General features: G+C 38.8%; 1 protein-coding gene and 1 non-coding gene across 2 annotated transcripts; both read left to right on the top strand.

Annotated features, from left to right (window-relative positions):
* The first annotated feature begins 39416 nt into the window (after positions 1–39416).
* MOXD1 (monooxygenase DBH like 1) lies at positions 39417–137801 on the top strand. The gene is made up of 12 exons (XM_047734879.1): positions 39417–40079; positions 62098–62244; positions 63870–64037; positions 64162–64245; positions 113511–113690; positions 113976–114078; positions 115732–115898; positions 116961–117152; positions 118365–118424; positions 123534–123676; positions 135153–135321; positions 135758–137801. Exons 1-12 carry the CDS (start codon positions 39813–39815, stop codon positions 135956–135958), a joined length of 1881 nt encoding a protein of 626 aa, XP_047590835.1. The 5' UTR covers positions 39417–39812; the 3' UTR covers positions 135959–137801.
* Positions 102945–103051, top strand: LOC125103387 (U6 spliceosomal RNA). Its single transcript, XR_007128389.1, has one exon. It is a non-coding gene; the product is annotated as a U6 spliceosomal RNA (small nuclear RNA).
* Positions 137802–144179: the final 6378 nt, after the last annotated feature.

Raw genomic sequence — 144179 nt, 5'->3', positions numbered from 1 at the left:
TTCATTCATCCTTCTTGGTCTTCTAAAATTCCTTTGTGTATCATTTGCTCTGTGTTTAGGGAAATTTTGTTAGGCTTTTATTGTTCTTATTGGATGTCTCTTGGCAATAAAGTCTCTTAGCTTTCCTTCCCCTGAAATTCTCTCGATTTTTCCCTTCATTTTTTTTTTAATGATTTTATTTATTTATTTGAGAGAGAGAGAGAGAGAGTATAAGAGGAGAGAGAGATCAGCGGGAGAAGCAGACTCCCCGCCGAGCAGGGAGTCCAATGTGGGACTCGATCCCAGGACTCCAGGATCATGACCTGAGCCGAAGGCAGTTGCTTAACCAACTGAGCCACCCAGGTGCCCCCTTCCCCTTCATTTTGAAGGATGTTTTTACCAGAAATAAGATTCTACTTTCCTTTTAACACCAGCAAACTGGTGAAATTTTGAGATTTTTTTTTTCCAAAAGTTCCTTCTGAACTCTGATTAATGATGAGAACCTCATTTTTTTATATTCTTTTTCCATTATAAGTAAGGTGTCATTTCTCTATTTCTTGTCCTTCCTCCCTTACTCCTTCCCTCTCTCTTTCCTTCCTTAGGTTTTCAGAATTTGAACTATGATATGTCTTGGTGCAGATTTATGGAGTTTAACTTATTTAAGTTTTGGTCAGCTTCTTAAATCCATTTACTTATATTTTTTGCCAAATACAAGAAGTTTTCAGCCATTATTTCTTCAAGTTCTTTTCTGCCTTGCCTTTGTTCTTTCCTCTGGGACTCTGAAGACACAAATGTTAGATAATTTGTTATACTCTTTTAAGTCCCTAAGTTTCTGTTTATCTTTTTAAAAATTTTCTTTCAGTTATTCAGATGGTTAATTTCTATTATTTAATCTTCAAGTTTATTGATTCCTCTGTTTATTCCATCCTATTCCTCTGCCTCTTCCATCCTATTATTGAGCCCATCAAATTAAGTGTTTTATTCTGATTACTATATTTTTCAGTTTTAAAGTTTCTGGCCCTCTGCAGAAAAAGTTTTGTTGACCTCTGGAGTATAAAACATATAGGAGAGAGGGTCTACTTAAACTTAGTCAAAAGTTGGTTTCTTAAAAAAAATGTGTGTCTACACACACACACACATATAGCTTTGTGAAATTGATTAAGAAAAATTAGAGACATAGAATTATTAGGAATGACGATGAACTCAAGAAATAAACACAGGAGAGATTTAAAGAATAGTAGGATAATATAAACAACTTTATATCAATACATTACAAAACAGATTAAGTGAGGGCGCCTGGGTGGCTCAGTTGGTTAAGCGACTGCCTTCAGCTCAGGTCATGATCCTGGAGTCCTGGGATCGAGTCCCACATCAGGCTCCCAGCTCCACGGGGAGTCTGCTTCTCCCTCTGACCTTCTCCTCGCTCATGCTCTCTCTCACTGTCTCTCTCTTCTCTCAAATAAATAAATAAAATGTTAAAAAAAAAAAAGAAATGGGGCGCCTGGGTGGCTCAGTGGGTTAGGCCGCTGCCTTCGGCTCAGGTCATGATCTCAGGGTCCTGGGATCGAGTCCCGCATCGGGCTCTCTGCTCAGCAGGGAGCCTACTTCCCTCTCTCTCTCTCTCTCTCTGCCTGCCTCTCCGTCTACTTGTGATCTCTCTCTGTCAAATAAATAAATAAAATCTTTAAAAAAAAAAAAAAAGAAACAAAACAGATTAAGTGAATAATTTATATGAAAAATGCAAATTGCCAACACTGACCAAGAAAGAAGTACATGATTTCTGCCTCTGGCAGTAAGGTTGACTGGATATGCTCAATGATCCTTCCACTAAAATAAGTTTTGGAAAAGTAAAACACATAATATTTGGTTCATTTTTTGACTCATTAGAAGGCAAGATAATCGGGGCGCCTGGGTGGCTCAGTGGGTTAAGCCGCTGCCTTCGGCTCGGGTCATGATCTCGGGGTCCTGGGATCGAGTCCCGCATCGGGCTCTCTGCTCAGCAGGGAGCCTGTTTCTTTGTCCACTTGTTATCTCTCTGTCAAATAAATAAATAAAATCTTTAAAAAAAAAAAAAAAAAGAAGGCAAGATAATCATTACAAATGAAAGTGAGTTAAACCCAAAGTAGTTGGGAAACACAAAAAGGCTGTGATTCTGACACAAATTATGGATTCCAGGTAAATAAAGTCAAGAAGCTGAACTAAGACTCCTGCATAAAACCAGGAATATTTAATGTATGAAAATAATTCCAGGTCAGTAAATTCTGATGGTTACTCTAAAAAAAAATTAATTAGAAAAGACTTCCTAATTAATGCTTCTGGATTAACTAATCAATACATGGGGAAATAAGCCATTTTTATTGAGAAACTGATTTTTATATTCAAGGACTTCAGATACTAGAATTAGAAGGAATGGAATGCTATGAAATGCTTAAGAAAAGTAATTGTGAATTAAAGTGATATGTGATAAGAAATACGTAAGAAGGTCAGGCAGGGGGCACCTGGGTGGCTCAGTTGGTTAGGCATTTGCCTTCAGCTCAGGTCATCATTCCCTATCCCTCTGCAGCTCTCCTTGCTTGTGCTTGCTCTCTCTCTCTCTCTCTCTCTGTCAAATAAGTAAATAAAATCTTAAAAAAAAAAAAGATAAGCAGAGAAAAACTTTAAGGAAATATGAAATATCATTATTGAAATATGTAACTCAATGAATAGTTCAAGCATCTTAGTTACAGCTAAAGGAATCATTAGTTAACTGAGGAAATAACTAACACATATTGTATCAAAGACAGACAAGGAGAGAGAAAATGTAAATGACGGATTATGAAACCTGAAAGACTGAGAATATCTGATATATGTCTAATTGGAGTCTCAAAGATAAAGCAAACAACAAAAAACCAAACAAATCCTAGAGTTGGGAAGCACAGTAACTGAACAAAGGTATTCAGTAGAGAGTATCAAAAGTGGACTCAGTCATGCAGAAGAAAATATCAGCAACCTGGGGGATAAGACATTGGAAATTACCCGGAGAAGCAAAAAGAAAAACAATGAAAAAGAGTGAAGAAAGCCTATGGGAATTAGGGAATATAGTGAATAGAAATAATATTCTCATTATGGGAATTCCAGAAGGAGAAGAAAAGAAAAGGTACAGAAATATATTTGAAGCAATGTGCCCGAAAGCTTCCCAAACTTAGGGAGAGAAATGGATATTCAGATTCATAAGGCCCAAAGGACCCTAAAGAGCTTGAATCTGAATAGGGCCACACTACACACATTATAATTCAACTGTCAAAGTTCAAAGACTAAAAAAGAATTTTAAGGGCAGCAAGAGAAAAGAGAGAAGTTACATACAAGGGAACTCCCATAAGACTATTGGTGGATTTCTCTGCAGAAATTTTTCAGGCCAGGAGAGAATAGGATAACATATTCAAAAAAGCAAAGCAATGGAAAGCGAAGTAGATCAATAGTTGCAATAAATATAAATAGCGTACTCCATCAGATAGAAGAAGGCTGTATTTCCCAATACATGCAATTTACAAAAGAAAGCACAAAGATAAAGACAGAAAGTAGGATTAAGAAAAATGATATAACAAGCAAATATACCATATTAGGATAGTTATATCAATATCAGCCCTTATAAATACTACAGTGAAAAGCTTTAATAGGGATAAAAACTGTCTAAAAATAATGAAAGCTTTAGTTAATGGAATGGGGCTAACAATTTTAAAAAGCGCTAAAAAAAAGTAGGAAAATCCAAAATTAGCAGAACTACAGAGAAAAAAAAATGAAGAAACCTATTATACATCCTTCATTTCATTCAAGCGGCAAGAAAGTAAATATTTAGAACACAATAAACAAAATTAATTTTAAAAATACATAAAGGATCATGCACTCTGAAACTAAAGAATGCATATTTTCCTCAATCATACATACAAGATTTAGAGGGAAAATGCTAGAAGAATGTTTTTACGTCCTCCAAAAAAATAGCCATAATCCACATAAGGTCAACCACTTTTAATTTAAAACCTCTCTGGAAACAGCATTGTTAGCTCTTGAAGAAACACTCAAAACCAATCAGCTAATCAAGGTCTAGTTAAACTCTAAAACTCCACTACACAATAGGTGGCATCCTATCTTAGTGTTTCTTCTCTAAAAACAAAAGCACAGTGCTCAGTGTAATTTACAATCTTTCAGGTTTTGGATTTGTTGTTGTTGTTGTTGTTTTTGTTTTTATTTTGTTTTTGTTTTTAGTTTTAACCAATTTAAAGGAGATTTTCTTTAAATCTTAAAAAATCGGGGGCGCCTGGGTGGCTCAGTGAGTTAAAGCCTCTGCCTTCGGCTCAGGTCATGATCCCAGAGTCCTGGGATCGAGCCCCACATCTGGCTCTCTGCTCAACAGGGAGCCTGCTTCCTCTTCTCTCTCTGCCTGCCTCTCTGCCTACTTGTGATTGCTCTGTCAAATAAATAAATAAAATCTTTAAAAAAAAATCGGGAATTATTTCTAGCACATAAGTTACACTCATCATTTTTTTTCATTGAGACACATTAAAAATAGAAATTACATTGTCAGTATTTCTTGGTTTTCTGCCCAGTATCCATGCCACCCGTTGTCAGTTCTTAATAACCCCATATTTTGGAATATTCTCTAGTGAGCAGCAGCCATGTGCTTTGGGAGGAATTGACTCCATCCTAACTCCAGAGATGCTGGGCACTCAGTCAGCCTGATCCCATTCCTTTTGTTTCAGTGAACAGTTCAAGAATGGGCAGAAACAGTCTGAGCAATGAGCTCAGGACCTATTCTCCTTCAGCCTATCATCCAATTTGAACAACACCCGAAATGTGGTACTCTGGATGTGAAGCCAGACACTAATGCAATACTTTAATACTTTACGGGATGATACAGCTCTAATATACTAAGAGCGATGTCAGGAATTTGGCTCATTCATTCATTCATTCATTCAATAACAGCTTTCTGAGTGCTTAACAAATGTTGGGCCCTGAGAAAGAGCAAAATCTTATTCAGCATATTCTCACCCTGAGGATGATGAAATCGTTGATAACTTCCACACTTCATTAGAAACAAAGATCATCTCTTAAAACTTAATCCTTGTATCTAGGAAGACTTCTGTTTTTTCAGTTGGGAATTTTAGTTCCAGAAAAAGAGCAAGACAATGAAAACATTGTATGAAAGGTTTCTTTCAAACTTTTCTCAATTGACAGTTTTTACCCCAATCATCATAATGCTGAGGCTTCAGGAACACAAGTAACTCTGTGTTCAGACCAAAAACTTGGCCTCAGGAAGATGAATGATCAGACCTACTCACCATATGATTATAAGGGTCAGGTAGTTTAAAAAGAAATTACAATCTGAATTGAACCAAGGATGAACAGTGTTACCATTGAGCTACAGATCCCAGCTAATAAGCATAACCTTGTAAAGAGAGGTTAGTGTTTGGGAAACTGCATGTTCCTGCAGAAGGGCAAAGCTTTTGCAATATAAATAGTTGTAAGTGTACTAGCTTTCATCTTTGATGCCTTAACCCTCTGTGTTTAGAGTTTTGTATCCAGAGCTGGATAGAGAATTTTAGAGGCTCCAAATACAGAAAAGATTATGATGATAACCCCACATGTAATTGAAAATTAACTTTTTTTGAAAGTCATAAAACTCATGTAAATATTGGCATTTAAATTACTTTCTTCTGGATTTTCTTACTTTGAAGTGTTTTATGAATTCATCATGGATGAACTTTTCTTAGTCATTCTTAGTTTGTCTGCATTGCTGGTATCCTAAACACTTACGTAGCCTGTTAGGTCATAATTCAACATTGATTACAAATCTATTAATCTTTCTGTAATTTCTAAAATGTAGATGGCGAAGAAGGATTTTATATCAGAGAGGAATTTGATCACTCACAGCAAACAAAATTCTTTGATTTGGGTCCTTCAGACGTTCTTTCTGCATCATTCTAATAAGGAAAACATTTAATCCCAAGTATATTACACAATGACAAGGTAATATGGGTTTCAGAAAGACAAAGCAGGTCTTAGCTTGGTACTACGCCTTATTTAGTTGATATTAAACATGATTGGAAGAGACAATTACATATGTACGGGTCAATGAGATTCAAGGGTCAGGTGTTTTCTGACTTGCATTTCTTTTCTTTCTTTCTTTTTTTTTTTATTTGACAGATCACAAGTAGGCAGAGAGGCAGGCAGAGAGAGAGAGGAGGAGGAGGCAGGCTCCCTGCTGAGCAGAGAGTCCGATGTGAGGCTCGATCCCAGGACCCTGGGATCATGACCTGAGCCGAAGGCAGAGGGTTTAACCACTGAGCCACCCAGGCGCCCCTCTGACTTGCATTTCTAAGACTGGTAGTAATGTGCCTCAGGGAACTAGGTGAGTTCTAGCCAGTCGTTTTTGACTGAATAATGAATGCTTAAAGGTTGACTTCTAGTCTCCAAAGCTATTGATGATTTGTAAAGTAGTATGACTTAACCCTTTGTTTTAATCATTGTATTAAGAACAAATTTAAAGGCCATAAGATCCCACTTAATGGTTCCAATGGGACATTTGTGGGTTTTTTTGTTTTTTGTTGTTTTTTTTTGTTTGTTTGTTTTTTTAAATCTAAAAACCTCCTTAAGCGCTGTGGAAGAGAGCAAAGAGAAATTGACTCTCTTGTTGGGGAAATCATTAACTGGAAACTATTTGTCATATCAAGATCTTAAGGCATAAGTAAGTATTACCCTTACTGAAGGAAATTAAAAAAATCTCTCAATACTCACCCAGTACATATTTAACACCTTACTTTTTCTTTCAATACTTTTATCAAATTTTGTTTCTCTGCTTGACTGTTTCCAAATTATATAAATTCAAGGGTATTACTGTCTTTTACAAAATGACAATACTACTTAGGAGACACTATTCTTTTTTATTGAAATATACACAATTACTGAGGAGAAACAAACACAGAGAGTGACACACACAGGCCAACATACAACGGTGACACAATTTTATCTGTTAAATAGCAGTTAAGTCACTGTTTAGTATGTGGTACTTTATTTTGGGTCATCGGTTATATTGAGTTGTCTCAGACTTTTAGCGAATTTGCCCTTGTAATTCCTGTAAAAGTTTTGAGGGCTGTTGGGAAAGCATTTGACAGGGAGAAGACAAATAGACTCTTTTTTTTTTTTTTTTTAAGATCTTTCTTTGTGTGAGAGAGATCACAGGCAGGGCGAGGGGCAGAAGCACAACCCTGCTGAGCACGGAGCCCAGTGTGGGATTTGATCCCAGCACCCTGGGATCATGACCTGAGCCAAAGGCAGAAGTTTAACCAACTGAACCACCCAGCTGCCTGACAAACAGATTTTCAACAGCAATATTTTAATGGGGTACATGGTCTCCATTTAAATTATAATATGCAACTAGAGGATCTCAAAAGGAATGAGAACACTATTACTGAGCCACAATGCTTCTTAGTTTACATGAGCATTCTATCACCCAACCCCCAGGCCACTTCCCCTTAACCTGCAAAGAGATTATTTCCTGTGACTATGGGTCTTCAGTGGGTATTGACTTCAGTTCCATTCCAGAAACCATCAGAGGGAGAACCCGTGCTCCTGTTTTATAATAATCATCGTAATGTAAGAAAAATCACGCTGGGTGGGTTCAACAGGCAAGGAGGACTTCATTCAAGACTACTGCAATAGGAGAGATTGAACTCAGCTCTGCTGAAGCAAAAGGCGGAAGAGTTTTTAAGCGCTGAGGGGAGCCAGTGGAAAAGCAGTGGAGGGCATCAGCGGGGAGGTTGGTCAATATCATTAGACCATCTGTGTTTGCTAATTGTGCTTCCTGAAGTTAGGCTTCTATCTTCCCACAGAAACTAGGAGATGAGGGAACTTTCTTGATTATATTTCAAAGTGATGACTCATAGATCCTTGAGAAAGATATTCGTGGGCTGTAAAAGATGTACATCTCAAAGAGATAGAGAAAGAATTTATAATTACAAGTTTGCTTTCTTTCCTTTTTTTTTTTTGCTTTCCAAGTAAGAACTTTATTTTGATTATTTATTTTTTATTTTTTAATTTAAGTTCAATTAATTAACATATAATGTATTACTGGTTTCAGAGGTAGAAGTCAGTGATTCATCAGTCTTATTTTAATTATTTTTTAATTTGAAATATAATTAACATAGTGTTATGTTAGTTTCAGGTGTACAATATAATGATTCAACATATGTTACTCAGGGCTCTATAATTACAAGTTTTCTCAAGTAAATGCTCTATGACAAGGAAGGTCAGAGGCCCATAGTCAAGAAGAAACTGGTCTAAAGTTTAGTCAAGCTGAGGAGAACCATAAAACACCTTGGTTTCTAATTGCTGCCATTTGTTGAGTTCTGTGTGTCATATTGGGCTCCATGTTTTACTTACACTTACTGGTAATCTTCCCAATCTTACTCCTGACTCTTTGGAGTAAGTGGTATTATTACCCCATTTTATAGATGAGGGATTTTAAAGATGAGGAATCTAGGGCTCAAAGAGTTTAAATAACTTACCCAAAGTCACACAGTAAGTAGGTGCTAGGGCCAGGATTTGAACCTAGGAACCCTGCCTATACAGACCACATTATCCCACTTCATCTGTATTTCCATTAAATCTTCAGGGTAGGGGCCCTAAGTTCATTGATAAATAGTGCTAGAGGAGCAGCTTATAAAATATTTGCTGTTTTGGGGCACATGGGTAGCTCAGTCAGTTCAGTGTCTGACTCTTGATTTTAGTTCAGGTCATGATTTCAAGGTTGTGAGATCAAGCCCCACATCGGACTCTGCACTCAGCACAGCGTCTGCATGAGAGACTCTCTTTCTCCCTCTGCCCCTACGCCCACTTGTGCATACTCTCTTTCTATCCTTAAAGAAATAAATAATATCTTTCTAAAAAATAAAAATAAATAAAATATTTGTTGTTTCCAAGTCATCCTCGGAAGAATGACTGTCATTTATCACTATAATAACCCAATATTTACCTATCTGGACCCGGGCATATGCCTATAAATGTCATAACATATGTTTCTTAGTCTCAATTTTGGAGGAACCCCAGTTGTTCTAGCCCTATACTTGCTCAGAAAGAGTAATCTTTTTTTTTTAAGTAGGTTTTCTTTTTAAGATTTTGTTTTTTTATTTGACAGAGAGAGATCACAAGTAGGCAGAGAGGCAGGCAGAGAGAGGGGGAAAGTAGGCTACCTGCTGAGCAGAGAGCCCGATGCGGGGCTTTATCCCAGGATCCTGAGATTATGACCTGAGCTGAAGGCAGAGGCTTAACCCACTGAGCCACCCAGGCACCCCAGAAAGAGTAATCTTAATAGGCAAAGATGAGGAACAATCAGGTATAACAAGATAGACATTAAAAATGTAACCTTCGGGACGCCTGGGTGGCTCAGTTGGTTAAGCAGCTGCCTTCAACTCAGGTCATGATCCCAGCGTCCTGGGATCGAGTCCCACATCGGGCTACTTGCTCATCAGGGAGCCTGCTTCTCTCTCTGCCTCTGCCTGCCATTCTGTCTGCCTGTGCTCGCTCTCTCTCCCTCTCTCTCTCTGACAAATAAATAAAACAAAATCTTTAAAAAAAAAATGTAACCTTAGAGTGCAAGTTTGGTTTAAGCAGATTAATAGAACAAAGCAAAAAATCCATGATCAGCCTTATAGATTCAGAAAATGCATTTGACAAAATCCAGTACCTATTCATGATAAAACTTCTTCAACCTGATAAAAGCATTCTTTAAAAAACTCAAAGCTAACACTATCCACAGTGATGGAAGACCAAATGCTTTGCCTCTGAATGAGAACAAGACAAAGATGCCTATTGCATCACTTCTATATCACCTTATACTGGTGTTTATGCCATTGCAATGATGCAAAAAAGAAAAAAAAAGCATCTAGATAGGAACTGAAGAAGTAAAACTGTCATTACTTGCAGATAACATGACCACGTATGCAGAAAATCAGACGGAATCTACAAAAAAGCTCGTAGAACTAATAAATGAGTTTTGCAAAGTTGGAGGTTGCAAGATCAGTAAACAAAAATGCATTGTATTTCTATATATTAACAATGAACATTCTATAAATGAAATTAGGGAAATAATTTTATTCACATTGACACGTGAATAGAATTAGCATTTTAAAACACTTAGGAATAAATTTAACAATTTAGCAAAGAAGGGCAAGACTTATACACTGAAAACTAGAAAATATTGCTGAGAGAAAATGAAGATATCTAATAAATGGTGATGTACTTTGTATTGATAGAAATCTTAATGTTGCAAGATGGCAATCATCTTTAAATGGACCTATAAATTCAATGTAATCTCTACCAAAATCCCAATAGAAATTTTTGCAGAAATTGGAAAGCTGATCCTAAAATGTATGTGGAAATACAAAAGACATTGAAGAGCCAAACAAGTTCGAGAAAGGAAAATAATGTTGGTAGATTTATGCTACTGAATTTGAAGCTTACTGCCAAGGTACAGTACTCAAGACAATGTGGTACTGGTACAAGAATACGCCTACAGATCAATGAAAGAGACTTGAGCAGCCGCATGTCAATTCTTACACAGTGGTAAGCTGATCTAATTCATTTGAACTTCATAAAAATTAAAAACCTTTGTGTCTTCTGCTTCTGGCCCTGGAGGGTCAACTTTCGCCAAGTCCTAGCCTGAATGGGAACCAGACAACAGCTAGTATTGGACAGACACCATTGGACAGGTGGACAGACACCTGGAGCCAGGTGGGTGGGCCTTCTTTAAGAAACCCACAGAATTACCAATACAAAATTAATTATAAAAGTGAGTATCTAGAACGAGAAAATGAATTTTAAAAATGACAATTTTTTTTTTAAAGCTGAAAAATAGTACAAACACAACAAAATTTAGAGAAATAATAGGTGGTGATGGTAGTCGACCTGCCCAGCAAATCTATATCAATTTTTTCCCTACCTTTTTGGGCAGCGCACACTTTGATGATCTCTTCATATGGTATATTGTGTAATATTTTCTCTAGAAGTGAAAAGTATGATTCATTCTTTCCTCTGCTGTGATTGATGGAAACAAAGAGGTGAGAAAACTTGCTTGCAACCTCATCATTCATTCCTGGGGATACCACATCCGAGTGTCTTGCTCAGATCAGCGATCAGGGCAAAACCCCAGCCTGTTTCTGCCACGGAGTATGGATGCTGATGATCCCTGCCCCAGAAGATGGTCCACTTTGGTGAGGTCTTTGCTGCCCCTCTTCCCACTGGGCAGCACCTGAGATGGTGGACAGAAAAGTCATGGTGCCTCACAGAGAGGGAGACATCTCTAGGATCCTTCCTCCTAGAGCCAGACACAGGGTCTGGGGTTATACTTGGAGGCACAGGACGACAAGGAAGTATGCCTGGCAGCCCACTACAGAGGCACACTACAGTCACAGGACCATCTCCAGATTGTAGAGGGTGACCACAAGGCTGGGCAGGACTGCCTGCCTCCTGCACATGGCAAGGGTCCTTTCTTCTTCCTTGGTTACCCAGAGAACACAGCAAGGCTTCAAGAAGGTCCAATTAAGAGACTCTAAAGATGAAGCTGTATGGTCAATCTATAAATCCACTTCTGGCCACAGCTAACATCTTTCTGGAGGGTATCTGTGTACATTGCCAAACAGATCCTCAGAGCTTCTCTGTCAGAAGACTAGAAGGCAAATAGAAGCAATTTGCTCTTGTTAGCATACATCCCACAAGAGACATTGAATCAGTTCAGAACTCGGGTTTAGTTGGGTGGAGATAGGCCAGGAGACAGACTGAGCAGGGTAAGAGGGATGGTGAATGGGGAAGCGAAGGAAGACAGCAGGGAGGGACAAGAGGGTCCTTTGGGGGAAGACCTGCAGTAGCAATAAAATTGTCAGATTCATCAGCCATCGCCTGAGGGGTTTATTTTACAACAGGAAGCTGCACTAGAAAGGACAGAGAACAGAACAGATTGCTACAGAAGCTACTTCTCTTCTTTCTTTGAAAGAGGGGGACACAGGGGGAGAACAGAGAGCTTCCTAACTGGTAGAGAGGGCAGCCAGGACCGGAGATCATGAGCCATACTGCAGACAGAGAGGGTCTCAGACAAGAGAGAGCAGAACTGAGATCATGAGAGGTGTCCCCAGGGTAGCCTGATGGGCACACCATGAGCATACCTTAGCTGAGGTGGCCACTGTCATTTCAAGTCCAAGGAGCTAGAGGCAGGAAGAAAGAGCTCTGGCAGCGAGCAGGGAGAGAGAGAAAGTGAACATCCAGGAAATCACATTGAAGTCATTATTACCACATGAATCTCTTAGCACGCCTGTGGGCTTGTGTTTAAGGTGCTGGAGATCCAGGGACGGATGGCTTTTCTGAAGGCTGAACGTGAGCTGGTGCAAAGCAATCCATGGGCTGGCTCTGGTAGCACGCAACACACTCTCTTTCCTGGAAGATTCTAGACAGACACAAGTAGAAAAGGACTGAGATTTTGTTACTTGAAGGAACCACACATGAGATAGTATTGTTAGTAGGATTTAGAGAATCATCAGGTGATATATTTTGAATTGCCTTCACACTAAGAATTCTTTGGGAAGAGCCACTTCTGCTGAGACTCATCTGGTTCCTTCCAGACCAAGGAATGACCAGCAATGTGGTCTTGATTCTGCAATTGACAGCCTCTAGTGACTAATGGGGAGATGCTAGTGTTCTGATTCCCACAAGTCTCTTGACCTGTGGTGGGGATGAAGGATGCCTTGGTTGTCCTATTGGCTAGCCAGCAGGGAGAGTGGGAATGATAAAGCTCATACCTTCTATACAACACCATCAGGTAAGTTACCACTGGATACATAAAAATAATGCTCATGAAAATATCTTTACTGATTTTCATGTTTATAAAGATAGTCCATGCTTATTTTTAAACAGTGTAAAAATATAGAAAGTAGAAAACAGAAGGTTTCCAGTTATCTCCCTTTCCAGGAAACATTGTTTAACAGTTTGATTTATAACCTTCCAGGATTTTTCTTATGTAGATAGATACTCCACATCTATAAGTATGTAACTCAAATCTTTGTAAGTTTTCCAGGCTACTGGTCACCTTTTACATGAATAATCAAATAAGATAGCTCCAGTCCCCATCCTAAGTAGTTTTGGGATCTGGCATTTTCTCCAGGTGCTTTAACCATTCCTGAGGAGGATGTTAATATGGTGGGTGGCTATGACCTCTGGATCCTCTTCTGAAATCAATTGCTTATTGGTTTGTATTGGGTCCTCTCTCCAGCTTTTCTCTCATTTTCTTTTCTTCAAAATCTGAACATGGTCTCACCTCATTTTCCAAGGTCCTTGTTAGATGGATACTATCATGTGACATCAGATTTTACTGAATGTTCAGGACTTTGGAGAAGATAAAGAAATTAACCCTCTCTCATACTAGGCTTTTACATTTAAGTTCTGATTGGTTATAGTTCACGGTCCTGCACTATTTATGGGCAATTATTAATAATTGTCATGATGATACACAGCCTCTTGAATGGCTAAATACAGAGTGTGGCCTCATGTTGTGCTACAAACCACTGATGTTCTTAGAACCTTATTTTATCTTCACAGCAACTCTGGGAAGCAGGTTTTATCACCATCATTATTTTCAGATAGAAAACCGAGGTGAAAGAATGTAGCTTATTCGTGGTCACACAGCTAACTAATATGGAGAAGTTTCGAACCCAGGCTGTCTGACTTAGAGTTCCGTGTTCTCAATCTCTGTGCTGTTCTGCTACCACGCCTTCATAATTATCAGAAATGTTGCCCATCCTAGTAATTACTACTGTGTGTCACAAAAATCAGTTTCACTGAGATTTCCATCCTCCCTGGGAACTCTGGCCTCTAACTGTGGTCCACATCTTCTTCTTTCAAAACCTTTTTTTGTTTGTTTGTTTTATTCTTGCAGTCTTCCTCCCAAACAATCTCCTTTCTCTTCAATGGTCATTCTAGTTTTAATAATCTTGAATGGGCCTGAGTGTACCTTCGTTTTCCTATAAGACTCACCTTGGCATTAAGATGCGTCAATGCCTATATTAAACTTCCTCAGCTCTGTGATTTCTCTGTTACCTCTTTTCTCATATTTTCCAGGTGGAAAACCTTTCTGTTTCTATAAGGGCAACTCTTGGAAGGACTCTAGAAATCAGTATGTGTACCAAGCACGAGATGCGGCATGAGGTACGTGCAGGGATCATGACCTGAGCAGAAAGCAGCCGCTTAACCTACTGAGGCATCCAGGTGTCTCCCTCCATAAAAGCAAAAAACACCAGACAAATAAATTAATTAATATTAAAGTTATCTTTTAAAAATTATTTAGCATTACCCAAAAATGTTAGGAAGAATCATATAACTCTCAAAAAGAAAATCTCCTGATTCTCTACTGAATCACCCAACCAACAATAGCATTTATTTACAAGAGAATGCCAATAATGCTTTACAAATTTCAAATTGGCCTTGCTTTTAATGTCTCCCTAAAAAACAAAACAAAACAAAAAAACAAACAACAAAAAACCAAAACCAAAACCAAAAAAGCAAAAAAAAAAAAAAAAAAAAAATATATATATATATATATATATATATATAGTCAATGATCTTTTCTATAAAAAAAAAAAAGCAAAACCTTCATTTTGACTTTCTACATTGTGTCTTCCACATTCTCAGAAAATAAAAATAAAAACATGAAAAAACAAGATAACACTATATACGTGGGCAAGGAAATCCATATTCATTAGCAGGCATGTGCTAATGTGTACCACTTCTAAAACCAAGTGTAGTCTTTGGTCCACTTCTCCAAAAGGTAGCCCTGACCCAAAGAAGTCAGGGACTAATTAAAGATGAGATTCTCTTATCTCTATCTATTCATACATTTAGAAAAGCACTTCACTTGATAACAAGTGGATGCATTGAGATCCCCCTCCCTGTATATATTCCTGGGGGTCCCTTGTAGTCTCAGTGCCTCAGAATATGCAACTTCTGATCTTCCCCTGCCCTAGGAAGAGAGGTGATTTGCCCTGAATTCTGTCCTGAGCATTCCCCCACTACACATTTTTTTTTTAAGTATACTCAATACCCAACATGGGGCTCAAACTCATGACCCCAAGATCTAGAGTTGCATGTCCTACCAACTGAGCTGGCAAGGTGCCCCTCCCTGCTACACCTTTTGTGAATGTTGAAGTGTGGGCATGTGTCATTTTATGAGGTCCTCCTTGTTTGTTGGTGCTTGGTTGTGTTTGAATCTTCATAGGGTGCATGAATCCATCACCTCTCAAATAATAATAATAATGATAATAATATCAAAAATAACTGACAGCTTAAAAAAAAAATCAAACACTTTGACTTGAATGAAGAACTTGACTCCAAAACCTTAAAGCAGGAATTTCTTCTGTGGAACATGAATTCAGCCAAGTTCAGCAATAACTTCTGCAGAGAAGAATCATTCTCTTCTCAGCATCAATAGAGTTTTCCCATGAGTTAAGTAGATTACGGGTTCAATGGAAAGCTTCCAGGAGTAGAGTAACTCTCCTTTCAATCCAAAGACCTACCTGTTTATCTCAGTCCTGTTGGCCCACCTTCCTTTGAATCCCTTCCAGGGATGCTTTTTGACTCCTGTAGAGGTACGTGACTATGGATACCTTTGGCCATGCTTATAGAGATGCATTTATAACCTTGGTATTGAAATATCAGAAAACTTGTTTTAACCAGTTTATAGTTTTAAGAATATTTGTGTGGTATTGTAGCCCTTCAGTATATCTATGTTTAAAGAATCAAGCTTATGCAAGAAGGGTGGAAGGAGCCTGACACAGAATTAATACATATTTTAGTTTCAAATAAAGAAGAGATTTCACAGAAAAAAAAATCAATTTAACTGACTAGTCCAGGAAATAACCTGCCTAAATATTGAAAAGCACATGCTAAACCAATAAATAATAGAGATATCAAATATCTAGAATAAAAGCACAAAGGATAAAATATTAGAAAATATCAAATTTGCTTTCTAAACTTTTAGTGGTTAACCTTTAAAGAGAATAAAAATAATAAGACATTTTCTGTTTGTAGCCTCATATTTTGTTTAAGATAATCTTGCACAGTGATGATTACTACTACACCCTTTGGCTCCATTTGAAGAAAGAGCATGATTGAATGAGCAACTTTTGACATTTGAAAATCAACACTGTTTACACTTGAGAAAATTCACCATAGGTTGTTTTTAGTGAACTTAAAGCAATTTATAAACAAGAAAAATTTATTCTGTGTTCACATTACCTCCCTTCAATTATATTTTTCCTAGAGTTTAATAACTATAAACACTCTAAATGAAGCCATATTTCCAGAGCAGGCAATGATCACAATTCTTCTACATTATACTTGACTTCAAAACATTTCCCCACTTACAAATGACTTGGAAGGCTAGCAAAAGGCAGGGCAGTTGGGAGGTTCATCATTAGGAAACAAGTTAGGGATGGAGAAAAAGATGATGGTGAATTTATATCCAGAAGATACAGAGAAAGAAACACACAAAAATATTTTACTCAGTTAACCAATTGACTTTCTAATATAGAACACGGTATTAAATCTTGTGCAGAACAGAGCTACATTATGATACCGACGTTTTACCAGTCTGAACTTGGACCTTTAAAACTTCAAAACAGGTTGAGGTTGTTCGGTGATGGACTGAGTTTCATGTTTATATTTATACCCTTCACCCTTTATTCTTCTCCTGAATCTTCAAAAAAAAAATTTATTGAGTCATGAGTAGGTAGTCAGTTGATGCATATTTTATCTTTTCAGTTTGGAGAGAGCATCTGAGTGAGTTGGTCAATGAAGGGTCTCAAACACTCATGTTCCACAACTTTCAATTTAGAAGAGGGGGACGGAACCAGGAGTAACTGTGTCCTGTTGGATGCAGATATGAGCAGGGGTCATACTACCCCATGGGTCAGAAAATAAACTTCTTTCTCTTGTATTTCAGAAAATGCCCTGAGAACAAACATCTGGAGCTCTCTCAGGCTTAAGCTTGGTGGAAGCCAGGGGGCCTGAAGACCTAAAAAGACCTAGGATGTCTTGATGTTAAGCACTTGCTATCCTACTATACCTGTGGTCTTGTCTTACAACCTTTCTCCTCTTCAATTGCAATACTCTGTCCCTTTAACAACTTTGCTATCTTCACTTCTATATTATATGTATTTTTATGGTATATTACATTTTTTCTATATTTTATAGATTATTTTATTACATATATATATATATATATATATATATATATATATATAATGTATAAATAGAGAATCAATGCAAGTTCATCTTCCTCATTCAAAATTAAGAATTCTCTGAAGGTGAACACAGCCTTTCCTTCCTCAATCCCGAGACTTGAGTCTCTTTGTCTTCTCCGTGGCTGTTGACTGTGTTATCCAAAAAGCACTGCTGATTGCTCTAATATCTGTATACAGATTCTTGTATTAGCTCATATAAAATTAATTTAGCTCAGAGTACCTAGTAGAATACCATATGTGGCACAGGTGCACAGAGGGACTTTTTTCCAGGAAAATTACATACATTTAAGTTTTACATGAACTCAGTGAAAGGTGTCCCATGTCCTGAAAAGACACAAGCCTGACAGCTTGGTCTCGGAGCTGCAGGTAGTATGACAAACAAAAGGTGTGCCAATCTATTCTCCCTCCCTCCATGCGTGTTCACATACTTGCTTCCATTTGTTCCTGGGTATACCCGAAAACGCTTCTCTCTAGAGGGTTGCAAACAGTCTAAACTGGTCACAAGGGGCAAGTTGGTCTCAGTAAAACAATATATGACTATCTCAAAGAAAGGAGAATTGGAGATGTTTTATATGAAATGATGAATTGCAAACATGTATTAACTGTTCCATTTAAATTGACAGTAACAGTAATCCTCATCATTAGAACATATGGGAAATGGATCTATAGTTCCTTTTTTCAAGTTTTTATCTTATCATTAAAAAAAAACTTTGAGAACTAAAAATTTATTCTGTTTTGGTAGACTATTGATTCCAAGTGATTTTTGATTCTCTGCTGTATCACTCCACCACTCTTTCAGCTAAATTAATCTAAACCCAACAAACATTTTCTAGTATAATTGGTTTGGTTCATTGGCCATGTGGAGATTTTGACTTAGCCAAATGACAGTTTTAAATGGCATATTTAAAACATCCATATGTTCCAAAGACAGAAATAATCTTCTCTTTCATACTCTAGTCAAGAAAATATTTCCTAGTAACATTTCTCAGGACAATATTGCTTCAGTTAAAAAACCAACTGTTTCTTTGTTTTCTTTTTAATACAATAGATGAGTATGCTTTGATCAGTGTGCTGGGCAACAAAATCCGTAAGAGGGAAGCAAGGAATAAGTCCAACTGGGTCACTTTCTCATTATTTAGACTCTAGCATTCTTTTCCACTTTAAAACACAATAACAAACACAACTTTTCCTTTTTAAGAGAAGAATATCCAAATGAACATCATCTTTTTCTGGCATTTAAACTAACATAAAAAGGCCATTTTGGCTAAGTAAGCAAGGAGGAATAAAATTCTTAAAAGACTTTGCATTCAGTTTTCTTACTGGGGTTTTCTAATGTTACTTGGTGTAGGAGTCTGGTTTTTCAAGTTTAATATTATGAGGAATGGGGTTCACAATGTCTAAGTTAAAAAGTTAAGTGAGGTTGGAGGAAATGCTGAAGGCAGATGAATGGATAAAGTTGTGAAATTTACACCCCTTTCCCATTTTAGAGATCTGAAAAGGATTAGTTTCAATATGGAGGTATTAAGTAGATAAGAGATCTCAAATTGGGGTCAAAGCAAACCTTCTCTAGAAAAATGTGAAACTCAGGGACTTTTCAGTGATTTCAATGATTTCAGTGATTAAGAGTGAGATGAGTGCTATGGACATGAAGAGGAAAAGAATTGAAAGGGAGGAAGACTCTGGCATACTCAACCTCCAGATCTGGAGAACTGAGATTTCACGGCTGATAGTATTGGGGATTATGAAAGCTTTGGGGAAATAGGCGACTATAACAGACAAAGGTTTTATCAAGATAATGTGACTGAAGTTCAGGCTAAAATTCCTCTACTCCTTCATTAATTCTATAAATATTTATTGAACACTTTCTATTTATTTGTCAGGCACTGTTCTTGGATCATGCATCAGAGGAAATGAATCAGAACAAAATCCTTGCTCTCAATAGAGTATATGTTCTAGTTGGAATATAGGCAATTTAAAAAAAAGAAATTGTTAGTATGTTCAGTGATGATAAGTGTTAAGGAGTAAAAGAAATATCAGGGAAAGAGGACAAGAAGGATAGGTTCTGAAATTTTAGATAAGGTGACCAGGGAAGAGACTAGCAAGTGAGACAGTCTTGAAACAGGAGGCCACCTGCATGTTTATTTCATAGCTAATACTTCTGTTCTTGTACACATAATGGGCTAAAAAATTGTGAACACTCCCTTTAGAAACATCTTTAAAGGCTGGATTTGGTACAGTAAATGCCACCTGTACTACATTTCTGTACTTTGTAAGCCATTAACTAATGGCTGAACATAACAGTAAGCATTCATTATTTCTTACAGCTTTTGTAAATCAAGAATTGAGGAGCAATGTCTCTGGCATCTGCTTCCAGGTGGCTCCCTCCCATAGCTGGAAGGTTGATGCTCGTTGTTGGTGGGAAGCCTCAGTTCATCCCCATGTGGGCCTCTCCACAAGCTGCTTGGATGTTCCTATGACATAAAGCAGGTTTCCCCTAGAGCAAGCCATCCCTGAGAGAGGCCAAGATGGCAGCTGCAATGTTTTTATCATCTACCCTTGGAAGACATACATTGTCATTTCCACGTTACCCTAATGAGCACGTGGTGTTAACAACCATGATTCAATGTGGGCAGGAACTACCCAAGAATGTGAATACCAGAAAGAAAGATCACAGAAGGCCATCCCAGAAACTAGATATACCACCACTGCATATACAGGAGTGTGCACTCAAGAAATAAGGAAAAACAGGTAGAAGAAGTGAAAAACGTTAGCTCTCAACAGCGCTAAATTAAGTTACCCCCAAGGGATTTGCCTACCAGTCTCCATCTTCCTGGGTCTGAGGCATAATCAACTACAGCAGTTGTTAATTGTTAAGGCTTACATTCAGAAAGATAAGGATTTGGAATAAGAATCTAACAGTAGAGCTGGACCCCCGAAAGTGTGACACACTTAGCAAAAAGGGAACTAGAAAAATCTGCCCACTGACAAGGAAAACAAGAAGGGCCATTTTTATTGGGCTGAGTGCAGTGGAAAAAAATTTTTCCCTAAGAATTAACAGCCACAGTCAGACCCTCACGTGGCTTCTGGTTTAGTGATACACTTCCTGCAGGCACCAAGAGCCCCAGACTAAAGAAAATGTGCAAAAAGTGGTCTTGGGTTTGTAGCCTTGACATGTCCAGCAGAATCAATTATTAAATCTTCTCTAGAGAAGCAAATTTTCAGACCATGACTTCTATGATTCCCATTTACTATATACTCAATAGATATGAGCATACATTATAAAACTATAAAGCATACAAAGAAACAAAGCTTTATGGGTGAGACTCCAATAAACTACAGAACTGAACACTCAGGATCTCAGATTATAGGATTATAAAAATAAAAATCAAATGTAACTATTTTTAAAAAAGTAAAAGAAAGTTTAAAATGAGGGGCGCCTGGTTGGCTCAGTGGGTTAAAGACCTCATGCTCGGGTCATGATCCCAGGGTCCTGGGATGGAGCCCTGCATCGGGCTCTCTGCTTGGCGGGGAGCCTACTTCCCTTCCTGTTTCTCTCACTGCCTTTCTGTCTGCTTGTGATCTCTGTCTGTTAAATAAATAAATAAAATCTTAAAAAAAAAAAAAGAAAGTTTAAAATGAAACAAACATGAAAAAAAAGATCAGTCAGATTTTAGAAGAAATAAAACAGTAACCACTACAAACTAGGGATAACTAATAGTAATCAAAATTGGAACTTTACTGGGACCTCCTACATGTTGCATGTCAGAGTGAGGACACACAAAAAAATTCCTTAAAAAGCAATCGTAAAGCTGGACAAAGCATATGATCATTTCAATAAGCACAGAAAAAGCATTTGACAAAGTGAATACCACTTTGGCTAAAAATAGCTCAACAATTTAGAAATAGACAAAAATTATCTCAACTGGATAAAGGGCATCTATGAACACCTGTGGCTGACATCATACTTAATGGATGAAACACTGAATGTTTCTTCCCCAAGACCAGGAACAAGGCCAGGATGTCCAGTCTCATTACTTCTATTCAACACTGTGTTGGAGGGTCTTGCAAGAAATAAAAGACATGCAGTTTGGAAAGGCAGAAGTGAAATTGTATTTATCCAGATGACATGATCTTGAATCCAGAAAGCCCCAGGGATTCCATTAGAATTAATAAACAAGTTCAGCTGGGTTGAATACAAGATCAGTACACAAAATTCATTTTTATTTCTATATTCCATCAATAATCTGAAAATAATTCCATTTATTATTTTATCAAAAAGAATTAAAAACCTAGAAATAAATTTAACACAAGAGTGCAAGGTAGGTAGATAAAAACTACAACTTGGCTCAGAAAATATATGGAAGATCTAAGTAAGTGGAGAGACTGTTCATGTTTAGATTGGAAGACTCAAGAGGACAATTTTCTCCAAACTCTACCTAGTAGAAGAATTGCAGAAACTGAAAACCTGATCCTAAAATATATTTGAAAATGCAAAAGATCAGACTACCTAGAACAGTTTTGAAAAGGAAAAAAGTTGGAGAACTTAGAATTCCTGATTTCAAAGAATAATATAAAACTACAGTAACCAAGACAATGTAGTATTGGTATAACATTTATGGTGAATGGACATTCAACGAAAGTGCAGAGATAATTCCTTGGGAATTGGGGAGAAAGGATTGTCCTTTCAATTGACAATTGACTATCTACATGCAAAAAGAGAATCTGGACCCTTATCTCACACCATACACAAAAATTAATTCAAATGGATCACAGTTCTAAATGCACAAGCCAAAATTTTAGAATTTTGCCCTATGTGTGTTGTTTGCTTAGTTTTCAATGTATTTGGCATGTATCTATCTTTAAATTCTCCCAGAAGCATAAATTCCTTCTCAATACCTCTAACACATCAGATATCCCGTCAACTTCAGAGTTTGGAACTTTCTTCTGGAGCCTTCTGTTCTACACAACATGGATCGATTTGTGTCTATGACAGACAGAATTGTTATCTCTGGATCACTCTTCCTCAATTCTTGGGGGGTGAGGGTTTCTCCCTTTGTCTCTCCCATGTCTGAGACTCTGATTCATGGCTCTGTAACCATTGTATCTCTTGCTTTCTTCCCTAAAGAATATTCCTGTGAAAGGATGCAAAGGAGATAAATTTCTGAGGTTTTGTTAATGTGGAGATTCTTTATTGGTCCCTTATCCTTAACTGCTCATTTGCTGGGCCTAAATGTTTAGGTGGCAAATAATCTTCCATAAGAAATTTGTTAGCTTTGCTCTGATGACTTCAGGTTTCCAATTAGCTACTGGAAAATTTGAGCCAATCTGATTCTCACATTTTTGTTTTCTTAAGATTTATTTATTTATTTATTTATTTATTTGAGAAAAAGAGAGAGAGAGAGCATGAGCAGGGAGAAAGGCAGAAGGACTAATAGACTCCCCACTGAGCAGGGAGACTGATGCTGGGCTCGAGGATCCTAGGCTCATGACCTGAGCCAAAGGCAGACATTAAATGAATGAGCCACCCAGGCACCACCAACTCTCATTGTTTTATGCAATGTTTCCCCCTAGCAATTTTCAGATTGTTTTCACCCCCTGTTTAGTGATTTCATGATGATGTTCTCTGGTGTAGTTTTATTTTCATCGTTAGTCCAGTGAACCCACATCTACAGTTCTGGGAGATTTTCTTTTCTCTCTCTTTCTTTCCCTCCCTACCTCCCTTCCTTTCTCCTTCCTTCTTTCCTTCCTTCCTTAAGATTTTATTTTTAAGTAATCTCTACACCCAACGTGGGCTTTGAACTCTCAACCTGGAGATCAAGAGTCCTATGCTCCACTAACTGATCCAGTGCAGGGCCTCCTGGGAGATTTTCTTGACCGACTTGATAACTCCTCTCCTCCCCTCTCAAGTCAAATTTCTCTGCTTTCTAACTCTGGAACTTCTATTATTTAGATAGAAACTTCTTTGCTGATTTAGTGTTATTGAAGTTGTTATTTAGCATCTTATTTCCATTTCTCTCTCTTTTTTTCTTTCTTTCTTTCTTTTTTTTTTTTTCTAGGTTTTTGTTTTCAACATTATCTTCCAAGTCTTCTTTTGAGCTTTTCTTTTATGGTATTTTATTTTTAATCTCCCAGACTCCTTTCATTATCTGATTGTTCCTTCTTAATGTTATCCTGCTATTATTCCACAGATGCTATATTCTTTCTTAGCTCTCTGAGGATATTAATAATAGATTTTCGTTGTATTTTGTTTTCTCAGGAAGTTTCAGATTCCTCAAGTTGCATTGTTCTGATGATTTTTTTTTCTTTTAGTCTCTTTCATTTTAGAATAGTGGAGGATTTCCTCAAATACCCTGTGATCCTTTGCATCTCACTCATACCAAAAGCTGGGGAGTTTAAGGAAAAGTTCTAGAACCTAGTGGGACTTGTACACTGTGGTATCATGGTGGGGTGGTCTGACTGGGCAATTTTATTAGGGGGTCCTAATAATATCTTTAGGCTGAGTAGATTCTCCAGTGAATAACCTTCTGCCTAGAGGGTGTAAGTCAGCACTGAGGGTTCTAGAAGTAGCAGAGAAAGAAAGACTGAAATCTGACATTCCGTGCTTCACTTATTCTCTTTCCTTCCAGAACTCCTGCCCTCAGTGCTTCCTAGTCCCCTCACCCCCTTCTGCATTTAGAGCTGCTCTGTTATACTTTCTAGAGAGTAAATCTTCAGTGTGGGGCTGGAAGAGAAGAGGGGTCAAGAGGCACAATTGAGTGGAAGAGAGGGGAAATGCTTGCCTCAAGATTCCTAAATTTCCAAACATCCTTCACACTGTCACTGTCTTCCCCACCCATCAGCTCCACTTGCAGGGGTATCTGGAATCTGCAGGGCTGGGCTGTTTTGGAGATTCTGGGATTTAAGTCACCTTTATCAGGACTTTCTCTATTGCCAAGTTAGGCTTTAGTTTTCTCAGATTTGCTAAGTCATTTGCCATTGATCCAGGTGGTTTTTGGCTTTCAGAATTTGCTGCTCTTTTCCCCCTTTACATTTTTTTTCTCTTTGTGGATGTAGGGTTTTGAAAACTCATTGTAGTGGGCTTCAGGAAGGAGGGAGTCCAGACAAATCAAGTGTCCAGTTGACCATCTTTATTTGGAAATGTGTTCAATTTTTCTTTTTTTTTTTAAAGATATTTATTTATTTGTCAGAGAGAGAGAGAGCACAAGCACAAGCAGGGGTGGCAGCAGGCAGAGGGAGAAACAGACTGCCAGCTGAGCAAGGAACCCAATGCGGGATTAATCCCAGGACCTCGGGATCACGCCCTGAGCCCAAAGCAGACACTTAACTGAATGAGCCACCCAGGCGTCCTATGTTCTACTATTCTTTATGCCATTCTGTGTGCCAGAAAGTTTTTGTAATTTAAACTAATTCGTTGGAAAGAGTTCACACTCAGAAAAAGGGACATTCAGGGCAAGACTGCTGGTGGGTCATAAGTAAGGGGATTTATGTATCTCAACATGACATGCTATCGTCAGAGCCTGCATTCTCTGCAGAGAAATTACATTTCTCCTGATCTCAAAGAAAATCCCTCCCCTTTTCCTGATAAAAGTATAGATAATAAGTAAAAAATACTTTTGGGCTTTTTTTCTTGCCACACACTTTACTCCATTTTTTTTTGAGTCAATATTGAATAGCGATTTAGTAAATTAGGAATTAAGAAGCAATGACAAATAACCCAAACATTCACATTTTAAATTTCCAGAATTAATGATTAATTCAAAATTATTTCCTAGGTCCGCAGACTTGTGTTTTAACTTTCTTATAAATGAATAGCTATTTCAGAACTCTCTCAGGAGCTAGATCTTTCCATTAGGTCAGAGGGCAACACCATGCAGCTCAGAGGAAAGCAAGTATTTTGCAAGTGATGTCAAAAGCCTTGGAGAGAGTCTGCAAGTCTGAGAGGGGCTTTATTCATACAAGGGTCTCAAGCAGTCACCACTCAAGAGACAAAAGAAAGAAGGTCCGTCTCCGATTTCAGTGTGTGCCTCCATCCCTGTAACAGCCCATAACTCCCCCTGCGGCCTCCTCTTCCAGGTTGGTGAAAATTCACACTTCGGGTCCAAGCTGCTGGTTTGGTTAGTCCGCTGACAAATTATGTGAAGCCCAGCTCATCCAGGGAGGTTGGGTGCGGCCCCTCCGCCTTCTCACCCTTTCCCTTTGATGTTCTTTTTTTCCTGGAAGTCTTCACCTCTGTATTTACTGTTAACGGCATGCTGGAGTAGACCTCTTCTCTTGTAACCGTGTTATTGGAGTCAGCTGAGGTCAACTGAACTCTTCGCGTGCTTTTAATTACAGGGGTTTTAAATGTTTTTTCCAGCTTTCCTGTATTTTACTTTCTGTCACTTCTGCCGTACTTTTCTCCCTCTCCATGCTCCTTCTCCACTCAAGTCTAATTCAGAAGGAAGCCTCCCTTTCATTAATGACCAATGGGATGGAAACAATGATAACTTCTGGAGTTCTTATTTACAAGTGTGGGTTAACTGGACAAAAGGAATCCGTTTCAATTTTTTGAAATGGAATATATTTGCCATGTAAGAACAGGTGCAGTGTCGGATGTAAACAAAAAAAAAAAAACTGGGTGGCTAGATTAATATTCCATGGTTTTGTTCTAGAGAAATTATTTCTAGGAGTCAATAACAGTTTTGTCTTTAGGCCTATTTATTTATTTTATTTAACATGTACTTACACAGTACTTCCTAGTGCCAGTCTTCAAGGACTTTGTAAGTATAAGCTCAGTCCTATGAGATAACTAGTAATATCTACATTTCATAAGTGATAAAAAATGAGGCACAGAGAAGTTCACTAACTTCCCTAAGGTTGCACAGCTGGCAAGTAGCAGGGCTGAGATTCAAATCCAGTGGTCTCCTACTCCAAAATCCATGCTCTTTATTTTCTAAAAAAATGAATCCATACCTTGTTGATAGGTATACTCTGCTTGTAGAAAGAGAAGGAAGAGAGAGACAGGGAAAGAGAGAGAAAAAAGGAAGGAGGGAAGGGAGAGAAAGAGGAAGAAGGACTGGGTGAGAAAGAGAATCATAAATGACAATGATGAGTCACCATCGTCCCTACCATCACAAGCTGGGTTTCTTCAATTCAATATCATACATTTAGAGTATGTACCACTTGAAAATGCTTCCAGTATATTCCTATTTATGCTGCAAAGCAAACTGTACCTGTATTTGCAAGCGGTGAAATAATGCCTTAAAATGTGAATCTGCTTTAAACCGAACATTCGAATTTGCTGAGTAGACTAAGATTGTGGGGGAGTATTTTACAGGATATGCAGAAGTTTCCCAATAACTGGCTGAGGAAAAAAAAAAAAAGTGTCTCTGAAGAAAGGAATCCATTTCTACAGAGTTCCTAAAAACTATAATCTGTTTCCAAGTGTAGCCTGGATAGCTGAGTTTTAACTTTTGCAAACATGTGTTAAATAGATACTAGGAAGAGGTTGTACGTGCAGGTGTGTTTTCTAGGCACATAGAGCTATCCCATAATATGTACATATTCTTAAACGTGTGGTTATGAAATGCATTGTGAAATTAGAGACACATTTTAACTATGTGTGTGTGTGCGCGCGCGCGTGTGTGTGTGTGTGTGTGTGTGTGTGTGTTGGAGGCAGGGGGTCTGGACGGTGAGGTCCGGATGCAGAAGAAATCAGACTGCGGAAGTGAAGCTGGAACCCTGGGATCCAAAGAATAATTGTGTGTGAAGCAATCTGAGCAAATAGAAGACAGGAAGAGATGACAATATTTATGTAACAAAGCTAATCATTCAAAATGTCAGATGCAAACATTCACTTGGTTGACTGAATTTACTTCCTAATAAATTAATTTGATAATTTAGACAGCTTTGCTTCGGGGTATCACGTAACAAAATGCATTAGCATTTCATACCTCTGTGAAGTTTATACTCCAGCCCTGCTCAAGAACGGCACATCCCCTTTTGTTTCCTTAGATTTTGGATGTGTTATTTCTTTACAGTGGTTTAAACTTTGTGTCTTGGCTCCACTAAGAACTGATGCACTTCTCTCTTATATAAATACTCTTCCCCCAAATTTCTGCTTTGTTTTAGTTAGTCTCCGTGTTCCGGTAATTCTTACCACATGGAGCAAAACATTTCAACACTTTATTTATTTAGGAAAATGAAGGCCGTTATTTTGGTCTTTCTTTTGATAGAGCTCAAAATAAGAAAGTGATCATACTTCAAAAATGGTTTTATATTAAAGAAAAATGTGTTCTGTAACCACGTCAAAAGGAGAGAAAAAAAACCCGTCAGGTTTTTGACTACCTAGAATTTGGTTCATCTTCTAATGCTTCCTAAGTTCATTAAATCACTAGAATGAAAGCTCCATGAGGGGACGGATTTTTTGGTTTTTGAGATATTGTCAGTATCTAGATTTATAGGCAAAGAAGTTCTCAAAAATATTTGTGAATAAATAAACAAAATAATACCCTGGGATGCAGTCTAAATTTAAAAGCTCACAAATTTCAAATAAAAAATATTTCAAGGGATTAATCCTGATGAATTAAGGAAGTGTTCTTTTTTATAGAGCTGTGTAAACATGATGGTTTCTTAGAAAGGTTTGGCTTCACAATACATGTGAATTTTTCTTTTTATGTTTGCTTATTTAGAAGTTCCTATAAAAATCAGCAGATCTGGGCGCCTGGGTGGCTCAGTGGTTAAAGCCTCTGCCTTCGGCTCAGGTCATGATCTCAGGGTCCTGGGATCGAGTCCCGCATCGGGCTCTCTGCTCAGCAGGGAGCCTGCCTCCTCCTGTCTCTCTCTGCCTGCCTCTCTGCCTACTTGTGACCTGTCAATAAATTAAAAAAAAAAAAATCTTTAAAAATCAGCAGATCTAGTAATTTTTAAGCATTGGTAAAAATACAAAAGCTTTTTAAATCCTGGTAGCTATTTACAGAAAGCTGAATAAACTAGCTGCTTCATTATAGAATGTATACTGTGAACATTTCTTTCTAGCAATTTGAGTCATATTTTTTACTTCTTAAATAGTTCTTTCTGAGGCGCCTGGGTGGCTCAGTCGTTAAGTCTGCATTCAGGGTCCTGGGATCAAGCCCCGCATCAGGCTTTCTGCCCAGCAGGAAGCCTGCTTCTCCCTCTCCCACTCTCCCTGCTTATGTTCCCTCTCTTGCTGTGTCCCTCCCTGTCAAATAAATAAGCAAAATCTTAAAAAAAAAAAAAACACAAAAACCCAAAACTGTTCTTTCTATAAAAATCACAATTTGCTTAGACATTCTGATTTTAAAGCTCTGGTACTCCCCAATCTAATACTGTCCTGTACATGGAGATCATCCTACTAACCAAACTGCCTCAAAGACAGCTCATAAATCTGACCTCGTATCTCATATATACTTTCAAATTTTATTTTAATCCTTAAGTTTCTTTTAGATAAGCTCTACTACTATCTTCCCTTTGCACCAACTCGTTTTCTTCTCCTATCAATATGATAGTTAGCTGGGCAGAGCTGTCTTGGATAATCTAGTTAAGTTTCTGCTTTCTGTTAGAACATCCCAAGCATCTACTCCCTGGGTTTAGAAGGAGAGCTTTCTTTTTTTCTTTTTTTAAAGATTTTTTCATTTGAGAGAGGGAGAGCATGTACACACGTACATGAGTGAGGGGGAGGGGCAGAGGGAGAGGGACAAGCCCAGTCCCTACTGAGCAGGGAGCCTGATGCAGGGCTGGATCTGGGGACTGCCCCCTCCCCCATCATGACCTGAGCCTAAGGCAGATGCTTAACTGACTGAGCCAAGGAGGGCCCAGGGCTGTAGGAGGACAGCTTTCTATTTTTATTGAGAAAAACCGCAAATAAGCCAAATCAGGGCAAAGGCCATAATTGATGGAGAGTTACCTTGAAATGGGATATGGAAGATGGACATTGTGCAGGCTGAGGCCATGTGACTAATGTTGACAGGACGCTGGTATTCCTCTTGACCCTGTCCCTTCCTTCTCCCTTTTCTGACTCATTCAGTGGGATTCAATCTGCTGCTTTTTCTAGTTCTTTTTCTACTCTTCGTCACCAAAAAAACATATGGAATTCATACTCCCTTAGATAAACACTTTCCAGGTTATTTCTCCATATCAAAGGGGTCATTTGCTTCACTAGGTAATTCAGAATTGACGACAAGTGTGTTTTAAGAAGTTACTGTCATTGGGTTTATTAGTTTGCCTAATTTTGCCACTCTCAAAGAATGTGCTTTTTATTATGTGGTGTTCGCTTTTGTTCCCAGTGAATCAGAGAATTCAAATTAATGTTCTTTACTTGGTATTCCTTATTATTTCCTTGGGAAATGAATTGACCCAGGAATTTCTGGTTCATATTTTTGATATGACATATAAGGCATCACTTTCAAAGAGGGAGGAAGAGTGGAGCAGGGAATGGTCTGCTGTGGCCAATCCTGTGGTTTCTTCTTTGTAACAGGCAGGTCAAAGTGATTCCCTAGGTCAGGTCAATTCCCTTTCCTGGAATACTTAGACCTCTTAAATATTTTTTACATAGATAAACCTACTCTCCAAGGGAAGATTTTTTAGAATTATTTTCACCTCAAAACATTGGTTATGATAGCAAAAAAAGCTTTTCAGCAATATGAGAGATACAGAAATAATATTTTGATTTCTCTGGCTTATATCCCAAATCATTATATTTTTGACTTCCTTAGATTTTTTTTCTGACTTTACAGACCTGCAATATAAGTAACAACAATAAAATCTTGTCAGTTTTTTTAAAAGACAAGTTTTCAAAATATTTCATACATGTTAACTGGTTAATGCTTTTAGTCACGGTCAGAATTATCTAAAATGCCTTCACAGTACTGTCACTAGGAGTCACAATATAAATCCACATTTTGAAAAAAAAAAAAAAAAGCATGATCAGGGCAATTTTCTCCATAACTTTTTTGCTGCTGTGAATTCTAAGCACTAGCTATATACTTGAGAAGGAGAGTCAGGTTATTTTTTTTTTTCTAAGTTGTTCCTTTAAAGACATTAACTCTCATTATATGTTGTGTGAAGTTTGAGTTTCAATACCTCTAGTTGTCCTTTTCCTAACATCTGAGAAAGGAGAAAAATGGATTGATCATTTCCATTCCCCCTAGCAAAAATAATTGAATTACTTTAAAGTGTGTGTGTATAGGGAGGGGACAGAGAAATAAAATATAAAAAAATGACTCACTTCCTTCAACTTCAACATACTTCTCCCCTTCACATCTTGTTCCTTACCATTAAATTTTCATATGTTCCATTGCCGTATGATCAATTTCAGCATATAACCATTCCGCTGGGAACTCAGTAACCACATAAAGTTTTAGAGATTTGTGTTAAGATCCAAACATCTGTAGCAAATTGGTTTTCTGTGTTTTTTAATTTTATTTTACTTTAATTCAATAAAAATACTACCAATAGAGTGGGTTTGATAAGAGACATAGAAAATTTTCTAGGATCCATGACAGTTTATGGTAGTTAAAAAAAATCAATAGGGGCGCCTGGGTGGCTCAGTGGGTTAAGCCTCTGCCTTCAGCTCAGGTCATGATCTCAGGGTCCTGGGGTCGAGCCCCACATCAGGCTCTCTGCTGAACGGGGAGTCTGCTTCCCTCTCTCTCTCTGCCTGCCTCTCTGCCTACTTGTGATCTCTCTTTCTCTCTGTCAAATAAATAAATAAAATCTTAAAAAAAAACAATAAATAAAAGGAATTTTGTCCTTCACAATTGAGAGAAGATCCTGTTGTCTTTGCTGCTTATAAATCGAAAAGCAATTTTCTTCCTCAATTTCCTCCAAATAGACAACACTATTGACTTCATAAAAGTTACTCTGAAGCTTAAATGAGACAGTTCATGTAACATACTTGCAGTACTCAATAAATGTATTATTATTATTGTGATGATCATTATCCTTATTATGGTTTTACTCCCAAGAGCTACAACACCTGGCTCTGTCCATAACCACCCCTTAATAGTTACTCTTTATTCTTTAAATGTCTCTAGCTCATGGCTGCAATTTATTTTTACCAAATATTAATTTCCCTAAACATGATGGAAGGAGAAAAATTAAAGAAGAAGGCATTGTGAATACAGTGATATTCTCCCCAAAGATAGGGCTCTTTGGAAATTAACTTTCTGGTCATGCTCCTGTTTCTCATTATTACTGATAGTTTTACTCTTAAAGCTAAATTTTTGATGGCCTGAGGTTTTGACAGTTTTGGTAAGCTCTGCTATAGGTGAGGTGACAGTAATTATCTGGTCAATTACAACAGTGACATTCAATCTGATTATTTAGTTTAAAAAGTATAGCTTTTTAAAAAATTAAGTGAGGTAAAAGATGACTTTTTTTTAAAAAGATTTTATTTATTTATTTGGCAGACAGAGATCACAAGTAGGCAGAGAGGCAGGCAGAGAGAGAGGGGGGAAGCAGGCTCCCTGCTGAGCAGAGAGTCCAGTGTGGGGCTTGATCCGAGGGCCCTCAGATCATGACCTGAGCTGAAGGTAGAGGCTTAACCCACTGAGCCACCCAGGTGCCCTGGTAAAAGATGACTTTTAAGACCAAATTGCATTTATGTGAGGCTAAGTTATCTTTAGTTTCAAAGATAATTCATCTTTAATTTCTTTAACTTCTAATATGGACTTTAAATGCAGAAATTTCCAAAAGATTAGGATTAGAATTTCAGGGGACTGGGTGGCTCAGTTGGTTAAGTGCCTGCATTCGGCTTGGGTTATGATCCTGGGGTCCTGAAATCGAGTCCCTTATTGGGTTCCTTGCTCAGCCTCTGCCTGTCACTTCTCCTGCTAGTGCTAGTGCTCTCTCTCTCTCTCTCTGACAAATAAGTAAATAAAATGTTTTTAAAAAAAGACAAGAGCTTCAACTTACAAATGACAGTAAATAAAAGCTTGCAGCATAGGAAACAAATACATTTTTCTTCCTTTTTTTTTACATACATACATATATACATACATACATATACATATACATATGTGTATTTTTTTTTTTTTTGCCAAGAAAACGATCTGGTTCATAATAAATACTTTGTGTTAGTTACATTGCTGTAATGATTTTTATTAATCCTTTTGAGTTGCAGTCTCTCTGAGAGCAGGTACACAGTCCCTTCCTGTTATGCAGCCGATAAGGAATCCTCCTCCTAGCTTCTCACAGGCCCTCTTCTTTTGCCCCTCACCCCAAGTATAATCGCTTCAATGAATTTAGTTTTTCAAAAGCTAAGAAGAACTGTAGACTTTAAGCTTTTGGTTCTTGGTCTTTGAGGACCAGGCTAAAATCTGGGTAAAGAGAATTACAATATTTCCAGGGGTGGGGTGCTTGGAGGTAGAACACGGAAAGGACAGAAGGGGATGTCAATGACTTGGCCTGCCTCAAGCGCCATGAAGAAAAGGAACAGGGCGCCATGAGAAGCTATCACACATTATCCTCCTGACAACTCCATGAAGATGGTAAGTGATGCAGGTGACAGACCCAGGCGGACATAAACTAGGCTTTTGTGGGTGGGGTAGGATAGATTTAGACACAGAGACTCTTTAGAATAACAAATTAACAGCAACTGTAAAGTATAAATTTGAACGTGACAAAAGCAGCTCCTTCAATCAAACACACAAGTCTGTTCACCTTCTCTCAGACCCTACACATGGTCATATTTTGACATGATTGTTATCATGACATATGGACTACTTTGCATGGGGCTTTTTCTTACTCAACATATTTTGATGGGCCTTTCCCTATGTTTCCATCCTTATAATTAGCATTATCAACTACTGCAAGAGATTCCTTGTGAAGTGGACTGTGATTAACTTAGCCATTCTTCTGTGGTTGGACTTTGGTGCTTTCCAGCTCTTCAGGATCTTAACTAAAGCCTCACAGCTGCCTTCTCCAAAGAACTCTTGACCTCTAGAAGATAAATTCTCAGGGGCCAGAAGTTTTGTGTTGAGAGGCAATCTAGTAGGAGGGCCATGGGGCTGTGGGTCACACAGAACTGGGCTGGGATTCCAGCTCCGTTTCCCTGTGGGGCTTGGTTCTCAATTCAGTGTTTTCAACCTCTGGCTCCAGTCAGCCCCTTGAGGCTAGGCCTTTGTACTTGCTGTTGCTTCTGGAACACCTTTCCTATGGATCTTCCTGAGCATCTCCCAGGCAACATCCAGACCTCAGCTCAGAAGTCATCTCCTTAGAGGTGCCCTCTGGTGCTGCCCAACACTCCTGTTCCCATGCTTTGGCCCATTATCCTTTTTTAATTTCCTTTCTCGGTTCCTGTCACTCTCTGGAAGGGTGTTGGCCCATTTCACATGGCCTGTTCACTGTCTCTGACAGAGCTGTGGGTGCAGGAGGGCCTGAATGCATCCTGTACATTCCCACTACAGCCTCGACACTCCCAGGGACACTGGTACCCCGATGCCTCCTTGCTGGGGTCCCACACCTGCCCCAGCCCGGCTGCTGCATTCTTCTTTATCTAAGTATTGTTAGAAAGCAATTGCTTAGAAAGCTTCAGAACCTTATTTAACACTCATTCCCACACTGGGTCTTATATTTGCCAGTTTCCACATGGAAAAATAATTGCTAATTAGTCCACTATTTTATTTAAGGGAACCTCTTTTTGTTAGTTATTATGCCTAGTAATGACTGTCATGACTTAATGAACTTTATGGATAGTTACATTTTTGTATTTATATATCTGGTCTTTATGGTTTTTTTTCTCCCCCATTAGAGTACAGATTGCTTTAAATTTTTCCAAAACCGCATGTGGGATTTTGGAATCAAGTGGTACTGAATCATCTCATCCCCAGTGTGCAGCCAGCTTCGCATTCAGTTTTGAACAGATACTGGTTGCTCATTTCATCTGATCGCCCAGGCTTTCCTTTTAATCAATGGCCATGGAAGTATAAGCACACAAAATCACAAGTATGTACTTAATCTACTGAATAACCAGGAGGATAATATCTGGGGGGCCCTAGGCTTCGGGAGAATAGCACCGTGTTCACATTGACTTCTTTCTCTCTCTTCTTTCTCCAAAGAGGTTTACGGAGGTTAGAACTTGGTAAAATCAATACCAAGGTTGGGCATGAGACATTGAAAAGAATTAACTGTTAAGAGAAGGATGGGGAAAGAGCCCAACATTGTTATTCATTGTACAGGAAACCTAACCATCCTTGTTTGTATCTACTAAAACATTGTAGCTCTGAAGTTTGCTTCTCTCTAGAACTTACCTTCTCCAGCTGCAGGATGAGAATACTGACCAGGTTCCCTCCAAAACTGGCATTCCCAGGATTAACTCAGCGCTTTTTATCACCCCTCATTTCTCCTCCCACAATCACTGACAGCTAATGTTGCTTCATCTCCACAGAAGGGCAGTTTCCTAAAGTGTGAGGACATGGTTATTTTCAATAAGCTCTAGATCATTCTGATGGATGGCAAAATTCCAGGCCTATTGGTCTCATCAATACACAAACAACTTTTTAAGTATGGCTTTACAGTATTATAGGCTAAATACTAGTATCAATCAGTTCCTTCTCTACCATGTTATTGATAGACATCATGGTTCCCCATAAAGGGAAATTTTAACAGATGGTCATTAGTGATAAAAAAGAATATTACTTTTTTTCTTCCACAGACTGTTCTTAGTTGAAACAATCTTATTTCAGAACATAGTTTATAGATAATGCCAAAGTGTAGGTTTTGCGACAGAGAAATGGTTTGCCTGCTGTTACTTTTGTTTTCATATGTAGGAACCTAAGAATGATTTCCAATGCCAACAGGCCCTCCAGTACAAAGTAAACTCAAGAAGTCTGTTGAGCCCATCTCAGCGTCCTGATGATAAAAGTAAATGCACTATAGCCTCATCTTCTCCATTCACCCACAGTCATCATTACTTTCTCCCATTATTACAATAAGGAGTAGATTGTTAGGCTAATAGTGGGTCAAACATCTTGCTTATATGAAAAATATCAGCTCTGCTGGAAGAAAGTGTCCTAGTGATGACCTGGTGGCTTTAAAAATTATTATTTGGCAGGGGTGGGGGGGCACCTGTGTGGCTTAGTTAGTTAAATGTCCAGCTCTTGATTTCAGCTCAGGCATGATCAGAGTCCTGAGATGGAGCCTGGAGTCCAGCTCCCCCGTGGGCCTGGAGCCTGCTTGAGATTCTCTCCATCTCCCTCTGCCCCCTTCCTCACGTGCTTGTGCACTCTCTCAAATAAATAAATGAATCTTAGAAAAAAGAAAAAATATTATTTTTTATTGAAGGTGATGTAATAAAGATTTTATACTAATATTTATTATGCTCCTACTGCATGCTGGTCCATACTCTAGACAATGCATTTATAACCAGGATAGAGGGAGGTAGAGAGGAAGGAAGGAAGGAAGGAAGGAAGGAATTAAAAAAGGAAGGAAGGAAAGAAGAAAGGAAGAAGGAAGGGAGACAGAAGGAGGGAGGAAGGAAGGAGGGAAGGAGAGAGGGAAGGAAGGAGGGAGAAAAGAGAGGGGAAGGGAGGATGAGGGTAGGGAAGGGAAGGGAAAGTAAGGAAAGGGAAGGGAAGGGAGGAAGGAAGGACGAAACCAAAGTTCTATTTTTGGCTTTTCTGCCACTGACTCAATATTAACTCGAACCAGTGACCAACTTTGGTCTGCTAACTAAGCCTATCCACAGAACAGTGAGAAAATGCTTCAGCTTCCTTATTATTTTTTTTTTAAAGATTCTATTTATTTATTTGACAGAGAGAAATCACAAGTAGGCAGAGAGGCAGGCAGAGAGAGAGGAGGAAGCAGGCTCCCCGCTGAGCAGAAAACCCGATGCGGGGTTTGAACCCAGGACCTGGGATCATGACCTGAGCCGAAGGCAGCAGCTCAACCCACTGAGCCACCCAGGCGCCCCCAGCTTCCTTATTTGAATGCTGGACAACTGCTGAGATCACTTACATAAATATTTTTCTTTGAGCTCCCTAGAAGACAGGAACTTTATAAATATTTAGTATTATTGTTGCACCTTAGGTACAAGTAGACAGGAAAATTATGATAGTCCTCTATTTATGTAAGAAACAACCTATTTCAGACAATTCCAGTTCATGCCAAGCAACTTTGCATTGGTTTGTTAGGGTCCCTTGGGCTTTCTTTTTTCCTTTCTCCTCCCCCCATTGCAGCTGATGAATGTGGAAATATAAATAAACCCTCAGAGCAGAGGGTAGGAAGGTGAGGAAGCTCAGCGTGGGGGTAGTCACACTGGCCAGCTCCAGCGGTGTGTCGGAATGGGTGAGGATTCAAAATAAACGTTACATTTAAAATTCCTGATTGAAAAGTGTGAGAAAACGATTCATTTGAAGAATGAGTAATTTGGTTGAATGTTCTGTCCTTGAGTAAGACCTTGATGAATCTTCAGTTTTGTCTGTTCTGTTTCTTTTTTGGATACATGTGGTTAGAAGAACCCAAAAAACTGGGATTGTAACTGGCATGTTTAGAGTCTGTTTGTTTCAAGTGGAGTCTTCCAAAATTAATTCACCTGTTTCTTTGCAAATTCTTGTCCCACAGGCAATTCCTCCAAGATTTTAATGGGACTCAGTTCTGGAATGATGTTCTCAGAATACATACAAGGGTTATTTTTGGATGGTGGAATTTCAGGTGATCTTTTTAGTTGACTTTCTTATTCAAACTTCCCTGCACTTCCTGACTTTTTTTTTTCTTTGAACAAGGAGCAAGTATCATTTTTACAAAAACAGTAGTTTGAAAAATAATAAAATTGAAACCCCATGCCACTGATTTCATTCTCCTCTCTGCCATATAGCCTGAGTTTCTAATGGACCTACGCTTTCTTCTTGCATTCCTTACAAATTTAAGACAAGCAGTTATACAATAATTAATCTCCAAATTGGGAAAGTGAGCCCTCTGTGCAAATGAGTAAGCAGTTGGTGTCAGTCTAGGGAACTCAGGCAGCTTATGAACCACACTTACATAAATTTTCTCTTTTGTCTTTATTGACGGGAATAATTCAAACCAAAGCAGAGTGGATCTCTTGCCAATGAATTATGCTGATAATGTTCTGTTTGTTGACCTGATGTCAAGATGATTTTATTAGTTTTACTATTTCTTGAGCACTCAGGGTGTTTTAGATACAATGTCACTTACAGACAAACAAAAGACATTAGCTTCACATTCAATGATTTTACTTAATGAAATAATAAAAACCATTTAAGACTTTCTCTTTTGTGTATACGTGTGTGGTCTCCTTTTCTATTTTTACTCCAATACTAATGCAGGGCAGAACCTTCAACATATCTGGGGGCCAAGCTTTCTCCCCACTGTCCAACTTCGTAAAGAAGATGCTTCCAGGAGGATCTGCAAATGCACCTATACACTTTTTCTATAAATATTTATTAAGCACTTATAGCATGCTGGTCCATACTTTAGGCAATGCATTTACAACTGGGAACCAGAAGTGGTCCCTGATCTAGAGAGGCTAATGGAGGAAAACAAGCATATCAACAGACACTGAAGTGTTAGCACTGCAATCATGAGGTGTGGATAGAACATTTAATGAACACCACTATGGAGGGGCCAATGTCATCTTGGCAGAAGTATAGAAGGAAGGATCAGAAAATACTTCAGCAGGGAGAAAAGGCAAATGTGGCAGAACGAGCAGTCTGAAAAGGCAGTGATGTGAAACAGCAGGGCTCTCTTTTGAAAACTCTAGAGGTAGTTTCCATGTGTCTAGAGGGCATGGGGTGAGTGAGGTGAGAGTGATGGAAGGTGACGCTAGAACATTAAATGGGGGGAAGTTTCTAGATATGAATTTAGGACTCATAGAACCAATCTCAGGAAGCAGATAGAGCTATGTGGTCCAGGCTCTTCCATGCTGGGAATAAAGTAGGGTGACAAAGCAGGAACTTGATCTTTGATTGCTCTGGAATAACCGAGCAGGATTTTAATCCTGTCCAATGTGGTGAGTGTGCCTCACATGGTTCCCAGACCCAGTCCTCTTGGCCTCCATGTCCACCATTTTGTTCCTCTCTTTCCACATTCCTCTTCTCTTCAAGGCTGGAGCAAGAGACAATAGCCACAGCCATGGGGCTTGTAGAAACTCAGCTCTTTCTTACCTTGTCCCACAGTTTCAACAGCCCTCTTCTCTGATGCCAGCCTCTTGTCATTGGCTAAACCTATAGACTTCTATCCCTTCTCTCCTTGGAATGGGTCCCTTCTCAGGCCACTCCTGGAACTCCCTGGTCAGTGGATCCACTTGCAGTTCACTTTCCAGACATGGTGACATATGCCTGAATCTTTGGGAGAAAAAAGTTTTGATGCAGGCTGGTAAGTTTGGGAAAGTTCTGGGAAAAGAAATGGAAAGAGAAAATAGGAGAAAGAAAAAGCAGGCTGAACTAAGACTTAGAGAGAACAGGGAGTATAAGTGGCTTGTACGGAGCTTCCAAATCCAGAGTAAGTGGTACATATTTGTAGTATTATTCCTAACCTCTTATCTTTGAAACTGACATCCTCTATTATTTTTCTATTTTGCGTTGTTTGTATGTTTGTAAGCCGCTCTAGAACTTTTTAGAAACATGGCAGAATACAAATACATGAGCACATAGAGAAGGTATTTACAGTCGCCACATTGAATAATGAGCGTTCTGAAGACAGGAGTGATGTGGTAAAAAACACTTCTTGCTAAAACACTTTTGCTAAACGTGACTGTGGTCAGAACTTGACAGAGCGGGAAAAGAGGATTTCAAATTATAATCTAACTTCCAAAGCATGCTTTAATCCTGACCTACAATGGTGAAGGAGTTTGACAGGATTTGTTCCCTCAAAACCAAACTAAACCAAACCCAGGAGGAAGGCAAGCACCAAGGCGCTGACTTTCTGCCATCACGAGCGAGACTTTGCCAGCCTCGGGACTCCCACAAAGTGAAAGGGGGGAGAAATGACCCGGAGGAGATGATGGTGTCCCTCCGTGGGCTAGGGAGCCCTGACAGGGACTTTCTCTCACTGTCCCTCCTCCCAAACCCAGGATTTATCCCTTTTGATCACTCAACTCCTCCCCTTCTCAGCTAGGCTAAACTTGTCTTCTCTCCTCAATTTCTCCTTCCCCCAGGGATTCACTCCCGGGCCAGCGCCCCCTCCCGCGCCCCAACAAGCGCCCCACGTTCTCGCAGGACTAGCGTGCTCACTCCTTTCCCCTCGGCCCCAGCCCCTTTTCTCGGCTTCTGCCTCTTCCACCGGGGACGCCCCTCTCTTGCCTCCCCACGGAGCCCAGACCTCGGGGAACGAGACCGGGACGCCGGGACGCAGGTGGCGGGGCGGGAAGCCCGACGGGCCGAGGGTCGCCGGCGGCTGGCAGGGGAGCGGGAGCGGGTGGGGCCCCTCCCCGCAGGCGGGCGCGCGGCGGGCCGAGGGGGCGGGCCCAGGCCTCCCGCGCGCCGCCGCCGCCCCTCCAGCCGCCTCTTCGCTCCTCAAGTCGGCGCGACCCAGGTGCCAGCGGGCAGGAGGCGCCTGAGGATGTGCGGCTGGCCGCTGCTCCTGCTTTGGGGGCTGCTCCCCGGCGCAGTGGTGGCGGGGGGCTTGGGCCGGGCCCTCCCGCACCGCACCCTCCTCGACTCCGAGGGCAAGTACTGGCTGAGCTGGGGCCCCCGGGGCGGCCGGCTCGCCTTCCGCCTCGAGGTGCGCACCGCCGGCTACGTGGGCTTCGGCTTCTCGCCCACCGGGGCCATGGCCGGGGCGGACATCGTCGTGGGCGGCGTGGCCCACGGGCGGCCCTACCTGCAGGTAAGCGCGTCCCCTCCGGGAGCCCGCCCCACCGAGCCGCGTCCCGTCTCCTCGCGCCTTCGGGGCAGGCGCGAGTGCAGGCGCCCCCGGGACCGCCCGGTGCCCTCCGCGGCCGAGGCTGGAAGCCTCCCGCAGCCCTGCAGCCCGAACCCTGCACGCGCTCCTCTTGGAGGTCGGCTCCCGCGCCCTTGGAGCCAAAGGCGCCCGCGGCTGGGCTCCCCGCCTCCGCCGCCCGGCCCCGAGTTTGCTCCCGGGGAAGCTGAGCACGGGTGACTCCGGGCAGCTTTCCGTCTCGGAACACTTTCCTTTCCCCAGCGCCGCACTGACTAGATCCCCTACATACACACCTGCCACGAATCCCGGTCCATCCGTCCTGGGAAAGGAGAACGACCCTTTGGGGACCTAAGGAGAGGGCCATTAGGGTTGGAGGGAACTGGGAGCTTTAGCACTTTTGCTATCTTGCTGTCTAGAACCAGGATCCCAGAATCTACCAAATCCTAGCCATTCTGGAGTCCCCAGGCATGGAGCTGAGGTCCCCTTCCTCATCTGAGAGATGAATGAAAGGTCCCCAAGAATCGTTTAGGAACTTTGCTATCCTGGGAGCCCGTTAGGATGCCCATTCAGAGACCTGCAAAACTTACAGTTCCCCAGGCAAAATCCTCTATGAAGTGGGGAAACTTTTCACTTCTTTTAATGGCTAACCAAGTTAATTTGACAGCTGCCGATTTGCTTTGAAAGAGTCGGAGTAGGCACGTTGCCTGTTCATAGATATCTTTATGAATGGGAGAGTGGGGGAGGATGGTGAGAAAACCCGAATGATTAGGTGGTTAGGTTTTCAGGACATCTTTGTTAATTTGATCTTGACAACTTTTGGGCGCTTTTCCATGGTTACATAGTATCGTGGTGAATATACTCTGTTACTTATAAATGTTCATCCCGAAATACTGCCCTTTGCTAAAAAGTCTTTTCTTCAAAATGAAAACTCCTTACCGTTCTGGCATTGGGTTAATGTTTTGATGATATTAAAATCCGTGCACTGGTTGGATACCAAAGTGCCTTTCTCAGTAATTTTATTTCCGACTTCTAAGTTTGATTTCCACAACTTTCTGACTGAGATGCCATCAAATTTTAACCCTAATTCTGGCACTGAGCTAGTAACTCTGGCTAGAAATAAAGAAAATGACTGTAATAAAAACTTCAAAACCATCCTGTTGTCTGTTGTTTGTTTGTTTGTTTTATAAATTAATCCTTTTCTCACAAAGTAAGCTTACTACACCCCCAATAAGTGAACTTTTATGAAGACTATGCTTTGTTGAAGTCATTGATGTATAAATTTCCTCCAGCAACATTTCAGACATCAAATTTATAAACCAAGAATTTGATCGCAGGACAACAGGCCTCACTAACTGAATAACTAACTCTCTTCTGATAACGTTTCAGGGTGGGAAAAGTATTATGTCCCTTAACTATCTTTGCACGTTTTGTTGAGAAGGACTTGGAAAATCTTTCTATAGTAATATCATAAAACAGGGTATACTTTAAAAGATAACTTGATATTGTCCCCCCCCAAAAAAGAGTAGCATTTCTAGAAAATCCATCCAATTTGATATCTAATGAAAGACCAAAAGTAGAGTCATGTTTCAACATGCCGTAATTGGCCCACCACAAAAACAGACTTTGTTAACCACAGAGTGTTTTCACACTGCTGGTGTTTCTTCATAAAGACTGCATAAAAATTAACTAAATGCTCTTTGAATTAACTTTGAGCCATATGAATTTTCTCAAAATAATCAGTGAATACCTCTCACTATGAGATAAACCTTAGAAATGGTCACTTTCCCAATATATTTCATGAGCATGAAATAAAATTTTTCCCTCCATTTTTATTCCTAAGGAAGTAAAATCCTTATTTTCATCTATGTATGATAATTGTTTTCTTAGTGGACTGACAAGCTTACTGTTCCCTTTCCTTCATCCTACTCATTCTAGGATGTATAAAATACACTAAAAATTATGCTCATCAGTTATATGGAAAGAAAACTGATCAAAAACCTCTTTAATAAAATGAAAGACACCAAACACTAAAAATAAAAAAATATATCAGTTCCTTCTGGGTCATCCAGGCTAGGTGATTTTCTAAAACTTGAAATTGAATCTTTTTTCTAGAAACTATTAATTTGAGAGTCTTCATACAGTGGTATGTTAAGGAGCAACTATACCAAAAAGGTAAACAGGGTCCTTAAACAGTATATGTAATTCAATTAGTGGACTTCAGATTTCATGTAATTTTACTCCCAGTGAGAACAAACTTTGCAAGACAAAGCATTAGCTTCTGGGGCATCCAAGCATGTGCAGCAGCTGCTAATGGTTGGAGATGGCATCAGGCCACTGATAATACCCTACATTGACATCTGGGTCACCTCCCCTTGCAGCTTTCTTTCTTTCTATATATTTTATATCCTCCTTTCTTATTTAATTTTTAAAAACTTGACCTTCAGATATTTTTTTCTGTCATGATTCTGACTTCTATTTTTCTAGTTATCTTAAACTTTCTTTTCAATAGGATATTAACTCCTAGATAACTGTGTAAGAATAAATTCCAGCCAACTGGTAAAGAATTGTTGGTTAAAATAGATGCCAGAAACCCAGATGCTTATAGAAGTTAGACAGCAAGTATAAAAGAGTGATGGGCTTGATGCAATGCAACAGACAGTAGAGAAGATTGAGGGGAAAAGAGTTTTTGTAACTGAGTTACTGTTTTGTGGGAATGCAAATCAGGTATTGGCAGATCTTTTGTTTTTGCTTTTGGTTTTTTTGAGAGAAGATGGAAATTTAGATGTGTGTAAATAAAATCCAATTATGAAATACTGGCCACAATCCAAGTTTGTACAAAGCACCATGTAGAGCACATACATACACAAAATTTTCGTGGAGATAAGAGCCCATGGATAACTTAGTCTGGGGCCAAGAGGGAAAAAGACAAGGTTAGTAATGAATCGACCTAAATTATGAAAAGCCATGAAAGGCAGAGGGCAGGTTCCATTTCTCTTCAGGCATGGCTTATTCTGTGGCAAGAAATGTCCAGTGCCAGAGGGGGCCTTGTCCATTTTTTTTTGGTAATCTATTGTATAACACAACACCCCAAAACATGTTTGCTTAATACAGTGACACTTAGTTTGCTCTCAGCTCTGCAATTCAAGGAGGGGCTACTTGATGTCAACCCAAGGTGAGCGATTGGAATCATCGGAAGGCTCCCTCAATCACTTGCCTGACTGGCAGCTGCTGTTGTCTCTTGGCTGGGGATCTTAGCTGGTCCTGTGGTGGGAGTGTGGCCACTCCATATGGCCACTCAGCTTCCCCACAGCTCAGTGGCCCGGTCCCCGTGGTGAATACCCTGAGAGGCCCAGGTAGAAACTAGATAGCAGCCTTTTATAACTTAGCCTTTGATTCATCTTCGTTGTAGTCGTATCTCACTGGATTCAAGAGGGAACATGAGGTGGCACCTTAGGAACATGTCATAAGGAGGTCACAGGGGAATGGAATATATATATGAGTGTGGCCGTCTTTGCAAAATACGTACTTCCACACCCATCCCCACTGACTTGTCACAGTCTCCTTCCCACCACCACCTCTGAGCACCTGTCTACATGCATCTACTCTCTCTTGACACTACTGAGATTGGGAGACAATATTGACTTATTCACCTTTTTTCCTTTTACACACACTCTCTCTCAACACCACTCAGAAGGAGTTAGTGTTCAGTTATTCCACACTATTCCACACTCCCCTGCCAATAAAGACTACAGAAGTCTACAACTCCCATGTTTTTCAGTGGTTGCCAATCACTAATTCAGAGTTGGAGCCAGTGAGAATACCTCCAGAGGTAGGTGTGACATTTGCTCGTAGGTTGTGAGTGAAAAATCAAGTTCTGATTTCTTGCCTCAAGGCAGTAGGCTGGCCAGCCTTAAAACTCTACCCAGAGATGAGGCTTTATGGAAATTTGTCCCTGCCCATTTTTTAACCCACTGACCCAAATGGGTATATAACCAGGTCTGATCAAATGGGAAAGAAAAGAAAAACATGGTTGGGAAGTGAAGGTCTCAGTATCATCTATCAGATACCCTGTTGTGGAGGGTCTCACACTTGGGGTAATGTGACCCTTGGGATGCTGCTGAGGTCATTTCTGCACTGGCTTTCACAGGATTGCCTGGGGTGGGGGTGGGAAGCAGCCTTTCCTCTCGCCTTGGCTTTTGAAAACCTCACTATTTTGTCTCAATGAATTAACTCTCACTTCCCTGATGGATTCCTGTCCTTTCCTTGTACTTTGCCCCTTTTTGACACAGTGCAATCCCACCCCCCATCCCAGCCACTTAGCAACTGTGAGTCCCCATTTGAGGAAAGTAATCCGGGTTGATGAATGCCTAGTTTGTGTGAGTTAGAGAAGAGGGCAGCATTGTCGGATGTGCCCGATGAATTTGCACAAAAATTGATTCACTCTTCCTTTGGGGGTAGAAATCGCGAGTGAATGGAGGCTGAAACATATGTCATCATTTGTTACAGCCTTGCTCCCGGGCTGCCTCTATGAAACATTTCTGTGGAGGAGAAGCAAGTCTTCAGCAGCAGGGTAATTGCTGCTGGGCTGTTCGCTGAGGAAGTGCTCGGAAATTGTGCTGTGATTTGAAATCACAGAAAACAGTGAGCATTCTTTGTGGTTAACGATGTGCTGCTTTTAAGCGCGTCCCAGCCAATGGCAACAAAGAAATGTTTGGAAAGCAAATTGAAAAGCTGTAAGGGAAAGATGAAGAGAGCGTACAACCCTGACACAGCTCAGCTGGGGCTTTGTTAAGAGATATTTATAAGTCTTCAGATTATGCTCCCCCACCCTGATTTCCAGATGACGAAGGGACCTCTCCAAGCGTCGTGCTTTGTGCATTAGTAATAAGGACACATGAGCCAGTGTAATGCTCCACACACGATACTCTACAGCTGTGTGGTTTTCCCTGGCAGAGCAGATGATTTCATAATGCCAGCCTGAGGAAACAGGGCAGACCTAAGAGCCATGGGAATAATGCACCTGAACTGCCCAACAAGTTCAGGGCTTCAAACTACCAATGGCATATTTCTGGGTTCTTGTAAGGGAAGGCAGAGTCCACTTCAAAGAAAGTGAATGGTGGCTTATTGATTCAACTTTTTTGTAATACAGCCCTATTACAATAAAGTTGCTGGCAAAAGGAATGAATTCATTATACATCAACATGTTTCTGAAAAATGTTTGATCCGTATGAAAGAAAAGACAAAACTTTGAGTATGGATGCCTTATGATGCTGTTTACTATAACTTTTAAAAAATAACCAGTACAGAACTTTTAAATAGCCAGCTGGATCCCCAAGAAACTTCTTCCCAATCTATGTCTTTTAAATTTGTTACAATCTAGAGTAGACCCCCCCAAACAAACAAACAAACAAAAAACTCTGCTCATAAGGATAACATATAGCTCATAGCAGAGAATTCTACAAAAATAACTTCAAATGCATACTTTTTGTTAACTGTAAAGTTGGAATTATATATCTATTGCTATACAAATAATGTAGAGACCACATTTAATTTGCTATCGAGGCCTTTCCTCTTCATCTCGTGTAACCAAAAATTATGAGAAGACTTTAAACAATTACTGCTTTTACAGGTTAGTGTTGCTGCTCTGTGTATTTACTTACTGCTCTTAGGAGCTCAGGGTTCAGGGATGCCCAGCTGGCTCAGTCTGCAGAGCATGTTACTCTTGATCTCAGGGTCAGGAGTTTGAGCCCCACATTGCGTATAGAGATTGCTAAAAAAATAAACAAACTTAAAAAAAAAAAAAGAGCTCAGAGTTCAGTTGATTCCCCTCAGGGCTCTTAAGTTTCCCCACACCTCCAATTTTACAGGTGAGAACCTGAGTCTTCCATACCTATTCAGTGGTGTGGTGGCCATACAGATCAGCAGCCTGGATTCATTTCCTCTGAGTCCTGGTTTTTTATTCTTTCTTCTCCTGCAAGTAAGCAGTAGTTTACATAAAAACATTCCAATTTTCTTCCTTAATAGTGAAAGAACATGTATAATAAATAGGTTTTAAAAGTGATCAGTAAAAGAAAATCATAGTATTTCTCTTACTACTTCTGTTCCCCCATAAATGTCATAGACATACATTTCTATGGTATGATTTTTCATTCACTGAGTTCTTAGTAAATGCCATATAGTATGATAAGTCCTATAAGTATGTACTCTCGTATAATGCTTACAATAGTCCTCTGAGGTCAACGTCTTATTCCTCCCATTTTGTGGATGTCCAAACTTGAGGCTGCAGGTTACAAAGCAGGACAATAATTTGTGACTCTCACACGACTGAATAAAACACTTACCTCTGGGCAGTGAATGTCGGAATAGTCGTTCAGTCATTTAACCAATATTGATTGAACTTTTATTGTTCAAGTTTCAAATCCTGGGGACACAGAATTGAGTGAGATGAAGCCAGTGGTATCATGGAGCTCAGATTTTGGTGGGGGATAAACAAATAAATACATAAACAAGAAAAATACCAGGAAGTGCTGAGAATTAAAATAGCGTGATGTGATAAGGAGAAACCATGTGGCTATTTCAGATTAGAGTGCTTCTGATCAAGACCCGGAGGAAAACAAATGTCCCAAGTCTTAAAGGTTGTCCTTGGAGATTAATCACAGTGTTTACAACTCAAAACATTATATACTGTGAAGAAGGTTATCTGGCATGTGCATCAAAGAAGTTAGTCGACCTCGAATATAGGAAACTGCTTACCTGGAAGAAATATAATTAATGTTTTAACAAATGTGTCTGAACCACATGAGCTCTCTTTTCTGTTTCTGTGGTATTGCTACACAGATGTTTAGTAAGCTCCACTAGAGTCTTTCACGCTTTGATCCAGAGACTTGGTGATTTTATAGAAGTTTCTTTCTTAATTCTAGGTGTCAATGTTTTTCTCTTATACTCTACTCTGTTCTTTCTCATCTGCAATAATATTAGAGAATTAAAGAACTTGGAGAAGCTAGATCAGCAAAACACAGGTGCCTGCAGAAGGGTTCCATCTTTCAGGCAATTTGTAAACGAAAACTTGGAAATCTCAGTTTGTTAGGTAAAACTAAATTGCTTTTCTCTTGTGCAAAGTGCATGCCCTGAAATTTGCTCATACAAGGGAACTCATGGTAGATAAAACCACATAGAAGGTAGGCCTCCTGGTACTTTGGACATCCAGATCCCTTTGGGCAGAGACAAGATGGATTCATGCTGTGGCTGATTACAGTTTAGTGATGAACAGCGCGGCTAATAGAGAACTGGGAACTGAGAAGATACTTCCTATGTCAGAAGTTCTCTGCACGTTAACATCACTTGGGGGGTCTTTAAAAAATTCGAAAGTCCAGGTAACTGCCCTCCCTCCCCCATACCAATTAAATTTCATACAGTCTCAGGGGGTGGACATAGGCATTAATAAATTTTAGTTTCCCAGGTGATTCTGATCAGCAGACATGCACAGAAACTACTGACCTTATGTGTTCAGGCTCTTTGATAGGAATCAGGTAGTCAACTCCTTTATGGACAACCTACAGAAGCCTGGAAGATTCCAGGCATCTGGCATGGGGATGCAAAGGAGAATTCCATACAAAACCATTCAGATTGCATTTGAAGCCTGATGTTGAAGCAAGGCTGGCAATATGTCTGGATACGGGAAAATATTTTATAAAATAGAAGAACAAACTGGATTTCCCTAAAATGGAAATGCTTCTGAGATGAGTTTGACCTGTTATTGATAACTCCCAAGTATTTTCTTTCAGATTTACATGCTTAAACTAGAGTAGCAACGGAAGGAATGTGGGTAGTGTTGTATTTCAACATATCTCTCCTCTCCTAGCTTTCTATCATTTCTGTACACCTTTTGTCAGTTGGTCCTAGCTGCGGTATTTCTAGGCAACAGGAATATCTGCCCACACAGAGTCTAAAATTCATAAGTTATATATGGTTACAGGGCATCAAAGGAACATTAATAAACAAAAGTTTCAGATAATTCTCAGCCCGCATTTAAGCCAAGAAAAATGTTCTACTTTAAAATCTTTTATTAGAATTAACAGTAACAAAAGGGACTCCCTGTGTGTTTGGAAAAATTCTCAAGTGTCTTTCCAGTTACGTAAATAGATATCCTCTCCCTTCCTTCCTCTGTTCTCCAAGGTTACTAGGAAGCAGTGAAATGTCCTGAAGTTATCACTGCAGAAGGGAGAGGAGGAATGGTAGCGGGAGTGGTAGATAATTAGTATTTTATTAGGGTATGGATGGAACATTTACAAGTTGGTGACTGTCAGCGTTGCCACATCTTCCCGAGGTACCAGGGACAACAATTCCATGTGCATGACAGGTCATCAAGAAGTGCTTGCAGAGTAACTGAGGAACGCTTAAAAGCAGGAATTCTTGGTGTAAATCCGGCACTGCTTGCTGCTTATTGGATGTGAACTCCTTAGCCTCTCTAAGTGAGTTTCCTTTATGAAGAAGGGACTCCTGATACCTAAAGCATGGGGTTTTGATGAGAATTAAATGGAATAGGCATGTAAAGCTCTTAAGCAAACTATGTGGCACATTGAAAGTACTTAAATACAAGATACTATTATAATTGGTCAAGCATTCAGTGAAATGTCAGAATTAGTGGGAGATGACATGGAGACAAATATGGCAGCTTTTCAACTTGGGGAGAAGGTTTATCTGCTCAATGTAGAGATGGGGGATATTGATAGCAGTTTTTAAGAAAATTAGAGGAAAAACTATAAGCAATTGGTTTGTGACTACTTCGCTGTCATTAATGACCAGAGACCAGCATAGTTTCAGTAAACACAGATTACACTAACAAGACTGCATTTTCTTTTGCATTTGGTTTGCTGGACTTGTAGTTGGAGTATTAAATACATGGCACATCTGAATGATAATAAGGCAATTGGCAGGGTTTCTCATTTCTTGCATGAGATGGGCTAAAAACATTGAATTAGGCATAATCATAGATATTTAAACATTCATACCGAAAATATGTTGATAACAGACTGGTTACATTGGACTACAAGATGAGGACTCAAAGATGGTAATGTAGTAAAAGAATGAAAAGAAACTAAAAGTTAACAATTCACTGACGATACACATAGAGTTAAACACTTGGTTACAAAATTAATTGTGTATATATAAAACGTGTAAAATTGAACTTAATTAGAATTCATATGGAAAAGTTCTAAATATTAGGTCATTTTAAACTCAGGATATGTGCTGGCTAAACACAGAGATGCAATATTAGCCTATAAACTCTACTGTTTACATGAAGGGAGGTAGTATTGACAGAGTACTCTGTACTAGGCTAATCACATCAGAAGGTAACTTTTAGAATAACATTTTTAAGAGATCTAAAAGAGGATTATAAGCATGATTGAACTCTCCGGAAGCTGGGATTCCCTGGGTAATGGGAAATAACTGTCCATGTTTTGCCTCGAGAAAGTGATTAAAAAGATGTGATCATTTTGTTTGTTTGTTTGTTTGTTGTTTTGAGTAGTGGACAGTATTCTTCAGAAAATATGGATTAGATGCTCTCTGTTAGCCTCCAGAAGGAAGAAAAAAGACCGAATTAATACATTAAAGAGTAGAAGATTTTATTTAGTTCAGTATAACATACATTTCTGACAATGAGAGGTCTTGAAATTGAATGAGTTGCTTTGTGAAGTTGTAAATTCATGAGCTTTTCACTAGAGATATTAAATACTGTGTAATCATCTCTTTAAAAATATTTCTGAAGGAGGAGTGCCTGGGTGTCACAGTTGGTTGAGCGTCTGTCTCTTGGTTTTGGCTCAGGTCATGACTTCAGGGTCATGAGATGGAGCCCTGCGTTGGGCTCCAGGTGCAGCGGGGAATCTGCATGAGATTATCTCTCCCTTTCCCTCTGCCCCTCCCACATTTATGTTCTCTCTCTCAAAGAAATAAATCAGTCTTCAAAAAAAATTTTTTTGGAGAGAATTCCTCCTTTGGTGGGAGCTGGGATCGGGTGACTTTCAGGTTGTCTTCCAGCTTTAGTGTGATATTAAAAATAACTTTATTCCACATTCATGCTTTTAGGTTATTCAAGAACTGAATAGAAGATAAGATATTAGTAACTATATTGGAAACCATCTATGTTGTTTTTTACCCTGCCTCAGAAGTTGTCCTGTCTCTGTGTACACTGTCCTGTTACAGTGGGTGTGAGAGCATTTCATCTTCCTACTGTGTGTTTCAGTATATTCGAATTACATGTAGTGAATGTGTATTAGTGAATCTGTACTTGAAATCTGAAATTTAAAATCTGAATTTAAAAAAATGTTTTCTGACTTGTATATACTCAGAAGAATTTGGAGGGCTTCAAGAGGGAAGATGATTGTGATGGTGAGTTTCTGAAACTTGGTGGTGACGTTATTTTGATTTATCTCCTCCCAGTCTGCATATTCTCTGTCTCCTGACCTTCCCACCCAGAAAGATGTCTAGGTAGGCACCTCAAGTTTAACCTCATTCACCCTCAACATCTTTCTTTCCCAGCCTTCCCAGTCTTAGTAAATGGCACCTCCTGGTAGCTCCAGTCAACGCTTAGGAGTCTTTCTTTTGTCTTCTCTTTCCTTCATCCCACATATGAAATACATCTTCAGGTTCTGTTGACTTTTCCTCTAAGCTAAGTAAAAAAACCTGCCTCCTTCCCTTCAGTTTTACTATGACCAATCAATCACAGACCACCTGGACACTGCATGACTCCTATCTCTTTTTATTTTTTTTCCTTTAAGATTTATTTATTTATTTGGGACAGAGAGAGATAGAGAGCACACACGTGTGCACTACTTGGGGCAGGGGCAAAGGAAGAACTTTTTAAAAGAGATTCCTCTGAGCTCGACCTGGGGCTCAGTCTTATGACCCTGAGATCCATGACCTGAGCTGAAACCAAGGGTTGGTCGCTTAACTGACTGAGCCACCCAGGTGCCTCATGACTCCTGTCTTCTGACCACCACTCTTATTCCTTCTTGTCATCCTCTAACATGGTAACCACAGTAACACACACACACACACTTTTTTTGTGTTAATCAGAATATGTCACTTACTGCTTAAAGCTCAAATGACTTTTATATAAGCTTAGTATTAAATTTGAACTCCCTACACAACCTATAAGGAATCATAAATTATGGGACCTCTGTTGATCTCTGTTGATCTCTCTTGGGCACCATATAGTTCAGCCACCTGGCTTTTATTTGTTTCCTCAAACTGGATGCCCACCCCTGTTCAGGTCTTTTCCCATTGCTGCCCTCTCTTCCCGGAATCTGCTTCCTCCATAACCTCTTGTGTCTGGCTCATAACTGTAGTTTATTTCTCAGAGTAAATATCATTGTCTCAGTAGTGACTTTTCTGGTCACTCAGCCTGAAGGCTTTCCAGTCACTCTCTATAATCTGTTCTGTTCTCCTTTAAGTATTCATTATCTAAACATTTTGGTTTTATATATATATATATTTTTTTTTTTAATTTTATTTATTTTTTAAATTTCTTTTCAGTGTTCCAGAATTCATTGTTTATGCACCACACCCAGTGCTCCATGCAATATGTGCCCTCCGTAATACCCACCACCAGGCTCATCCAACCTCCCACCCCCTGCCCCTCCAAAACCCTCAGATTGTTTTTCAGAGTCCACAGTCTCTCATGGTTCATCTCCCCTCCAATTTCCCCCAACTCACTTCTCCTCTCCATCTCCCCATGTCCTCCGTGTTATTCCTTATGCTCCACAAATAAGCGAAACTGTATGATAATTGACTCTCTGATTGACTTTTTTCACTCAACATAATCTCTTCCAGTTCTGTCCAAGTTGATACAAAAGTTGGGTATTCATCCTTTCTGATGGAGACATAATACTCCATAGAATATATGGACCACATCTTCTTTACCCATTTGTCCGTTGATGGCATAGTTTGGCAACTGTGGCCATTGCTGCTATGAACATTGGGGTACAGATGGCCCTTCTTTTCACTACATCTGTATCTTTGGGGTAAATACCCAGTAGTGCAACTGCAGGGTCATAGGGAAGCTCTATTTTTAATTTCTTAAGGAATCTCCACACTGTTTTCCAAAGTGGCTGCACCAACTTGTATTCCCACCAACAGTGTAAGAGGGTTCTCCTTTCTCCATATCCTCTCCAACACGTGTTGTTTCCTGTCTTGCTAATTTTGGCCATTCTAACTGGTGTAAGGAGTATCTCAATGTGGTTTTGATTTGAATCTCCCTAATGGCTAATGATGATGAACATTTTTTCATGTGTCTGTTAGCCATTTATATGTCTTCATTGGAGAAGTGTCTGTTCATGTCTTCTGCCCATTTCTTAACATGATTATCTGTTTTGTGTGTGTTGAGTTTGAGGAGTTCTTTAAAGATCTTGGATATCAGCCCTTTGTCTGTACTGTCATTTGCAAATATCTTCTCCCATTCCATGAGTTGCCTCTTTATTTTGTTGACTGTTTCCTTTGCTGTGCAGAAGCTTTTGATCTTGATGAAGTCCCAAAAGTTCATTTTCACTTTTGTTTCCTTTGCCTTTGGAGATATATCTTGAAAGAAGTAGCTGTGGCTGATGTCTAAACATTTTGGTTATATTATTATTAAAAATAACCTTTAAATTGTCTGCTCCCCCCCCCCAACTAAATTATAAGTTTGATCAGAGTACGGACTTTGCATGCTATCCTCTATAGTTACATGCCTTCAGCCCTACAACAGGGGCTGAGGAATACTAGTTGCTCAATGAAATTTGTGTTGGAAGAAAAGAGAAGGAAGGGAGGAAGGGAGGAAGGAAGGAAAGAAAGAAGGGAGGGAGGGAAGGAGGAAGGAAGGAACCGGTTTTCTTCTCAAAATTTACTTCTTGTGTACAGTGGTCATGGGTAGTTAAGAGAAGTCCTCTAAAATTTTAAAAAACTAAGATGGTGGATTAAGATGAAGGTAAAATAATATTTTATTTCTGTGATAAAACCTGAAATTGCTTGTTTTTTCCCCATTCGTATTTATTGTTAACCTAAAGAGTCAAAATGTTAATTTTACATTCTATCTCTGATAATTCTATAATTATAGCAAAGTATTAAATTACTGTATGTGAAAACTGAACTGAGATGATCGGCTGTAGGGGAAAATGCAGGATGTGTATTTTCAGAAGGTGGCACTTAAAGAACAAACAGATTGCTCAGGTGGGCCCCTTATTGGAACGCAAGCCAACAGGGTTCCTATTTTGGTATTCCAGTAGCTATTTAACAGATCCCTTATTAGACCTAAAGAGTTTCAGTTTTATCTGAAGTGGTCTAGAAGGCAAGCTCCTTGTTTTTTGACATTCTGCCCCAAGTTCTAAGATTAGTGAAGAAATATCTTATTAAAACCAGCTTACCCTGAAATCTGAAGGTTATGTTTATTATATAGTTAGTTTTTACAGCTTATGAATTTTGGGAATCAAAGATTCTCTTTAACACAAAAATATTTATTATTACACTACCAATATTATTAAACCACTGTAACACTTATTATAGAAATTGATATCACAAATAGAAATGTTTGAAGTCACAAGGCTTTTGAGATTCAGAAAAAGAAGGAAAAACAACAAGCACCTGTTGAAGAAAGTGATGGCAGATGGTAACATTTTTCTCAAGGTTCCCCTGCAGCTGTGCTTACATTCGGTTTTCCAGGCTGAACCGGGTTTATTCATGTCTTTTATTACACCCAGGAGAGTTTTTACTTCATCCTGCTTACCACAGTATCAGTCAAAGCTCTTTTCTGTTGCAGAGATTTTATTCAAGAAAGAGAAAAAAGACTGACAATGAGAAAGAACCAATTGAACATCTGTGTAATCATGTTTTTTAACAAGAGGTCGTAGCAATCATGCCGATTTCCAAAGCCAGCTTTTGGATATTAGTTTTTTTTTTTTTTTTTAAAGATTTTATTTATTTATTTGACAGAGAGAAATCACAAGTAAGCAGAGAGGCAGGCAGAGAGAGAGGAGGAAGCAGGCTCCCTGCTGAGCAGAAAGCCCAATGTGGGGCTCGAACCCAGGACCTGGGATCATGACCCCAGCCGAAAGCAGTGGCTTAACCCACTGAGCCACCCAGGCGCCCCTGGATATTAGTTTTAAAGTGGCAGTCAGGACAGTCAGGACTCGTGCTTATCATGCCAGGTGATAAAAGCCAACGGAGGCGAGGGCTGACTTACTTTTCTCTTGCCTCTCGGCATTTTGAAATCTCAATGATATATTTCATCTTTTTTTTCAAAGCCTAGTGTTCAAAAGACAAAACATCCTGTGAGAACATGTTTCATTTTTATGACACAACTGCAGATTAACTTTACTGCTGAAGTCTAATTATCAACACAGATTTTCAAGGGTAACAGGTAATATTTTATCTTTAAAAGGTAAAACAATGAAGCACCTGATTAAAATAATAATCCACAATAAAAGCAGAAAATGATACCTTCTTGGCAATTCCTACTGAAGTTAATCTTTTTTTTTTAAGTTTATTTATCTATTTATTTGAGAGAGAGAGTGAGAGTACAAGCAGGGGACAGAGGCAGAGGGAGAGGGAGAAGCAGACCTGCTGCTGAGCAGGGAGCATGATGTGGGGCTTGATCCCAGGACCCTGGGATCATGACCTGAGCTGAAAGCAGATGCTTAAAGGACTGAGCCACCCAGGCACCTTGAAGTTGATCTTAACATAAATATTTGAGTTAGAATATGATTGAAATCCATGTAAAAGAGCACCTGTGTGGCTCAGTCCGTTAAGCATCTGCCTTCGGCTTAGATCAAGATCCCAGGCCAGCATCAGGCTCCTTACTCAGCAGGGAGCAAGCTTTTCCCTCTCCCTCTGCCATTACCCCTGCTTGTGTGCTCTCTCTGTCAAATAAATAAAGAAAATTAAAAAAAAAATCACATAAAGCCATTTAGCTAGAGTAACATAAGTTCACATTTCACTTTACAACTTAAAAACTGAATAAACATAAAGAAGAATGACTTCTGCACATTGACATAATTAAAACATCTTCAAATTTTATTTTAAACTTTTACAAAATCTTTACAGAATCATGAATCTCTGAATACTCCTCAACCCTCTTGTCCTCATAAAATCAATTTTTAATGACACTGAATTGGAGCCTACTTTTTTATTTATCAGTATTTTATGTTAATTTATACTATATGCAGTATGTATCATACAATTAGATATTTATAGTGGCTGCGACATCTGACCATGACAGTAAGAGTGCACTGTGATCAATATTCCTATTTTTATTATAAAAGTGCTGGAATATTGAGCTCTATAGGAAAATGGCTGAGAAATGGCCTTTACCATGGATGCTCAGCAGAGATGTATCTGATTGTATTTGCCAAATGGAAACTGGGATGGGGGCAAAGGGGTGTCATCCTATTCTAACTATAAAGGTGAAAATCAGATTGTCCAAGTGATCTCGGGGAATTTCATAAACATAAGTACTACACAGTCTGGCTTTGTGACTATAAATTTCTAGATTATATTATTGGTTTTCAGGCTGTTAACTGGTTGATGTTTTACTGTCAATTTCATTCTGCAGGGTTTTTCTGTGTTTTTTTTTTTCCTCCAAGAAGATAGTAGTACAAAATAATGATTCCATGTAATTATCCAGTCAGATGACATGTAGCCCTTTATCAAACTCTCAGGAAACTACTAAACTCACCGGGCAATACTTTTTTGGATTTAGCCAATCTGCATGAAGGATTTTCTTTTTTTTTTTTTTTTAAAGATTTTATTTATTTATTTGACAGACAGAGATCACAGGTAGGCAGAGAGGCAGGCAGAGAGAGGAAGGGAAGCAGGCTCCCTGCTGAGCAGATAGCCTGATGTGGGGCTCGATCCCAGGACCCTGGGATCATGACCTGAGCCTAAGGCAGAGGCTTTAACCCGCTGAGCCACCCGGGCGCCCCTGCATGAAGGATTTTCAAGATGGACTATTCTTTGGGTGACTTGCTTTCTTTTCATCTCTTCTTTCCTCCCTCCCTTCCTTCTTTTCTTCCTCCTGGCAAGAACAGTTGAATGATAGGGAATTTGGGACTCGGATTTTTTTTTTTTCTTCTTTAGCCTCTTTCTCATTCTGGCATACTTCATTGCACTTTTAAGGTTTGCCATATACCATTTTCTTTATTTTAAAATATTGACCTCACTAAGACTGTGTTGGGTTAGTTCATGTATTTTCTTAATACAGGTTGAAGGAAGAAAGAAGGTGTTGCGAGGGAATAATTTTGTTCCCCCGAGTGAAACTATTTCCATACCACTAAGATGTTAATATAGGATGATGGTTCCTGAATTAGCATTAGAGGAAAAATTTATAATTTAGAATTTATTAATTATATAATAATTTATATAATTAATTAAAATAATGATTTAAAAATAATAATTTAGAATTAGCAAGAGGAAAAGCAGGATGCTCCTTTTAAAATTACACATATTTAATAAGCATCTGCAGTTTGCAAGTAACTCAGGATATAAATTCACATTAGAAAACATTCTGAAACAGGTTTCTCTCTCTTAGATCTGGGGTTTTTTTTGTGGGGTTTTTTTGCATTTTTTTGTTATTGTTTTTGCCTTATTTCTTTAAAATATGTAGGAAATGCGCTTTAAGTGTAAAAAGATTTCAAAGAGCTGTTACATGCATCAACTTTTTTTTTTTTCTGAATGCTGATGTCAGTTTCATAAGATTCATGTCCACTTAGGGGTTAAAAGGTCACAACAATGTTCCCAGATTTCAGGGCCAGATGTGTCTGTGTGGCAGATCATGCCAGCTCAAACTTATGCTAGCATCTGGTTAAACACATTCCACACCGATTTTAACCATATGTAAATGTAATTGAGAACAATTGAGAAAATAATCTGTCTCCCTCTTTTTGTTCCATTTACAGCACAAACAACTATATTAAAGGTACAAATTTATAGCTGGATTGATAAGATTAGCTTTCTATTTCCAGGCAATTACCGCATGGTTGAGAAGATAATTTTTATCTAGAATATATTGCAGGCTCCATGGGAATGCAAAAGAGGAGTAAGGATTCTAAGAGGGAATGATCACTTCCAGTTGGAATGATCAAAGAAAACTTCATAGAGGAGCTAGAGTCATGAGTCTTGAAGAGAAGGAAGTGTTTCAATGGAGTTAAGTTTCAGTGAGTGGATTTAGCGGGGAGGATTTCTCAGTGGAGTAAAGAGAGTAGGGGGAATAGAGAAGAGTGTGAACAAAAGCTAGGAGATGGAAAAAGGCAAAATTTGAGGGGAATAATAAATAGATAATAGAGACCATGTGGTAGGGTTGATGGTGACACTCTGAAAAAACCAGGTTAGGCTGAACTGTAGAAAAACTTGAATCTAAATTATAGAACTTGTACTATAGACCATTAAATAAAAGACAGTGACACATTGAGGGTGATTTTGACATAATACAGGTGATACTCTGAAGTGAAGTAGAAGAAGTTGTAATAGAGTAGAAGTAAAATATGGGATATTTTTTCAAAGGAGGAACTGATAGGATTGTGGAAGTGTGAGTAACAGAGGAAGAAGTTAAAGAAGACTGCCATTTTGAATTTGGATAGTGGGAAAATGGCAGGATACTGAAAGAAATTCAGGAAAACAAGTCTTAGAGACAAAGGGTGGATACAATTTTGGTTATATTGCACTCTGAAATGACACTAAGACTTCCAAGTGAAGTTATTCAGTAGACTTTTAGATATGTGATACTGAAGGAAGGCAGTGATTGGAAACTCCTAGAGTAGATGAGATTCCCAAAGAATGAAATATGAAGACAGGAGATAATGTCAGGGACAGAATTTGATGTTTATGCTTAGAGAATGGGAATAGTAGAGATAAACTGTCAGAAGTAGTCAATAGTGGGGCTGTCCGGAAGTGAGAAATGTGGACATCCTTGCCTTTTCCCCAAGACTTACTTGTCCCCAAACTTAGGGGAGGAATTTAGACTTTCATCATTAACTATGATGTTTTCTGTAGGATTTTTTATGGATGCTTTTTATAAGGTTAAGAATGTACCCTTCTGCTGTTTGCTGAGAGATTTTACCTTGAATGAATGTTTTAAATGGTTTTTCTGTATTTATTAAGATGATTCTGTGATTTCCTTTTTTAGATTTAAATGTAATGAATTGCATTGATTGATTTTATAATGTTGAACCAACTCTGCATGATAATGGTATATTATCCTTTTTTTAAAAAAAATCACTAAATTCTATTTGCTAATACGTATTTTTGTAATGTCTTTGATTTTGGTATCAGGGTAAGGCTGGCATCAAGCAATGATTTGGGCAGTGCTCTGTGGTCTTTATCTTCTGGAAGACTTTGTGAAGGGTTGATATTACCTCTTCCTTAAATATTTGGTAAAGTTCCAAGTGAAAGAAACGTGGCTTAGAATTTTCTTTGTAGGAAGGTTTTTACCCATGAGTACACTATAGGGCTGTTCAGAGTATCTGTTTTCCTTAATGAATTTTGCTGGTTTATGTCTTTCAAACTTTGCCTGTTTTACATCTAAATTATCCAAGTTTCTTATGTCTTAGGTGTACATAATATTATTAACTTTTTAATGCCTATAGGATCTAATGTATTATTTCCCTTTTATTTCATTTGCATTTCTTTGGTTTCTACTTGTATCATCTGTACTTTATTTTATATATCTCTCCTGCTTTTCTTTTCTTTTTTTTATTTTTTTTTGATTATTTTTATTTTTATTTATTTATTTGACAGACAGAGATCACAAGTAGGCAGAGAGGCAGGCAGAGAGAGAGAGGAGGAAGCAAGCTCCCTACAGAGCAGAAAGCCCGATGTGGGGCTCGATCCCAGGATCCTGGGATCATGACCTGAGCCTAAGGCAGAGGCTTTAACCCACTGAGCCACCCAGGCGCCCCAGTCTCCTGCTTTTCTTTTAGATTAGTATTTTTTTTTATGATTCCAAAAAGTGAATATTATTTGGGATAGAAAGAAGGCAAGATATGAGCTGTCATTTATCATAACTGAAATGCTCTTAAAGTGAGGTGCATGATCATAAGCTGAGGGTGGGGAAATACTGGCATCGTAAAGAGAGAGGGTTCTAATATTTGTCTCAGGAGGCGTCCTGAGAAAACAATAAGAGATTCACATGTGCTTTTCTAAGCATTCGGAAGGGCCTAGCTCAAGAAAACATGTAACTGATAATACTATCTTGATAGCTAAGCTATGGTAGGCTCAAATCTGAAGACATGTATCAAAACAGGCCATAAGAACTGGAGAATGTGGAGAAAATAAAATGGAATTACAGGTGTGCTTCACATTTCAGTTATAATAAAATCCATTCATGTTTCCCTCAATAAATTTGAAGATACCAGCATCTTTCAGACAATCATAGGTTACCAGAAGCCTAGAGCTTTCACTTAACTGTCACCTGTCTTTTCACAATATTGAACCCTCAGCAGTTTATGTAGCATAGATGTGCATGCAGTAGATCTTCAGGGAGACCTGAGTGAAGTTTCTCCCATTTTCTCACAGCTAAGTTATCTGAAAAGCCAGAAAAAGGTAGAATAGCTGAAGGAATTGTTATCAGTGAGTGAGAATAGAAGGAATGGAAAGTTGGAGAGCCAGCTGGATATTCTGTGGGATTAATGGGTTTGGAAACATGTTTGCAAGACTGGGATAATTATTCTACTCTTCATTGCATTTTGTTTCGTGTTCTTTTTGTTTGCAAAAACCGTGACTGCTTGAGTCGTGACATGAAATGTGAACTCAGTATCAAGGCCCCCTTTATCCGAATCCCTCTCTGTCTCCGGACATTGGTATTTCACCCACAAATTGAAAAATCTGTGTGATCAAAAGTGGAAAGATCACAATATGACAGGAATATTTCATTTGAATTGTTTTCACAGTTACAACCGGTTCTCAGAATAAATATTTTGACAGCCCCCAACTTTAGCAGCAGCAAAGTAATGTTTCATGTAAAAACAAACAATCAAAAAAACTTTAATGTAGCGCCTGGGCGGCTCAGTGGGCTAAAGCCTCTGTCTTTGGCTCGGGTCATGATCCCAGAGTCCTGGGATCGAGCCCCACATCGGGCTCTCTGCTCAGCGGGGAGCCTGCTTCCTCCTCTCTCTCTCTCTCTGCCTGCCTCTCTGTCTACTTGTGATCTCTGTCAAATAAATAAAAAAACAAAAATCTTAAAAAAAAAAAAAACTTTAATGTAGATATTTTCTGTAGACTTCCCAGCAGCGGCCACTACAGCGTGTAACAGTGGAGAAGGATACAGACTTGAGTCAGACAGTCTGGCTTTGAATACTGGCTTTTCAGTGTCCCAACTGCGTGATCCTGAGCAAGATGCTTGACCTTCTTATGCTTTTGTGTCTTTGTCTGTGAAAGAGGAAACTACTTTTATCCCATTGACCTGATGTGAAGGTGGAAATGAGTTCATGCGTGTGCACGTAATAATACACGCTTCAACTGAGCCTTGTGTGTGGGGTGTGCTCAGTGAGTTGTAGTTGCCGCGAGGGTGAAAAAGGGTTAGTTAGGCTCTATGCATCACCGATAGTGGGTTTGAGCAAATTTCGGGATGTCAAATTTACACATACTCAATAGCTACCTCAAAAAGGTACTAGGAATAAAAATGCCAGATGCCATCCATTTGAGTGTGACATTTACCATTTAAGGTTTTTTTTTCTGTTGTACTTTATTTATTTATTTATCTAAGCGTAGTGATCATTTCTTCAAATGCAATTTTAATGTTAGTAAAAAAAATTGTAATTATGTTTCAGCATGCATTTTTGAAATCAGCCTTTTATGGCTTATTAAAAATAAAATATTCTCATGCACAGAAAGGCCAGTACAATTAAGGCCAACTTGGTGTCTTCTATAAGTGATGAGAATTAGCACCATGAGTTTTATAATACAGTAATATATTAGTAAGGGCCAAGTGGTAAGATAGTAGGCAAATGGTAAAATATAGTAAGTAAATGGTATATGGTTTAGGGAAATATTTTGGATAAAAACCAAACTGCATTGGAAAAGGGGAAAGGAAATTAGCATTAAATGGGCAATAATCCATTGTAGGTAATTTCCCCTCATTTCTTTATCTTTCAAAATCCATAAATAGGTATGTATTATCCCCCATTTCACTAATGTTAGAACAAAAGTTCACAGAGTTTGACTTCAACAATTCTCCGAGGCTATTTAGGGTAGAGCCAGGGGTCAGGTTCTTGCCATTTGATTTCAAAGCCCACGACCTCTCCATTGCATTTGTGTGCCTCCCAAAAGTTACCACTGACCAAGTTTAGTACAAAAATCATCGCTAATCCATAAAAACAAGATTTCCCCAGTTTTTCAATATCTTGTAATTCAGTGAGTTTAATTTCTTTCCATTCTTTTTCACCGCATTGCGTTTTAATGAGCATTGGGTATTACAGCACATACTGAAATGACCTATATCCTCAGCTGGGGCCTCGTGGCTTTTAGGATCAGTGAAGGGAAGCCCCAACTCGGATAACAGTGGAAAAGGGCTTTCCTTGGGTTGGTTCTACATGGGTTGGTTCTACCTTTGTCCCAAACTAGTCAATTCACTTTGGAGCAAGCTGTTTCACAGTGTGGAGGTTCCTCTTTTCATTTGTATAATGAAGGAAAAGTACTAGGTGATCTTTGATGTCTGTTTACTCCATGTCTTTCAATGCTCTATGATACCATAAATCCATATCACATTTTCCCAGAGCGCCTGAGGTTCAAATACGATTCAGTTTCATAGGGAACTGATTTCCTAGTTGGGATACTCCAGCTCCTTGAAAATTCCCAGGACTTTAGAAATGACTGTAGATATAGGACTTTGTAATAAGCAAGCCCCAAATCACTTTTTTTTAAGGTCCTATAAATATTCCTAATCTAAATTATTTTCACTCTGAATCTGGGATGTCCTAATTTTTCTTTTCCATATTTTCCACAGGATTATTTTACAAATGCAAATAGAGAGTTGAAAAAAGATGCTCAACAAGATTACCACCTGGAATATGCCATGGAAAATAGCACCCACACAGTAATCGAATTTACCAGAGAGCTGCATACATGTGACATCAATGACAAGAGTATAACGGTATGGAGCCTATGTGAGAATGCATGCATGAAGATACTGTGCATTTATGGTTGTGAAACCCTGCAGAATAAAAGGAACAAATACTTAAAAATAACTTTTGCAAACAAAGTCACACAGTCTGTTTTAGAGTACCTTTGAAATCTTTTTAGAAGCCACAGAAAATCTAAGACTATACATTTGAAGAAAGGCAGTTTTTGTTTTGAATCTCACATTTTGAAGGGCCATTTAAAGTGAGTGTGATTTTATCTGTAAGAGTTCTAGCTTTTTCTATATCAAGTTGGAGAATCCACAATAGATAGAGGTTGGAAAAAAATGTATTACACAAGAGGGGATAATGATACTGAATATCAAGGTATAATTCACCTGATTTGTGACTGGTTCATTTTTGTAAATTTCTAAAGTCGAGATGAATAGCAGGTTGATTAAAATTGCTACTGACATGTTATACAAGATTTTTTATTGTCAGACTTCATGCAAACATTAATATCTTTATGCATATGCAAATTAAATATTTAGACAGTGTATAATTCATGTGGTACTTAGGAAGTTTCATGAATTTCTTAGATCGATTTCATTCTGTATAGATCAATCAAATTATCTTTTTTATTTGATAAAGCTTCAAAAATGGGAATGTAAAAATCTGAAACAGTTTTGATTAACATTCAGCATAAAGAGTCAAAGAGGAAGAAAAAGAACACATGCAAAGACATGGATCATTTTATGTAATATACAGTGCAATTATACTTTAATTAGAAAAATAATTATAGTCATTTGACATATTAAGAAAGAATATAGCTTTTAAAATAAATAGCTTTTGCTTTATTATTTATTTTCAAAGTTCTTATTACAAAGATCTGGCAAAGACACCTTTATCTGTGGGAGGACTGAACAATTTCTTCATACCTCAGCAAGCCCTCCCCCTCCCTGCCCCAGCTCCCCTTGGGCAATCTCTTGTTTGCTAAATGGAAACCAATTTCACCTGACAGTACTTTCCCTTGTTGGGACACCCTAGTCCCTTGGAAATTCCCAGATTCATAAATGACTAAAGCTAGATTCTAGGATAATAAACCCCAAATCAGAAATTCCTCCTGTGTTTGCACTTTCTGTCAATTCATACACATGACCGGGCTAGTGCCTAGGAAAAATATATTATGAACATAAAGGTACTGATCTGGGAAGTCGTTTTAATTTTCATTCTGTTTATTTTCCCTAAAATGTTGCATGGCATTAAAACAGGTTTTAATTTTATAGAATCTTGCATCTGAACAGGAGTATTTGCTTGGTAACTATGAGTTGCTAGTTTGCAGACCTAGTGTGAAGATTATTTACTGTTGTCATGTGCGTGAAAGGATAACCACGGAGTCCATTGTTCTTTGCTCTCTCAGAAGACATAATCTTGCATGCTGAGAGAGACTGTTTCTTCCCAAAAAAAAGTCATCTATTTGGAAACTTAATGACTTAATCAAATTGACAATTAATCCTAGAGACCATACTGAGGACTCCAAATGTCATTATTCTCTTTTCTTCACGTCTCTATCCGGCTTCCAATAGAGTTCTCTAAACTCAGCTTAGTGGTTAGGACAGGGCTCTCATGAGACATAATAATGCCCCTGTGTGATCCCTAGGAGAGCACTGTGAGAGTGATCTGGGCGTACCACCATGAAGATGTGGGAGAAGCCGGCCCCAAGTACCATGACTCTAATCGTGGCACCAAGAGTCTACGGCTGTTGAATCCTGAGAAAACCAACGTGTTATCTACAGCCATACGATACTTTGACCTGGTGAATCAGGACGTAAGTTTTTTCAGGTTTTATGGCTGGAAGGGTGGGTTTATTGAAATCGTGTAAGAGTTTTTAACTTATACTGCTGTGTTTAATAGTGTGACTTTGTGTTCCCTTCCCCTTTTTATTAAGACAGGTCCCCATCCCAAACAAAGGTACAACCTATTGGTGCCAAATGTTTAAGATTCCTGTGTTCCAAGCAAAGCATCATGTAATAAAGGTATGTGACTCAATCACAGGCTAAATTTAATATGTATGAATGGAGGAGAAATTGTTGTCAAAATGAAAATGACTAAAAAAATTGAAATGATTTTCAAGTATGTGTAAGTTATTTAAAGAACAAAGAACTGGCTTATCTGACTTACCCCTGTCTTGGGAATCACTGAATTTAGAGAGAAATCTTGGGTTGTAGCCGGGATTTTGGTTTTTGTCTCCTAATTTTACATTTTAAAGTAAAAGTTGGGGGATGCATTTGAACACTGCTAGTTATTTCTCTTTTCTTTTTTAAAAAAGATTTTATTTATTTATTTATTTTAGAGAGAGAGCGTGCGCACATGAGCACATAGGGTAGGGCAGGGACGAGTAGAGGGGGAGGGAAAGGATTGGGGGGGAAGAATCTCAAGCAGAACTCTATGCTCGGTGGGGAGCCTGATGGGGGTGGGGGGGCTCAGTCTCTCAACCCAGAGGTCATGACGTGCGTCAAAATCAAGAGTCGGGCGCTTAACCGACTGAGCCACCTAAGCACCCCAATACTGGTTATTTCTTAGGCAACATTGTACAGTTGGAATTGCTGGAGTTTCCATTTAAATAATACATTTGCATATCAATAAATTATATACAGGAAGATTACATTCCCCACCAATATTGTTTGAAAATGTCTGCTTCATTGTAAATATTGGATATTGTCAAAAAAATGTTTTTATAGTGATTTTTTTTTTGAAAACAGGAAAATGAGTGGATTCCCACATTAAAAAATTCAGAATTGGGTAAGAAAGAAGCCCACTTTGCCTGTGGCCTATAATTTCCTCCCACCTCTACCAGAAATAGTCTCCCAAAACTTTTGCATCTAGTTAGTGAATGAACAAGTATTTTTGAGGGATTACATGTCCTTGGCTCTGTGCTAGAAAGTGTTTGGTGGTTCCACAGAGGCTGAATATATAACCCAAGCATTCAAAGAACCTGGGAGAAGTATTCTAGACACAGGAAAGAAGAACATAGAATTCAGTCGTGCATACAAATGCTCTAAACATTCAGAAGGCCGACGTCATCCGCTTTTCGCCGGCCCCCAGACCGTGTAACAAAGCAGTGTGGATGTGAGAAAGGAGCAAACCTATAGATTCTAGAATCCAGAAGGAAGTATATGGGCTCGACTCACAGGTTGTTTCTTGAACTAATTTTGTGCTCTCAGGTAAGTAGCGCTGGGGTAATGCCCTGGCTTCTTCGTCTGTAAAGGGTGGTCCATTGTAACACTGTCCCTGCTAACCTCGAAACATTTTGGCAGAAATGAAAACACTGAGTACATTCTATAAAGTGACTTAAATTTGTTAATTTCTAATATATTTGTCCAGAGGCACAGAGCTGCCTTTTGTTTGTACATATGATTCATAACTACTTACAGAGACAAGAGGGGCAGGTTGAGGGAATGTTTATTGAATTACTAAGTAGTCCTAAATATTTGTGGAGTATTTTTGCAATTGGAAGACTTACTAACAATGAGACTTCAAATGAGACACTTATTTCTGTGCAATGTTATTTTCTGTTTCCTCCATGTGCCTTAATACTGTGCCCAAGGCCAGTATTATGCCAGTGAAAAGCCTTTCTCAGGAAAGAGAATGGTATATTTATATATACTTTGTGTCATATTGTACTGTGTGTCACTTGCAGTAAATTTAATGGGAACTCAGCTTAAGGGACAAATGTAAAAAACCACAGGGTCAGAAATGAAAGCAAATGTTTCATAAAATGGGTCCCTGATTCATTTTTCAGCAAATGTTAATCGATAGGATATGAAGTTCTTAACTACTTACATCAACGCATTTTTAAAAAGGATTTTATTTATTTATTTGACAGAGAAAGAGAGCACAAGCAGGAGGGAGAGGGAGAAACAGGCTCTCTGCTGAGCAGGGAGCCCAATGTGGGGCTTGATCCTAGGACTCTGGGATCATGACCTGAGCTGAAGGCAGGCACTTAACCCACTGAGCCACCCAGGTGCCCCCATCAATGCATTTTTATTCTCAGTTGTTATTTTTTTTAAAGATTTTATTTATTTATTTGACAGAGAGAGAAATCACAAGTAGGCAAAGAGGCAGGCAGGGGGTAGGGCGGGAAGCAGGCTCCCTGCTGAGCAGAGAGCCCCATATAGGGCTGGATCCCAGGACCCTGAGATCATGACCTGAGCTGAAGGCAGAGGCTTAACCCACTGAGCCACCCAGGCGCCCCTCTTCGTTGTTATTAATGTTAATAATTAAGTTGAATGAAAAATGAATTTGCTCTTAAGGGGAGTCAGTATATCTTCCAACTCTCTAAGTAGGACCCTAACTCGGTATCCCATCAAAGAAGTTTCCATCTCATGGTTATCATAGTAATGCTCAAGATATGTGGGCAGGTATTAAGTATCTGGAGTTCTATAAGATGATGAAAGTTCTTTACTCCTAGCAAGAGGGGATTTGAGGGAGAGAGGAGTGGTTATACAAAATTTGGGTGCTGCAAGGGCAGAGGGTTGGTGGATGGAACTTATAAAATTCTATTATTACTTAAGAATACCATTTATAGAATAGGTTCCTGAGCTTGTTAAACCCTAAAACATTTTAAAGGTTGTTAAGTATTATGAAACATTTTACTTAGAAATGAACTTCAGTAAGGTCTACAAAAAGAGAAGGGGTGCCTGGCTGGCTCAGTCGGAGGAGAATGTGACTTCTGACCTCTAGGTTGTGAGTTCGAGCTCCATGTTGGGTGAAGAGATTACTTAAAAATAAAGTCTTAAAAAGGAAAAAAACCCAAAAAGAGAAGAGAAAGCTTTAGTTAGAAAATAAATCCAAAATATTTAAGTTGTAAGAATAGGGACACCTGGGTGGTCCACTTGGTTAAGTGACTGATTTTGGCTCAGATCCTGATCTCAGGTTCCTGGAATGAGCCCTGCCTCAGGGTCCCAGCTCAGCGGGCAGGGGCAGTTGGTTTGAGGCTTCTTTCTCTCCTTCTGCCCCTCCTGCAACTGCTCTCTCTCTCCTTTTCTCTCTCTCTCTCTCTCTCTCGCTCGCTCAAATAAATAAACAAATCTTTAAAAATAAAGATTATAAAAATAATTCAGGTTTTACATGTTTGGAGACAGTCTTAAAAAAGTTTTAATTTGTGGCGTATGCCAGTTTACGATAAAATTTTAATACGTTTCTACAGTAGAATTCATAGATTTAATACTTACCTTGAGAAATTACCTAACTTCCATTGTCTTTCCCTTAGCAGAGAAGATTTCTAGTAATTTAAGAAAATTGTATCTTCTTTTCACAGACTCAAAGACTCCTATGTTTTGAAAAGCCATGAGCTAAGTGCTTGTCCTTATTCCTTATTTTATGTTCCACAAATCACTGGATCAAAAAGCCTCGGTTCTCTGATACAAAAAACAAAATGTACTTTCTCAGAAAAAAAAATGGCTTTTATATTGTGTTATATTATGTGTCATTTGCAGTGAGTTTTAAGAACATATTGATAATAGTAATACTGCAAGAAATCAACTTTGTTGTCTGGACTCTCATTTCAAACAAAGAAAAGTGTATAATTGCAGTTTGATTGTTAATACTACTGCCCAGTATACATTTTGTAGTTGTAATAACTATAAAATTAGGCCAATAAATAAAATATATCAGTGGCTTTTTGTGAATATATTTAATGTAAATGACTAAAATAAAAAATATTGATTACATTTTAATTTAAATTTTAATCATGTAATGATAACTATCATTTGCTACCAAAAATATGAAATAAGGTAAATATTTTCTAAAATTATAAACTAACAAAGGTAAATAATTTCTAAAAGTATAAACAAAAAAGTCAATAATTTCATCTGCAGGAGAAATGGGATTGTGATAAAAATTGTTGGTGGCTTTAATTCACTTGTGATTCCAATTTATTGATTTGTATTTTGATTTTTGTGGAAAATATTTAAATTGTGATTTGAAAATATTTGTATTATCAGATGACAGCATCTCACACTAGAAGATAGATATGGAGATTATACAAAGAAAACTCTTAACAATTTATACTAAAATCATACCTCTCATGTGAGACCACTTCTGTGACTCTCATGAGACCCACTGTCCAGCCCATATCTCCCTATTTGAATATGACCCTATTTAAGCTTTGCCAAATAAGTAACTTCACCTTAAATTTAAAGTTTTGGGAGAAAGTGATTCTTTTCTACTCTCTTTAGTCAATAGTGATATCATTATCACCTGATAGTAATAACTGGATATGATCTGCTAGAAGCTGGGGTTATCAGTTGGTTTAGCACACTGTTTTGTGTGTGTGTATGTGTGTGTGTGTATGTGTGTGTAGCCTTTATTGCCAGAGAATTCTCCATAGATGAACTGAACTCCGAACTCCTCCATTTAAACTTGATCTATCTTATTTGATTTAATAAATAATTGTTGATGGCCTATCATGTTAAAGAGGAGGAAAAAGAAGAACAGCCAGGCTGACTCATCATCCTGTAGCCATCTCTCCTTAAAGGTCCACCTTTCTTATAGGGCAGCAGTAAGCCCTTTGGTCTCATAGGTGAGTTCTGTGCTCTGATGGGCCAGATGTGGATGCCTTCTTGCCATTATTAGTCATTTATCCATGGGAAAGTTACTTGTCACCAACATTTTATGATTTAAATTCTAATGGTAACTTCCTATGGGATTATTTGGACTGAAGGTTATGTAGCAGTTAAAAAATTTTTATTACCACTTGGCACTGTATCTGACACACATAGAAAACTCTTAACAAACTCAGCTATTATTATCAGGCTTTTTTTTTTTTCCCCAATGTTGCTGTCTGAATGACTTTTCACTGAAAACTGCTATTTACTGAGGAGACCCAGATAAGGAAAGAGCGTCATGCTAAAAGATTGACTATGGCTGAGTGTTAAGGGAGAATTACCTTTACTTTTTGTGTGACCACTGGCAAATTATTTACTTCCTTGTGCCTCAGTTTTCTCGCCTGGAAAATGGGTGTAATAGTTCTCACCTAATAGGGTTGTTATGACTTTTTATTTTTTATTTTTTATTTTTTCAGCATAACAGTATTCATTATTTTTGCACCACACCCAGCGCTCCATGCAATCCGTGCCCTCTACAATACCCACCACCTGGTGCCCCCAACCTCCCACCCCCCCACCCCTTCAAAATTCTCAGATCGTTTTTCAGAGTCCATAGTCTCTCATGGTTCACCTCCCCTTCCAATTTCCCTCAACTCCCTTCTCCTCTCCATCTCCCCTTGTCCTCCATGCTATTTGTTATGCTCCACAAATAAGTGAAACCATATGATAATTGACTCTCTCTGCTTGACTTATTTCACTCAGCATAATCTCTTCCAGTCCCGTCCATGTTGCTACAAAACTTGGGTATTCATCCTTTCTTTTTTCTTTCTTTTTTTTTTTTTTTACAGCTTTATAAACATATATTTTTGTCCCCAGGGGTACAGATCTGCGAATCGCCAGGTTTACACACTTCACAGCACTCACCATAGCACATACCCTCCCCAATATCCATAACCCCACCCCCCTCTCCCAACCCCCTCCCCCCATCAACCCTCAGTTTGTTTTGTGAGATTAAGAGTCACTTATGGTTTGTCTCCCTCCCAATCCCATCTTGTTTCATTTACTCTTCTCCTACCCCCTCAACCCCCCATGTTGCATCTCCTCTCCCTCATATCAGGGAGATCATATGATAGTTGTCTTTCTCCGATTGACTTATTTCGCTAAGCATGATACCCTCTAGTTCCATCCACGTCGTCGCAAATGGCAAGATTTCATTTCTTTTGATGGCTGCATAGTATTCCATTGTGTATATATACCACATCTTCTTTATCCATTCGTCTGTTGATGGACATCTAGGTTCTTTCCATAGTTTGGCTATTGTAGACATTGCTGCTATAAACATTCGGGTGCACGTGCCCCTTCGGATCACTACGTTTGTATCTTTAGGGTAAATACCCAGCAGTGCAATTGTTGGGTCATAGGGTAGTTCTATGTTCAACATTTTGAGGAACCTCCATGCTGTTTTCCAGAGTGGTCGCACCAGCTTGCATTCCCACCAACAGTGTAGGAGGGTTCCCCTTTCTCCGCATCCTCGCCAGCATCTGTCATTTCCTGACTTGTTAATTTTAGCCATTCTGACTGGTGTGAGGTGATATCTCATGGTGGTTTTGATTTCTATTTCCCTGATGCCGAGTGATATGGAGCACTTTTTCATGTGTCTGTTGGCCATCTGGATGTCTTCTTTGCAGAAATGTCTGTTCATGTCCTCTGCCCATTTCTTGATTGGATTATTTGTTCTTTGGGTGTTGAGTTTGCTAAGTTCTTTATAGATTTTGGACACTAGCCCTTTATCTGATATGTCATTTGCAAATATCTTCTCCCATTCTGTCAGTTGTCTTTTGGTTTTGTTCACTGTTTCCTTTGCTGTGCAAAAGCTTTTGATCTTGATAAAATCCCAAAAGTTCATTTTTGCCCTTGCTTCCCTTGCCTTTGGTGATGTTCCTAGGAAGATGTTGCTGCGGCTGAGGTCGAAGAGGTTGCTGCCTGTGTTCTCCTCGAGGATTTTGATGGATTCCTTTCTCACATTGAGATCCTTCATCCATTTTGAGTCTATTTTCGTGTGTGGTGTAAGGAAATGATCCAATTTCATTTTTCTGCATGTGGCTGTCCAATTTTCCCAACACCATTTATTGAAGAGGCTGTCTTTTTTCCATTGGACATTCTTTCCTGCTTTGTCGAAGATGAGTTGACCATAGAGTTGAGGGTCCATTTCTGGGCTCTCTATTCTGTTCCATTGATCTATGTGTCTGTTTTTGTGCCAGTACCATGCTGTCTTGATGATGACAGCTTTGTAATAGAGCTTGAAGTCTGGAATTGTGATACCACCAACTTTGGCTTTCTTTTTCAATATTCCTTTGGCTATTCGAGGTCTTTTCTGGTTCCATATAAATTTTAGGATTATTTGTTCCATTTCTTTGAAAAAAATGGATGGTACTTTGATAGGAATTGCATTCAATGTGTAGATTGCTTTAGGTAGCATAGACATTTTCACAATATTTATTCTTCCAATCCAGGAGCATGGAACATTTTTCCATTTCTTTGTGTCTTCCTCAATTTCTTTCATGAGTACTTTATAGTTTTCTGAGTATAGATTCTTAGTCTCTTTGGTTAGGTTTATTCCTAGGTATCTTATAGTTTTGGGTGCAATTGTAAATGGGATGGACTCCTTAATTTCTCTTTCTTCTGTCTTGTTGTTGGTGTAGAGAAGTGCAACTGATTTCTGTGCATTGATTTTATATCCTGACACTTGACTGAATTCCTGTACAAGTTCTAGCAGTTTTGGAGTGGAGTCTTTTGGGTTTTCCACATAGAGTATCATATCATCTGCGAAGAGTGATAGTTTGACTTCTTCTTTGCCGATTTGGATGCCTTTAATTTCCTTTTGTTGTCTGATTGCTGAGGCTAGGACTTCTAGTACTATGTTGAATAGCAGTGGTGATAACGGACATCCCTGCCGTGTTCCTGACCTTAGCGGAAAAGCTTTCAGTTTTTCTCCATTGAGAATGATATTTGCGGTGGGTTTTTCATAGGTGGCTTTGATAATATTGAGGTATGTGCCGTCTATCCCTACACTTTGAAGAGTTTTGATCAGGAAGGGATGCTGTACTTTGTCAAATGCTTTTTCAGCATCTATGGAGAGTATCATATGGTTCTTGTTCTTTCTTTTATTAATGTGTTGTATCACATTGATTGATTTGCGGATGTTGAACCAACCTTGCAGCCCTGGAATAAATCCCACTTGGTCGTGGTGAATAATCCTTTTAATGTACTGTTGAATCCTATTGGCTAGTATTTTGGCGAGAATTTTTGCATCTGTGTTCATCAAGGATATTGGTCTGTAGTTCTCTTTTTTGTTGGGATCCTTGTCTGGTTTTGGGATCAAGGTGATGCTGGCCTCATAAAATGAGTTTGGAAGTTTTCCTTCTATTTCTATTTTTTGGAACAGTTTCAGGAGAATAGGAATTAGTTCTCCTTTAAATGTTTGGTAGAATTCTCCCGGGAAGCCGTCTGGCCCTGGGCTTTTGTTTGTTTGGAGATTTTTGATGACTGTTTCAATCTCCTTACTGGTTATGGGTCTATTGAGGCTTTCTATTTCTTCCTGGTTCAGTTGTGGTAGTTTATATGTCTCTAGGAATGCATCCATTTCTTCCAGATTGTCAAATTTGTTGGCGTAGAGTTGCTCATAGTATGTTCTTATAATTGTCTGTATTTCTTTGGTGTTCGTTGTGATCTCTCCTCTTTCATTCATGATTTTATTTATTTGGGTCCTTTCTCTTTTCTTTTTGATAAGTCTGGCCAGGGGTTTATCAATCTTATTAATTCTTTCAAAGAACCAGCTCCTAGTTTCGTTGATTTGTTCTATTGTTTTTTTGGTTTCTATTTCATTGATTTCTGCTCTGATCTTTATGATTTCTCTTCTCCTGCTGGGTTTAGGGTTTCTTTCTTGTTCTTTCTCGAGCTCCTTTAGGTGTGGGGTTAGGTTGTGTACCTGAGACCTTTCTTGTTTCTTGAGAAAGGCTTGTACCGCTATATATTTTCCTCTCAGGACTGCCTTTGTTGTGTCCCACAGATTCTGAACCGTTGTGTTTTCATTATCATTTGTTCCCATAAATTTTTTCAATTCTTCTTTAATTTCCTGGTTGACCCATTCATTCTTTAGAAGGATGCTGTTTAGTCTCCATGTATTTGGGTTCTTTCCAAATTTCCTCTTGTTATTGAGTTCTAGCTTTAGAGCATTGTGGTCTGAAAATATGCAGGGAATGATCCCAATCTTTTGATACCGGTTGAGACTTGATTTAGGACCAAGAATGTGATCTATTCTGGAGAATGTTCCATGTGCACTAGAGAAGAATGGGTATTCTGTTGCTTTGGGATGAAATGTTCTGAATATATCTGTGATGTCCATCTGGTCCAGTGTGTCATTTAAGGCCTTGATTTCCTTGTTGATTTTTTGCTTGGATGATCTGTCTATTTCAGTGAGGGGAATGTTAAAATCCCCTACTATTATTGTATTATTGTCGATGTGTTTCTTTGATTTTGTTATTAATTGGTTTATATAGTTGGCTGCTCCCACGTTAGGGGCATAGATATTTAAAATTGTTAGATCTTCTTATTGGACAGTTCCTTTGAGTATGATATAGTGTCCTTCCTCATCTCTTATTATAGTCTTTGGCTTAAAATCTAATTGATCTGATATAAGGATTGCCACTACTGCTTTCTTCTGATGTCCGTTAGCATGGTAAATTCTTTTCCACCCCCTCACTTTAAACCTGGAGGTGTCTTCGGGTTTAAGATGAGTTTCTTGTAGGCAACATATAGATGGGTTTTGTTTTTTTTATCCATTCTGATACCCTGTGTCTTTTGATTGGGGCATTTAGCCCATTAACATTCAGGGTAAGTATTGAGAGATATGAATTTAGTGCCATTGTATTGCCTGTAAGGTAACTGTTATTGTATATTGTCTCTGTTTCTTTCTGATCTACTACTTTTAGGGTCTCTCTTTGCTTAGAGGACCCCTTTCAATATTTCCTGTAGAGCTGGTTTGGTATTTGCAAATTCTTTCAGTTTTTGTTTGTCCTGGAAGCTTTTTTTTTTTTTTTTAACATTTTTTTTTAAAAGATTTTATTTATTTATTTGACAGAGAGAGATCACAAGTAGACGGAGAGGCAGACAGAGAGAGAGAGGGAAACAGGCTTCTTGCTGAGCAGAGAGCCCGATGTGGGACTCGATCCCAGGACCCTGAGATCATGACCTGAGCCGAAGGCAGCGGCTTAACCCACTGAGCCACCCAGGCGCCCTGTCCTGGAAGCTTTTAATCTCTCCTTCTATTTTCAATGATAGCCTAGCTGGATATAGTATTCTTGGCTGCATGTTTTTCTCATTTAGTACTCTGAATATATCATGCCAGCTCTTTCTGGCCTGCCAGGTCTCTGTGGATAAGTCTGCTGTCAATCTAATATTTTTACCATTGTACGTTACAGACTTCTTTTCCCGGGCTTTTCAGGATCTTTTCAGGATCTTTTCTTTTCACTAAGACTTGTAAATTTTACTATTAGGTGACGGGGTGTGGACGTATTCTTATTGATTTTGAGGGGGGTTCTCTGAACCTCCTGGATTTTGATGCTTGTTCCCTTTGCCATATTGGGGAAATTCTCTCCAATAATTCTCTCCAACATACCTTCTGCTCCCCTCTCTGTTTCCTCTTCTTCTGGAATCCCAATTATTCTAATGTTGTTTCGTCTTATGGTGTCACTTATCTCTCGAATTCTCCCCTAGTGGTCCAGTAGCTGTTTGTCCCTCTTTTGCTCAGCTTCTTTATTCTCTGTCATTTGGTCTTCTATATCGCTAATTCTTTCTTCTGCCTCATTTATCCTAGCAGTGAGAGCCTCCATTTTTGATTGCACCTCATTAATAGCTTTTTTGATTTCAACTTGGTTAGATTTTAGTTCTTTTATTTCTCCAGAAAGGGCTTTTATATCTCCCGAGAGGGTTGCTTTAATATCTTCCATGCCTTTTTCAAGCCCGGCTAGAACCTTGAGAATCGTCATTCTGAACTGTATATCTGACATATTACCAATGTCTGTATTGATTAGGTCCCTAGCCTTTGGTACTGCCTCTTGTTCTTTTTTTTGTTGTGAATTTTTCCGCCTTGTCATTTTGTCCAGATAAGAGTTTATGAAGGAGCAAGTAAAATACTAAAAGGGTGGCAACAACCCCAGGAAAATATGCTTTAGCCAAATCAGAAGAGATCCCAAATTGTGAGGGGGGAGAAAGGGGATAAAAAGGGGTTCAGAAAGAAAAAAAAAAAAAAAGAAACTATTAAAAAAAAGAAAGCCGATCAAGAAAAAATATAAAAAGAGGAAAAAATAATATATATATTAGATAAACTATTTAAAAAACGTTAAAAAAGAAAACGGTAAAAGTTAAAAAAATTTAGCAGAAGAAGAGAAAAAGAAAAAAAAATTGAAAAAAAAAAAGTAAATTAACTGCAAGGCTAAAAAATCATGGGGAGAAAGCCATGAGTTCCGTGCTTTGCTTTCTTCTCCTCTGGAATTCTGCCGCTCTCCTTGGTATTGAAACTGCACTCCTTGGTAGGTGAACTTGGTCCTGGCTGGGTTTCCCGTTGATCTTCTGGGGGAGGGGCCTGTTGTAGTGATTCTCAAGTGTCTTTGCCCCAGGCGGAGTTGCACCGCCCTTACCCAGGGCCGGGCTGAGTAATCCGCTCGGGTTTGCTGGGTTTGCTTTTGGGAGCTTTTGTTCCCTGAGCGCTTTCCGTAGAGTTCCGGAGGACGGGAGTGAAGATAGCAGCCTCCCGGTGTCCGGCCCGGAGGAGCCGAGAGCCCGGGGCCCCACTCCTCAGTGAGCCCTCAGAGAACAGCGCCCAATGACTCCCGTCACCCTGGCCTCCGGCCACGCTCCGAGCTGACCGAGCCTGCGACCGGTTCAAGGCAACCCCGCGCTGAGAGTCACTCCTCGGCTCTGTCTCTGTAGCCGGCTTCCCTGTTCTAATACCGGTAAGCTCTGCGACACTCAGACACCCCCGATCCTTCTGTGACCCTGTGGGACCTGAGGCCGCGCTGACCCCGCCTGGGCTTCACCCCAGTTAAGCCTCTGGAGCGATGTCCCTCAGCGGAACAGACTTTTAAAAGTCCCGATTTTGTGCTCCGTTGCTCCGCCACTCGCCGGGAGCCGGCCCCTCCCCCCACGGTCTATCTTTCCGTCGCTTTGGATTCACTTCTCCGCCAGTCCTACCTTGCAGAAAGTGGTTGATTTTCTGTTTCTAGAGTTGCTGTTCTTCTTCTCTTCGATCTCCCGTTGGATTTATAGGTGTTTGCAATCTTTAGACAAGCTATTTAGCTGATCTCCCGCTACCCGAAGTAGTCTCAGCCTGCTACTTCTCCGCCATCTTGACTCCTCCTCCCGGTTGTTATGACTTTTAAGTGAATCAAAGGAATTTAACATATATATTTAGAACAATTTCTGGCACATAGTGTTTGTTAAATAAGTAAATAAAAGTAAGTAGATCACTAGCAATACTCAGTCACTAATCTGTCAATCATCTTGGTTTCTGGGTTGCTGAGGGATCCCAAACCAGTCAATCCTTTCTAAACAGTTAGAATTCCAAATGAAACCCAGATTGTCCCTCGTTTCACTTAGGGAGGCCACCTTGAAAACTTTCTGTTGTAGAGAAATGTGAAGTTGAGATAAACAAAACACTATCATCATTCTTTTCATCAATAGATGCAGTAAGAGAGATGCTCTGCTGTATACTTGCTACTGAACAGAAGGTTTTTCTTGACATGATATTAGATGCTGCTGTTCTTTTCCATTGGTGCCATTCGTAAATCTGAATGATTTAATTTGGGGGAATGTCTCCTAGGACAAGAAAATCTAAGAATAATTGACACTGAATGACCATGAAATGTTCTTGAAGCCAGAGTACTGTATAGCCATGAAATAGTCATTCAAAAATTGACTTTCCTGTCCTAGACACATGGCATGAGTATATGGGTTTATGTACCATGTTAAATAAACATTGCCGGTCAGTTTCCCTATTATGTTTATTTCTCTTCCTCCTCCTCTCCCTCCACTTCTCCATCTTCCTCCCCCTCCTCTCCTCCTTCTTCCACTTTCTCCCTCCTCTTCCTCTCCTCCTCCTTTTTTTTCTTTAAGATTTTTTTTTTTAAATTTATTTATTTGACAGAGATCACAAGTAGGCAGAGAGGCAGGCAGAGGGAGAGAGAGGAGAAAGCACGCTCCCCGCTGAGCAGAGAGCCCAATGTGGGGCTCGATCCCAGGACTCTGGGATCATGACCTGAGCCGAAGGCAGAGGCTTTAACCCACTGAGCCACCCAGGCGCCCCTCCTCCTCCTTTTTTTTCTAAAGGACACCATCACATAGAAAGCTTCAGCATTAACATAATCAGAAATGTCAAGTGTGATAGAAGATTTTTATTTCTGAAAATGTGTAAGACTTCTAGGTTAAATTTAGTAAATTGTAAGAATTTTTAGTGTCAAACTACATGACTTGACGACTATTAGAATGATCTCTTCTTTGTCAGTTTATCTTCTTCCTTTTTTCACCTGAAATGATATTTCAAAATATATTTTCATTGATGTGATTTTTCTTCTCTGATGGAAATAACTTTTTGGTTTGACTTCAGGATGCATTTCCACAGACCCTATGCTTTAGTTCTCATTCTTTTTTCATGTGTTCACCTTCAGTTTCTCGTCATTAGGTGGGAGACTAGCAGATGTTTGCTATTGACTGTTGACTGAATGGTTGTATTTTCACCCATTTACATCCAACTCTTTTAAACTTTTTTAGCTTACCACTGTTTCCCTTTGTCTTTTTACCAATTTAACCATACCTCCTAAAGGCAAATCTTTGCATATTTAGCTAGATCTATTTAGTATGTTGAAAGAAATTAACTTTCAAAGTATGCCTTCTGTGAAAATACTTTCAATTCCTTTTAAATACTTGGCAACACTATATTTGATTATTAAATTCTTAATACCGATGATTATCCCAGCGCCTGTGCATTTTGTCACCCATTGACAAAATGGAAAACTCTTTATCTTCTAGAGAAATTATACTGTAAAATCATAAGAATCTTCTTCTTCAGGAATTTGTCATCAAAATTTATAAATACCAAAATAATTATATATATGTATATTTCAGTGTATCTGTAGTTCCATATATCTCTTATGCACTAGAAGAGATGAAAATACTTGGCCATTTACTGTGGCTGAAATTATAGCTCTGTACAGAAAAGAAGTGGGTAGAACTACGCTCCTAACAATGAAGAGTTGACTCAAATTAGCACATTAGAAAGATTGCTGTCTTAGATTGTTCAGTGTTGCAAAGTTCCTTTCTAGATCTTCTTGAGTTACATCTACTTGACAGAAACATTGGAGATTGTCTAGCTACTTGGGTGTTCTTAATAGCCACTTGAGAATACAAGGTAATTGAATTCACTTTGAAAGCATGTCTTTTCATGGAAGTGATTTATTGCTAACTCTGTCACTAATTAGCTTTCCGACCTTAGAGAAAGTACTTAACCTCTCCCTGGTCCTCAAATTCCTTGTCTGCAAGATAAAGGGATTGGATCCAATGATTTCAAATGGCTCATTTTACTTCTAAATATCTATGACTTGCTAAACCTGAAAGTGAACTATGTGCTGGGGTTCGGATGCCGTGGTCTGAATTGCAGATTCTCCTGCTTCTCACCATCCCTAGGCTTGCTAGGGTGAGAATGCTTAGGATTCTACTGCTTCCCTTGAAGTTTAAAGTCCTCTTTCTTTAGTCCCTTGGACCTGGGTTCTCCTAGCATGTATTTTGAGACTTAGATTCCCATCTGTAAATGGAGATAATAGTTCTTGTCTCAAGTGATAACTATCATTATCAAATGAAATAATATTCATGGAGTTCTTTTATTTTTGGCCTGTATTAGATAGCTCATAAATACTACCTACATTTCCAATTTACATTGGATTTCAGAGAGCTCTAAATCTTGGAAATAACCTAAGTGAAATAAATCTAAGTGAATAAATAAATAAATCTAAATCTTGGACATAATGTCAGTTTTAAATAAGGGTAGAAATTAAGAATGCCATTGTGAGCAAAGCTTACAGGTTGGTGCAGTGTATAGTAGAGGCTCTGGAGTTAGGGACAAGTTGTATTCTAACTCTGCGTTTCATTAGCTTGATGACCTTAGGCAAACTTAACTGTCGGAATTTACATCTTCACTTGTAAAGTAGGAAAAATAATTTCCAGTGAAGATGAAATAAATACAAGTGAAAACACCTGTTGCATAAAAGGCTTATAATTGCTCATTTTCTTCTCTTGATGGGGATTATAGAGACGGACGACTCAAACTTCATCGAGTAGTTTCTCATACTTATCAGGGCTGCACTGAAATCATGATAGGAAGTCAGTTTCTATTTTATTTTGAAGAAAAGATTCCCTGGGAATTAGATTTCATAGTTTCGCTCCCATTATTCTAACCCAAATGAAATTTAAGCTCATTTCCTCCTGTTCCTGTCTAAGTAAGGATAAAATCCAGCTGGTGAATATCCTCTGGGAAATATTCTTTCACATTCTTAGGTCACCCGTTACCCTCCCATTTTGCGGCCTTAAATAGTCCCATTTTCAACAGATAGAAAAAGATATTTCTTCTTCTTTGTTCTTCTACCACCCAACTCTCTCCCAATCTAGTACATTTTTAAAAAGTAGTCTAAAAGGTTGGACAACAATATTGAAAAGCATTAGCATATTTATTGATAATTATTGGCTATAAAAATTGGCAAATAAGTTAACAAACACAACTTTTACCGAAAGCACTAAATCTGTACTAAGATATTTATGTAGGATTCTAGGTGTTGATGGCAAAATAGGTGTAAGAAGAAGGATGGTAATATGTAGATAGCAGTGACTTTTTCTTAAATGCAGGGAGGTATTATTTTTTTTACTTAAATGTAAAAAAAAATTTACTTAAAAGTAAAAAAAATAGGTATTATTTAAAGTATTACTTTAAATACATTTTCTTGTTAGATTTTCACAGCCTCCTACAAGGCTAGTTGAATCAGCACCACTTTCCAGATGAGCACGCTGAGGCATAGCTGCCTAAGTAACTTGCTTAACACTATCATACAAATTCTGTGAGGCAGAGTCAAGACCAAGCATAGATGTTCCTAGCAAAATTACTCTCTCTACAATTCTACTAACCCAAGCCTTCTAGCTGATATATGCTGCAATGAAAAATAATTTGGGTGAGAGGTATCTAATAGCTTGTATCCAGCCACAGGTCCTTTGAGTCAGTTTCTCAGAGCCAAGGCCTCTTTTGAATCCGATAAGATCAGGGCAGAGACTGAAGGCTACATGAGCAAATGCCATCAGAACCTTCCAGAGATACCAGTTCAAAGGTCCTGGGATCTGACGTAGACCCAGTCGGGTGAGACAGAACTCTGCTGTTTTCATGCTTGAGGTTTGGAAAGACTCATTAACAGGAAATGACACATAAACTATCATTTGTGATTTAAGAAGTCACTTAAATGAGACTAGAGTTGAAATGATTAGGTGAAAGATTATCCATATGGCTATAAAAAGACACAGAATATTAAATATCAGAGATGATGGTAGGGAGAAAAGAATTGGAAAAAAATTTCAGTGAAAAGAGAGTAGTCTGCTAATCTTACGGAACACATCTTGTAGCACAAGAATCATGGGGAACAAGACCATAACCTTCTGTTTTAAGCTGAGTTATAGTCCTCTTTGGAGAGAAGTGAAAATAATGGTGATGATCTATTTTATTCCCCTTTACTCTGAAAAGGGACTTATGGGAAGAAACAATGCTTTAATTTGGAAGTTCAATTTATAGCAAAATGCCCAGAGAAAATCTTTCCTAAAATCAGGAAGAGCTATGTTGTTGGAGAAAGAACTAGAAGTACTGGCATCTCAGCATGGCCTAAGAGCCAGGCTGAAAGCCAGGTTCTACTTCTGAACTAACCATTGGTCAGTGGAAAGTTAATATGTAGGCACCACCGTGAGTCTCAAGAGATTAATTCACGTTAATAACACAATTCAAAGACTATCAACCCGTGTAACTGAGAGGTTGTTCTAAGCCATCTTTAGCCCTTAAAATTCTAGGACCTTAGTTAAATATCAGAATTAACAAAACTGGAAACTTATAAAATAAGTTTATAAACTTGATACCTATATAACATTTATAAAACTGTAATAAAAGGTTGTCCTAAAAAGTTGTAAAAGAAGAGAATTTTTGTGTGTGTTCCCACAGGATATAATATGCCAAATTTAATTTGGTGTCTGTTTTCAATGTAAAAAATTACCCACTTATCAAAACAGAATGACATCCATTGTTTCCTTTTTGATCCAACAATGAATTTTTAAAAATTTTTTTTTAAGATTTTATTTATTTATTTGACAGACGGAGATTACAAGTAGGCAGAGAGGCAGGCAGAGAGAGAGGAGGAAGCAGGCTCCCCGCTGAGCAGAGAGCCGGATGTGGGGCTCGATCCCAGGACCCTGGGATCATGACCTGAGCTGAAGGCAGAGGCTTTAACCCACTGAGCCACCCAGGCACCCCCCAACAATGAATTTTTTTTCTAGTTTTTATGAACAGTTCCTTTAGGAATGGTCAGGAAAACGTTCCATATGTGGTGGACTCTCACTTTAAATAAATAAGATATCTACTATTTGATTTTATAAAACTCATAAATCAGAGGTCAGTTTTAGATTCTTCTAATCAAGTTATAAAAGACTGCAGAGCTGTGTTCTTTAAAATATCAAGCCTCTTTGGTGTGTTTAAAGTGAATGTGTTTCAACAACATGAAAGTTTGATTATTATTTTATAAAGAAAAATATTACTCTCATATTGCAAAACCGTTGTGGTTGAATCTTGCTTCATTGAGTCACTGTGTTTTTCTTGATTCATAATCTCAGATGAATCATCTGAATAAAAGCTTTAGGAATGGAGCCCAGGCCCTTATGTTGGTGGGTGGTTGTTGCTGTCTTTATGTTCTATTTTATAACACCTTGTAAATGTCCTTCATGTTAAGTAGCATCAATACACATTTTTATGGGAATACACTGTTTTATTCAACAAATATCCTAAAAACTGAGCACACATAGCACACATCCCCTCTCGAAATACACTGCTAGTTGTCTGCACATGAAAAAGATTTAAGCAGTCTATGGTTTTGAGATAGGTAATTCCTTGATGCATTGCATATTTCTCCGTGGATGCAGAGACAAAAAAACACCAGCTGTTTCCTGGAACCACAGCTGACTTCCATTATAAAATTTCAACATGAACTAATTCAGATATAAGGGATGCTTTCTTCTACGTAGGGAAAAGATTTATGACCTAGTGAAATATATACGTCGAAGTTAACTCTATACATTGATGTTTATAAGGTAATGGCCCCACTTTAGGAACTGTGTATTGAAGGTGACCTTGCTCACTCTAAATGCATTCCATTACTGATCAAGAGAGATCTTTTTCCTCCCTGCAATCTCACTGAGTTGTATGTGGAACTTTAAATATTAAGTAAAGGCAAGACGAAGTAAATAACAATTAGTGATCATGTAAATACTACTCCATAGCCTTTCAGCTTTTAGTTTGGTCTGAGGAAGTCCTGCGAGATAGGAGAGGCCCTTGGTAGTATGTTCCAGAAATCAGTGTACATGATACACTATACTTCTTAATCAGAGGGATATGTCCCTTTGCACTACCCTCCCAATGGTGAAGAAGAATCATGAGTGTCTAATGAGTGCCTGCTTTGGACAGCCCTCAGTACCGTGACTTCTAGCAGATACAAGGAAATTATAAGACATAGTCTTTCACCCCAGCCCAGATGGGGAGAAGAGAGGCACACCTGAATAACAGGGAAACCCTAAACCTGGCAAGCGAACGTTGCTGTCAAAGTACATAGTATAGGCAAAAGTAAGGAGTGCTGGTCTGGACACCACCTCCTGCTGTATGGAAAGAATAATTGGGGAAAGTACAACCGAATAGATCTTAGGGAGGTCGGGACATGCGGTGAGGATGGCTGGGACACAAGCTCTCTGTTCACGTGCTCAAGCACCAAAATAAAATCAGGTGATGAGACGACACTTACTGAGAGCACTGTACACTTCATCGATCATCCATCATCAGAAGAAAACCCAGGAAGTAGGTAGTATTATTGTCTTCATTTTACAGAGGAGGAAACCAGAGCCCAGAGACATTAAGTAACTTGCCTCTTATTCTTAAGTTTCCCATATGTATACCTCCCTCCCCACCCTGCCCCCCCCCGAAGATGGTATATTTTTAAAATAAACATGTATGAGCACTTTTGCTAGTTTAGCCTTAAAACATGAATTCTAGGTTTGCCGAGAGCAGCAGTCATTGACTAAAAAAGTAAGACTCTTGCTTCTGAGTTTTAGTTCCTAAGTATTACACAATTGTCTGTGCGGAAGCTCCATCTGGTCCCACATGTGGCAAGGACTACTCGATGCTCCCGCCGACATCTGCTCATGTTAGAGCCAATTCACAGCTGCTGGCTAAAGTTTAAATCCATCGTATAGTTATGTCAGATTAGAATGCAGAAACTTGGCCGTTACTTGTTGTCAGGGTAACTGCATTTTCTGATCAGAGAATGCCTTAATCATACCAAAGCCCTTAGTGTGAAATGCTGAAAGGGCCTGCAGACTGTGGCCTTTAGTACCTAAATGGGGTCACTGATTTTTATCTTGAATGATACCATTGTTAGCTTTATCCCCAGACATGAACTTACCCGCTTTGCTTAATGTTAGAACTCTGGCGAGTTGTGTCATAGTCTCCAAAATAGAAGCCGAAGCTACCTCTTAATTGCATGATAGGCATATAACCATTTAGTTCTTTAAAGAAAAGCTGCAGACAGTTCCCTCAGAAGAGAGTGATGGCCTTTCAATTCTTGTGGAAATGAGGGACTCTTCCTTAGAGCTGTAGTCCCTGGAGAGTGATTTGACCCTTGAGTTTGCTGGAAGTCTGTTCCCTTGTCAATGTCAATTACATGTTCTTATAGTTGAAATGTATGCAATGTATGTGAGTTTCTACATAGAAGTTTGTATCATTCAGTTTTTCATTATATTGGACCATGAGCCTAATAAAGGTCTCCAGAGATAATTTACAGATAGCCCCAGATTTGAAAAAAATATTGCTTAAAAGCTCCCCAAAAGATATTTTCTGGAGTAATTTATTTCTTCTTCAGCTTGAGTTAATAGTCACATGAAATTCATATGTGATATGATATGCCCTGAAAACAGATCGCAGCCATTAAATTGTATCCCTTACCGTTTGAAAACATTTATTTTGCAAAAAATGAAGTCTAGTGAAAAAAGCTGCTTTTCTCATCTGGTTAGTTAACTGAAACCAGGATTCAAGTTTAGGTCATCATTATTGTATTAAAACTTTCCACTTTCTAAAATCATCTTTATAAATGAAATTGGGATATTTTTGCCATAGTAGCTATTTTAACTTTGTGACTTAAAGGCAAAAGCTCTCCTTTTGGATGGAAACTGAATACTGGTGTTTCATCACTATCGGTAGCATGGTCTATTATTTGAATATGCCCCGGGGCTTTTCTCTTACCTTTTGTGATCTTGGTAACACCATATACCCATATGTAGAATGGAAATAACAATTCCTATCTTCTCAAAATTACTCTGAAAGTGCTTTAAAAATATTGAATTTTAGGGGCTCCTAGGTGACTCAGTTAAGCGGCCGACCCGTCATTTCAGCTCAGGGTCATGAGATCGAGCCCCACATTGGGCTCCACGATCAGCAGGGAGTCTGCTTAAGATTCTCCCTCTCTGTCTGCCCCTCCCGTTCATGCCCATGCTGTCTCTCTAAAATAAATAAATAGAAATTTTAGAAGAGAAATTATTGTTGCTTACCCAATGGGTAACAGACATTGTGCTTTACTTCTTACTTATGCCATTTTGCTGATTATGAAATTGAGGCTCAGGAAAAATAGATGTCCGCCTAATGTCACAGGGTTATTGTAAGACATCTCTTAGGGGCACATCTGGGTGGCTCAGTCAGTTAAGCACCTGCTTTTGGCTCAGGTCATGATCTCAGGGTCTTGGGATCGAGCCCCGCATCAGGCTCTCTGCTCAGCGGGGAGCCTGCTTCCCCGTCTCTCTCTGCCTGCCTCTCTGCCTACCTGTGATCTTTCTTTCTGTCAAATAAATAAATAAAATCTTAAAAAAAAAGGTATCATTCACTTAGTCTAGTGATGGGAACTTGCACAATGGATTTAATTTATATGAGTCTAAATTTGGAGGTGCCTGTCTTCCTGGTCACTTAGAGCTGGTTTCAAATCCTGCTCATTTACCACTTATATGATCTTAAGAAATTTAAATAGAACACTGAATCTCAATTTCTTCACCGGCGAAATGTTCACACCTGTTCACAAGATTGCTTGGAAAATTATCTGAAGATTTTTATAAAGCACCTGAAGCATGGTGGGTGTGAAATACTGTCCTTCTACTGTCACTTTTTGTTTACTTGGACACTACATATTCTGTTTGCTTGGGCAACATTTTATGTAGTTGTTGGAGAAAATGAAGTCAAGCAAGAAAAGTCTGCTTTTCTCATCCAGCTAATTAATTGAAACTGGAATTCAAATTTAGGTCATAAATTCCGAATTGCTACATTTCTTTTTCAACATATGAAATATAAAACAATTTTAAAGTAAAAAAAATATACTGAAGATTTGTATCCTTTTCTGTAGTCATCTTTTAACAATCTATAATGAAATAATTTTTAGAGCTTTGGGAAAGCTTTAAATTACTTAGATGTAATTATCCAGTAATTTAGAGCAGTTGTGAAACTCATTTTGATTTCATTAACTTTTTTGAGGCAACTGGATTTCACATGGTATGTTAGTTTTTTATAACTTGGCTTTCTCTATTTCTACTATCTTTGCTTTTTATTTCTCTATTCACTTTAAAGATAAATCTTAATTCTTTTAAGAATGAGCCTGCCAGATACATTTTATTTGTTATGTAAGGCAAGCTCTTATTGCAAGAAGTTGTAAGATTTACAACTGAATTAAATTTGCAAGGTTAGAGAACTAAGTTCTTTTTTTTTTTTAATGATAAACAGGAAATGTCAGTACTGAATAATATTTTCCACTCATATAACAAAAAAAAATTTTTCCAACAGATTGTTGGTTCAGTCACAGTATTTCAAAGTATATTTATTCCAAGTTGCTAAAAGATATTTTAGGCAATGATCTATTTATTCTTCAGTTTGAATTAATAATCTTATAAAATTCACGTGTGATATGAGATGCTCTTTTAATGATCCTGAAAAGAGATCACAAAAGTTAAATTTTTATCCTTCATTTTTTGAAAGTTTAGGAAGTTTGTACTGTACACTGTTTTTTAAGATAATGCTTGGGGCACCTGGGTGGCTCAGTCGGTTAAGCATCTGCCTTCAGCTCAGGTCAGGATCCCAGGGTCCTGGTATCAAATCCCACATAGGGCTCCCTGCTCAGTGGGGGAACATGCTTCTCCCTTTGCCTGCTTCTCTCCCTGCTTGTGCTCTCTCTCTCTCTGACAAACAAATAAATAATTTTTATTTTTAAAGAGAGAACTCTTAGGTTTTTTTCTCCTTTTTAAATCAATTTTGTATGAAGTCTGTGTCTACTTGCACTGAGGTGACATAAGTTTTGAAAACTGCATTTAATTAAGTGACTCGATGTTCCTTTTTTTAAATTTAAATGCTGGGAATTAATCAAAAAGTATCATCTAATGTGTATTTCTTTCATTTTTAATGTAACATATATTGTTACGACAAGAAAAAAAATGAAGTGTATAATAGTGGTGATGTCCTCCTTTCTCCAAATTCCAGTTTGGAGGTAACCATTTATTTGTGTCCTTCTTTAACTTTATGTTCAAGAAAACACAAAATTACACAGGATCTTATTGAGTTAATCACCCTTCCTTTTTTAAAGAAAGGAGGATTACTGTACATAGTGCTTTGAAATTTGCTCTTTCAAGTTATTACCCATATCATTGCAAGTCAAATATAATAACGCATTTATTTTAATATTTGCATAATGAAATCCCTTAATACGCATAAACCACAATTTTTGCAGCCATTTACAGTTGGATTCACATTTAAGGTGAACTTAATTTTTTTGCTGCTGTAAACAAAGTTTTAATAAATATCCTTTTATGTATGTCCTTAGTGGTTTCATTTCTGTAGGAGAGATTTCTAAATACATTGAGTTAAGCTTATAGGCATTCCCAATTTTAACATATTTGTCAGATTGCTTTCTAAAATTCACACACTGGCAATGCGTGCATATTTCCTCATTACGTCTCAAGACTGAGTACTGCAGTCTTTTGGAAAAATTTATTGGCTCCTGGTAGGTGAAAACTGATATTTATGATTGTTTCAACTTGTTTTTCTCAGACTACCAGTGGGACTGATGCTCTTTTTATTTATATTTCCCCTTCAGTGAATTGGTTGGTCAATCAATTCATTTAAAAAAATCCTTTTATTGAATTACATACATTAAAAATTCACAAATGCTAGAATACAACTCATTGGATTTTCATAAGGTGAACTAACTCATGGAATCAGAATTCAGATCAAGAAATGGAACACCAATGGTCCACCGAAAGTGGCCCCAAGACTGGGACATAACCACTCTTCTTGACTTTGATCATTTTCTCCTGTTTTGAACTTGAGACTTTTTTGTGCCTACCTTCTTTTGCTCAATGTGATATGTGAGTCAGCCATGTTTTTTTGGGTAGAAAATAATGGGTTGGTGTTCATTTTTTTTTTTTGTAGAGTTTCATTATCTGAATATCCCAGAATTTTTTATTCATTTTGTATCAGCTAGTTCTGTGCACCAAACCATCTCAAAATTCAAGGACTTTAAGTAAATACACATTTATTGTAGTTTATAGATGAACCAAGGGGTTCTTCTGTTTATTGCTTTGCTTACTCCTAAGTCTGTAAGCAGCTTGTCTTGTGTGGGCAGGTTTTCTCCTAGGGTGGGGAGTCAACTCTTTGCAGGCTGGTCTAGGACGCCTCAGATGGAAAGTGGGGTCTTCTTAATAGTACATGTCATAGTCTCCAGAAGTCTAGATTGAGCTTGTTCTGATGGTGGGGGCAAGATTCTAAGTGAGAAAATAGAAACTCTAAGGCCATTTGAGTCCTTGCTGTGGAGCTGGCACACCATTCCTCTTCCCCAGGAAACAGTTTTAACCTAGCTACAAGACAGTTTTTCGTAATAGTTCCTTCTTTTTATTGCTGGATAACATTCCTTTGGATATTGGACAATTGGTGTATCCATATTCACTTGATGGGTATTTGTGTTGTTTTCATTTGGGGACGATGACAAATAAAGCTTCTATGAACATTTGTTATCGTTTCTTTGGATGTGTATCTAAGAGTGGAAGGTCTGGGTCATATGGTATGCAATATGTTTGGTATTTTTTTTTTTAAGATTTTATTTATTTATTTGACAGAGAGAAATCACAAGTAGGCAGAGAGGCAGGCAGAGAGAGAGGAGGAAGCAGGCTCCCTGCCAAGCAGAAAGCCCGATGCGGGGCTTGAACCCAGGACCTGGGATCATGACCTGAGCCGAAGGCAGTGGCTTAACCCACTGAGCCACCCAGGCGCCCCTATGTTTGGTATTTTTAAGAGCCATCAGATTGTTTCTCTATGTGTTACACTATTTTACATTTTATATATATAATATGTATATTTATATATATGACATATATAAATAAATTATATATAAATATACATATTTATATATGCTATATATAAATATATATATATAAAATTATATATTTTATATTCGCAGCAACAAGGTCTGACTGTTTCAGATACACCACTTCCTCACCATCACTCGGAATCATCACTTTTAAATCTTAGCCATTCTAATAGTTGTATCTCGTTGTGGTTTAAATCTGCATTTCCGGGCGCCTGGGTGGCTCAGTGGTTGAATCCTCTGCCTTCGACTCAGGTCATGATCTCAGGGTCCTGGGATCGAGTCCCGCATCGGGCTCTCTGCTCAGCAGGGAGCCTGCCTCCTCCTCCTCTCTCTCTCTGCCTGCCTCTCTGCCTACTTGTGGTCTGTCTGTCAAATAAATGAAAAAAAAAAATCTATAAAAAAAAAATAAAATAAATCTGCATTTCCCTAATAACCAAGGGTGCTGAACATCTTTTTCATGTGCTAATTTACCATTCCTATATTTTCTTTGGTGAACTTCCTCTTCAAATCTTTGTCCATTTTTAAAGTTTTCTTATTATTGAAACTTGAGTATGCTTTAATATCCTGGATACAATTTGTTTACCACATATTTGATTTGCAAATATTTTGTCTTAATCTGTGGTTTGTCTTTTCTCACTTAACAGTGTTTCTGAAGAAAAGAATTTCTTAATTTTGGTAAAACCCAGTCTTATGTTTTTTTTTTAATGATTATGCTTTTAGTGTTGTAACTAAGAAATTTTTCCTAATTCTAGGTCACGCATATTTTATTTGATTTCCCTAAGCAGTGATTTTAGTTTTTAGTGCAAAGGTCTTATACAATTTTGTCAAATTTATTCCTAAGTATCTAACATTTTTGATGCTATTTTAGATGACATTTACCTCCAAATTTCATTTTAGGATTTTTACCAATGTGTACAAATTTTTTTTTTAAAGATTTTATTCATTTATTTGACAGAGAGAGATCACAAGTAGGCAGAGAGGCAGGCAGAGAGAGAGGGGGAAGCAGGCTCCCTGCTGAGTAGAGAGCCCCATGCCCAGCTCAATCCTAGGACCCTGAGACCGTGACTCGAGCTGAAGGCAGAGGCTTCAACCCACTGAGCCACCCAGGCGCCCCACAAATGATTTTTATGTATGAATCTTGTGTCCCTTAAAAATGCTAAACTCACCTATTAGTTCTAGCTGAATTGTTAGAATTCAGTTGGATTTTCTGCATGGATCATCATGCCAGTTCAGAATAAAGAGAGTTTCACTTCTTCCTTTCTGATTTGATGCCTTTTCTTCTCTCTTTTAAAAATTCATCTGGGGATGCATGGGTGGCTCAGTCAGTTAAGTGTCTGCCTTCTGCTCAGGTCATGATCCTGGAGTCCTGGGATTGAGCCTCGCATTGGGATCCCCTCTCAGGCGGGGGAGTCTGTTTCTCTGTCTGCCCCTGCTCCCCTCCCTCATGCTCTCTCTCTCTTTCTCACTCTCAAATAAATAAAATCTTTAAAAATAATAAATAGATAAATAACAATTTTTATCTACATTGGACTGTATAAACATCCACTGTAATGATGAGTAGAAATGGTGAGAGTAGATTCCTTGCTTGTTCCTTCCCTTAAGGTGAAAGTACTGAGTCTTTTACCATTTGTTACACTGTTAGTTATAGGCTTTTCTGTCACTCCCCTCTTACCGTGACTCCAGTTGTAAGTATATCAGGCTGCTTCTAGTTGTCCTACATCTCACTTAAAATTCATTTTCTTAGTCTGTTTTTATTTTGGATAGTTTTATTACTCTATCTTCAAATTTGGCTGTCTTTTCTTTTTTATTATCTACTCTGCTCTTAATACTATACACTGTTTTTCTCACCTTAATCGTTGTAGTTTTAATCTCTGAAAGTTAGAATTGAATATTTAAAAAATATCTTCTCCAGCATGTCTATACTTAACATATTCTTTGACCTATCTTCTGGAACATATGAATAATAGTTATAATACAAGTCTTAATGTCCCTGTCTACTATTTCTATCATTTGTACGAGTTTTGGTTAGTTTGTTTGAATTTTGTCATAGGGGTTTTATTTTTCTGACTCTTTATATGACTACTAATGTTTGCTTGGATGTGAGACATTTTGATTTACATTACTGGATGATGGATATATCTGTATTTCTAGAAATATTTTTGAGCTTTGTTCTGGGATATAGTTAAGTTACTTGAAATCAGGACTTTTGGATCGTGTATTTCAGCTTTGTTAGATACTCATTTTACCCACTGCAAGGCAAACCCTTCTGAGTACTTTACCTAATACTGTGTGAATGACAAGATTTTCCTCTCAAGATTTTCTCTATTGGGGAAAGGCTCTATTCTCTGCATTGTGATATTTCTGTAATTGTTTCATCTAATATGTTAGAGTAATTTTCTTCTGTTCTTGGGTAGGATTTTTTAGGGTCATTTTTACCTGTGTAAAAGAATCAGTGCTCAGTAATGTACTTGAGGCAGACCTAATGTAGATGTCCTGAGTTATCTCTCTATACACCTCTCTCCTCTCCCATGTTATATTCTGTGAACTGTAACTTACTTGGCCTCCTTGGACTCCCAATTTGATCTCCTCAACTCAAGAATGCCAAGTTCTGCCTGAGTTTCAATTTTCTATGCAATAGCCTAGAAACTCTCCAGACAATTGTCTGAGGAAATCATAGGACGGATTTCATTTCCAGAGGTCACTCTCCTTCTCTGCCTGATGTCCACCGCCTTGATACAATGCTCAACATCATTCCTTGTTAAGAAATTTCAAATTAAAACCATACTGGGATGCCACCTACGTGAATTGCCATATAAAAATTAAAGAGTTGGCAAGATGAGGAGTAACTGGAACTCTAATATACTGCAGATGGGAATAAAAAGTGGTGCAACCACTTTGAAAAATCATCTGGCAGTTTCTCAAATCATTAAACATACATTATCATATATTCTGGCTATTCTGCTATTAGCTAAAGGCTAAGAGTAATGAAAGCATATGGCCATACAAAGACTCATAAAAGAGTGTTCATAGCAACTTTCCTTATAACAGCCAAGAAATAGAAACAATCTAAATGTATATTAATAAATGACCAGATAAACAAATTGTGGTACATAAATACAATGGTCTACTACTCTGCAATTAAAGAGAATGAACCATTGCTACATAAAACCAATATAGATTCATCTGAAAATAATTACACTGAGTGAAAGAAGCCAGAAAAAAATGAGTACATATAATAAGATTCTATTTTTTATAATATTCTAAAAAAAATACAAGTCTTCTATAGTGACATGAAGCCATTGAGCAGTTTCCTGAAATAAGAATGAAGAAAGGAGGGAAGACAATGAGGGATTGCCAAGGAGCATGTGGAAACTTTTGGGGATGATGTGTATATGCATTATATCAATTTGGTGCTGGTTTTATGAATATGTCCGTGTGTCAAAATTTAACAAATTTTATAATTTAAATATATGCACCTTAGTGTATGTCAAATTATACCTTAATAAAAGTGAAAAAAAATGTTGTCTTGGAGAAGTTTGAGGTCAAAATGATATTTTCACGTTCAGTATTTGTTCCTTAAATTGTTTGGTTTTTGGTTTTTGTTTTTTAATGTGCTATTTAACTCATCCATAGAGTTTTAAATTTCATATTTGTTTATGTATAGAAATTCTATTTGTCCTTTTTTAAATATGCTGATTCAATCTTTTTCTTGCTCATCTTTCCATCTTTTATTTTTTTTTAGCTTTAATTTTTATTTTTTCAGCATAACAGTATTCATTATTTTTGCACCACACCCAGTGCTCCATGCAATCTGTGCCCTCCACAATACCCACCACCTGGTGCCCCCAACCTCCCACCCCCCCACCCCTTCAAAATTCCCAGATCGTTTTTCAGAGTCCATAGTCTCTCATGGTTCACCTCCCCTTCCAATTTCCCTCAACTCCCCTCTCCTCTCCATCTCCCCTTGTCCTCCATGCTATTTGTTATGCTCCACAAATAAGTGAAACCATATGATAATTGACTCTCTCTGCTTGACTCCATCTTTTATTTTTAAAAACACTTAAATATACTAAATAATATTTTAAAAATGAAATATATATAGTTATTTTCTATTTTATGCTTAATAATTCCAATGACTCCAGTCCTTGGGAATCTAAATATGTTGTGGATAGTTTGTTTCCCCAAGTGTTTGTTAAGTTTGCCAAGTTAATGTAATCCATGGAAATCACAAGGTACGGGATGAAAGGATGCTCCTTCCAGGAAGTATCATATTTGTATTTGCTTTTGCCAGTGCCAGGGGATGGTGACCCATGAGGGATCCTTTATTTTCTTGGTTTGGAATTTCCCTAAACATACAGGACTATAAATTTGAATCCTGCTGTCCCATGAGGGTGGACCTCTGTTTACATATCTCCAAGGAAGAATATTGTTATTATTTTCTTCTACCCATGTCTTAGTCAGCTCAGGCTACCATAACAAAATACCATAGATAGGTAAACAACAGAAATTTATTTCTCACAGTCATGGAGTCCAAGATCAAGATATTGGCAGGTATGTTTCATTCTGAGGCCTCTTCTCCTGGCCTCATCAGCATGTAGACAGCTGCCATTTCACTGTGTGCCCATATGACCTCTTCTTTGTGTAAGCATGGGGTGAGGAGAGGGAGGGCAGCATGCTCTCTGGTGTGTCTTATTGGGGCATTAATCCCATCATAAGGGCCCCACCCTCATGACCTCACCCAGCCCTAATTACCTCCCAAAGACCCCATCTTCAAGTACCATTTCATTACAAGTTAAGGCTTCAACATATAAATTTGAAGCTGGGGTTGGGAAGGAAGGGGTCGTGGGAGGTAGCATACAAAAAAAAAATTGGTCCATAATAATCAGGAACTGTAGCAGAGACAGACAAGTGTTTTCATTGGCTGCCTTTGTTAGAAGTTAGATTTTTTTCTAGTCCACCATTTTATTGCATTAGTATGAGCTTAGAGAGTTTAGTTTCTATTTTTAAGTGAAGGATACAGGGGGAAGAGTTATATGTCAAGTTATGTCAAGTTCAGTCCCACATCAGTTGATTATCCTGTCCTGTGACCATTATTCTTGGAGACTCCAGGATCATAGTATGACATATGGTCCCACAGGATCCTTGGATTCTGTTTTTATCACTCTGATTTTGACTTTATATTCTTTTTCTTTCACCTTTGGGAAATCTTTCTTAATTTCTTACTGAGCTGATCAATACATTTCAAGACTTTTTTTTTTTTTTAAAGTTTTGGGAATTCAGATGTCTTCCATCTGAAAGGTGTTCTGAACATTTAGTTCTCTTACTAGAAGATCGAGTTCCAATGGATACAAATCAGTTTTGCCAGATTCAGGATGAGAAGGCTGGAATGCCATGACCAAAGACACAGAGAACAGGTATTCCTGGTAATGTTTGGTCCTGATAGGACCACAGAGAGCATGAATTGTAAGCCAAAAAGGGAGTTTCTCTTGAGGTAAAGAGGGACTATTGGGTTTCGATTGGACAAATGGCATGATTTGTCATAGAGATTTTAGAATATAGAAGATTAGAGCCAGGAGTATAGCCTGGACATGTTGGGACAAAGTCTGTGAGAGGGAAAAGCAGCCTCAATTGGGTAAGTGGCCTTGGAAATAAGGAGAGAATGCTCTCAAGGGTTGCTGTGGACCCTCCCAACTTGCTTAATGTTTGGGGTTAGGAGTTTTAAACAAATCTGAAAGAAGTGATGGTTAAGGGCGGGGGGAGTGAAGATGATGAGTTCTCTTTTGGAACTATTATTATAACTCAATTTATCAGATCCTTTTTGGGTTTCTTCTTTCAACTGCCAAGAGAAGAGGTTGGCCACATTTCTGAAACTTGCAAAATTCTCTTTGAATATCTATGTTGGTTGTAAATTATGACATTTAAATTGAGTGTGGCTTTTATCTTATTGAGAAAAATGTGGAATAAATCACCCATGCTTTTTATGTTATCTTTATAAATAGATCCATTTTAATGTGATTTCTATAACTACAAAGCTGCAAATATTTAAACTCTGATAAAAAGTATTAATTGCAAAAGTTATTTTAAGTTTTATTTAAAGGGGTTGGCTAGCTTTTTTTTTTTTTAAGATTTTTTATTTATTTATTTGATAGAGAGAGATCACAAGTAGGCAGAGAGGCAGGCAGAGAGAGAGAGAGGGCGAAGCAGGCTCCCTGCTGAGCAGAGAGCCCGATGTGGGGCTCGATCCCAGGACCCTGGGATCATGACCTGAGCCAAAGGCAGAGGTTTAACCCACTGAGCCACCCAGGTACCCCTTGGCTAGCATTTTTAAGACAAAAAGCACATCAGACCTGTTAAGACTAACAACCTGTGTGTGTACTTGGTAGCCACCCTGACGGTCACTTTGGCAATTCAGGTCACCATGAGTATCTAATGGGAATAGAGATATGTGCTAGGTCAAGTGGGGGCAAAGATAACTAATAAAGTAGAAATGACAAGATGCTAACTAATTCTGGGTGGTTTTTATACAAATAGTGTATTATTTTCTCTATATATAAACTTTCTAAAGTAAGCAAGCAAACAAATAACCTCAAACAGTGGCTTTGCTTTCCAGAAACCTACATCTTGAGGAGACTTATTTATTTAAATAGCTGGAAGGCAGCAGGAGACTTAAGAGTGTTGAAAAGCTGACTTCAGTATGAACCTGTTTACTAAGCTAAGCAAAGTCTTCATGGGGGGTTATCCGCCTAGAGTGGAGGTTCAACCACAGAAGACCAGTGTTGAAGTCAAGTCCTAGCCTGAGCACACTTCAGTTTGTTGTCTTCTCTTCGTGGAATTGCCCTAAAAATGAGAACTTCTTTTAATGGAGGCCTCATGTGTAAACATAGGAAACTAGAGAGGAACCGTAATTATAAAAGCCATCCACTTGTATTCATTTCTTCGCTTACCTTTCTTGAAGTACTAAAGACTCTATTTTGTAATTGTGTTGTAGTGATGGTTAATCATATTGTGTGAGGTCAAGCATAGATAGCCTTTTTCATTTTTTTTTTATCATCTCTTTCATAACCAGAGGGCAAAACTTGATTTAAAAGATCAAATGGCTTTTTCGGGTGCCAGGGTAGCTCAGTCGGTTAAGTGCCTGACTCTTGATTTCGGCTCAGGTCGTGATCTCAGGGTTGTGGGATTGAGCCCCTGTCCTTGTGCTCCATGCTCAGTGGGGAGTCTGCTTCAGGATTCTATCTCTATCCCTCTCCCTCTACACCCCCATCCTCCTCCCTGCTCAAGCATGCTCTGTCTAAAATAAATAAATTTTAAACAAACAAATAATCAAATGGCTCTTTGAAACATACCATAACATGAAAGTACAAAATTATTTTGGGCTTATTTTAATTCCTTTTCTAATCCTAACTCCTGTTTCACACTCCCACCACAGCCTATTCAGATCAGAAAGGGGGCAAGCATAGTTACCCAGAGAATGGGACTGAATGGTCAGCCTTGAGTGCTGCCCAATCCTGCTATTCAGCAGCTGGGCCAGTCTGTTTGGTTTACTTAACTCTACCTCAACTTCCTCATCTGTAAAACGAAAACAGTAACACCTGTCTCCAGATTGCATGAAGACAACATGAAATGAAATGTATTATGTGTCATGGGCCTGGTACAGGTAAAAATTCGTTAAGTGGTAGCTGGTACTGATGCCATAGAACCCACGTGTTCTCTATGGGACTCGTTTTTTTGCCTGACCAGAGAATGGAAGACCCTCCCCGCTGTGCCATGCTCATCCTTGGATTTTCAGCCCTGGGCACAGTTCCTAAGAGTGGTGCATAGTGAGTGTTTGTTGGATTCTTGATTTGAATCTAGACTCAAGTCCATGATGGCAAGTGGTAAACAATGCTCAGAAAATCTATCTTACCCCCCAGACAAATGAACTTGGACTATGTGTGGCACTGTGGATTATTTATCTAATTTAAGGGCTGAACTGAGCAGTTCTGCTGTGTTACTTGTAGACACTTCATGGAGAGGGCCAAAATCCAAGAAAATAAGGATTTGAACACCTGCAATTATTATTAGTTCTAAAGCAACGGTATTTTATATCTTAGAGAAAAAGCACTTAACATCAGTTTCTCCTTTCATTATAAGATAAAACAGAATATACTTTACATTTGATTTTAACTTAAATTTAAAGAGCAGTGAATTCTAGACCTCTGGATAAAAGCCAACATAGAACTCTGCATGAGGCAATGTTGTTAATTTGTTTTGCCTACAGTTAGATCTAATCTTTAAACTGTGCCTGAAGGAATAAAAAATGTCATTCAATGACTATTTCCCTACTCTTAGGAGAAAAAAAAAGATGGCTCATTTATTAAATTTCTTCAGGAAATATAATCCTTAAATTATGATAAATGTTAAGATAATATACTGTATTTAGAACTGCCAAAATTATCATGATAAGTTACATATAAACACAAGTACTAGACCTTTCAGGATGTGAAAAGAAGTTTTTAAGAGTTAGTTTTAGGGGCGCCTGGGTGGCTCAGTGGTTAAGCCGCTGCCTTCGGCTCAGGTCATGATCTCAGAGTCCTGGGATCGAGCCCCGCATCGGACTCTCTGCTCAGCAGGGAGCCTGCTTCCTCCTCTCTCTCTGCCTGCCTCTCTGCCTGCTTGTGATCTCTCTGTCAAATAAATAAATAAAATCTTTAAAAAAAAAAAAGAGTTAGTTTTAAAATATACACCATTAGATTGGTTATTTTTATATGTAAGCTGTATTGGAGTAATGAAAAACGAAGTTGTTTTTCTTCGAATTTGGGGTTGTGGAATTTTATCATGAGGATCATCTGTTAGTAATTGAATTCTGTCCTTTCATGGATGAAATTATTAGGCCTTTAAACTGTAAAATAAAATTTAAAAATGCACAACAACAACAACAACAAAAAGCAGACTAGCAACTGTTACTTCAAAGGAGACCAAAAAGGAAAACAACCCAAAGAGACAGAAAACATTTGCTGCAGAACCAAGGTCTCAGTGTCTTTGCTGGGACCTTCCCAGCAGGAGCTGTGCCTGCTCAGGGGTGAGTCACATACACTGACATCTGCCACTGGGCTGTGAAGTCTTGACAATGGGTGTGGGGTAGAAAACTTCGTTAGTTTTTCTAAGAACCTAAAAACTCAGAAGATGTAATTGGGTTTTCAGAAGATCAGCATGTCTTTCTCTAAATAACAAATTTTAATTTAAAACATTATGAGAGGAAATAGATTTTTTTTTGCATGGTGTGGGGAAAGAAACAATTTTGAAGGTTTTTAGAGACTTTGTACTTATATGATTAAGCATAATCATATAATATATAATTAAGCATGGCATACATATAATACATATGGAATATCATAGATAGATTATGCATGGGAAGTATGAAAACTGATATGAAAGCTAACATTTGATGAATGCTTTGTCTATACCATGCACTGTGAAGGGTTTTCCAAGGTCTCATGTAATTGTCATGATCATCTTGTGGGGTAGAAAATAGAGCCTCACATATTAATTAACCTCTCAGGGACATTTAGCTAGTAAATGATGAAACCAGAATTTAAAAAACATGTTATAAAATTAATATTTGTTCACTGTAAAAATCAAATACAGAAGCAAATACAGAAGGACATGAAGTGAAAAGCAAAAAGCTCTAAGTTCTCCCATTCACGGTCTACTTCCTATAAACCAAATTAATATTTTCTTGTATCTTTCTGAAATTCTCTATATGTATGTAATCATATCCCTTTATGTCTTCTTCTGTGTATATTTTCATCCCTCTCTCTTTATATGTGTATGTAGTTTTTCCTTCTTTTATTTTTAGACCTCAATGGGATTACCTTATATATTTTGACACTTGCTTTTTATATTTAATTGTATGTCCTGGAAAAGTTCCACTACAGTATGTATAGAACTATCTTACTCTTTTATGACTGTGTGGTAGTCCATTGTCTAAATTTCATATAATTGAATAGAGAACAACATTAAATTGTTTTCAACTTTATGCCACTTACAAACTGTCTGTATTCGTCTGCGTGGGTGGCCATAGCAAAGTTCCATAGACTAGAAGCCTTAAACTGCAGAAGTTTGTGTCTCATAGTTCTGGAAGCTGAGAAGTCTAAGATCAAGGTGCTAGCAAGGTAGGTTTTACTCTGACATCTTATCTCTTGACTCACTATGTAAAGTATCTAGCCCTTTACTTGACATAAATGTTGTAATGGTTTTTATTATTGTTTTGGTAGTTTAATGTTTATTTACCTTTGCTCAGCTGAGTGCTGCTTCTAATTCTTTCCTCTATTAACTTTTATTTTTTTTAAAGATTTTTATTTATTTATTTGACAGACAGAGATCACAAGTAGGCAGAGAGGCAAGCAGAGAGTGTGTGGGGGGGAAGCAGGCTCCCCGCTGAGCAGAGAGCCCGATGCGGGACTCGATCCCAGGACCCTGAAAGGACTCGATCCCAAGACCTGAAGGCAGAGCCTTAACCCACTGAGCCACCCAGGCGCCCCCTCTGTTAACCTTTAATTCACTTCTCCAGGGTAAGAGTTGGGTCACACAAAATAAAGTTGTAGTGTCTATGTATTTTATTGCATAAGTCTGCCTCACTTATGCTGGGATGTCAAATTATGTTCCTGTGAGAAGCACCCCCTTCCTGCATTCTTATACTCCATAAAACGTGTTGATCCACATGTGTCTCTCTGCTCTACATCGGATTGGCAGAATTCCATATATACTCAAACCTTTGATATACATATTGCTGCATTGAAAGGCATGTGTTGACTAATAAAACTGGGGGAAAGTTCTCTGAGCCATATTCTGTAGTATGAAACAATAAAATCATATCTACTTTACGTGAATTTTCAATCCCACAAATTGTCAGGGTTTGAAATGCAGATTAACCTGAAAAACAATTCAATTTACCATTTAAAAACAGCTCTTACTCATAAAGATGTAAGCAATAGCATACTAAAAAATGGCCAGCAAGATTTAGTCTTGAGTTTTATTTTAATTACAATAAATAATAAAGGCCTTGAAGAAGTCTCCTCCACATAATGAATTGTCAGCAAGTGGCAAAACAGTGACTCACTGCTCCAATGAAGGAGAAGAGCTCTCATGTATGCAATAATTGCACCCAATTAAAAAAAGATACATGTGCTAAGTTGTACAAAACTAAGTGTAGTTTTCAACTGCTTGATACAAATTATGATATCCCAGACACATTTTCTCTTTTTTACCTTTGAACTAAAGAAAGTTGATTTGTATTTTCATTTTGTAAGTAAAAAAACTGAGTTTCTGAAGGTAAGTAGTCTGTCTCAGGTCACACAGCTCGTAAGTACCAGATGTTGAATTCCAAACTAAGTCTTTGTATTATGCTAATGTATAGCCCTACCTCCTGAAAGAAGCTTAGAGAAACAAGGCAAATGTGTGCCAAAATAATCAGAGAAGGCATCCAGGGGAAACAAAGCCTGGCATTTCTTTCTTTCCTTTTTTTTTTTTTTATTTTTTAATTTTTTTTATAAAGATTTTATTTATTTATTTGAAACAGAGAGAGAGAGATCACAAGTAGGCAGAGAGAGAGAGGAGAAAGCAGGCTCCCCGCTGAGCAGAGAGCCCAATGCGGGCCTCCATCCCAGGACCCTGAGATCATGACCTGAGCCGAAGGCAGAGGCTTAACCCACTGAGCCACCCAGGCACCCTTTCTTTCCTTTTTTTAAATTTATTTGTATATTAGAGAGAGAGAGCACCAGCACAAGAAGGGGGAAGGGTGGAGGGAGTAGCAGACTCCCTGCTCAACAGGGAGCCCAGTGTGAGGCTCCATCCCAGGACCCTGGGATCAGGACCTAAGCTGAAAGCAGACGATTAACCAACTGAGCCACCCAGATGCTCCCACATCTGGACTTTCAGCAGTGGCTTGGAGGACATATTGGATGGAATAAACACTGAACAAAACCATGGAGGGTAGAAGGACATGGTGTGGAGTAGGAAGGGATTCCTGTGGCTGGGCATGCGTGCATATGGGACCGTGTAGTTCACGTGCAGCAAAAGCCACATAATATCCTGAATGTCAGAAATACAAGTGTGGACTTCACCAGCTGCAGGCTGGGTGGCGTAGAGCCATTGACCATTCATTATCTGTTAGATTAACAAGATGAAAAGTGACTTGGGAAGATTAGTTGGGAGAGGGAGCGTCGTCCAGAAAGCAACCTCCTAAGCATCTAGGAGGACAAGCAAGTGGCTATCGGTGTATTTTAGGTGGGATATATGGAGGTGTGGACTAGGGTAGACACTGTACCTAGACAGCAATTTGAAAAACATTTTGAAGATGAGAAAGATAAATCAGGATGAGTCATACTGCTTTGGCGTTGTTCTAAATATTCAGTGTTCTCATGAAAAAAATGTGGTTTTTCAAACACAGTATAGAACCCAACTACTAATTATTCTGGGAACTTCTTTTTGTGTTTTTCAGAAGTCTGAATTAACAAAGCTTCTGACTTCATCCAGATTTGGGTAGTGTAAAGAGGGGAAAGACAAAAGGTGGATGAAGAAAACAATTGTCCTTGGTAATAACTATCAGCATCGAACTCATTTTTGTTTCAACTGAATGTTGCTTGAGTTTATTTCAAGCAAATCCCATAGTCCAGAGATTTATGATGTTTCAAGAGCTACAGCTTCATTTTGAGCTTTGCCCTTAACATTGTGTGGTCCTCATCCTTAGGCTCTTTTCCCTTATGATAGAAAAATTGCAGCCCAAACTTCTGAAATAGAACTTTTTCTTTCATATTTTGCGAGAAGAGCTCCTCAATCACCCACCACATAAAAGTCCCTGTGATGTGACCAGTTTAAGTTCATTTCAAGGATGGGATCACATAGATGGGTTTAGGCCCCTCATGGGAGGTGGGAATCATTCTTAGCCAAATGGTGTGGCTAAAAACTTCAGGACTCTGACAGAAAAGTCTTCTGGGGGAATTGATGCTGGAAGGCAACCAAAAGTTTTAATTCTCTGCCCTTAACTTCTGTGGAATATAACTTCTGTTCTCTTTCTAGAATATAAACTGTGTGACAGATTCATATTTGATGCATCTTTGTTTACTTCTTGGCATCTGACGGTCATTGTTAATTAGTTAATTAGTTGAGTGAATGAATGAATGAAGGAAGGACATCTCTGAGAGAAAAGATTTTCAGAGCAAAATGGTAAGGAAAACTTATATTCAAAACTGTGTGTAAATACATATAAGAAATGTCAAAGAGGGAGATCACATTTCAGAAAAAGACCTCTATAGAGAAAATACTGTCTTATACATACAAATCTGAAAATCAAGTCCTAAATAAATTGATATGGTATATATAAATATATATTTCATATGATTACATATTTTGCAATAAAACATGTGACTGGGGCAATATTTTTTTTTTGGCCTGAATATTTGTAACATAAAAGTCTTAAAATTAGATTTCAAAATACTGGCATTTGTGAATGGACTACTTCTATAGATTTGTTTGTTATCTCTTTGGGCCCAATGTTAAAAATGTATCTAGAACCCAGAATCCAACATACAATAAAAATACACCATTCTCTGAGCACCTACAAGGTGTCTCTTGCTTCAGAAATGCCGCTATTTGTCTATACATAGACTAGAGCGTTAGGTCGAAAGAAAGCTCGTGCGCTGTGACTTGCTCACAGTCGTGTCACACAGCTGTTTGGTGCCACAGCCAAGAAGGGATCTCAGCCTCCTGACCTCCAGGTCTTCCACTACTCCTTGCTGTCCTTTTGGGTATTAATTTAACATTTCTTAGAGGACCTAGGTGACCTCTAGTTTATTGAATATCTCAGTTAACTGAATGTTAATATTTGTTAATAAAGGGCTAAAAGCTACCTTAGAGTTCATGGATAATCTATTAAAAATTCAAAGAACAGTAGACAAAAGAATGCCATTGCAAAACTTCCTCAAAAGCAATTTTCTGCTTTGTGTTGTTTTTTAATTTTATTTTCTTTTTTTAAAGATTTTATTTATTTATTTATTTGACAGAGAGAGATCACAAGCAGGCAGAGAGGCAGGCAGAGAGAGAGAGAGAGAGGGAATCAGGCTCCCCGCTGAGCAGAGAGCCCGATGCGGGACTCGATCCCAGGACCCTGAGATCATGACCCGAGCCAAAGGCAGCGGCTTAACCCACTGAGCCACCCAGGTGCCCCTTCTGCTTTGTGCTTATACTCTTGAGGTGTTTGGCAAAATACCCGATTGCTTCACATTCAGAAATCAATGACTATAAATCATGATATTTTAAATTTCTCAAGGACACTTTGCATATTCACCAATTAAAATAGTTTCAATAGTGCTCGCTTCGGTAGCACATATACTAAAATTGGAATGATACAGAGCAGACAAGCACAGCCCCCCTGCAAGGATGACATGCAAATCCGTGAGGCGTTCCACATCTTTCAACAATTTACTTTGGGCATAGAGGATTAATAAGAATGTAATTCGTAAATCTATGGCCCCATTCTGGTATTTTTGTCGTGACATTTAAAGAAAAACAGAAATATTAACATCCTGGCCAGTCACAGCTCACATGGTCCTATACTGAATGCCTCTTCTGGAAGAATACATTTTGCCACCAATGTCAAGAATCGATAAAACTCTGTGTAAATACAATACCAGCCAATATCAAATTTTGGTACGGTATATTTTCTTGAGAATTAATAGTTGCTGTGACTAGACAAAAACAAAATAAAACAAAAACATGCTTTAATGCTTTCAAATAACATTATAATAAACTAAAACTGAATTTCTACGTAAGAATGCTGAATGGAGCAAGAGAGAGTCTCCCAGTAGAAAGTTGCTCCCCAGCCTGCCTGTGTCTAGTCACTGCCTGGCTCTCGCTTCCTTCAGTGGATCCCTCCCCCTTCGCCCTGGGGCTTCATCCCCAGCATCTGCAGGTGTTCATGGGGCTCTTGGGTCCTCGACCACAACCTCAGAGGCAACATGAGTTGGGGAATTTTTTTTTTTTTTTTTGCCTTATCATTCCTCTTAATAGTTCATGCCTTAACAATAAGTCTGGACAGCCCAGCTGGAATCTTGCAACCAGATCCAATCTGAAAAAACAGTTCTCACTGAGATTTCTCCTTTTGAATAAATTGGGAATTGAAAATACTTTGGTGTTATTGCATCAAGAGCCCTTGAGACATTACAATTGATTTCCAAACATACATTGTAGGAATAAACTTATGGAGTAGAAACATGTAAAAACACACAGAAAAAAAAAAACATATATTCCACTGTTCTGATAAATGTAATCACTAGCTTTCAGGGTGAACTGCACTTTGAATAAGTTAGGAAAATGGTAAGGTTCTGAATTTATGGTTTCATGGGCATTATATTTTTTTAAAATTTTTAAAAAAGATTTTATTTTATTTATTTGACAGAGAGAGAGAGATCACAAGTAGGTAGAGAGGCAAGCAGAGAGAGAGGAGGAAGCAGGCTCCCCACCGAGCAGAGAGTCTGATGTGGGGCTCAATCCCAGGACCCTGAGATCATGACCCGAGCTGAAGGCAGAGGCTTAACCCACTGAGCCACCCAGGCGCCCCTCACGGGCATTATATTTTATTTTTTATTTTTTTAAAGATTTTTATTTATTTATTTGACAGAGAGAGAGATCACAAGTAGGCAGAGAGGCAGGCTGAGAGAGAGAGAGGGGGGAGAAGCAGGTTCCCCGATGAGCAGAGAACCCGATGCGGGACTCGATCCCAGGACCCTGAGATCATGACCTGAGCCGAAGGCAGCAGCTTAACCCACTGAGCCACTCAGGCGCCCCTCACGGGCATTATATTTTAAACAAATGTGAAAGAAAAATGAGCAATGACAGTGATACTGCACATGTGATTTGATTCTAATACCATTTGAAAATATCTTAATGGCACAAATGAATGCAAACCAAGTTAGTCATTTGGTTTAGAAATCCTATAGACTGATGCTGCCTAATTCTATTCTCTAGTGAGGGTCCAGGGCTAAAGGCATGACACATCTTGAAATCACATTGAAGGACAATTCCCTGGTAGGACACTTCACTTATTCACAGTCATTGTTCGGCCTGATTAAGTTGGAAACTCATTTTCTACAGGAGCAAGAATAGTAGGTTCTATACCACTAATTAACTTAATATGATGTCATTGTCTACATTTCTATTTTTGCAGAATGGCACAATGACATCCATGTAGCATTTCACACCTATTTTCAGCATAGAAAACGTGGGTCAATTCTGATACGTACTTGTTACTGGTGAAGCAGCAGATGTCACTGAACTGTTGAGGGTTGTGGTTGTGGTCCTCATCAATGGCTTTGGGGTATGTTTCATGAAACTGAGGTGATGAAAGTCCTTTCGACTGAGACCCCCAGTGTTGCCATCTTAGGTGTATGGCTGTCAAGACTGTCCCAGTTTTGAGACTGTTGAAAACGGAGTAGTTGACTGCTTTACCATGCTGGTGGCAGACTCATTTGTATGGCCAGAAGTCACAGAGTGACAGTCCCTGAGAGAATATGAAAAACATTAAAACCAGGGCTGTGACTCAGGGAGTTAATAACCGCCTTCTCTGGGATTTTCCTGGTCACACGTAAACAATTCTTTAAAAAAAAATCCTTAAAAATAAGTCAGCCTTAATACTAACTACCTATGTGGAATATATCAGGAATCAGTAAGCAAGAGAGACACTTGTGTGTTTTATAGGGGTGATTATATTTCCCATCTTGCTTTTGAGGGCCTTGATTGAAGGAACTTTGTTATTATTGTGCCCAGCTCTGATTAAAAATTATAGATAAAATGAAAGGGTAAAATGAAAACAAACAAAATAGTTTTATGTGCCAAAAAGTTCTAAGAGAAAAAAGGACAATTTGAGATACTACATGTATAAATGCACACACAGAATTGATGAATTGATGATATATATTTACTTGTGTTTGATTCTTAAGACTCTTGGTTGCAAATGAAAGAAACACAACTTGAACTAGTTTTGGAAATAGGAAGGAATTGACATGAAATAAGAGGAAAGATTGAACAAGTAAGCCAGAGAACGGCAGAGATGCAGCTGGGCTCAGAAAAAACTTAAGTATTCAAACCCTGCTGAGACCATCTTGTCTTAGAATTTTCCTTTGCACCAACTTTATTGGATCTCACTACACACTGACTTCTTTCACAATGTCCAACTTCTGGCAGGTGATAAGTTCTTTTTCATAGTTTTAAAGTCCCAAGAAAAGATTGATGGGTTGGGCACCCATTCCTGAACTGGTCAATTACGGTTGAAAGGGCATGGACACACATGAAGATGGTAGTTTCCAAGGAAATCAGAATTGCAGTAGGAGGGGTACATTATTTCCCAGAAGTCTCCTCTTCCTCAGTTCTTCCCTTCATTCCTTCTCTTCATCTCTGTTCCACTTAACTGTTGCTTCCTGAGCTTTAACTGCCAAGTCCATTTAAGCTGTGGCCCTTTGACACCATGTCAGCAAGTCAAGTTGTGCTTTGAACTCTGACCCTTTTCAGAGTGGATTACCTGTGAGACAATGATACCCTTTTCTTGCTCAATTTTGTTTTCTCTTATAAGTTGAATATTTTATTATGCTAAAAGAGATCTCCCCATTAGGGATGAGGACAGGGAGGGCAAGACAGGTAGATACTATCTGCTATCCTACCATAGTCCCATGAACATATCAGCATGATTTTATAATCCTCTGTCTACACTGCTAGTCCTGGCTGAAATGTTTTCATAGGCTGCATAGCATTATGAGCCAGATGCCCTTTGGATAACCTCTGTCAGAGATGGTTTACTGGCTTTTCCATGGACATCCACTTGTGCCTGGGGTGGGTATGTAAAGCACGGTGCCAGGAACAAGAATGGGCAGGAAGAAAAGTGATGGAGATTTACCAAATTTCCAGCTCATTACATATTCCATCCATTACCTCTCTCCTTTTGTTTTAATTTTTAATTTGTTGAATTGCAAGTTGTTTTTGGAAAGCTATGTTCTACTCATGTTTCAACAAGCAACATCTTAAATGGGTAGACTTGGAAGAATAAGCATAGGAAAGTTGCTCATAAGAGCTCTAATAACCTCCTGTTTTTCTCATACTGACTCAGTATCCTTGGACAAGTCAAGAAGGGCACTCCCCCTCTCTCCCTCCCCCGCTCCTTTTTTACCCTCCAAAAGTAAAAACTAAAGTAAGATACACATATACTTAGCTATTAGATAATAAAACTTCTTTAACTCTCTCAAGGGCACTTGCATATTCATCAAGTAAAATAGCCTTCAGACTAAATAACTACGTGGAATTATTTAATGTCAATCATGTTAGGGGAAACAATGTGCATTTGTAATAAGTTTGTGTCTCAAACCAATGCAGGGACAATCATGACCTAGGTGTAAGTGTACAAAGTTGTGAATTGTTAGTTTATGATAAAAAAAAATTGAGAGTGAAGGATGTATTAGTTTCCTAGGGATGCTATAATAAGTGACCACAAGCCAGGTAGCTTGAAAAAGCAGAAATTCATTCTCTCACAGATCGAGAGGCCAGAAGTACAAAATCAAGGCATTGGCAAGGCCATCCATGCTCCGTCTGAAGGCTCTAGGCGAGAATCGTTCCTTGGTTGTTCCAGCTTCTGATGGTCTCTGGTTTCCTCTGACTTGTAGCAGCTTGAGTCCAATCTCTGTGTCCATCTTCACTTGGTTGTCTTCTCTGTGTGTATGTCTGAGTCTGAATCTGCTCCTTTCTCTTCTATAATGATACTGGCCATTGGAGTTGGGTCCCATCCTGAACCAGTGTAACTTCATCTTAACTAATAACATTTGCAAAGACCCTCTTTCCAAATAAGGGCACATTCTGAGGTACCAGGTGGACATGGTTTTTGGAGGGATACTGTTCAACTCAGTACAGGGGAATAAAGCAAAAATATGTTTCTTTATTATTATTGTTGAGGTAATTGGTATTTGAAGTTTGCAAAAGCATGTGGATTCTTTTTTTTTTAATATTTTATTTATTTATTTGAGAGAGAGAATGAGAGAGAGAGCACTAGAGGAGAGAGAACAGTGGGAGAAACACTCTCTGGCGATCAGAGAGCCTCATGTGGGACTCGATCCCAGACTCCAGGATCATGACCTGAGCAGAGAGCAGTTGCTTAACCAACTGAGCGACCCAGGAGACCCAAGCATGTGGATTCTTAAGTTTGTCAACGTTCAGTGGCTTTTTGGAGAAGTCTTTTTGGAACAGAATCTATTTGCCAGTAGGTGTTGGTGAAAGACCATCAGGCAGGCATAGTTTTGTCAAGGACCCCAAAACTTTAATGACAGAAAGATATCATACATTTCCACTATGAGTTTCTTACCTCCTATTCTGATATAGTGCCTAGGTTCTAAGTTCTAAGGAATTCTGATACACTTAGAAGCTCTTTGTCTTATCCCCATCTCATTCTATTCTATAGAACAAGGTCACACCAAGTAAAATTCTTCAGATCATGTCGTTATTTTATATAATTAAAGTTTTTTCCCAATCATATTGTCTCCAACTCTGCTCTCATGCAACTAGAGTGAATAAAAATTCTCTCTTCTCTTACCAAAAATAATCAAGTCATTTACCGAGAGCTGATTAGAAGGTATACATAGATTTTAAAAGTTTTGCAATGGGAGCGAAGTGCTTTTCATTTTCTGAAACTTGCCCCCTGCCCTGAACAGGTTATGCTCATCCATAGCCAAGGAACAGAACACAGAACAAAATAAAGAAAGATTGATATGCATGGAAGTAGAAATGTGAATCATGACTTTTGAGCTCCTTTATGAACAGTTGTGAAAGTATCTTCAGTATCCCAAGTGGAGACTCAAAAGGGGAAGGTTAGAGGATTGATCCAGAGTTGTGTCTGTGTCACTTGTAAGGGGCTGGTGCAGAAGGCGTTTCAAGGAGCCTCTCCTGGGAAGAAGACTGGAGAGGTGTGAAAGAACCAACAGCAGGAAAGAGGGACAGAAAGAGAGTTTTCGAAGGAGGACAGTCCTGGGTGGTTATAAGTGCAGGGTGGGACAGGAGGATTCGGTTGCTGAGGTGGGATGCGGGGATGCAGGATAGGTCACTGGCATTGAGACAATCGAGAAATTAGGAGGCCATAAATTTGATGACTCAGTCTTGCTGATGGAAAGGCTTCATTTCCATTCAATAAATAGTTATTAAGCAGTCTCTGTGTGGCAGGGACTATGCTAGACATATTGACCTGGATAAAGAGGGTAAGAGAAGATGACAGGGTCATGAGAACAGTGTAATATTTGGGGCTTCTCAGTTCTCAGGTTCAGTTTTACAGTGTTAATTTCCACATTGTTCTTGGCTATGCTTAGTATCTCTCTTTTTTCTTGTTTTCTCTTTTGCTGCTAAGTCCTCTCAAGAGCACCCCAGAGTTTCAGTTACTTGAACTAACTGGAGACAGTTTTACTCTTAAAAGTCCTTCAGGTTGGGTGCCTGGGTGGCTCAGTTGGTTAAGTGACTGCCTTCGGCTCAGGTCATGATCTTGGAGTCCCAGGATCGAGTTCCGCATCAGGCTCCCTGCTCGGCGGGGAGTCTGCTTCTACCTCTGACGCCCCCCCCTTCTCATGCTCTCTCTTTCTCTCAGATAAATAAATACAATCTTTTAAAAAAAAGTGTCCTTCAGGTTGAAGGCTTCCCTCTCATCCCTATTCCATCTGTGATTTCTTTTCTAGACTGTTCTTTTGCTCTGCATGGGAACTAAAGATAACCCACAGGTGCCAGGCCATCCTTGCTGGGCCTCTAATGCATGTGAAGATGGGTGTAGGGAATTCCCATCTGTTCTGGTCCGTAAGTCACCCCTGCGTACAAGAACACAGGAATCAAGAACTCTGTCATCAGGTGTTGGTGTCACTGTGTCCCACTTCCATAGGCATTTTCTATTCCTTTTAATTTTTTTCTTCTGCAACCATACAGCCAGCCTAAAACAAAAATAAAATTAAATGTTTGTCCCAGTCTCAGAAATACCCATTTATCCACATCTGTATACCTTACGTTGCCCTGAACTTCTTTGACAATTTTTGTAAGTTTAATATTTTTTTTAATAGAAGCAACTTTTGGCATTTCCAGAGATTGTTATGATACTGTGACATCTCTGAAGTAACCAAAGTAAGTCTCCCTGTTTAAGTGCTGTCCCTTAGAAGCAATGATTCCCTACAGCCTTTTTGTCTCAGAAATATTTTTAATGAAAAAATTAAACGATTATTTCAAACGATGCAATGATGCAGAAGCAGTAGTCTTTCTTGCACAGACAATTCCCAAATACATAAGAAAGAGTAGTGTTTAATGCTTGCATTCCACCTACCTGAAGGCTGTATCATGGAGCAGCGCTCTCTCCATCTGCACAGGGCGCTCCCCGGTCTGGGGCCCCAGCCTTGTTTGGGCTAAGGAAGGATGACATAGCAGGTTTGTGGAGCTGGTTGAGGAAGCAGCGGATAATGAGCAGCTGTCTTTTCTGGGATTGGGAGCAGGGCACTGGCATCACTGTGCTCTGGAGGTGTGGCAGGAAGCTTTGTGGGCAATTCTGCTCCGTGCGGAGCACCTAGAGAGAGCCAGCCCCACTCTGGTCAAGATGCTCTCATTCCCTGGAGCTTGTCCCCTGCACTGAACAGGCCACGACTGCCCACAGGGAATATCCTTGGGGTCTCAATGAACTATTCCACACGGTCATCTTAAAATTCCTTCTCCAGAAATTCTTCTGTTCTTCAGTGGTTTGATAACCTGCTTTTTTTCTCTGATATTAGTGGCATCTTCGTTCAGTAGTTATCCTCACTTCTCTTTGTTTGAACTTCCATCTCACATCCTTTCTGTTTTGCCAAGAGCTTTGCTTCTTCCAAGCCTTCATACTTTCTCCCATGAACAGTGCTCAAATTTGCATGCAGAAAGTTTCCTTGTTTTCTTATGAATGTATTTTTTTCTTGGGAAAAACTTTCAGGCTGTCCCCTCGGTTTGTAATCTGGAGGTCAAATTACAATTTAATTCTCTTTGAAGACCTTGGGATTTGAAGAGAGACCTTGTTATTTGCTTTCCTTAGGAAACAACATATCCAAAGGCCACCACCTGTCTCGTCTCCCTAAGGGCCAAGGGACACTTGAACTGGGGTGGCAAGGACGGCAGGAGACTGCCTCCCCGCAAGATGTAAGGCTCCCAGTCTTCCCCTTCCCTCTCACTGGGAGCAGCTTCCAGAGCCGGACGCATCTCCAGCAATGATGTGTTGCAGCTAGGAGAGTACTGACTTTGAGACCAGCCTTGTCTCAAATCTCCATCTACTCTTTCCTGCCTTGGTACTTTGGGCTTGTTGCCTAATCCTCTGAGTCTCAGTTTTCTCATCTGTAAAATGGAGTCAGTAACAGTAACCTAATAGATTGCTGTCAATATTAAATGAAATGACAAATCCAGTGACTGGCAGATAGTAGAGTAGGTGTTAAATAAAATACAGATGTTACTATTATTATTCCTAGAATGCACTAGTAGCTTAGAAGCTTGCTGTTGTTTTCGGCACTCATTGTATTAAAAAAATAAATAAAATAAAGTACTTATAAATAAAATAAAGTACTTGTTTCTAAAAGTTTCTTTTAAGAAATTGACATGAAGCTCCTTAAAAGCTTAATAAATTCTACACGCACAGTCTTAACACTCTCTCTCTCTCTCTCTCTCTCTCTCTCGCTGTGCCTTGATGAAGTCCATTTGTTTCTGTAGCTGCCTCAGCAATACCAACCTTCGTTTGTCCTCCTGGCTCCCTCCTGGGACCGACCTTGTGGAGCTAAGCACAACCTACAGGTTCTGCCTGAACCATAAGTCACTTCGAGAAAATGTCTCCTGTGCTCTTTTCCTGTGGACTTGCTCTCAGGGCTGCATCTCCCTTGGAGCTCGAGGTGCCCACTGAAGTCTCACGAGAAAGCTCAAACCAGATGTGGGGGCTGAAATCTAATGGCAGTCCTAGGCTACCCGTTTGCGTCCTGTATTATGCAACCATGCTTGAACAATAACTGTCATTTTCAAACAAAATAGAAAATAGTTTCTGCCTCCAGGGTGCGCGCTCCTTTAGAGGCGAAACAAGTGCAAACAAAGCCATGTGCAATGTCATTTCTGTGAATGCGATGTTAAAGATGCGTGTGTGGGGGTTAGCCGCAGTGTGACTCACAATGCAACACAGAGGCAAGCTGGGTTGAAAAAGTGGGACCTCCAGCTGCCTACTCAGATCTCTGCCTACTACATATTGTTTCCCTGTGTGGGTGCTTTGAGAAAGAAAGAAAAAAAAAAAACTATGTAGAAAATCAAAATGGAAAGCCTTAGGAGAGAGAATAGCTAAAAACACTATCTTTATATGCATGTCTAAAGCAGGGGACAAGCAAGGGTTTCAAAATGCATTGCCTGCATTTGAATAGTTAGGGTAAGGGCGAAGGTGTTGAGCTCTAAGGCAGGTAAAGCCTTGGAAATTTAGGGACACACTAGGGCTTCTTTAGCAGATGTATGGAGTGTTCAATGAACCCTGAACCCTGGAGCCCTGTACTTAGTACAACTAAGTAACTTAGCCACAGGTAAGTTACTGCAGGCAACTTCCTGCAGGCACGGCACTTGGGGACCTGCAGATGCACTTAGCTCTTTCCGAGTTCCTGGACGGAGGAAGGCGGGCAGGTGGTATTAAGAGAACTCACAGGAGGGACCACAGAAGGAACATGCTCTCATGCACTGGGATGTCAGTATTAGAACCAACTTGACCGCTCATTCTCTGTTCACTGGTTTCTACTTCCTCTCCTAATTTGAGTGATATCACAGGAGCACATTACTATGATGTCGTTTTCTCTCCCAGATACTCATAGTAAGAATTTTATTTTAATCACTAAAATAAAACTATCCATTATTGAGCCCTGCTTTGTGTCTAGCACTATGTTTAGCACCAAATAGAAATATAGATGATAGATCGATAGGTTGATAATGGAAAGATGATATAGCTAACTAGCTAGCTAACTAGATAACAGACGAATGACACATCATCTGTCACCATCAATAAAGATCAATAAAGGTAATATTTTGAGGTGGAAGAGAGACTGAGAAAGTTTATGTCTATTTACAATCTTGATTTTTTTAAAATGTGGTTAGCCACAGTGTGACTCATTGTGACTCAGAAAGAAGGCAGGAAGGAAAGAAAGAAAAAGAAAGAAAGGAAGGAAGGAAGGAAGGAAGGAAGGAAGGAAGGAAGGAAGAAAGAAAGAAAGAAAGAAAGAAAGAAAGAAAGAAAGAAAGAAAGAAAGAAAAGAAAAAAGAAAAGAAAAAAGAGGGAAGGGGCCCAAGGGCAAAGTAGCCTGGAAGAAAGCATGTTTTGAAACAGCTGCCACACAGAATGTTAAGGAAAACGAAAGTGAGTTCAAAACCCAAACAGATCAGTAAATCCTATGATTCCTGGAGGAAAGCGTTATCTCATCTTTTTCCCCCCCCTAAGATTTACTTACTTATGTATTTGAGAGAGATAGAGCCTGTGAGTCAGGGGAGGGTCAGAGGGAAAGAACCAACAGTGACTCCCCAGTGAACTTGGAGCCCAGCATGAGGTGAGGCTCTATCTCAGGACCCCAAGATCATGACCTGAGCTGAAACCAAAGGCTGGACGCTCAGCCCACTGAGCCACCCAGGTGCCCCATGGGTTACCTCACCTTCGCCATTGCCGGCGTCACCATCATTATCCTTGTTATCTTCTGCAGAACAAATTAGTTTTGAACCACATCATAACCGTGGCATAGTTGAGAGGAGGATTCCCTTGAAAAACTGATCATCGTTTCTGCTAGTTTCCTGCCTAGCACTGGGGATTTATGGGGCTTTGACTCATGGCCCCCTTCCTCTCATCTGTGCTTTGTTCAGGTGGAGCCGCTGATACAGAGAGGCCACGAGAGTCTGGTCCACCACATCCTGCTCTATCAGTGCAGCAGCAGCTTTAACGACAGTGTCCTGGACTATGGCCACGAGTGCTACCACCCTAACATGCCTGATGCCTTCCTCACCTGCGAGACCGTTATTTTTGCCTGGGCCATTGGTGGAGAGGTGGGACCAATGATTACTGAGATGGGACACTATTTGTGGCTCATGTTTTTTCCCCCTTCGGTTCTGATACTTATAAGTAAAGCTCTATACATTATCTCTGATAGGAGTATGGCTTATTTTTCCTTCCATTGGAAGCGATTCTCTCCTTAAGCCATTTTGTTATATCCACTCTAGATCATGGAGTTCCAGAATGTTGAAGTATCTTTGAGAATGGTTGGGTTTTGAGTGGAAAAGAACATTTAGGGACTTTTATAGGGCACGTCTTATGGAATTTTCCTTACTTAGGGTTTTTCCTATCCACCTCATGTTGGATTATCCCTTGGCACTCCGTTAGATCCTCGTTATGTGCTCCTGGAGGTCCATTATGACAATCCGACTTATAAGGAGGGTGAGTTTATTCTTTATATGTTTTATCTATGATTTTTAAAAGTTCTGTAACTCCCATCTTAACAGGGTTGAAATATACTGCCGCCCACTATTAGAAGGAATTAACCTATATGTTTGTCATCCAAATTAGGATGCTTTTTAGAGCAAATGAGGATACTATTAAAAATTACACTGGGACAGCAGTGATCAATGAGCCATGAACTGGGCAAAATGGATACATGTGGTCACTGATCTTTAAAAAAAGTGCATCTCACTTTCCAAGAAGTAGGATAATAGATTTTTCTCTTTGTGATATAAATTAGTTCCCAAAACATAGTGCTTATGAAACATTTTCTGACTGTACATATGAAAGGCTACCAATCATCACACTAGAAAATATTAATATTTTGTTTTGTGGTAGGAAAACCATAAATATGCTCATGAAATATTTATGCAATGATATTATTTAATATGATATTTAAGTGAAGAGGGCTTATACTTACATTTGATTTCTGAATCTAGTTTTCTAAACCTATTTATTTAATATTCCAAAACCAAAAAGTCTAAAGATTCAATATGAAGTTCTCAACAGAAGTAACTCAAAGTTATTATTTTACACTGATTTGTGCAATTATTCAGCAAATACTGAGCACCAACTATGTCTCTGCTCCGTGCTTAAATGTGAGTGAAAAACACACCAAGCAAGGTGGAAATTATAGTGTAGTAAGAAAGAGAGACAATAAAAATAATCACAGCAATTAATATAAAATTATGTATATGCCAATGGTTCTGAAGTATCAATTTGGTAATGACAGGTAAGTAAGTCAGCCCTGCAGAAAGGAGTCAGTTAGTTTTCAAAGTCAGTGGAACAAATTTATGAAGGGTTTGGGTCTCATTCTCTCCCTCCTTATGATAACTGTCTCAGGAAGGAATGTATCTTACTCATCTTTCATCCTCACATGCCTATTGTTGTGCTTTCTAGTCACAGAATAGATTCTTAATATTTTTTGTTGATTGAATGACTACTTTATTAAGTGATTAAAAGAATGGTGGCAAACTATAAAGAAAATTAATCATCAGTATTTATTCTGTCAGCAGGTGGTCTCTAGACCAAAGGGCTTTTACGTCTATGGAAATGTTACTGAACTTTACCTGAAAACAATATAAAATAAAGTTTTGTTGAGTTAGTCTATATTCTAATGAGTGACTAGAATTTTCCTTCTGTCTGTCTTTATGTTAGATCATTGTGGAATATTATCAGCTAGACAACACAAACATTTCTCCCATGGTATACTGTATAAGTCAAAAATGGTTGCAGACAATATGACAACTTACGTTTTCATTCCTGTTTTTTTTTTTAATATTTTATTTATTTATTTGACAGAGAGAGACAGAGCAAAAGCAGATGGAGCAGTAGACAGAGGGAGAAGCAGGCTCCCCATTAAGTTGGGAGCCTGATGTGGAGCTCGATCCCTGGACCCTGGGATCATGACCTGAGCCAAGGCACCCCTTAACTGTTGTTTGTGAACCTGAATGTTGTCTTCCATTAATCTTTACTTGTAATTCTTTCCTTTGTGAGGCTTTAAGGAAAATTCACAAATCCATTCAACTGAATGTAGAGAACTTCCTTTTTTGAGAACTCAAACTCGCTTTTAATTATATGCTCTTATTCCAGGCTTAATAGATAATTCTGGACTGAGGTTATTTCATACAGCAGACATAAGGAAGTATGATGCTGGGGTGATCGAGGCTGGCCTCTGGGTAAGCCTCTTCCACACCATCCCTCCAGGGATGCCTGAATTCCGGTCCGAGGGTCACTGCACTCTGGAATGCCTAGAAGAGGTATGTGGAGGATGAAGTCTGTGAGCTGCTATTCATTGATTCATCAGTGTTCTTGGAAAACTATGTTTGGTGAATCCCATGCTTATTATTATTCATCTTATTCTTGTTGTCATGCTCTAAAGCCATTACTTATCATTGTAGCAAGACCTTTGATTGCTTTTTTAAATCTTGAAGTCTGTAAGAGTAGAATTCTGGACAAAAATACCTTCCAGGATGGTTTCCTTCCTGACCTACTTTTTTTTTTTTTTTAACATTTGACACTTTATTTTATCTCTTACAATTTCTACCTTGGTTCATGTGATCACTTTTTCATTTCTCAATTTCACCTTTTATCCAGATTTGTTTTTCCCATTATTCATTTTCAGTTTTTTTTCTCTTTGCTTCACAGTTTCCTTCCTACTTAAACCAAAGAGCAGGAGTACTTAATATAAAAATGCATATTGGGTCAGGAAAACCATGTAAAAATATTTAATAATGGCTACTTCTGTTTACAGTTTTTTTTTCTTAAATGAACATGTTTTAACTTAGATCATATTCTTTACAAATTATAAGCTATTGTATTATAGACAGATGGCAGACTGATGAAATGGAAGGATTATGCCCTTTGAGGTATTTAAACCATGATTCAAATTGCCATGACCAAGGGCAATTCATATAATTCCACTCTTCCACCTGGTTTTCTTATCTCAGAAAGTGGGAATCATTTTTCCTTTTAAGAGTTTCTACTTACAGGTTACTAACATGCTGGAATCTTTTTATCAAGATGACTTTGATTGACTCTTTACCTCTGAAAAGAAAGATAACGTTTAGGGGTGATCTGATAGGTCCTCAGTAAGCATTAGTTCCCTTTCCTTTTTGACCGCAAATGTTACTTCACAAAGATAACACTGCTAGGAGCAAGTCATGAAAAATCCAAATTCAAAATGTTTGGCTGCTCAGGCATTCACTCAAATTGCTTTAGATTTTCTTCTCAGTTGTCCCTCCAAGTTCTTTTATGGTCAACTGTCTGAACATGTGCTTATTTGGGCTAATTGTGTCTTCCTCTGTGTGCCCCGCCTGTAGGCTCTGGAAGCTGAGAAGCCAAGTGGAATCCATGTGTTTGCTGTTCTTCTCCATGCTCACCTGGCTGGCAGGGGCATCAGGCTCCGTCATTTTCGCAAAGGGGAGGAAATGAGATTACTGGCTTATGATGATGATTTTGACTTCAATTTCCAGGAGTTTCAGTATCTAAGGGAAGAACAAACAATCTTACCCGTATGAATGTTTTGTTCTTTTTCACTGTATCTTAGAGAAGTCAAGACATCTCTCTACTGCGATTTAGCAAGGTTTCTACCAGTAAAGTGAATTGCTCATCGTACTCACATTCTTGAAGCCGCCCACTGTGGGTGTTGCACAACCCAGATGGAATGTGTTTGATCTGATTTCCAAAATCAAAACTCACTTTTCTTACCATTCCCAGGGGCGACTCAAGTTGTTGATTTAAAAAGAGAAGAAAAACTCGGGTTCTGAGTACCAAACATTACTCTTCTCTTACTTGACTTTCCAGTAAACCTTTGGGTTGCAATTCTGGAAATGCAAAAATAAGAGGGTGTTTTTGTTTTTGTTTGTGTCTGTGTTTTTGTTTTTTTCTTAAATACCATAGGAGAGTTTGGGGAAGTTTGATTTCGGTAAAAATAAAGATAAGAATAATTCTTTCATTGGACACAGGTTTCAGACAGAGCTAATTATCCAGCTTGCAACAATCGTTGGGGTTATGGAAGGGCAGTGTGGGAGGACAGTGTGTTGAGATCGTGGGCCTTTGGAGTAGTGGGCCAGGGAGATCAAATCTAGGGACCAGCACCCAGCACAAGCTGCCTCTGGTCCGTGAATAGCCTGTCCATCTTTCTGAGTGGTGAGCCATCAAAAAATTATCTTCTGTGTATGCAGAATTGTTCAAAAGGTTAGAAAACATTGGAACAATAACTGTTACTTTGCTTCACAAGTCTGTTGTGAGGAAATAAAGATGTGACTAAAGACCTTTAAAGAAAAGAATATAAATGAAGAGGGAATCACAATAGCTAGTATCTATGACTAACATTTATGTAACTAGTTTCTATGACTAACATTTATGAAGTGTTTCATTTGCACTAAGAACTAAATGCATGTTATGTCGTTTAATCTCTTCACAGCTTTGCAAAATAACAGCTATTTTACAAAATTATTGCTTAAATAAATAAATTGTGCCCAGACAATTCTTTTTCTTACCTAAGGTCATACAGCTAGAACATGCTGGAGTCTGGCCTGAGAGAATCTTGTTGGTTTGCTTGTTTATTATACTAGCAGTCTTAGAATTCAGTAGATCAAGTTTCCTCTGGATCAAATTTCTTAATGAACCGACTCAAATAGCAAATAAAACTATTGGCCTACAAATAGATAAATAAAACAGCCTAAAACCCAAATCTGAAAGCTTTTATTTTTATGTTTTAGGGAGATAATCTAATTACCGAGTGTCGTTACAACACAAAAGATAGAGCCCGGATGACTTGGGTAAGAAAATTTTTATTGTTATTAAAATCCATTTGTGGAGAAGGAGGAATAGACTTTGATTTTAGAAGAGAAAAAGCAAAAAGCATTCCCATTTGGGGCAAAATCCCTGAATGTCTTGAGCATGAAACATTGTAAGAGTGAAATGAGAGTTATTTTAGCATTTTATCAGATTAATGATTCTATGGCAATATTTGCACTATAGTTTATTGACCCTTTCATGAAAAGCTATCCTAGTCTTTTGGTTTTTCCTCAGCAAATTGTATTAAAGACCTGTGGTCGCAAATGACCATCTGCTTGAGTCCCGACTTAGACGAATCAAGACTTGAAAAAGAAGAATGAATTGTATGACTTTAGGGCTTCTGACCCAAAAAGAAATTTGGTCCCAACAGATTTACTGAGGAATCCTGACAAACACTCAAGAAGTAGACCCTTCATGCCTTACGTAATCTCTCCCAGGAAATACCTCCTACCAACTCATTTTATGAAGTTAGCATAATCTTCATATTAAAACTTGATAGTGAGAGTATTCAAGAGGTCAACAACATGCACCTGATGGAAATACCTTTGAGGGAATATTGGCAAACCAAATTCTGTATTATATAAAAATGTAATGTTAGGACCAATTTGGGTTTAGCTAAGGAATGTAAATTGGTTTAAGATAGAAAATATATTAATAATACTATTCTACATTAGGAGATTGAAGGAAAAAGACATATGATCATGTCAATAGGGGTAGGAAAAAGCCTTCATAAGATTTAAGACAGTCATAAAAAAAGAACATTTTACAAACCAGGAATAGGAGAGAATTTCCTTAACCAGATAAAGCTTAGTTATGAAAAATCTGTAGCAAATATCAAACTACTTGAATATTAGAAGTATTGGTTTAATATCAGGAGGAAGACAAAGATGTTTATTATCATCATTTCCATTCAACATTGTACTAGGAAAGGAAAAAAATAAGTCCTATGGATCAGAAAAGAAGAAGCAAAGAAGCAAAACACATTATTCAAAGATATTATAATTTTCTACATTAAAACCCCCTCAAAACTGATATCTAAAATTAAACACACACACACACACACACACACACACACACACACACACACACACACATATTTTTTTTTTCTTAATTTATTTGTTTGACAGAGATCACAAGCAGGCAGAGAAGCAAACAGAGAGAGGAAGAAACAGGCTCCCTGCTGAGCAGAGAGCCTGATGTGGGGCTTGATCCCAGGACCCTGGGATCATGATCTGAGCTGAAGGTAGAGGCTTAACCCACTGAGCCACCCAGGTGCCCCCAAATTAACTATATTTTAGTATATAAGAAACTATCTTAAGGAAATGCATTTTAAAGCTCTAAGTTCTATAGAAATAAAAATCTAACATTAGATGTGTTTGATCTCCATGGGAAAAAAATTATAAATCCTTATTTACAAAACTTTATACTAAACTTAAAGAAATGAAGAGGTCTCCATAAGATAAAGATAATCCTTCTATTCAAACTGGCCTATTAATTTGATATATTTTCAGTAAAAAAAATCAGAGAGATTTTATGATTTGAGATTCCCATATCCTAATTAAGAAATCCTTGCCTAGCCATAGCTATGAAGATTTTCTCTAATTTTTTTTTCATATTTCTAAAAATTTTCCAGTTTTAGCTTTTATATGGAGCAAGTAGATTCTGAAATCTATATAGAAGAGCAAAGGGTTAATAACAGGCAAGACACTACTATAAAGGAAAAGATGGAGACAATCTGCTGGATGTGAAGGCTTATTTTAAAGCTATGGTGATCAGTAGTGTCTTTGGGTCGAGAGTTAGAATAGTGGTACATAATAGGAATCCTGGAGACTGGCCTACAAACCCCCTATATGGAAACTTGGTTTAGAACAGACACAATATCCATTTAGGTGGGAAAGAATGGACTTTCCACTAAAGAATACTAGCACAACTGGGTATACAATACACAAGCCAATTCCAGGTATTTAAATTAAATATTTAAATGTGAAAAACAAAATCTTAAAACTATTGGGAGAAAAATATATGAATATATTTTTATGTTGTTGGGAGTAGTTAAAAACTTAAAACATAAAAAGCACGAACTTTAAAAGACTGATGAGTTTAACTACTTGAAATCTTTTGGTTACCAAGAACCACTTAAATAAGTGAAAAGACAAGTTTTAAATTGAAAAAAAATGTATTACATAGATTAATAAAACATTAATATCCAGCATATAAAGAAAAATTCATAAACCAGTAATGTAAGACAAATAGATCATAGAAAATAAAACAGTAGATAGAAACCATTTCACAGAAATAAAGGCCCAAATAGATAATAAACACAGGAAAGGATGCTCAATCTCATTTGAAATCAGAATTGTGCACATATAAACCAGAATGAGATATTTTATACCCATCAGGTTGGCAATATTTAAAATTGCAATTCCAATGTTCTAAAACTGGAGTCCTTGCATATAGCTAAATGTAAATTTATAAAACCACCGTGGGGAAAAGCATGACATCATCCGGCAAAGCTCTAGATTCACAGATGCTCTACCCAGTTCCATTCCTCTGTGGATTTCACCTTAAGGTTCTTTTTGCAGGAAGTGTTCCTGGAGAGAAATATATAAAATATTTGTGGTAGCGTGTGACAACACAGGAACACAAAGCTGGAAACAGCCCAACTGTTTATTAAAAAAATGACAAATACAATATAATATGTCCATAGAATATATTTACACTATATATTTGTGAAAATTAATGAGTGAAAGCCATGCATGTTAACATGAATGTATCAGAAGAATAAAAAGGACAAGTTAAGCAGACCCCAGGGGGTACCTAAAGTTGTAGAACGTGCAAAATGTAAGTGGATGTAGGGATGCCTATGTATGTCAGTAAATGGAAAGTAAAGGGTTTGAAAGGCAATAGAATGATTAATCAAGTGGTGAGATAATCCTCATATTCAGTTAGGATGGGGAAGAGGAGAATTAAAAATGAGCACAGAGGGTGCAGTCAGTCCACCGGTGTTGGCTTTGTTTTGTGCCTTATATGTGATTTTGTTTGCATGAAATATTTTACTACAGACGTCATACGTTATTACTTTAGTGGATATTTTGGTGGCCTCTTCAAAGCCAGCACAGCTAAACTGAAAGTATCTGATGATAACCGTGTCATTCACTGGGCATTGCCTTTGGTATCAGGAAATGCCCCACCTGAAGTCATGCTCCCCACAGTGGGGCAGCCAGCTGTAGTGACTGGTTCATGGGAGGATACAAATGCCGGGTCCCTTCCTACAATTTAGTACCACTCTGAATAGCCATCCCAGCTGAAGGATAAATTAAATATAATTTTTAATGAAGCATCACTTGTAACCTCATTTGTAGATTAGCTTCTCCCTTTGCTTAATCCTGCAAAACATGTGTTTTGCAATTTGTAAAATCATTGCATTTTAGCTACTGCATTAATTTAGAACTATGAACAATACTGCCAAGTTTTCCACCTTCACTTTTTGAAGAGCAGATGATTTGCTGGATGCAGAATTCTTGGTTAATTTACTTTTCCCTGCAGCCCATGAATCTGTAATCCTAATATCTCTTTTTTACTTCCATCACTTATGATGAAATGTTGGCTGCCATTCATATCATTGGTCCCCTACATGTAATGTGTCATTTTTTTCTTGTTGCTTTCAAGATTTTCTCTTTGTCTTTGGCTTTCAGCTATATGACTATGATGTGTCTAGGTATGGCTCTCTTCAAATTTATCTTTGGTATTTGTTGAGCTTCTTGGGTCTGTAAATGTTTTTCACTAAATTTGCAAAGATTTCAGCCATTATTCTTTCAAGTATTTTTTTCCTACCCTTTTCTCTCTTCCTTCTCCTTCTGGAAATCTAATTACATATCTGTTGGAACATTTAATATCGTATTTTGAAGTATTTTCTGGAATATTTTCACTTTTTTTAGTTTTTTGTTTTGTTTTGTTTTTCTTTTCTTTCTCTGTTCTTTGGATTGGAAAATTTCTATTGTTCTATCTTCAAGGTCACTGATTCTTCTGCCATCTCAAATCTGTTGTTAAACTCATCCTGAGAATTTTTTATTCAATGATGGTAATGTCTAACCTTGGAATTTCTATTTTCTTTGTTCTTATGTTTTCCTTTCTCTGGTGTCATTCTCTATTTGTTTATTCATTTTTGATGTCTTTGCCTTTAATTACTTGAGCATCTTTAACTTTTTAAACATATTTTTATCTGTTTTTAAGTTTTTGCTAACTGCAGCATCTTTAGCTTCCACAATCAGTTTCTGCTGGTAACTTTATTATTTTCAGAGTACAGATCATAGTTTCCTATTTATTTTTATGTTTAATAACTTCTGGTTGAAAATTCAACCCTATAACATGTAATAGTTCTAGATTGTGTTCTCCTGAGGAGCTTTAATCTTTTTACTTTCAATATCTAATTTATCACCTTGATTTGAAATTTGAAATCTATCCTCTCTGTGGTATGTGTCTTCTTATGTTTATACATGACAACAAGATTGTAGAAAATTCAGTGCAGCCAAGGAACGATTCCATTGACCTGACTGATTGGTATCATGTTAACCAAACATCCCCATAATCCTTTCAAATGTTCACTGTGGCGAATAGTTTTCATCAAATGAACAAAACTTGAAAGAGATTATTAGGTTGTTTAAAAAAGGAAACTTTTAAAGAGATGGACATCATTCTATTAATTTTTCAATGTGTCTCTACCTCTTTAAAAATCAAATTGTCACTCAGATTATTATTGCTCAGTTTCAGACTTATTACATTTCAATATATATTTTTTTAAAGATTTTTATTTATTTGACAGACAGATCACAAGTAGGCAGAGAGGCAGGCAGAGAGAGAGAGGAGGAGGAGGCAGGCTCCCTGCTGAGCAGAGAGCCCGATGTGAGGCTTGATCCCAGGACCCTGGGATCATGACCTGAGCCGAAGGCAGAGGCTTTAACCACTGAGCCACCCAGGCGCCCCTACATTTCAATATTGGAGGGAATTGTATGACATTGGTGGCTTGTGTGCTCTAAGTGTCAGAGTTGGTGGAACATACACTTCTCTAAATAAAATATCTCCATTTTCAGGGAGGATTAAGCACCAGAAATGAAATGTGTCTCTCATACCTTCTTTATTACCCAAGAATTAATCTTACTCGGTGTGCAAGTATTCCAGACATTATGGAACAACTTCAGTTCATTGGTGTTAAGGAGATCTATAGGCCAGTCACGTAAGTACCAAATGGATTTCATAGTGGGGTAGTATACCTCAGAGAAGGATGGGATTCATTTTCATATTGGATTTATCACCATGTTATGGAATTCTTTTAAGTCTTATTCTCTTTGCTTATTTTTAGCTGGGGTGAGAGGTTAGCTTCTTGTTTGGTATGTCCAGGGTCCCTGAGACTCCCACGAGGTTCGGTGATTTTTCTAAGAGGACCTAAAGGAGTCAGGCTATTATTGTACTCATGGCTAATATTTATTACAGAGAAAGAATACAAAGCAACATTAACAAAAGGAAAAGGCACATGGACTAAGTCTAGAGAAAACACAAAGCAAGTGTCTAAGAGACCTCTTTTGAGGAATCACATGGAATGTACTTAATGCTACTAGCATCTAAGGATGACGACATGCATGAAGGGTTGTTAATGAGAGATACTCATTAGAGACTCAGTTCCCAGAGTTTTTATTGAGGGCTGGTTACATAGGTGTTCTCTGCCTAGTAAGTACTAAAATCTAGACTCCTAGAAGGAAAGCAGATGTTCAACACAAATTGCATTATTTGCACAAATAGTCAAGGCACAATGAGTCACTCTTCATTTAGAGAAAGTTTTATATCAGAATAGGAAATTGTTTACTACTTAGGTTTGCTGACGCCAGCCAAAGGCCAGCCTTCCAAACAGGCATTTCTAAGTAAGGAATTCTCAGGCCTGCTGCATTCACTCACTCTGCACAATCGCACATCATAGAAACTACTTAAGATAAAATAATAAACAAGATCTATATTATTTCTGCCCTCTTAGGATTATATTCTGGAGTGGGAGAGGGGTAATAAACAGTATAAATATAAAATTTCAGGTATTAGTAAATGTTATGAAAATAACTGCAACAGTGAAGAAGTGTGTAACTGTTGTCAGTTGGGTGGTAAACTCTTCTCTGGGAAGGTGTCTTGGTCTGTCCAGGCTGCTGTCACATAATACCACAGACAGAGTAACTGATAAACAACAGAAATTTATTGCTCACAGTTCTGGAGGCTGGAAAGTCCAAGATCAAGGCGCCAGCAGATTCAGTGTCTAGTGAGGACTCACTTGCTCACAGATGGCCATCTTCTAACTGTAACCTCATGGGGCAGAGTGGGGGAGGGAGCTTTCTCAAGCTGCTTTTATGAGGGAGCTAATCCCATGAGGGGATAAGACCCTAGCTCCTAATACCATCACCTGAGTGTTAAGATTTCAACATATGAATTTGGGGCACAAACATTCGATCCATGGCAGGAGGTGATATTTGAGTAGAGACTTAAGTGATGAGGAGCCAGCCATGGAAAGATACAAGGTATACTCTTTCCAAAAAGCCAGTGTAATGACCTTAGGGTGGGTATGAAGGTAGCATGTTCAAAGAACAGCAAGAAGGTGAGTTTGTCTGGAACAGAGTGCAATATGGTAGAGAGTTAAGTGAGGAGGTCTGACAGCAGGAGGGATGTTATAGGCAACATAAAGGTCACATGGGACTTTATAAGTGACATAAAGACTTTGGGTCCTAAGTGCAAAGAAGCCATTGTAGGATAGAAACAAGGTTGATTTGGCTACTGAATTGAAAAAGGATTCTAGGAGGACCAGACTGGGAAAATAAATACCAACCAGGAGACTGTTGTGATGGCAAGGTTGAGTTGTGCTGTGTTGTGAGGCGAATGCGCCTGGGACCAAGGGTGTGGCAGTTGAGCTAATGAGAAACAGTTACAAGAAGGTTACCTTCTGGGGTGCCTGGGTGGCTCAGTGTGTTAAAGCCTCTGCCTTCGGCTCAGGTCATGATCCCAGGGTCCTGGGATCAAGTCCTACATCAGGCTTTCTGCTCAGCAGGGAGACTGCTTCCTCCTCTCTCTCCCTGCCTGCCCCCCTGACTACTTGGAATCTCTATCAAATAAATAAATAAAATATTTAAAAAAAAAAAAAGAAGGTTACCTTCTCATGGTGGCACACGCTGGACTCGTTGGTTGATGGCATCTCAGAAAGGTGATAAGGGAAAAAGAAGAGGAAAGAGAAAACAGTGATGTATGTGCTGTGGGGAACGTATTTGAAGAAGAAATGGAAAGTTCTGCTTTGGATATATTAAGGTCAATGTAGAAAAAAAGGATTTTATTCATTCTTAGCAATACCACAAAGAAGAATTAGGGTGGCTGGTGGAAATTTTGGAGCATAGATTTTGTTTTAATATAAGGAAGAGTTTTCTAATGAAAGAGACTGATATAATTAGGTGAAAGGTACACATAGATTTTTGAGGGGATATGTTTAAGGAGAGGATTAAAAACACATCATGAGAATGTGGTCAAATGCATTCACTGAATGTAGCATGTAATTATGATCTACTTTTTATTCCAAATTATTATAGAGATTGTAAATGATGAACTAAGAGCTCTCATCTTTTTAAATTACACTATCTGTAAATATGTTCTAGTAAGTTCCTCCTCAGACAACCCAATGACAACCATAACAGAAGTCTGTATCTACTAAAATTCAAATGAAAAAATGCTTATGTAAATTCTGTTGTAGTTTGTAAAGTATTTCTCTATGTATAATTTTAATTAATTTGTTTTCACACAATTCCAATTGGTAGAGTAGGACTTGCAATCCCAATTTTGTAGAAGAGGAAATGGAAACTGAGGGATTCAAAGACTATTTCACGTCAGAGGGTGTATAATCAATGTAGGAGATAATTTTTGTTGTGTCTCTGATAGAGAGGGAGATAGATAACTGCCTTTTTATTAAAAATAAATAATTACATATGCAAAAAAATAAAATGGTAATGATTATCAAAACAGTATATAAAATGTCATTCTAAAAACACTAGGATCTAGTCTTGTTTTTATTTTTATTTTTTTTATTTTTATTATTTTTTAAGATTTTATTTATTTATTTGAGAGAGAGACAGTGAGAGAGAGCATGAGCGAGAAGGTCAGAGGGAGAAGCAGACTCCCCATGGAGCTGGGAGCCCGATGTGGGACTCGATCCCGGGACTCCGGGATCATGAACTGAGCCGAAGGCAGTCGTCCAACCAACTGAGCCACCCAGACGTCCCTTTATTTTTATTTTTTTTTTCAAAGATTTCATTTATTTATTTGAGAGAGAGCACAAGCAGGGGGCAGGGGCTGAGGGAGAGGGAGAATCAGATTCCCCGCTGAGCAGGGACCACCCCCCCCCAACTCGGGGCTCAATCCCAGGACCCCAAGATCGTAACCTGAGCTGAAAGCAGATGCTTAACCCACTGCGCCACACAGGTGTCCCTATAGTCTTATTTTTAAAATATCAATATTGTTCCTAATAAGACTTAGTAGATTTTTTCCCCTTTAGAATTTTTTTTTTATATATTGACTAGAAACTTTTCCCTTTAAAGGGTTAATCTGAGAGCACGTTGAAAACAAATGGACATTCAAAGCTCTTTGTTTCATAAGCTGATGATTCAAAATGCATTCTATGGCCCAATTATTTTCTTTTGTGTTCAACCTGTGTAAGTCCTCTGAAAATGCTCCAGTCCCCAAGGAGCTCTGCTAGAGTCCCCACCTTTGGTCTCACTGAGGAAATACTGAAGTTGGGTTTTAAGAATTGCTTCCCAGAACTAGGCCAGTTTTGAGACATCATTGCCCACATAAAACCACTTAACTACATGGTTGAAATTTATTTATTCTTCAAAAGTACGAGTGAAAAGGAGCCTCTGTTGTAAAGTTCATGTTTAGGCTTTATTTATTTTTGGGGGGGAGCGGTGAAGATTATTTATTTATTTATTTGATAGACAGAGATCACAAGTAGGTAGAGAGGCAGGTAGAGAGAGAGGAGGAAGCAGGCTCCCTGCTGAGCAGAGAGCCTGATGTGGGGCTTGATCCCAGGACCCTGAGATCACGACCCGAGCCAAAGGCAGAGGCTTTAACCCACTGAGCCACCCAAGTGCCCTCATGTTTAGGCTTTAAATCAGACTTTCAAGTGAGTTCATCGCACTGGCATAGATGCTATTAAAAGCCAGACCAACAAGGGACTGGCTAAAAGACCAGAAAGAGAAACGGCTTAGGTGATTTTTTTTTTTTCTGTTTTACTGAAAAGAATATTGTGAATTTGGTTTCAGGAGACCATATTCAAGGGAGTATCCTATAATGTATAACCCCTACTACCCTATTCCATGCCTTTCATGTAATGATTAGTTAGGTGCACTGTCTTGTTTTAAACATTCTTTAACAATCCTAGGATTAGAGGAATTGCTGGTAGAAAAGTAGAGATAACTACATCCTGTCTCAGATCTGCTGTTGAAGGGGCTGTGATTTCCCTCTGCCTCCTACAGATCTGGCACAGCTTAAGGAAAAGCAGAAAGACTCCTAAAAGATCAGATAACAGACTAGATCACATGTTTAGATAAATTCTGTATTCTCTGCCGCACCACACATTGACCCTTTCTCCGTACCTCCAATGAGGCTTATGTGATGGAAAGCTTGATGTCATTTGTTCGATTTCTAGAAAAGAATCAAGGGACCTGTGTGTAATTTTTCTTTGTAAGAAAAATTCCTTCACGTTTATAATGTGTAAAAATCTTTCACTCTTGTTATAAGGGCTTTAAGGAAGGCAGGAAGAAAAAAAAAAAGTTTCAAAAAGAAGGCACAAGCAATCACCTCAAATTCTGTTAGAAATAAACAGTGCTGGGGCGCCTGGGTGGCTCAGTGGGTTAAACCTCTGCCTTTGGCTCAGGTCATGATCTCAGGGTCCTGGGATCGAGCCCCACATCGGGCTCTCTGCTCAACAGGGAGCCTGCTTTCCTCTCTCTCTCTCTGCCTGCTGTTCTGCTTACTTGTGATCTCTCTCTGTCAAATAAAATGTTTTTAAAAAAAGAAATAAACGGTGCTAACATTAATTGAATGTTATTACAGAGATCTTTCTGTGGTGGTGTTGCTATAAAGATGAGTAAATGCTGTTATAAAGACTATAATTGTACTGTTTCAAATAACACATTAAATCATAATTTTGTTTAATTTATATAAAAACATGGGGCTCCTGGGTGGCTCAGTTGGTTAAGCATTGCCTTCGGCTTAGGTCAGGATCCCGAGGTGCTAGGATCGAGCCCCGCATCAGGCTCCCTGCTCAGCGGGGAGCCTGCTTCTCCCTCTCCCTCTGCTGCGCCCCCTGTTTGTGCTGGCTGGCTTTCTCTGTCAAATAAATAAATACATAAATCTTTTAAAAATGTATATAAAAATATGAAGCTAAAAATGAACAGTTGTTGAATTTCAGATAAACATGGTTGCTTCTATTGTTTTTAACCATAAGAAGTAGTATTTTATAAAAGGGTCTCAAATGTTGAGAATAGAGATTGTAGAAGGCATTAAAATATTGCACACATTTGTTTCGCTACAGGTTTTGACTTCAAATCATAAAGGATGAGAACATTCATACTTCCACATTTCTCCCCCACATCCCTTTTCCATACCTCCAAACATTTATCACTTAGATTATAATTTTTGTATTTTCAAGTTTTTAAAATTTCCCCTTTATTTCTCAAACCAAATTCCCACAATATTTAATGCACCTTTTAGACTTTAATAGATTCAGTGGTAATCCTTAATCTTATAGGATTTCTACATTTCTGAGCTCTTTCATTTTATTCATCAGAATGTTATTTCCAAGTTGGTTCATCAAGAGGGGTTTCTAAGGGGCACCTGGGTGGCTCAGTTGTTAAGCATTTGCCTTCAGCTCAGGTCATGATCCCAGAGTCCTGGGATGGCCCCGCACGGGGCTCTCTGCTCAGCAGGAAGCCTGCTTCTCCCTCTCCCACTCCCCCTGCTTGTGTTCCCTCTCTCTCTGTGTCTCTGTTAAATAATTAATAAAAATCTTAAAAAAAAAAAAAAGGATTTCCAAGTGTTTTATGCCTTGTGTTTATTTTTTGTTTGTTGTTTTTATATTTGTGAATTTCTGCATTTATATCTGGACAGCATTTAGCTGGATATAACATTCTGGGGCCCTACCACTTTTTCCCCCTTGGGAGCTCTCTTTGGATGAATGGTAGTATTCTTCATCTACCTGTAGAATTCATAAGTTAAACTGAACATATTTTAGTGTTCAACATCTGCATTAAATTTTCCTGAAACACAGGGTGCTCTTTCATTACATATATATATTTCTTTCAATTCAGGGGAAAATTTTTCTTATATCTACAAAGTATTTTCTAATGTATTTGGAATTTTTCACAAGTGTTTTCTCATAATTTTGGGGAGGGTTCTTCTGCTTCTTGCTTTTTTCTAATTTATTTGGTGCTAAATTTGTTTTAGCCTAAATTTATTTCCATTGGTCTGCTATTTCCCTTTTCATCTCATTCTGTTTTAAATTTTTGTATGTCAGCTCTTGTTTAATTAAATGCATGCTCTTATTAAATAAACTTAGTACATGAAACACTTGTGGGAATTCTCTTTGGTATAACTGGTTTATATTTTCTTCTAGAGTCAGCCTTTTCTGTCTCTTTTCATGAAACATGATATAATTTCTTCTTTCTCTATGTTTGCAGGTTTGTTATGTCATTTCTTGCTTATGCTGAGCTAATTCTGTCTAAAACGGCTCTTTGATCTGATAAAATATGGGTTAATTCTTGTCTACCTTCTAAGAAAATCTGACAGTAGCCCTCTGTCTCTGCACACCACAGTTTGAGGTTTGGCTGACATATTTTATGTACACACTTTACCATATTTTGGGGTAAAGGGCTGTGGGGATAGACATATAGAGGTGGGACTATATACTCTGGGATTACAGAGGATGGGTTATTCCTTTCTAAGGTATTCTTAAGAAAATCTACTGAGGAAGTTCTCTTTCTTTCTTTTAAGATTTTTTTTAAAGGATTTATTTATTTTAGAGAGAGAGAGTGGGCAGGGGGAGTGGCAGTGGGAGAGGGAGAGAGAGTCTTAAGCAGACTCTGTACTGAATACAAGAGCCTGATGCGGGGCTTGATTTCACGACCCTGAGATAGTGACTTGAACTGAAACCAAGAGTCGGACCTCAACCTAGGGTGGCACCCAGGTGCCCCTTTAAAGATTTTATTTTTAAGTACTCTCTACCTGGGGCTCAACCTTTAAGTACTCAACCTGGGGCTCAGACTCAACCCAAAGGTGAAGAATCACATGTTCCACCGACTGAGCCAGCCAGATGTTCCCTGCCTCCCCCTTGCCCCCAAGGAAGTTTTCTAATTGGTTGGGACCAAGTCCCTTTCCAGAGGGGAATGTCCAAGGCTTTACATCATATGGTTAAATCTGTTGTGACCCAGAAGTTTCTCTTCCATCAGTGAGACAACTTTACTGGGGGCTTCCCAACATTCCTCTAGTCTTGGAGTGTTGAAAGGATTAGGAGTTATACCTTGTTAGGTCAGATTTCCTGGCTTTCTTCTTCAACAATTAGATTATAAAGTGTATGACATGATACTGTCTTTTTTTTCCCATTGGCTTGTTGGTATGTCTTTATTTCTGTTTTACTATTTTTTTTTTTAAGTCAAATCTTTAAGGTAGAACTTACCTATGACAAAATGCACTCACTCTCAGATGCGTTTACCTACTTATCCCCACCACGGAAAAGATACAGAACATTTTCATCACCCCCACAAGTTCCCTTCTGCTATCTGGAGGCAATCACACCTCCCACACAAAGCCCCGGGAAGCTCCCAATCCGCTTTCTAGCACTACGTTAGTCCGATCTTTTCTAGGTTTTATAAAAATGGGATCCTACAGTATGTACTCTTTTGTGCCTGGCTTCTTTGATTCAGAATGTTTTTGAGATTCATCTCTGCTGGTGTATCAGCCGTCCACTCCTTTTTATCGTTGAGTCGTATTCCCTTGTGTTCATCTCTTCCTCTATTAATCACTAGTTGAAAGACATTTGGATTGTGTCCAGTCTCTAGCGATCACGAAGGAAGCTGCTATGAACAGTGTTGTATTCGTCTCTGTACAGACATGTTTTCTGTTTTCTGGGCTAGAATGGACTGCTGGAATCACTGGATTTGTTTACCTCATACAACTTTCAGAGTACTTTCCAAAATGATGCTTCTTTTTACATTCTTACCAGTAATATATAAGAGCTCCTAAATTTTACTTAAGTGTATGGAATGGTATCTTATTGTGGTTTTATTTTCCATTTCTCTTATGACTAACAATGTTGATTCTCTTTTCACATGCTTATTGGTCATTTATATATGTTCCTTTTTAGTTCAAATTTTTGTCCATTGTCGGGTTACTCATCTTCTTATTATTGTGTTGTAAGATTTCTTTATATTTTTAAAGAGTTCTTTATACTTCAGATATAAGCTGTTTGTCAGATATATTTTTACGACTAATTTCTCCTAGTCTGTGAAGATTTTCATTTCCATTTTTAACAGTATTTTTTTGAAACCCGTTTTATCATTTTTTATTTGTTTTTACTTTGAACATCTTGTATAGGAAGTCTTTGCCTACCCAAGGTTATGAAGATTTTTTCCTGTCCCCCCCACCCAAGGTTTACAGTACCTTTTTCCCATTGAATTACCCTGAAATGTTTGTTGAAAGTAATTGGATCATATACTATTTCTGGACTCTGAATTCTGTCTTGCTGATGTTCATGCTTAGCCTTACTCTAATGTCACACTCTGTTATCATAGTTTTATAGTAAGTCTTGAAATAAGACCATGTAAATGCCAAAACTTTGTCATTTGTTTCTTTTCCCAAAATTATTTCGGGTAGTCTAAGTTCATTTCACTTACCTATATATTCTTTTTTTTTTTTTTAAAGATTTTATTTATTTATTTGACAGAGAGAAATCACAAGTAAGCAGAGAGGCAGGCAGAGAGAGAGGAGGAAGCAGGCTCCCTGCTGAGCAGAAAGCCCGATGTGGGGCTCGAACCCAGGACCTGGGATCATGACCTGAGCCGAAGGCAGCGGCTTAACCCACTGAGCCACCCAGGCGCCCCCACTTACCTATATATTCTTAAATGAACTTGTCAATTAGATTGAATTTACAAAGGGAAATGCTCACCAATATTAAATCATGATGTTAATGTAGTTTGTTTTTATCAACTATGGTGATACGTAAATAATACCTTCTTATTTATATTTGCATCTGAGTAGACATTTACACACTGCTCAGATGTAAAGAAATGAAACTGTTTTAATTTCTAAACCATTCCCAATATTCCTAACCAACTCCGAGTCCCCATGAGAGCAGGATTTGCTACTTCAAGGTTACCTGTTTCTGGCTTAAAGCTTAGTGTTTAAAGGAAAAATACACAGGGTAAATATTTACCTCTTTAGGATTTCTCTTTTCCTCTCTCCATTCCCTTTTCTCCAGGAGTAATCTGGAAATGTGGTATAGGATAGGCTGGAAGGGGTAGGAGGTTTGTTGGTGTGATGTCATTACAGATAGAGGTCTGGACAAAGGCAGCAGGAATGCAGAGGAGACAATAAGTATGAGTCCAGCTTCCATCTAAGAGAGGATCACCAGTCCCTGTCACCAGACCTACTCAGGCTGTTTCTGAACATGTGAATATTTTCTACATCCTTTTCCATACACTTACAGTAAATTTACAAGTGTGTTTATATTACTTCTGTTATTTACGCTGTGAAATCTCAAAAAGAAAAGTACTAGTTTACTGATTTATTCAAGCAGCAAAATTTTTAAAAATATTTCATCTACCTACAACAATACACTATTCACTCTCTCCAGCAAGGCTGTGGAAAACGCACTGAGGTTAAGTTCCCTTAGCGCTTTAGTACGGATTCTAGTGCCACCTTGTGGTGTTTCTGGGGGTTACAGGCTGGTGATTTCCTTCAGGGGTTTCTCATTGGTTATGAAACTGATTTTCTTTTTTCTTTTTTCTTTTTTTTTTTTTAAGATTTTATTTATTTGTCAGAGAGAGAGAGGGAGAGAGAGCGAGCACAGGCAGACAGAATGGCAGGCAGAGGCAGAGGGAGAAGCAGGTTCCCTGAAGAGCAAGGAGCCCGATGTGGGACTCTATCCTAGGACGCTGGGATCATGACCTGAGCGGAAGGCAGCTGCTTAACCAACTGAGCCACCCAGGCGTCCCTTCTTTTTCTTTTTTAAAAGATTTATTTATTTGACAGAGAGAGATCACAAGTTGGCAGAGAAAGAGAGAGAGAGAGAGAGGAGGAAGCAGGCTCCCTGCTGAGAAGAGAGCCCGATGCGGGGCTCGATTCCAGGACCCTGAGATCATGACCTGAGCCAAAAGCAGAGGCTTAACCCACTGAGCCACCCAGGCACCCTTGATTTTCTTTTTTTTAAAGATATACACCTTATCTCTTTGAAAAGCAAATTTTATTTTTAATATTTAATTTTAAGACTTTTAAGAAAACCTACCTGTAGCTTTCCACGGATTTAAAAAGACACTGTAGGAGCACCTGGGTGGTTCAGTCTGTTAAACCATGGATTCTTGGTTTTGGCTCATGTCATGATCTTAGGGTGTTGGGATCGAGCCCTGCATTTGGCTCCCTACTCAGTTAGGAGCCTGCTGTCCCTCTCCCCCTTCTCTCCCCGCAACCCCCACTTGTTCACGTGCTCGTTCACTCTCTCAAATACATAAATATTTTTTAAAAAGAAAATTTGAAGATCAAATATGGTAAGTGTAAATTCCTTAGGGGGAGGTTAATCAATCAGTAATTCCTGGACCATCTTCTTGGGTTGTTATGGGTGTCAAATACCTGCTGGTGACCCATGACAATCTCTGGGAAGATTCACCGACTAGTTCATGTAAATCTTTGTGGTCGGCCAACACTACCTAACAGTTTTTCTTTTTTCAGGAATCAATAACATAAAACTTACATTCATGAAAAATATCACTGGAGGAGTAGCTTTTCAAGCAGATTGTGTTATTCTTCTGTGATTTCTTCTTTCTTTCTTGGCCATTAATGTGTTTTGTTTTGTTTTGTTTTGTTTTTAAACAGCAAGTGGAAGCAAGAGTTTATCTTCAGCAGAATTTTTTTTTTCCTCAGTAAAATTTGAAAAATCCTGGTTCAGTTTCATATTTTAAAAAATTTATTATCATTTAGGCAAGTCAAAACAGGGCAGCCCATAGGGGTCAGGCTTTTCAACTCTATGGAACTGAAATTTCCATGTCTTACAGTAACATTTCTTTATTACACCATTAGTGTTAAATTCTGTGGAACGGAACACGTACCAGGCATATTGTTGTTAAGGAGAGCCAAAACAAATAAGCAAAGGATTGTGAGGCTGGGGAAAGCTTTCTGGGTCAAAATTATTTGTCTAGAGTAGTACCCATCTGCTACTAAAATAAGGAATTTCATTTTTTTCCAAAGACTCCTTACTCAGTCCCTATATATCTTCTGGAATTGCTGATGAATCAATCAATCCTTTGTATTACGTTTTCTGTGTGTGTAAAATGGACAAGTATGAGGTCTATCTTAGAATGTTGAAAATTAAGGGAGATATGTAATGCTTTTGTTCTGAATATAACTAATTGTGGTTATTTTAAATTCAGGACCTGGCCTTTCATTATCAAAAGCCCCAAGCAGTATAAAAACCTTTCTTTCATGGATGCAATGAATAAGTTTAAATGGGCTAAAAAAGAAGGTCTTTCCTTCAACAAGCTTGTCCTTAGCTTGCCAGTGAACGTGAGATGCTCCAAGACAGACAATGCAGAGTGGTCGGTAAGCCCTACTTTGTTTTCATCTTTGAAGAAACTAGATGTCACATTTTACCTAATCCCCAACAGGTAAAATCTAAGGAACAGACAAATACCCATAAATCCAGTGTTTCAGTTGTCTTTTGATATGTCTGATAATTTATTTGTTCAGTCACTGCTTGGGTTGACTGAGAAGTCCTGATTTTACCCTCTACAAAGAAGGAGATTGACTAATCAACTAAGGTTGGAATGAAGCAGGAATAGGATGGGATGAGAGCTTCAAAAAGCAACAGAGCTGAGTTTGTATCTCTCTGCCCCGCCCCCCTCTGCATCCCTAAGGCTCCGAGTCCCCTGATGGTTGACTCCTTGGGCGACCCACTCCCACCCACCGCTTTCACCCTGCCCAAGTGGGGGAGCTGAGCAAGACCTCTTCTTGCATTGTCTACTGTTTCGTTTTTCAGATTCAAGGGATGACAGCGTTACCTCCCCACGTGGAAAGACCGTATAAAGCAGAGCCTTTGGTGTGTGGAGCCTCTTCTTCCTCTTCCGTGCACAGAAATGGCTCTTTTGAGCTTCTCGTGGGCTTCATGGCACTCGGTAGCTTGCTGCACAGCGCACGCCTATGGTCCTCATTCTGTGCCTGGGGACGATGTTTCCTGTGATCCGAGCGTGTGGGTTAAAGACACTGTGGGCACGAAGAGAGAGCATGAGGCGTGTGGAGAACTTCCGGTCACACACTCCCTTCCTCTCTGCGTCCATCCTTCCCCGTCTACCTGAGAGATGTTGACTGGGTTCTCTCCTTTTGCTCAGATGTGTCTGATCACATGTATCTGCTGCCAATAAAGCAAAAGTAGACTGACTTAACACGACCTTTTTAACAATTTGGACAAAGTCAAGTGGAAGGGAAAGAGTTCTTTATTTCCTTCCATGTTTCATTTTATTTAAAGACTCATCATCATTATTTCACTTTTCTTTGGTGATTTGGCTTCCAGATTCCTTTCTTAAAAGGAATCTAAATCTTAAAATGCTTTCATCTTAAAAATGTAAAAGAAAGTACGTTCTCTTCCACGTTTCGTCTTCTTTATTGTTCTTTGGGTGTGACTTCCCCAGTGTAATAATGGTCCTTTCTTTCCTTCAGTGTTGATCCAGCTGTGCCCTTTCTGTGAAAAACTGATGGGCCCCTGACCTCAGTGCGTTTCAGTGATACCCATTCCAGCTTCTCGGTTTATCTGGGTCTACTAGTACTCCTGAACTACCCCAAACCCATCTTAAAATAATTTCTTTTTCCTTCCCCACCCAGCATTGGCCAGGTGAGTTTTTTTTCTTGAGCTCTGTTACCCTCTAAAAAGAAAGAAGCTACGGGAAACACAGAAATGGTATATAATGGTTGTAGGCTGAGGAGAAAACATAGCTGGCTGCAGACCCTGTGCTGTGAGGGGTCCTTCATGAGGTTCTAGGTCAAAGGCCCAGTAATTCGAGCCAGCGTAGGAGGGTGTGAGGTCCCTGTAGGACCTCACTGACCAGGTTGGGTGTCATGCGTGAGGCATCCTGGCTCAATTTGAGTCATAGTTGCTATGGTAGATTTATTTTTATATTAGTTAATAAACTAACTTTCCTTAGTAAAGTCGTTGCCAGTGGAAAATCGTGTCACTTTTTAGGTTCCCTTTGTGTAGTTCAGGCAAATCTCATTGTATGTCCTTTCCTCATTTCTTAAGCTAAGTCTGTTTGGATCATATACAGGCTAGAAAGGGATACAGGAATTTTAGAAGTTTGCATTGGTGGATTCAGGGAATCTCCTTTTTCAGTTGATGTTACTAAGAATAAAGCTGACATTCTTCTTCTCTTAGGAATTCTTATGAATGTATAATTGTGAGGCATTGACTCTATATTTGAAATTAGGATAGGTTATCTGTTGAAAATCCGGTAGGATTCTGATTATATTCTAAGTTAGTTTTCTCTTACAGTGAGTAGACCTTCCTGAAGAGCCCAGGCTTTCTACTCTGCCCTCGGTCTTGTTGCATGACCTGTTTCCTAGGCTAGCAGGATTTCCTGAGACCAAAGGCAGATCAGAATCTCCAGGTCCGATGGTCCCTGCTGTGATCCTTAATGCAGGAAGTGTAGGAAACACGTAGGTGATGACACCAATATTCATCAAAGCTGGATGAGGTTCAGGGGTACCTTGGATGATCACTCTCTCTGAAGGAGTCTCTGGCAGGATCAAGAGAGTCCTAGTGGTGATAAGAGAGATGCAGTCCGCAGATGGAAACCTATTAAGACCTTTGAACTTCATCTTAATGGCTATGGAGGCCAACGATGAGTGGCAAACAGAAGGACATAGGGAAGCATGGTAATTGCGTTGTACCTAATTGTACTGTACAATTTGTTCACCCAAATTTATTGTTGGATACAGAAGCCATCTCCTGTTTTCTAGTATGATAAACATTGTTGTGATTATAAGTATTTCCTTACAATAAATTGCTCTAAGTATAATCGCAGAATTAATAATTATCTTTTTCAAGATTTTGAGTTAATAATTATAAATTGAATTTTGATGAATAGTGCCAACTGTCTTCAACTTTTTGTTTAAATTATTTTCAGATGGTTCCCAATTCTATGTATATACCTATCCATCCATCTATCTAACAATATCTATCATCTATGTGAATATCCATCCATCCATCCATCTAACTATATCTATCTATCTATCTATCTATTATCTATCATCTATCTACAGAGAGAGAATGATAATTTAAATATGGCATTTTGAGGGCTCAGGGTGAAAGGTTTCTAAAAATTTATTCTTTCTAGGTTTGTAATTATTTCAGAATAAAAAGCTACAAATATGAATGAAGTAATGAAGGATCCACCTATGGTACAATGACCCAAGCGGTCTTTCTCCCCTAGGCAGTACCCACCATTTTGGAGAGAAATAAAGAAAACCTGGGTTGTGATTATTCCTCAGATGCCTCTGGGAGATTATTTCTCAGTTTGTCAGTTCTGACTAGAGATGGGCATATGCCGATTTGGAGGTCCAGAATGAAGAAAGGGCTTGAAGAACCCAGGGAGTGAAGAAGGATCCCCATAACAAAAGAACAAGAGTTTGGAATCATTCAAACATATTATATATTATTTGTGTTCTTCCCTCGATTATAAACCTAATGCGTAGTCATGCCTATTCACCGAAGGGAATCTGGAAAATATGGTAACTTTGAAACCGTAAGTAACAAAACCCATTAATCCTATTACCGAGAGAAGACCAATTTTAACCTTTTGGTGATAGGCTTCTAGTCTATACCTCTGAAAGGATATTTGTGTGGATCCATACATTGATGTTAGCTAGCACTAGGTTCTACAACAAATACCAAATATGAGTGGTTTAACACAAAAAAGTTTACTTCATGTTTATTAATAGTTCAATATGTGTGATTCATTTGGTAACCGACTTTCCTTCTTAAGGTGATTCAGGTCCCCAAGATCCTGTGATTCCATCATCCCTAGATCATGGCCCTGTGCACTCACCTTGCTGAGGGAGAGAGACCTGACCTAGAAGTGACATATATCATTTCTGGACTCACTCTGTCAATTAAAATTAGCTACAGGGCCTCGCAGGAATGCAAAAGGGGCTGGATGTGCAACGCTTACTGTGGTAGCTGCCTCCTAATGACAACACTGTAGAAGAACTGTCTCTGCGGCCATAGAGACATTTTAGCAAACTTGACTTTTCACCTAGTTCAGTGATTCCAAAAGTTTCAAGTTAGAAACAGACCAACATAGGGGTGCTGACAATACATTTTGTCAAATAGAGCACTAACCAGAGCAACTACTATTTATTTCACAAATTTTATTGAAAGCCTCTTTGGAGCCAGGCTCTGCATTGGAGTGTTGGCCTTAGAATTGTGAGCAAAAAACAGATATTATCTGTGCCATGATGGAGATTTAGACTTGTGAGGAAGCTCATAGCTGAGTCAACTAAAATCTCCTATCACCAACATTTCACTTTACAGTATGGAAGGAGGGATGCCTGGATGGCTCAGTTGGTTAAAATCTCTGCCTTTGACCCAGGTTATGATCCCAGAGTCCTGGGATAGAGTCCCACATGGGGATTCCTGCTCAGTGAGGAGTCTGCTTCTCCCTCTGCCTGCTGCTCCTCCTGCCTGTGTCCCTCTCTCTCTCTGTGACAAATAAATAAAATCTTTTAAAAAGTTAAATAAAACATGGAAGGATTCAAAATAAATGTCAGTCCTTCGAATTGAATAAATTGAGCTTTATGAAAAGCTTATTCATTCACTTTCTCCATAAATTTGTACCATGAATCCAGTTTGTATCCTAGTTTGATCATCTTAGCCCTACAGAATCTTGATTGACAGCTGTATCCAAATCCAGCATGGTCAAACTGATACGTCACGAGCAGAAAACAGATAATCGAATAGACTGATGGCAGCAACCCGTGCTTCCCTGGTCAGAGCTGTGTTCCACGGAAAATACGAAAAGTCATGGAAAATTGTTCCAAAGTTAAACAGGCTTACTACAGAACTTCTCAGAGTCTTTAAAATATATGTATGCATCTGAAAGTCCAAAAGAAGTTTATGCTCTATGAAACATTTCCCAATGTATCGTGCAGTGGTGGAACAACATTCCCCAAGAAACGAGCTTTGGGGCACACTACTTTCCTGGCAGAGGATAGCCAGGTTTCCGTAACAAGTTTTATGGAAGATTCCAAACTGTTCATGGGCAACTGTAAAACACAGCCTGACAAACATAGGCCTTCCACTTAACGTTCACTAGTCTCTTCCTTACTTCCTGTTCTGTTTCACCAACAAACACATGCTACTTTTTTTTTCAATCAGTCTAGAGGTAGCATAATAGAATTTTAAAAAGGAATTTAAAAGGGAATATTAAAAAAGAATATACTAAAATGAATTAAATGACATGAATTAGGTATTTGAGAAATGTTGACTGTTAGGGTCTGTGATCAAAGGAACGAGACTGACACAAAGCAAAAGTAAAGCAAAGCTTTATTTTGCGCCAAGCATCGAAAATCAAACCGACCAGTCAGGGCCGTCTCTTACAAAGAGGCGAAGACGACCAGGACACTGACCAGGACTACTGCCCCTACCCGAGGACTCCCCCTACCCAAGGACCTCCCCCCATCCACCCCCCACCCAGCGGTGCTGCTCCCTGGCGGTGCTGCTCCCTGGAGGGGCTCATGATGCTCCAGACAACTACCCTGATGATCCCGCCGCTCCCAACACGATGCTGCTCCCAACGACCCCCCCCTCCACGATGCTGCTCCCAAGGACCCCCCATGATGCTGCTCCAAAGGACTCCAAGGCTCCCGCTCCTGAGGACCCCGACGCTATCACTACTTCCCTGCCTCACAGCCTAACCTTTATAGAGGTGGTTGAGCCTGGGGCCCACACACAGGTGGCCAATGAAATTGCAATACACAGGGAAAACTGCACAGTCATGCTAGGTCGGCAGTACGGGTGACCAACTGAATTTCAATTTACCACAGTAAATATATGAGCGCCGCACTGATTGGATGTCTCCATGCGGCCTGGCCCGCCCCTATATCTGGGGTTTGCAAGCAAGTTCCTCCGGGAGGGGTGGGGCCAATCCAAGCCCACAAGGAAATGGCTCCCTCTGGCCAACCAGGCCCCTACATTGACAAATAAGGCTGTATGTCTTTGGAAATTTAAGACCTCTGGACAAAGACTAATGGTGTGGAATCGACATAATACAAAAAAAAAAAAAAAAAAAAAAAAAGGGGAAGTGTGGGGAATAATCTATAAATGTAGGATGCAAGCCTGAACTGAACCACTTTCCTCCTTAATATTTTTAAGTAGCCCCATTAAATATTCATGAGCAAAATAATGCCATACATTTATCTAATGCTTTGGAATTTGTAAAGTGTTTTCACAATATTTAGTGCTTAAAACTGCTCTTATAAGTGAATGCTTACATTCAGAAAAGCTAAAGAGACAGCATTTTATTCCCAATAATTGTGGGAGAACTGTTGCAGTCACTTTACAAACTACATGTGTATGAACTAGATCCAAGTTACTTGGACTTACTAAGCGTCTGTTTTCCCACTGATAAAGTGAGGATAATAATTTCTAGCCTTATGACGTGCCTTGTGGACTAAAAGTGGCAATAAAGAGATAGCACCCAGCACACTGCACTGTCAATAGTACTTTTTTCCCTCTCTTTGAAGATCTCACACTGGGGTACACACTCTCTGATGATAAATGCAGAATTTTCTCTCTTACCTTTCAGGCATAATCAACTAAAATTAGATTAACCGAACCATTTCTGCTGAGCAAACTATACACAATCAAATGAATATTATATCTGCGTGAATTTGACAATGATTCCCCCCCAAAATATCTCTAATGACTGACTACTTAATATGTCTTCTGTTTCTGAAGAGGAGAAAAGCACCTTATTTTGCTTTTTTGTTTCTCCTCTCAGAAGTAATGACTTCTCACTGAAATGAATGCTAGTTCAGAGTTAAAATGAGCCAATCCACCTTTCTTGTCTTTTGTACGATGAGTATGTGAGTAGCTTTAAATTCTGCTCTATTTTTTATTGCTTCATGAACTTTTATCTTCCATATTTGATTACAGGAACTTCACCTCACCTTGGGAAACTGTTCCATAAGTTGTCTTCTCTTATTAGCATATGTCTGGAAAAACAGGCTTTTCCAAATAATCCTACTAAGCAAAATGATGTTCTGTTAAGCAAAAATAAGACAGATATGGGACATGAAAGAGAGTGGGGTGGGAGAGGGATCTGTATTGAGAGGGAAGTGTTGCTCCCTATTAGCCACTAGAGGGCGTGCTGCGCATCTGGCTGGAAATCTTGCCGGCCTCTCAGAACTGCCCTAACCTTCCACACTAACTCTATCTACTTCCTTCCCTATTATGTTTATTGGTGCTAATTCTAAATTCAATTAACTGAATTTTAAACTTTCTTTTTCAAGAAAGCAAGTCTAGCTCCGAGGTCAATCTTAGGTCTCTTAGCCTTTTATAGAGATGACTCTAAGCCTCCTTTCTAAAATTTCCAATTTGGGGGTGCCTGGGTGCCTCAGTCTGTGGAGCCTCAGATTTGGTGTCAGCTTGGGTCATGAGGTCCAGATCATGAGCCTGGGCGCCCTGCCCAGTACAGAGTCTTTTTGATTTTCTCTCTCTCCCTCCCCCTCTGTTCCTCCCCTCATTCACACTTTCTCTCTCTGTGTGTCTCTAAAATAAATGAACAAATAAAATCTTCAAAAATAAAATAAAATTCCCAATTTGATGCTTCATTATAGCATGCATTTCATAGTTCACCTTCCATTTTCAAACTGTTTAGATCTTTAACTTTCCGTTCTCTTATCTCTCACTTTTTGGGTTTGTTTTCTTGTTTAATTTCCCCTTTTAATTCTGATCTCACCATCTTAATTATGGCTTTCCAGTCTCTTTATTATTTAGTCCATTAGTTCTTTATGCTTAAAAAATATCCTTCTTTACTCTCCTAACAGCGTGAACCTCATCAGCAGAATCGTGAGCAGTGGGTGAGAAGGCACTTCATGAACAAGAAAGAGTGGAGGAATCCCCACCCCCAACACTTTGTATCTATATCACTGGTTTCCTCTAAAGGATTTCCCAGGACAGTTGAAATTTTCCAACGCTTCAAGTCCTTTGTTAATCTTGCTAGAGTCATAGATCCCATCACTCAGATGACACAGTGGCTTTGCAAGAATGGTGTTGCTGGGGGCACCTGGGTGGCTCAGTGGGTTAAGCCGCTGCCTTCGGCTCAGGTCATGATCTCAGGGTCCTGGGATCGAGTCCCGCATCGTGCTCTCTGCTCGGCAGGGAGCCTGCTTCCCTCTCTCTCTCTTTCTCTCTGCCTGCCTCTCTGTCTACTTGTGATCTCTCTCTGTCAAATAAATAAATAAAATCTTAAAAAAAAAAAAAAAAGAATGGTGTTGCTTTCCACAGACCATTTGGTCCTGATATGAAGGACTCTGTTCTTTAAAATTCCATAGTCCCCAAATTACAAAACCACAGGGTCTGGAGTTAATTTGGAAATTTCATCTTCTAGCCAGGAACCGTATACGGGCTTTGGACTTGGAGAACGGGGCAAATACAGTTACTGAGGTGACTTCTGTCACTTTTGTGACTGCTAATTAGAGAAATTTTCTCTTTCGTTCTTTTAAGATCTTCTATTTTTATGGTTAACAGAGATTTCCTGCAGTCTGTCCCTTACTTAATTGAGATGTAGTTGTCCATATGGGCTCGCAGGAAGCCTGTATGCATCCTTTAAACGATTTTAGCTTTTCACCAGTCATTCACCCTTGAGTCAGACACTTTGCTACAGACTTGAAATACACTGGTAAACAAGAAAGCTGGAGCTCAAATACAGGGAGAAAACCAGAGGTTGTAGGTATGATTTTTAACAATCTCTTTTTTCAGGGCGCCTGGGTGGCTCAGTTGGTTAAGCGTTTGCCTTCGGCTCAGGTCATGATCCCCGGGTCCTGGGATGGAGCCCCACATCCAGCTCCCTGCTCAGTGGGAAGCCTGCTTCTCCCTCTCCCTCTGCTGCTCCCCCTGCTTGTGCGCTCACTCTCTCTCACTCTCTCTCTGTCAAATAAGTAAATAAAAAATAAAAACAAATAAAAATCTCTTAGTTTTGAGTCCTCTTTGCATAGTTAATACAGCATCAATTCTGATGGCCATAGGACACGGTTTCTTTGCACGTCTAGTATACTTCGTGTCGTCATCTTTTTTTTTTTTTTAAAGATTTTATTTATTTATTTGACAGAGAACACAAGTAGGCAGAGAGTCAGGCAGAGAGAGAGGAGGAAGCAGGCTCCCTGCTGAGCAGAGAGCCCGATGCGGGGCT

This window comes from Lutra lutra, chromosome 6, assembly GCF_902655055.1.
Source record: "Lutra lutra chromosome 6, mLutLut1.2, whole genome shotgun sequence".
NCBI classification, from domain to species: Eukaryota; Metazoa; Chordata; class Mammalia; order Carnivora; family Mustelidae; genus Lutra; species Lutra lutra.
The sequence above is the reverse complement of the archived record's forward strand: the minus strand, read 5'-3'. Positions and strand labels throughout refer to the sequence as shown.

Coding starts and splice junctions, on each gene's coding strand:
- MOXD1 (XM_047734879.1), top strand. CDS start 39,813: ATGTGCGGCTGGCCGCTGCTCCTGCTTTGGGGGCTGCTCCCCGGCGCA. Junction 113,691..113,975: donor CCTGGGCCATTGGTGGAGAG/GTGGGACCAATG, acceptor TTCCTTACTTAG/GGTTTTTCCTATCCACCTCA. Junction 115,899..116,960: donor CTCTGGAATGCCTAGAAGAG/GTATGTGGAGGA, acceptor CCCCGCCTGTAG/GCTCTGGAAGCTGAGAAGCC.